At 46.5% G+C, this 142,957-nt stretch overlaps 3 protein-coding genes across 9 annotated transcripts; 1 reads left to right on the plus strand and 2 right to left on the minus strand.

Annotated features, from left to right (window-relative positions):
• Positions 1 to 9,031: 9,031 nt before the first annotated feature.
• On the plus strand, positions 9,032 to 26,190 carry RBCK1 (RANBP2-type and C3HC4-type zinc finger containing 1). Of its 3 annotated transcripts, XM_021689175.1 has the most exons (13): positions 9,032 to 9,063; positions 9,679 to 9,768; positions 10,875 to 11,019; positions 16,047 to 16,140; positions 16,275 to 16,473; positions 17,663 to 17,784; positions 17,917 to 18,090; positions 19,255 to 19,415; positions 20,441 to 20,552; positions 23,055 to 23,234; positions 23,966 to 24,064; positions 24,373 to 24,516; positions 25,501 to 26,190. In XM_021689175.1, the coding sequence occupies exons 2-13, from the start codon at positions 9,747 to 9,749 to the stop codon at positions 25,579 to 25,581; spliced, it is 1,533 nt and encodes a 510-aa protein (XP_021544850.1). In that variant the 5' UTR covers positions 9,032 to 9,063; positions 9,679 to 9,746; the 3' UTR covers positions 25,582 to 26,190. The 3 variants fall into 3 exon arrangements, with proteins under 3 accessions (XP_021544850.1, XP_021544854.1, XP_021544852.1); XM_021689177.1 differs by lacking the exon at positions 9,679 to 9,768 and having other exon boundaries at positions 9,052 to 9,063; XM_021689179.1 differs by lacking the exons at positions 23,966 to 24,064; positions 24,373 to 24,516; positions 25,501 to 26,190 and adding an exon at positions 23,504 to 23,616.
• A 3,894-nt stretch (positions 26,191 to 30,084) lies between these two features.
• TBC1D20 (TBC1 domain family member 20) lies at positions 30,085 to 46,549 on the minus strand. 2 transcript variants are annotated; one of them, XM_021688945.1, is made up of 8 exons: positions 46,322 to 46,549; positions 39,455 to 39,640; positions 37,312 to 37,392; positions 35,133 to 35,319; positions 34,859 to 34,960; positions 33,776 to 33,917; positions 32,614 to 32,801; positions 30,085 to 32,340 (listed from the first exon to the last, which is right to left on the minus strand). In XM_021688945.1, exons 1-8 carry the CDS (start codon positions 46,389 to 46,391, stop codon positions 32,085 to 32,087), a joined length of 1,212 nt encoding a protein of 403 aa, XP_021544620.1. In that variant the 5' UTR covers positions 46,392 to 46,549; the 3' UTR covers positions 30,085 to 32,084. The 2 variants fall into 2 exon arrangements, with proteins under 2 accessions (XP_021544620.1, XP_021544621.1); XM_021688946.1 differs by lacking the exon at positions 46,322 to 46,549 and adding an exon at positions 44,496 to 44,596.
• Positions 46,550 to 56,171: 9,622 nt separating this feature from the next.
• CSNK2A1 (casein kinase 2 alpha 1) lies at positions 56,172 to 108,675 on the minus strand. Of its 4 annotated transcripts, none has more exons than XM_021689071.2 (13): positions 108,552 to 108,675; positions 81,470 to 81,679; positions 79,380 to 79,491; positions 74,587 to 74,688; positions 74,022 to 74,072; positions 72,215 to 72,274; positions 70,485 to 70,568; positions 65,866 to 65,976; positions 64,826 to 64,927; positions 63,141 to 63,241; positions 62,177 to 62,325; positions 60,660 to 60,746; positions 56,172 to 58,707 (listed from the first exon to the last, which is right to left on the minus strand). In XM_021689071.2, exons 2-13 carry the CDS (start codon positions 81,568 to 81,570, stop codon positions 58,592 to 58,594), a joined length of 1,176 nt encoding a protein of 391 aa, XP_021544746.2. In that variant the 5' UTR covers positions 81,571 to 81,679; positions 108,552 to 108,675; the 3' UTR covers positions 56,172 to 58,591. The 4 variants fall into 4 exon arrangements, with proteins under 4 accessions (XP_021544746.2, XP_044774897.1, XP_044774899.1 ...); XM_044918962.1 differs by lacking the exon at positions 108,552 to 108,675 and having other exon boundaries at positions 56,172 to 56,560; positions 58,559 to 58,707; positions 81,470 to 81,755; XM_044918964.1 differs by lacking the exon at positions 81,470 to 81,679.
• Positions 108,676 to 142,957: the final 34,282 nt, after the last annotated feature.

The following is a 142,957-nucleotide window of genomic DNA, read 5'->3' on the forward strand; positions in this document are numbered from 1 at the left end:
ACCCGAGCCGAAGGGAGACGCTTAACGACTGAGCCACCCAGGCGCCCCTCCCTCAAGTGTCTTAACTACTCAGCTTACTCATCTGTACAATGAGCGAAACTGCCCAACTCACGACAGTTGAATGAGTTATTTCCTGTAAAGCACTTAAACCCTCAATAAGAGTCAGCTGTTGCTTTTACCCCCAGAGCTCTTTCTTGGGATGGCGAAAGCTTTCCCAGAAGCCCTCCTAGCTGACTTTCCCACAGATTTCATTGGCCAGGGCTGGGTCACATGTCCTCTCCTGACCAATCACCAGCAGGGAAATGCGGGTACACTAATTAACCAGGCCAATCCTCCGGCGGCGGGGGGTGCAGCCTCCCTGAGGTTCACGCTCCATGTGGGAGGGGTTGTCACCCGAGCAAAGTCAAATTCTGGGAGGAGGTAGTGGGAGAAAACACGAGAACTGAGGTGTCCTGGTCAAAGTTATGGCTGGCTGCAGACAGGTGAGGGCGACCGTTCTAGATCATCCAGCCACCAGTCTGCAAATGCACCGATCAGTCAGGCTGGCCGAGACCAGAAGCCTTGCCTCAGAATCATGAGCTAAATAAAGGGATCTTTGTTTTAAGCCACTGAGTTTTGGGGTGTTTTGTTGCACAGCAAAAGCTAACTGATAGGGACAAGTCAGCCTCCTCTCTCTGTACCCAGGATGGCCGGGGACAGGGCCCCAAGCTTTCTTCTTACCCCACTGGCTTCCAACAGACAGTTGGAACAATTTGTGTGGACAAATTAACAGCCCCAGTTCCCTCACAAGCTGAGTGTTCTCGCAGGTACCAGTGGAGTGAGGGGGAGGGGCACAAACTCTAAAATGGGGGTGCCAAGTGGCAGGTACTGTGCCAACCTTTTATCTACCTTACACAGAGGGACTCGTTTAATTTTCACGGCAACCCTAGAGGTAAATACGCTTGTCATTTTATAGGTAAAAAAAAAGTGGTTTAGAGAGCAGAAGACTCGGCCCACACCACACAACAGAGAAACTCACCTGGTTTCCTGGTTTTGCCTTGAACCAGGAACTTTTTTTTTCTTTTTTTAAGATTTTATGTATTTATTTGAGAGAGAGAGAGAGAAAGAGAGAGCATGAGCGGAGGGGCAGAGGGAGAGGGAGAAGCAGGCTCCCCATTGAGCAGGGAGCCCGATGCGGGGCTCGATCCCAGGACTCCGAGATCATGACCTGAGCTGAAGGCAGTGGCTTAACCACTGAGCCACCCAGGCGCCCCCTGAAGCAGGAACTTTTGACAAGGCGGCTCAGAGGCAGCTGCATGAAAACTGGCACAGAAAAATGCAGAATCGACTCTCACCAAGTAATGCATGTGGCCAAACCCCTGACGCAATTAGTGGGGACTTTCATGTTCTACTTATATTCATATAATGATCATTGTAAAACTTTTACAATATCAAATGTAATATATATTACTACAATGAGAGGACTATAGGAAATTTAATTAGGGTTTTTCTCTATAACTGGGAGCTAAACACAAAAGATAATATTGTGGTCTGCCCGATTATTTATTCGCTTTAGCAATTCAACTGCTATTTTGAATGATGGCTACAGGCAGGCATGGTGCCAGATGGACACAAACGTGGTCCCTCCGCTCAGGGACTTAGTCTAAGAGAGAAGCCAGATGTTAAACAAGTAACCACACAAATTAAGAAGCTAATTACCAGGGCGCCTGGGTGGCTCAGTTGGTTAAGGGGCTGCTTTCTGCTCATGTCCTGATCTCAGGGTCCTGGGATCCAGCCCCACGTGGCCGGGCGGGGGGTGGTCTGCTCGGCAGGGGTCTGCTTCTCCCTCTCTCTCTCTCAAATAAATAAAATCTTAAAGAAAGAAAGAAAGAAAGAAACTAATTACCTCTGTGTTAAGTAAGTTCTTTGTGGCTAAGGTGAGCGTCACCACATATCCTAGGTGCTCCCTTACCTGCCTCCCCCCCCCCCCCCCCCCGCTTACACTCACGTGATTAATTCTGACCAATGGTGTGTGTGTAGACGTGCCCTCTGTGGGAGATCCCTTCTGGGCTGAGGCCACGTGAGCTGGTGGACCTCCACCCTCTCACTCCTAACACAGCCACCTTGAGGCCACGGTTCCCTTAGCTACGAGACGGAGGAGGACCACCAGATCCACACTGGGTTTTAGTGAGCAAGACATGAAGTTTCCTGGGTGAGGTCTTTGTGATTCGGGGTTTGTCTGTTGGGCAGTTAGGGTTAATGACCATGATTAAGTATAGTTTGCCCCAAAGGAGGGGAGAAAATTTCTCTCCCCCAGTAACTAGGCTTTGCTGCATTACAAACACCAAAACTCAGCGGTCCCTGCTTCTCTGGGTCAGCAGTTTGGGCCCGCTAGAAGGGCACGCAGGCTCACCCCTGGCTGTGTCGTCCGTCAGTCTGTCAGTCAGCAGGCTTTAAGGAGGCTGGGCTGGGTGGCTCACCTCTGTTCCACAAGGTCTCAGCCTCCAACAGGCTTAGCCTGGGCCCCCTCATGTGGTGGTCTTGGCTTTCAAAAAAGCAATAAGAGAGGACAGACGCCAATGTGCACGCTACGCTGGTGTCATATCAGCAAATGTCCCATTGGCCAAAGCATGTCACACAGTCAGATTCGAGAGGTGGGAAAAAAGATCCTCGCTCTTGATGGGAAGAGCTGAAAATAATTTATGGCTTTTTATTTACTTATTTATTTTAATAGACAGCACGAGATATACTTGATCAAATAAGTTGACCACTGTGTACCCAAAACTGACCCTGCGGGCTGTGTGTCCCTGGACAAATTGCTTGGTGTCTCTGGGCCCCAGCCTGTTCCACTCCTCTCTGTGTGGCTAAGCCCCACCCCACCTTTGAGGCTGGACCTGGAGACTCTGTAAGACCGGGCCAGCCCTCCCCTGCACCTCTGCAGCCGGAAGAACAGAGTCTAGATGTGGTTGGTCAGTCCCCTGGGATGCTTGTTTACAAGGCCGATCCCTGACCTCTCCTGACCTGTGAGTCAGACTGCGTGGGGCTGTGCATCTTTTTTTTTTTTTAATTTTTTTATTCTTATGTTAATCCCCATACATTACATCATTAGTTTTAGATGTAGTGTTCCATGATTCATTGTTTGTGCATAACACCCAGTGCTCCATGCAGAATGTGCCCTCCTCAATACCCATCACCAGGCTAACCCATACTCCCACCCCCCTCCCCTCTAGAACCCTCAGTTTGTTTTTCAGAGTCCATCGTCTCTCATGGTTCGTCTACCCCTCCGATTTCCCCCCCTTCATTCTTCCCCTCCTGCTACCTTCTTCTTCTTCTTTTTTTTCTTAACATATATTGCATTGTTTCAGAGGTACAGATCTGAGATTCAACAGTCTTGCACAATTCACAGCACTTACCAGAGCACATACCCTCCCCAGTGTCTATCACCCAGTCACCCCATCCCTCCCATCCCACCCCCCACTCCAGCAACCCTCAGTTTGTTTCCCGCGATTAAGAATTCCTCATAGGGGCTGTGCATCTTAACAAGCCCCTGGGTGATGTTACTGAGCATCCATTTGGAGAACCTCTGTATTTGGAGAAATTCTGACTCCTTGGGGAACTCAAGCTCATTTCAGTTCTTCTCTGAGCTTGTTAGACCCCAGCCCAGGTATAAAATGAGTATATAAGGGGCGCCTGGGTGGCTCAGTTGGTTAAGCGACTGCCTTCGGCTCAGGTCATGATCCTGGAGTCCCTGGATCGAGTCCCGCATCGGGCTTCCTGCTCGGCAGGGAGTCTGCTTCTCCCTCTCCCACTCCCCCTGCTTGTGTTCCCTCTCTCGCTGTGTCTTTCTCTGTCAAATACATAAATAAAATCTTAAATAAATAAATAAATAAATAAATAAAATGGGTATATAAGTTCCACCTGCTTGGATGCCAGGAGGGACTCAGAGGTCCGAGAGGGCTCTCTCAGGGCTCACATCTGAGCCACGATGACTGTTCTACCGGCTTTACCTCTCTCCTTAACTGGCTTTGTTTTTCTTCACATAGCACCACCTGGCAGGACATTCTATCTCTGTTGTTTGTGGGAGGTACAGAAGGCCAGGGGCTATGTTTTGTTCATAATGGTCTCCCCCGCTCCTAGAACAGTGCCTGGCACACAGAGCTGCTCAATTAAATGTTTATTGAATGACTAAATGAAAGTGGTGGCTACGCAGACCCTACATGGCCAGAACAAAGCAGGACACTTGTTAGGGATGGTTAATGTTTACTGAGGATACATCACATGCCAGGCATGGTTCTAAGCACTTTGTATGCGCTATCTCATTTGACATGCGAGGGCCAGCCTCTGACATGGCCCCTATGATCCTGACACGTGGTATCCAGGCCCTTGTGTAGTTCACTCCTACCCTGAGCTGGGTTGATGGGTGTAACAAATAGGATATTGTGAAAATGAAAAAATATGACTTTTTTTTCAGTCCATAAGAAGTGTATTATGTCTTCAACACAACACAACACAACACAACAATGTAGACTCTTCTCTCAGAGAGTCTATCTCTGAGATAGAACCATCTCTGAGATAGAACCACAGAACCATCACCCAGATGAGTAGCCCATTTGTCATTTTCATAAGCAGCTGGATTCTTGCCCTTGGATTTCCCAAACTCCTGGGTCCCCCACGTGTGGACAAGATAAAACACTACAAATGGTGGCACAATGCCCAGGATGCGTGCCCGAGTGTGGCGCTGCACACTGGGGAAGCCGCTGCCTAAGTGTGCGGGAAGGTGCGACGCTTGACGGCCACAAAGCTGGATGTGGCACCATGTTGCATCCGTGTTAGATTCCCAAACTCGTGGCCCAGGGTCGCGGCGATGCCTCACTCCCACACAGGGGTCACCTCGCCCTCGCCAGTCCTGGGAATCACTGTCCGTCTGAAGGAGTAAGCCTCGGCCATACAATATATCATGGCTCCTGCCTTGCTCTCCGGAATCATCTGCTCTTGGGAAAGCCAGCTGCCATGTTTCAAAGACACTCAAGTAGACTGATGGAGAGGCACACGTGGCAAGAAACTTAGACATCCTGCAAATCAGCACCAACCAGGTGTGTGAACAGCTTTTTTTCTTTCTTTTTTTTTTTTAAGATTTTATTTATTTATTTATTTGAGAGAGAGAATGAGAGAGAGAGAGAGAGCATGAGAGGGGGGAGGGTCAGAGGGAGAAGCAGACTCCCCGCTGAGCAGGGAGCCCGATGCGGGACTCGATCCCGGGACTCCAGGATCATGACCTGAGCCGAAGGCAGTCGCCCAACCAACTGAGCCACCCAGGCGCCCCTTTCTTTCTTTCTTTTTTTTTTTTTTTAAGATTTTATTTATTTATTTGAAAGAGAGAGAATGAGAGAGAGAGAGAGCACATGAGAGGGGGGAGGGTCAGAGGGAGAAGCAGACTCCCTGCTGAGCAGGGAGTCCGATGTGGGACTCGATCCCGGGACTCCAGGATCATGACCTGAGCCGAAGGCAGTCGCTTAACCAACTGAGCCACCCAGGTGCCCCGTGAGCAGCTTTCTTGAAAGCTGATCCTCCACCCCAGTCAAGCCTTTGGATGACTGAAGCCTCAACCAACATCTTCACTACAACCTCTGAGAGATTTTGAGCCAAAACCACCGAAGAAGCTGCTGCTGAATTCCTAACCCCCAGAAACTGTGTGAGATCTACATGTTTATTGTTGTTCTAAGCCACTGAATTTTGGGGTAACTCATTAGATATCAATAAGCCATAACTGACACGGATCCTCAAAACAGCCCTACGAGGGAGGGGCCATCGTGATTACCATTGCACGGAGGGGGAAGCCGAGGCCCAGAGCGCGGGAATCTTGTCCAGGGCACACAGATAGCGAACGGTGGGACTGAACCCAGGTTTGAACGACTAAAGAGTCTACTCGCTGGGATGAAGGATGTCCGAAGTGAATGCTGGCTCTGCCCTTGAAGGGCTGAGGCGAGGACCAGCACTGCTGAAAGAAAATAACTGCCCTCAATCCAAATTTGTGCAGGTAACCTCAGGGCTGAAGGAACCATGATCATCATAAACCGGCAGGGTCACCAGAGGAAAACAAGGCAACAGAAGTGAAAACCAGCAGAAACAGATACTCAGAGTTCAGATGGCAATATTATCAGACACAGATTATAAAAGAAAAATGTGTACTGCCCTGAAATAAACAACAAGCTTGAACTATGGCCAAAGTATAGAAACTTTATCAAGTGACAACAGATCTGAAAACCCAATAGAACTTCTAAAATAAAAAATACAATAACCAAAATAAAAAATTCAAAGTCTTGGTGCGGGGGCACCTGGGTGGCTCAGTCGATTAAGTGTCTGCCTTCAGCTTGGGTCGTGGTCTGGGGGTCCTGGGATGGAGACCCGCGTCGGGGTCCCTGCTCAGCACGGAGTCTGCTTCTCCCTCTCCCTCTGCCCCTCTCTCTGCTCATGTTCTCTCTCTCTCTCTCAAATAAAAAAAAAAATCTTCAAAATCTGGGTTAAACCACAGATTAGATGTGGCGAAAGAGGGAATAGTGAGATAGAAATCCAACATCAACCACAGATTCAAGAGACTCTATAGGGGCACCTGGCTGGCTCAGTCTGTAGAGCATGTGACTCTTGATCTCAGGGTCATGAGTTTGAGCCCCACATTGAGCGTAGAGATTATGTTAAAAAAAGAGAGAGAGACTCTAAATTTTCACACATAGACATATCATAGTGAAAATGCAAAAAGACAAAGAAAAAATCTTAAAAGCACTCAGAGGAAAAAACCAGCGAGATTACTCTCTAAAGGACAGCAGTACAACGTGGATGAACCTCAAAAACATGATGCTAAATGAAAGAAGCCAGTCACTAAGGAACACATATCGTAAGATTTAATTAATATAGGAATAGGAAAATCTATAGAGACCAAAAGTAGATTAATGCCACGGGGTTGGAGGATACCAGGTGGGGGGTGTCTGCTAATGGGTACAGGGCTTCTCTAGGGGTGATAAAAATGTTCTAAAATTAGATTGTGGTGATGGTTGTATATATAAGTCTGCAAATGTACTAAAAACCATTAAACCGTACACTTTAAATAGATGCTCTTATAGTATATCAATTATATGTCAATAAGGCTGTTGAAAGAAAGAACAGCAGTTAGACCGACAGGTGGTGATGTTTCAGTAGCAGCCATAGAAGCTGGAAGACGAAGGAGTGCTATTTTCTTTTTTTAAGATTTTATTTATTTATTTGACAGAGAGAGACATAGCGAGAGAGGGAACACAAGCAGGGAGAGCGGGAGAAGGAGAAGCAGGCTTCCCGCTGAGCAGGGAGCCCGATGTGGGGCTCGATCCCAGGACCCTGGGATCACGACCCGAGCCGAAGGCAGACGCTCAACGACTGAGCCACCCAGGTGCCCCAGGAGTGCTATTTTCAAGGTGAAATGCCAGCTGGATTCTCCCAGTGAAAATGTCTATCAAGGCTGAGCTCTAACTAAGACTTCAAAGACCAAGAAAATTTGTCACCAGAAGGCTCTTCCTACAAGGAGTTTTAAAACAGTGGCTCTCAAACTTGACCTCTTATTATAAATAGCAGAGAGCGTTGTAAATTCCTGATGCCTGGGCCCAGCCCGAGATGCTGAATCAGTTGATCTGAGATGTGGCCTAGGCATCAGGATTTTTAAAAGCTCTACAGATGATTCAAATGTACAGCCCAGGTTGAGAACCTCTGTGTTAAGGGATGCATTTCAGGCGAAAGGTAAGTGACCCTAGATGAAAAGTCAGAGATTCCTTCATTCGTTTAAGATATAATCCTTGAGGATCTATTATGTTAGGAACTATTCTAGACACCAGGAACACAGCAGTGAGCAAAATAGACAAGAGTCCTGGCCTCTAGAAGAGGGAAACAGACAAAACAACAACAACAACAACAACAAAACAAAAAAAACCCCAAGATAAATAAGTAAAATATGCCATTAGATAGTAACATATGCTGTAGAAAAAAAAAAAAAATGAAGCCAGGAAGGAGGATATGAAATGCTGGATGTATGTGGGTGTGTGAAATTTCAGATACAGTGGACGGGGAAGACTCTAGGGTAAAGACCAAACTAAAGGGAGAAAGCAAGCTATAAGGATATTTGGGTTATGGCATATGCAAAGGCCCTGAGGTGGAGTGTGTCTGCCTTGTTGCAGGACTTAGGAGGCCAATGGGCTTGAGTGGAGTGAGCCAAGTAATCAAGGGAGACCTCACTAAAATGGAGTGGGGAGGCCAGGAAGGGGAGGTCTGACAGGTACCCCTGGAAGTCCCTTACAGGAGGAATTGTCAGTTACACACCCCAACAAAGAGTCCTCAATAGGAAAGTATCAACTACAGGCCCCGACAGGGAAAGATGTGCATTGCATCCCCTACAAGAAATCCACTACCTCTGTAACTCCGCCAATGAGAGCCTGTCATCACCCTGAACTCTTGCTTTTCTCCAATGGATTTTGGCTCAAAGCACCCCTCCCAGTTTCCTCCTTCTCAGTAAAATAATGTTCCTTTGCTTTGTTTGTTAGACTTGCCCATGGTTTTTCATAGCTTGAATGTCCCAAATTGCAATTCTTGGCTATTCCTGAATAAACCCATTTTGCTGGGAAAATAACTGGCTGTTTTATATTTTAGGTTTAACAGTAGTCAGAGAAGGAGGAGAGGTAGTTTGCAGGCCGTGGGGAGGACCTTGGCTTTTACTTTGCCATGAGAGTGTTGGGAACTACTGCGAGTGTGTTGAGGAGTGGTTTGATTGACATTCTAGGGACCCTCCGGCAGCAGGTGGAAAATGGACTGCTGGGGCCAAAAGGAGAAGCCGTCAGGTGAGGCCAGAGCTTCCGCTGGTCTTCAGCAAACAGAGCCGAGGACGCGGCTCACCCTCAGGTGTGCGGGTGGGTCCGCGGAGGCTGAGCCGGGGTGGCTCCGCGCTGCGCCCCACCCCAATACCGGCCAATCCCCGCCCCGGCAGTCACGGCCCCGCCCCCATCCGGGCCCCGCCCCTCCAATCCGGGCCCCGCCCCTTCCCGCGGCGCTGCGGGCGCGGCAGGGCCGGTGAGTGAGGGTCCGGGAGTCTGAGGTCAGCCCAACAGGGGTCACTCCGGTCAAGGTCATTGAGCACCCGGACCGCCGTGATCCGGAGCAGGGCGGGGACCGCCGGGGACTGCGTAGGTGGCAGCCGCCCCTGGATGGGCCGGGCGGTGTGTGGGGGCGGGGGGTGTCCGGATGTCCCGACAATCTGCTGCCCCACTTCCGGGGCCTCCACTTTCACTTTCCCTTCCGCTGTAGCTTGCTCTCTTCCCTTCCCCACTGTCTGAGGCCACCCCGGAGGGGAGAGAATGTGGCTGTAATCCTGGGCGCCAGGGGCGATCCCAGCAGCGGAAAGTGGGGCCCCTCCGCGGGGGCTAAACAGCGCCCGGCTGTGCGGCGTCACTCTCATCCCCGCCCCAGGCCTGTCCCGTTTCCTCTGTCGCGCATTGTGGGCTTGGCTCTGTGCCGCCTGCCCTTTCACCTCCCACGCGGGGTCCCGGCCTCTTCCCATACCCGGTCCCCGGTGCTTGGGATGTTACCCGATTGCCGCTGGGGACACCAAGGCACAAAGAGGGCTCGGGCCGCGTTGGAGGCCACCGGTGGGGGCTGAGTTGCTTGTGGTCGTCCGTCCTCTGCCAGGTGACCCAGGGATAGCATTTCTCCGGAGCTGCTGCCCCCGCCCGGGGGGATGGGCGCAACCAAGCCAGATGGACGAGAAGACCAAGAAAGGTGGGCACCCCCTGGAGGCGGCTGGGAAACTTCCGTTAGGAAGTGGGCCCCGGCAGGACCCGGCCTCCCCTCCCCAGAAGGACCCCGGAGAGGGAGCTTTAACAGTGTCCTTCCTCTACCCACCTGCCCCTCAGTTTCCTTCTTTGGGGCCTGGTTGCTGCCAGAGGCTTTTCATTCAATTATGGGATGCCCCTGAGGCCACCGTGAGCCAACTCTGCTGCGATGGGGTAGGGAGCTCCTGGAGGGCACAGGAGACCTCGCAGGCTGGTGGGGGAGACAGATCTCAATTGACCTGAATATCAGGGGCCCTTGCCTCCCGTCTTGCTTCCTCCACCCAGCATTGTAGAGCATGTCAAGTCATGTCATCACCCTGCTTAAATCCCCCCACCAGGTGCTCCTCTGTGTTCTTAAAACAGAAGCCAGAGCCCTTGGTTAGCCCACAAGGCCCTTTGGGCTTTATTGACCTCATAGTCTTACCCCATTCACCCCCTTGTTCATTCTGATGGAGCTCCACTGGCTTCTCTCTGTTCTCATCTAACCATTTCTTGCTCAAGGTCTTTGCCCTTACCTTTCTCTCCACCTGGTATACTCTTCCCTAACAGGGTCTGGACATATGTAGCTTCTCCTTCTGGTCTCAGCTTCAGCGTCACCTCCTCCTAGAGGCCTTCCCTGATCTTACCCTGTTTATTTCCTTGCCAGCATGGATCACAATCTGAATTTTTTTCTGTTGTCTGTCTCCTTACTGGGCTGGGAGGTCCATGAGGAGAGGGACCCTGTTTATCTTATTCACTGCTGAATGCCAGTTTCTACAGCAATAGTTGGTACACAGTAGGAGCTCAATAAATGCTTGTCAGATAAGTGAATGGAAGTATGGGGACCTGGGAATATGAAGGAAAAATAGAACCAAATGAACAGGGAGGGGGAATGGGGAGTTTCAGAGAAGGCCCCTCAGACAAAGGGACTTTTAAATTGGGTACTGAAGGATATGTAGGAGTTCACCAGGAAGACAGAGGAAGCACCATGTACAAGGGATCACCACCTCCCTCACCCCCAGCTCCTGAAAGATAAACCCTGTGCTAACCTGCTTCCACTGTGCTGGATTTCAGCCGAGGAGATGGCCCTGAGACTCAGCCGGGCAGTGGCAGGCGGGGATGAAAAGGTGGCAGTGCAGTGTGCCATCTGGCTGGCAGAGCAACGGGTGCCCCTGAGTGTGCGACTAAAGCCCGAGGTCTCCCCAACACAGGACATCAGGTAAGGAGTGCATGGGTGGCCAAAGACTTAGGGTTTCCCGAACTGCAGCGGACCACAATATATTCTTGCCTATAGAACAGTTATGTTTAGTGGCAGGTTCTGGTGTCAGAGACCTAGGTTCAAACCCAAGCTCTGTCACTAATCAACTGTGAGATCTATGGCAAGTCACTTCACCTCTTGGAGCTTCAAGGTTTTTTAAATTTTTAAAATGGGGCAATAATAGTAAGTTATCTCATAGGGTGGTTAGAAGATGTATTAGAATGTTAGTCCTCATGTAACAGAAAAAACCTAATAACAGTGGCATAAATAAGTTTGACGGCAGGCAGTCTAGATGTGGAGGCTGTGCTTCCTGTAGTCCTCAGAGACTCATGCTTCTGTCCTGTTTTTCTGTCATTCATGGACTCCATTCTGAGGTTTGCTTCATCGTCCAAAATGGCTGTTCCAGCTCCAGCCATCACATCAGCATTCTTGTCAGCAGTAAGGAGAAAGGTGTGGTTTCTCTCCCGATCAGTTGGGGGGAGGGCCAAATATGAGGCCACCCAACCGGGTGGGAGCTGGCGGCCCCAGGAGGTGAAAGAATTCACCCTAGGCCGAACAAAGGAGACAGAAGTTTATTGAATACACTGCAGGGGAGCGGTGGGCGGGACAGCAGAACCGACTGTCTTCAATGAGGCTGGGTAGGGGGCTGAGTTAAAGGGCAGAGTAGGGAAGTAGGGGACTGGGAACTGATGGAATTTTCCCTTTATTGGTAACTGTGTCTGGTGTAAGTAAGCCATTGTGAGCTAGGGCTATGCAGATTTTGAGGTGGGTCGCTTAATGAGCCTATTTGCATTCAGCTTTGGTGGTTGCTGTGGGCCCTTTTGCCTTGATCAAGTTTCCATTGCTCCAGCTTGTTGCCCCAAAGCGGCCTCTACAGAAGGGAAGAAGGACACCCCCTCCCACACTTAAGAGCACACAGCTGAGAAAGTTGCACACTTTTTCCACTAAGTTCCTGCGGACCAGAACTTACTCTCACAGCCACACTCAGCTTGAAGGGAGGCTGTGAAATGTGACCAGGTATCCAACTAGAATTCAGGGGTTCTGTTAGCAAGAGAAGCAAGGGAGGATGGATACTGTTAGTCTTTCTCCAGGAGACTTAAGCTTGATGTTGTAATGCTTAGCACTGTGCCTCGCACATATCAGTCACTCGATAAACGGCGGGGTTTATCTTTTTCCTGCTGCTTTTTTGCTGCTGCATACATAGTAAGACAGTAGTTTCATAGTTGTGATTTTCAATGATCCTGGTGGATCCCATTTGATTTTTTAATGGTTTCATTGAGATAGAGTTGACGTATCATACAGTTCAACAATTTAAAGTATATAGTTCAAGGCTTTTAGTATATTCAGAGTTGTGCAACCATCACCACAATCAATTATAGAACTTTTTTTTTTTTTAAGATTTTATTTATTTATTTGAGAGCGAGAGCAGGGGGAGGGGCAGAGGGAGAGGGAGAAGCAGACTCCACGCTGAGCAGAGAGCCCGATGCGGGGCTCGATCCCAGGACCCTGGGGTCATGACCTGAGCTGAAGGCAGACGCTTAACCGACTGAGCCACCCAGGCGCCCCACTTATAGACCGTTTTTTTTTTTTTTTAAAGATTTTATTTATTTGACAGAGAGAGACACAGCGAGAGAGGGAACACAGTCAGGGGGAGTGGGAGAGGGAGAAGCAGGCTTCCCGCGGAGCAGGGAGCCCGATGCGGGGCTCGATCCCAGGACCCTGGGATCATGACCTGAGCCGAAGGCAGACGCTTAACCGACTGAGCCACCCAGGCGCCCCTTATAGACCGTTTTTATCACCCCCTGCAGAACCCAGGTCTGTGCTTATTAGTAGTCACTCCTCATCTCCCTGCCTTTCCGCAACCCCAGCCTTAGGCAGCCACTAATGTACTTATCTCCAGGGTTGTGCCTAGTCTGGATATTTCATATAAATGGAATCATACAACATGTGGCCTTTTGTGTCTGGCTTCTTTCACTTAGCATAATGTTTTCTCAATTCATCCGTGTTGTAGCATGTATCAGAACTTTATTCCTTTTATTTTTGTTTATTTATTATTATTTTTTTAAGTAGGCTCCCCTAAACGTGGAGCCCAGTGCAGGGCTTGAACTCACGACCCTGAGATCAAGAGTCGGATGCTTACCGACTAAGCCACCCAGGTGCCCCAGAACTTCATTTCTTTTTGTTGCTGGATAATAATCCACTGTATGGATATACCATATTTTCTCTATCTATTAATCATTTGATGGACATTTGGTTTTTTTCCACTTTTCAGCTAATACGAGTAATGCTGCTGCCGGGAACATTTGTGTCCACCGTTTACATGGACATTTTTTTTCCCACAGTTTTACTGAGATATCACTGACATATAACATTGTATTAGTTTAAGGGGATGTGATATTGTGATTTATAATAAGGAATACATATTTGGTCTTTGTCCTTTCCTGGCACAGACCTCCTTGGAACTTTGTAAGTGATGAGAATGTGAGGTGCCTTTCGTTATGTGAATGAGGTGACTTTTGGAATGTCCCCAGATCACCTAAGAATAGGGGCTAGTCACCAGAGCAACCAACCCCGGTGATTAGCGGGTTGGAACTTTCAGTCCCATCCCTCTGACCTCTTGGGAGGGGACAGGGGCTGAGGTTGCATCAGTCCCCAGTGGCAGTGGTTTAACCAATCATGCCTACGTAATGAAATCTTCATAAAAACTGAAAAGGACAGGGTTCAGAGAGCTCCTGGGTTGGTGAACACATGGAGATTTGGGGAGAACGGTACAGTCCAAGAGGGTATGGAAGCTCCTCACCCCTTCCCATATACCTCGCCCTGTGTGTCTCTTCCATCTGGCTGCTCCTGAATTATATCCTTTTATAATAAACCAGTGATCTAGTAAGTAAAATGTTCGAGTTCTAGGCACTGCTCTAGCAAATTAATTGAACCCGAGGAGTGGGCTGTTGGAACCCCCAACTCTATAGCTGATGAGACAGCACAGCTGACAACCCGGGCTTGTGATTGGCATGGGGGGAGGGGCAGGCTCATCGGGCTGAGCCCTCAACCTGTGGACGCAGCTGCTGTCTCTGGGCGGATGGGATCAGAATTGAGTTGCAATGTAGGACGCCCTACTGGTGCCCGAGAATCGCTGGGGGCTGTGTGAGGAGCTCCCCTCCTCCTGTCCACACGTTGGAAGTGGAGGCTCAGAATCATTTTAGATGGACGCCATAATGATTTGGTACGTGTGTATCGTGCAGTGATGACCACAGTAAGTTAACGTCCATTGCCTCACATACTTACAGATTATTATTATTTTTAAGTAATCTCTGCACCCAACATGGGACTTCAGCTCACCACCCCAAGATCAAGAGTCACATGTTCTAGGGGCGCCTGGGTGGCTCAGTCTGCCTTTGGCTCAGGTCATGATCTCAGGCGGGCTCCTTGCTCGGCGGGGAGCCTGCTTCTCCCTCTCCCTCTGCCTGCCGCTCCCCCTGCTTGCGCTCTCTCTCTGTCAAATAAATAAAGAAAATCTTAAAAAAAAAAAAAAGAGTCACATGCTCTACTGACGGAGCCAGCCAGGCACCCCTATTTTTTCTTGTGATAAGAGGTTTTAAGACTTATTCTCAACAATATTTAGATATACAACACAGTATTGTTAACTATAGTCACCGTGCTGTACATTACCTCCCCATGGCTTGTTTATGAACTTGGATTCATTATCACACCTAACAATAATTAAGGAATTATTAGTAATAATTCCTTAAAATCCTCTAATACTGTTTATATTAAAATTTCCCTGATTATCTCACTAACAATTTTTATAGTAGGTTTGTTCCCGTCAGGAGCCAAAGGAGATCTACACGTAACATTTCTTTTTTTTTTTTTTTTTAAAGATTTTATTTATTTATTTGACAGAGAGAGACAGAGCTAGAGAGGGAACACAAGCAGGCGGAGTGGGGGAGGGAGAAGCAGGCTTCCCGCCGAGCAGGGAGCCCGATGCGGGGCTCGATCCCAGGACCCTGGGACCATGACCTGAGCCGAAGGCAGTCGCTTAACGACTGAGCCACCCAGGCGCCCCCACGTAACATTTCTTAATATCGTCCTTTTTATTCTCCCTCTCTTTTTATGCCATTAATTTAAGAAACCGGGTCTTGGACTTCCAGAATTTTCCCACATTCTGGATTTCTTAATTGCTGTCTCAGCCTGTCATTTAGGATCTCCAGTTTTTCTTGTGAACTTGTAGTTGGAGCTGAAGGTTAGGTTAGTCAGGAGTCACGTTGTACATTTCCAGGAGCTTGTCCTCATTTGTTGATTGCTCCTTGCTCTTCTTGTTCTGTATTCTGATTTTTCTGTTTCCTTTGGGATCAGTTCTGTTTTGTTTTGTTTTTGTTCTTGTTTTTTATCTCAGCCCTTCCTTTTCATGCTTTTGATCTTCCAGAAACGTTGAAGGGTCCTTGAGAAGGCTGGTGTTTGTCTGGAATGACACCGGCTTGGAATCCTGCGTCTCACAGTCATTCAGTGCTTACTCAGTAGAGTCAGTGTGACCTGGCTGTGCCTCGGGCTTTTACCCATAAAGCAGCGGTGACAGCAGTAGCTGCCTCATGGGTTCGTGGAGAGCATTAAATGAGCTAAAACATATGAAGTGCTTTGACGTGTCTTGGCATATAGTACATAACAACTTGGTGGCTTGGCTAAGGACCAAAGGACAGAATGAGAGAGGAGGCTGCAGAGCGGGGAGGGGCCGATCGCAGAGGCCTTGGTGTGCCATGGTGAGCGTGGATCTGATTCTCAGAGCAGTGCCAAGCCGTTGCAGGGGCTTACGCGGTGGGTTCTGATCAAGAAGGAAGCCCAGTGCTGTGGGAATCCAGGAAAGGCCTTTACCCCGGAGCGGGGTGTGGGCGTGTGCCCTTGGGTCTGTACACATGCATACGCGTGCACAAGTGTGCAGACACGCCCGTGCCAATAGCTGGTGGCCGGGGTTGGACCTGTGACCTTCTCCGCAGGCTGTGGGTGAGCGTGGAGGATGCTCAGATGTACACGGTCAGCATCTGGCTCACCGTGCGCCCTGACATGACCGTGGCTTCCCTCAAGGACATGGTGAGTTGGCAGGGGCGGGGCCACACTAAAGGGAAACATCGGGCACATGCTTCCCATTTTGCTTCTACCTCTCTTTACTCTGATCCTCCCTTTTCACTCTCCTGCTCTCCGTACCCCGCCCTCCCCCCCCCCAGGTATTCCTGGACTATGGCTTTCCGCCCGTCCTGCAGCAGTGGGTGATTGGGCAGCGGCTGGCCCGGGACCAAGAGACCCTGCACTCCCACGGGGTGCGGCGGAATGGGGACAGTGCCTACCTCTATCTGCTGTCAGCCTGCAACACCTCACTGAACCCTCAGGAGCTGCAGCGGGAGAGGCAGCTGCGGATGCTGGAAGGTGAGGCTCTGCCTCTGAGCGCCATGGGACTCACCTGAGATCGCAGGGTGAGAGGGCGCAGAGCCCGTGGCTTTTGGTCAGGAGCTGTCACCGGGAGGACCTTATCCACAGTGGGGAAGAGAGGACAAAGGGCACCCCGGAGGGAGCCATTTCAGAGCCATTTTGAGAGCAGCTGGTCTGGGGGAGGAGGGGGGCTGAGTTCAGTCCTGGCTCCGGCATTCATCAGCTGGACGACCTCGGGCACGTCCCTTCCAGTCTCTGTTCCTCGGTTTCTAAATCTGTACATTGGATATGATGATGACAATAATAGCGTTTATTCTAAATTTTTTGCTTATCATCTGAAAGTATTTCAGACTTATAGCAAAGTTGCAACATTGTACAAAGAATTGTATAACAAATTCCCAAGTACCTTTCATGTGGATTCCCCAAAATACTAACACTTCACCACAATTACTTTGCTTTGTCATTCTCTCTATATAATTATTTATATATGTCTAAATAATTTTTTTCTGAACTGTTGTGAAGTTGCAGACATGATGTCCCTCTCGCCTAAATACTTCAGTGTTCATGTTCTTGGAAAAGGGGTCATTTTCTTACATGTGGTAAACATACAACTACCAACTTTAGGAAATTAACAATGATGAAATACTATTATCTAATCCACAGATGTTACCCAGATTTTACCAGTTGTTGCACGAATGTCCTTTGTAGCCAGACACCTGGCAGTGGCCTCATGTCTCTCAGGGTCTTTCAGTCTTTGGTGTCTTCAGTCTTACTTTGACTTTCCTGATATTTGAAAAGTCCGGCCAGTTTTGTTTTTTGGGTTTTTTTTCTGTCCGATATCCCCTCGTGAATGGATGCAGATTCAGTATTTGTCAGGAGCATCTCAGAAGTGATTGGGCCTCTAGGTGTATGACATAAGGAGCATAGGAGGCCGGTTTTTAGGCCCGGGTTTTTAAGCGGGCGCTCGCAGGAGCACTCACGCGTGGAGGAGGGCCCCTGACCCTGTAGGAGCCGGACATTCAGCCAGGTCTAGGCTCACCTGGGGAACCGAGCTGGAGACTCCCCCAGGGAGGAGGGAGCGGTGCGCGGGGGGGGGGGGGGGGAGGGGCCGCAGGGCGCCTGGCTGGCTCAGAGTGTGCACGAAGTGGGCTGCTGGATCTGCCACCCCCTAAACCCTCCTCCCTAGATCTGGGCTTCAAGGACCTCACGCTGCAGCCCCGGGGCCCTCTGGAGCCCGGCCCCACGAAGCCCGGAGTCCCCCAGGAGCCGGGGCGGGGCCAGCCCGACGCCACGCCCGAACCCCCGCCGGTAAGCCGCCCCCGCCTCCGCGTGCTGGTGACCGCGCGCCCCACCCCCGACTCCGCCTCCGCGCTCCCGGGCCCCGCCCCCGCCCGACTCCCCGCGCCGTGCTCAACCCCCACTCCCCGACTCTGCTCCCAGGTGGGCTGGCAGTGCCCCGGCTGCACGTTCATTAACAAGCCCACGAGGCCCGGCTGCGAGATGTGCTGCCGGGCGCGGCCTGAGGCCTACCAGGTCCCTGCCTCGTACCAGCCCGACGAGGAGGAGAGAGCGCGCCTGGCGGGCGAGGAGGAGGCGCTGCGCCAGTACCAGCAGGTGGGCGCGGAAGTCCCGGGACAAACACGCGCAGACCGGGCGGGGAGGCGTAGGACTGGAAGGGAGGCACCTCCGCATTGCCGCTCCTTCCGCGTTGCCGCCTTGCCCCCTCCTGAGCCCACCGCTGGTGCTGACTCTGCACTTGACTGTGACTCGCCCTCTCCTGGAGGTCTTAGGTGCTGAGACCCTGCTCCCTGGCTGTGATCACATGCCCCGCCCCCACTGGGGCTGTGGCTCCGCCCCTAGCTTTGACTCCCACACCCACTGTGCGGACAACTCCCCTGGCTGTGACTCCGGTACCCTAGCTCTGACCGTGCTTTTGTCCACCTCCTCCTTATCCGCCTGTGACCTAGCTCCTGCTCCACTCAGACGTCACCTCACCCTGGACCCTACTATTTCTGACCCCCTCCCTCCCTGTTGTGATTCATCCCTGACTTCCTATGAGCCTGGACCCAGCCTTTCACCTCTCCCTGCGAGGTTGACCCCGCCCTCTGTCCTGCCCCTCCCATAGCTCTGCCCCCCCATCCTGACACAAGCTCTGATTACACAGATACCAGATCCTGAGTGTTCCCCATTCTGATCGGATGCCCCCCAACCCTCACCTGCATTCCCCTTGGATCCAGTGCTGTCCTTGCCCCGCCCCAGCCATGACCTCATTTGTGGTCTTACCTAGTCTTGGCCCAGACCCCGTCCTCTCCCGTCTTGCCTTGCTCCCTAGCTTTATCACCACCTCCATACCCCTGACCCACTCTGTGACCTTGACCGGCTCCGACCCCACCCCCTGCCCAGCCGTGCCCTGCTTCTTGGCAGGGATGTGAGCCCTGTTATTCCCAGACTACCCCCTCAGACCTTTAACCCCCTTCCTTTCCCTACCGCCATCACTCCCTCGCGTGGCTTGACCCCTGGTTGCAGCCCCGACCTGCCCCAGCCTGGCCCGCCTCCCGCCCGTGGCTTCCCCCCTCGCCTCCTGGCCTCGCGCTGGCCCCACCCTTCCCAGCATCTCGTCTCCTGCCTACGGCCAGGCCACCCCCATCCCCACCCAGGGATCCTGACTCTCCGCCAGCTTTGCCCCGCCTCCGGGGTCTGACCTGGTCCCGCCCCCTTCGTGGCTTGCCCCTCCCCTGAGACCCTGACCCGCCCCGCGGCCCCGCCCCGTGTGCCCAGCGGAAGCAGCAGCAGCAGGAGGGGAACTACCTGCAGCACGTCCAGCTGGATCAGAGGAGCCTGGTGCTGAACACCGAGCCCACCGAGTGCCCCGTGTGCTACTTGGTGCTGGCGCCCGGCGATGCCGTGGTGCTGCGTGAGTGTCTGCACGCCTTCTGCAGGTGCGGCCCCCACCCCCACCCCCACCCCCAGCAGGGCCGCGTTTCTCGCAGCCGCCAGTTACCGGAGGGCTGAGAGTGGGTGGGGCCCGTGCGCTTACATCTCATTGGATGCCCGCAAAAACCTGCGAGGTAGGCGCTGTCACCGCATTTTGCCAAGGAGGCGTGGGAGGTGCAGAGAGGCCTGCCGCCTCCTCGCGGCCACACTGCTCAGGCATTCTGGTTCCGGCCCTCAAGCCGCCGTCCGCGCGGGCCCCTCCGAGGGCATTGAGGCCCAGTCCCTGGCAGCCTGAGCCGAACCCGCTCGCTGCCTGGCTGGTGGGCAGGCTGCCAGCCCTGGGCTCTGGAAACGGGGTCCTCCTTCATCACAGCAGGTGTTTCTTGAGTGGCCCCTGGGTGCCAGGGACCGGGCTAGGCCTAGGGATCCAGGGGTGAACACAAAAGCTGTTCCTGCCTCCTGGAGCTTACCTTCCAGTGGAGAGGCTGCTGCTAATCAAATCATGACTCGTATAATTGTAAATTGTGTCAGATCTAAGTCCCGGTGAATTATGAGGAAAGAAAACCCAGGGGCTCTGCTTCAGGAGGGGGTCAGGGAAGCCCCACAGGAGGTAGCACTTGAACAGAGACCAGAAGGTCTGGTGCAGGGGTGTGCCTGGCCCATCTGCAGCAAGCAGGGGTCGGTGTGGCCAGAGCAGAGGGATGGACAGAGAGGTGTTAGGGAGGACCTGTCCCTGGGGTTCTTGTGAGCCGTAGTGAGGGGTGCAGGTTTGTTCTGGGCAGGTCGGGGTGGGAGGCTGCTGGGGACAGGTGGACACAGGGATCCCAGTGAAAGTGATGGGGGCCTAGACCAGAGCAGTGGGGGTGGTGGCGGGGTAGACAGAGGTAGAGGCCTTGGTGATGGCTTTGTGGGAGGGATAGGAAGGGAGGTACTGAGGAAAAGCCTCCCTGGGGTCAGGCCTCACCACGTGAGGAGTCAGATGGGCTTCAGATGACCCTAACCTCCACCCCTCACCCCACTCCCCCTCCAGGGAGTGTCTGCAGGGCACCATCCGCAACAGCCAGGAGGCCGAGGTCTCCTGCCCCTTCATTGACAACACCTACTCATGCTCAGGCAAGCTGCTGGAGAGAGAGATCCGGGCGGTAAGGCCTGGGAGCGGGGGAGGGAGGGGCACGCCCTGAGCCAGCACATCTCAGACAGCACACATTTATCCAGACCCTTCTACGTGGGATGCCGGGGGGCAAGCAGTGAAGAGGTCGGGACTTGGGGCATGTAGCTGGTAAAGAAACCACCGTTGTGAAGGAAAGACAGCAGAGGCGTTAGGAGTGGGGAAACTGGGCCCATTGGCCCCGGTGACCTCAAGTCAGATACTCAACCCATGCCTTGCTTTTCTCATCTCAGTTAGGGTCGAAGTTAGCCTTCAAAGGCTGTGAAGAATATAGGAGAAGAGTGTGTGTAAAGATTCTAGAGTTGTGCTTGACACACGGTGGGTGAGCCCTGTATCAGTTTGCTTTTGCTGCATAACAAATTTTCCAGACATAGTGTCTTCAGACAACACTGTTTATTTAGTTCATGAATCTGCAAGTTAGTCATTGGGGTTGGGCTTAGCCAGACAATTCTTGTAGCTCCTGATTTTGCTAGTTCCTGCTGGGCCTGGCCGGCCTCAGGTGGGTTTAGCTGGTGGGTCAGCTGTCCTGGACTGATTCAGGATGGTCTTACCTGCAGTGGCGGGCGGGCGGGGCGCGGTGCGGCAGGCGGCTGGGCCTCTTTCCACTTTGCTCTCTGGCTGGGTCAAGCAGGCCAGGCCTGCTCCCCGGCTGATGGTCCCCAGGTTCCAAGAGCAGCCAGCAGGGGGCTTCAGTGCAAGAGTACCTCCCCTCTTCGTTCCCTCGCTGCCCTCCCACTGAGCATGCTCAAGCCCAGAGTCCCTGTGAGAGGGGACCACCCAAGGGTGTGGCATCAGGGAGACATGAATAAATGGGGCCATCCCTCCAGCAGTCCATTCCAGTGCTGTAGGCGTCCAGGTGTGCACATTCACTGTTATTATTATCAGTATTATTTCCAAGTTCTCACCCTTCTGTGAGTCTCCATTTCCCCACCTGGAAAATTGACTGTTGGGCTTCATTCATGGTTTTTAAACTGTTGGGAAGGGGCTTCTCAGAAATGGGCATCTTGGGATTCCCAGGCCAAAACATGAGGCAGGGTCAAAGATGGCTGAGGTCCACATGGGAGACCCCACAGGCACGTCCCCAAGACCTCTGTTCCTCCTGCCTCTCCCTTAGGATCCTGCTTCTGCGAACCTCCTTGACTGCTCCTAGTATTTCCTGGAGCCCAGGGGGTCTACCTCAGCTGAAAAGGGTGGGGGGGGTGCAGAAAGGGTAGAGCTTGGGGAACTTCACCTACACCAAGAACAGCCCCTTTTATCTGTTGTCTGTGGGGCATCAGGGAAGGGCGGCTCCAGGGGGTTGCTAAGGCCTTCTCACTGCGGCCTGGAAAGCTCCCAGACATGGAGTCAGTCATTCCATATGTCCTGGCACCCATGGTGATTACCCAGAGGTTTTTCCTCGAGGTCCATCCCTACCAAGGGCATTGTGATGGGACCAGAGTTCCTGCCAAGGGGCTGCAGGGGCCATGCTTCCCCAGAGCCCTTGGGGGTTGACCCAAGACTCAGAGAAGGTCAGGTGTGGCAGAGGGAGAAAGGGGCAGGGATCAGCAGAGTAATGCAGTGGAGCTTATCTTTACAAAACACATGCCTAAACCACATAGAACTGGAATCAAAGAGAAAAGTCACCCACAACCCTGCCATCCCAGGGAATCCCTGACTGCATTTTCCTGTTTCCCTTGGTGTCTGTGGGCAGACATGACTTTATTCCTTTTTAAATCAAGTTTACTAAGGGAAACTTGGCGTGCAATAAAATGCGCCCTTATAAGCATGCGGTTGGGTGAGTTTTGGCAAATACAACTCTTGTAACCACCACCCAATTCAGATATAGAAAGTAGGCATGATTTTTTCATTGTTACCAGCATGGATACAACAACTTTTGCTCTTTTGCCATAGAATTTTTCTAAGGATTATCATAAATCTTATGGCATCTATCGTGCTTATACCTCTTCTTGTAATAATTCCCGTTTCTCAGTTTGTAATGAATGTTTCAAGGAATGTTTTGCGTGGTGTCTCTTCTTATATATTATATGCTTAGGATAAACTCGTGGAAGTGGAGTGAGTCCCAATGGGTCAGAGAAATTTTGTTGAAACACAGCTGCCACGTTGCTTTCTCAGAGTGTGATGTACCAGAATACTAGTTTAACCACATCTTCCCCAGCACTGCCAGTTATTATTTTTGTTCATTTTTTCCTTAAATGTACACATAACAAAATTTACCATTTTTCTTTTTTTTTCATTTTCACTACTTTTAAGTGTACAGCTCTGTGGCATTGGGTACACTGACATTGTTGTGCAACCATCACCACCATCCATCTCTAGAACTTTTAATCCACTTTTGAATGGAGTTTTTAAACACCGAGGGTGGTGCGAAGTAAAGAGCCGGAGCTAGGCTGGACTTTATGGAGGATATGTGGGGGCAGGGAGGGCCCTCATCGGCTGTTCTGAACCCCGAGCAAACCGGGTTGGGGCCTTTTGGCAGCTGCTGCCCCCCGAGGATTACCAGCGGTTTCTGGACCTGGGTGTCTCCATCGCGGAAAACCGCAGCGCCTTCAGCTACCACTGCAAGACCCCGGACTGCAAGGGATGGTGCTTCTTTGAGGATGATGTCAATGAGTTTACCTGCCCGGTGTGCTTCCACGTCAACTGCCTGCTCTGTAAGGTGGGGACAGGGACCCGTGCTGTCCATCCCCCTCGTCCTGCCAGGAGCTCACTGTAGTTCAGTGCCTGTTCTCCTGGGAAAGGAGCTGGGACCCTAGCCTGTCAGGACAGATAGCTGCATGTCCGTGATGGGGCCTGGCCTGGGCCCCATACTGAGTCTAAGCCTTGGACCAAGCCCTGGCCCTTGATGGAACCTCAACCTAGGCTGAGCCTCGGCCCAGTACTGAGCCCTGACCCTGGCCTCTAACTGAACCCCAATCCCCATCACAGGCCGACCTCAACCCTGGCCCCAGATGGAGTCTTGCCGGACCCTGACCTCAGGCCGCTCGCTCCCCTCATCCTCTCAGCACTTGCCCACTGAAGAGACTGGGCTCGGGCGAGTAGACAGGTCCGAGCCTGGTCGCAGCCTGAGTGAGCTCAGTCTTGGCGCATCGGGCCTGTGACTGGGGCAGAGTCTAGCCAGGGACGGAGGGGCTGCAGTCGTGGGGAGAGGGGGTGTCGGGGTTTCTCTGCCCTCAGGACTTAGCATACGTGGGTATTATTATCATCATATGGGACAACCCTGGCCTTCCCTCCCTGGCCTCCTTGTCCGCTTCCCTAAAATAGGTGCTTGGGGTATAAAGCGAGGCCCTGTCCGTGACATCCTCTAGAGACATTAAGTGCCCCTCACGTCTCTCAGCCTCTTAACCCCTTGAGGAACCCTCTCACCTCGAGCCCCTCGCCCCGCCTCAGGCCATCCACGAGCAGATGAACTGCAAGGAGTACCAGGATGACCTGGCCCTGCGGGCTCAGAACGACGTGGCCGCCCGGCAGACAACAGAGATGCTCAGGGTGAGGCAGGGTCGGCGCTGAGGGCCTGGCGATTGGAGCTCTGGGAGCTCTCTGCGGGTGGGGGCTTCTCAGAGAGGGCTGTGGTTCAGGCAGCCCTGAACGCTGTCACCCCGTTCTCGTGTCATCGCCATCCAGAAATGGGAGCTAGTTAGGACAAGTGGGCAGGTGGCGAGCAGTTAGGAAGAGCGAGGCCTGGTGGAGCCGCGGAGGGGAGTGAGCCCGCGACTCCAGAGGGGAGAGCCGGCTTCCCTCTGCAGGGGGTGGGGGCCTGGGGGCGGGCGCTGAAGCCCCCCCCCACTCTGCCCCAGTCGATGCTGCAGCAGGGCGAGGCCATGCACTGCCCGCAGTGCCGGATCGTGGTGCAGAAGAAGGACGGCTGTGACTGGATCCGCTGCACTGTGTGCCACACGGAAATCTGCTGGGTCACCAAGGGCCCGCGCTGGGGACCCGGGGTGAGTCCTCTGGAGAGCAGAGGCTTGGGGGTGCTACGGGGAGGTGCCCCGGCGGCCTTGCCAGAGAACGGGGGACAGCCCCTGGGCCGAGATCCGGCCACCGCTATTCGTCTAGCTGGTAAAGTAAGAACGTTTTTTACATTTTTTAAATGTTTGAAAAGTACCAAGAACAGGAGACTATCTTGTGAGCTGTGAAAATGATATGAAATCCAAGTGTCCTGTCCCTAAGTAGTGTGTTTTGGGAGCACAGCCCGGTACATCCGTTGTGTCCTGTCTGCGGCCGCATTCGGCCCACAAAGGCCGAGACCATATGGCCCCAGAAGCCTGAAGGAACCGGCCCTTTACGGAAAAAGGTGGCCGACCCACCCCCACCCCCACCCCCCCGCCCAGGGCAGCGATGAGGAGTCGGTCTGGGGTCAGAGGCGAGCGGGTCGCCGGCGGGTGCACCCTGGCCGTGGGGTTAGGCTGCTCATCTGTAACGTGGGGACCCCTGGCCGAGAGGGTGGCAGGGCCTCTCCCGCCTTCTCCTGAGTCAGCTGAAAACGTGCAAGGGAGGTGCTCCGCGGGCTGTCTGGGGTGAGCGCTGCACGGAAGGCGGCCGTCTTTGTTAGGAGTCTGTCCCTGGAGACGGGGGCTCGTCCTTCCGTCCAGGTGGACACCAGGACAGACGGAGGCAGAGGGAGCCGCCCTGTCTCCGGGGCCGGGTGCGGGGCCCACCCAGGATATGCAAAGATCCGTCACATCCTTTGCCTCCTCTGGGTCCAGGGGAGCGTAGACTGAGACCATGTAATTGGGGGTGCTGTGGGAGCCCAGAAAGGTCTTACTGACTGCCTCCATCAGGTAGCTGAGGCCGAGGGGGCCGTTCGTAGCAGGAGGACCGGCCCGAGCAAAGGCCCGGAGTGGGGGCGTGCAGCGCTTTGAGGGTGTGACGGAGGGAGGGCACTGTCTTCGCTGTCATGACCTTCTCTCCTCCCCATCCTCCAGGGCCCAGGAGACACCAGTGGGGGCTGCCGTTGCCGGGTGAATGGGATTCCTTGTCACCCCAGCTGTCAGAACTGCCACTAGCTGAGGATGGCCTGGTCCCCATGCTGACAGCCCCACATCCCCATGCTGCTGTGGGACAGGGCTGGTGCTTTGGCTCTGATTTCTCCCCCCGGGAGATGCCTTTGCGTGTGGCTGAGACAGGCCTTGTAGAGACCAAGGCCCCCGAGCTGTGCGGATGGCTTTGTTTTCAAGTGGTGTTGCAGGGGGCCCTGTCTAAGCTTGCGGTCGGTGTTGTTCATGGTTGCATCTGCCCCAGGGCCTTTGCCCTTCCTCTGGGGCTTGCCGGCCAGACCTCTCAGCTCTTCTCTGAGGCCCTTCCCTCCGCCTGACCCAGACTTAAACACAGCCCTGCTGGATGGAGCCTCTGAGAGCCCCATGTGAGTCCATGCTCTCTCCCCCTTCCACCGCCCTCGTCTGCTGAATGCTGAGCACCCAGAGCCCACCGCTTCTCCATCGGCTCTCTGAGGCTGACTCTCCTCTGTCTTTGCTGTCGGAGGCCTGCGGTTTGTAAGCTGCTGCTAAGCCCATTCGGAGCCAGGGGGAGACCTAGCGGTGTCTAAAGCACAGCGTTATCAGGTTCAGCTTCCATGTCTCCCTCTTTGCTGCCTGTGTAAGCTAATTAAAATGGCTTTCCAGGAAAGGATGCGTGTGATGTCGTGAGGGGGCGTGAAAGCGTCACGGGCTGGGACCCTGCACGCGGGCAGGATGGTGAGCTCCGTGGGCACCGAGGCAGGGTGGGGTAGCCCCTGGCAATGGTGGAGCGAGGGTATGACCTGCACGGGGATCCTTGCCCCTGTCGAGGCACCCCTGTGCCCACTTGAGGGGCTGCGTGCTCTTGGGTCAGGCAGGAAGCGGGTCTGCAGATGGGGCCTTGGGTGGGGGGGGCAAGGACGGTAGGCCAGCCTTGCTGCAGACTTGTGGCCCCTCGGTGGGCATCCAGGGTTGGAGGACAGCGATCTTTCAGGAACGCTTGAAGCTGCTGCAGTTGAGGGGCGGGGCTGGCCATCCCCATTTTAATACCTCAGGCAAGATGGCACAGTTTTGGTGTCAGTCTGTGCTGGTCAGAAATGAAAGAGATGGAAGTTTTGCTGCCTTCTCTGACCAAACCCCCTTTCCCATTGAGATCCGGTACTTGATGGTGACAACGTCATCAGAGCTTCCATGTGGATCACCGTCACGACAGGCGGAGGGCCTCTCTGCCCTTCAAGGCCTGCCTGGATTCCAGGCTCCAGAAGTTGGGGCGTGTGGCTTTGGCTGGGGCTGGGGCAGGGCACGTTCCGGTCCCTGGACAGGCATTGCCCCCCTGTCCCCGAATGACGAGACTCAAGCGTTGACCCCAGGCACTGGGAGCAGAGTCCTCTGAGAACATGAGTGAGGGTCTTGTGCTCTGCCAGCCTCGCTGCCCTGGGAGGAAGAAAGGGTCAGACAGAGCCCCTGCCGGGGAGGAGAGCGGGGCTGCAGCAGAGTGAGATGGGGCCCAGTGGGGGCGGGAGGTATTCTGTCCCCAGCTCCACCCCACCCCCCGCCGGGGCCAGTGTCTCGCAGCCCTCAGGGGCCTGAGCACAAGAGCTAAGCAGAGACCTGTTCTCTTAGTACAGGCTGTAACCAGTCTCCCCAGTATTTTTATTTTTTTTAAGATTTTATTTATTTGACAGAGAGAGACACAGCGACAGAGGGAACACAAGCAGGGGGAGTGGGAGAGGGAGAAGCAGGCTTCCCGCCGAGCAGGGAGCCTGATGTGGGGCTCGATGCCAGGATCCTGGGATCATGACCTGAGGCTTAACGACTGAGCCACCCAGGGGCCCCCCCCCAATATTTTAGAAACTTGGTTGTCAACGATTTTAAATTGAGAGATATGCATTAAAACCTAGACGCCCAGCTTCTCTTGAAAGAGACAACACTTGTAACCCTGGGTGCTCATTTCCACAGGGCGGGGCTGGGCCGGGGTCTGGACTATGGCTCTCGGTTCACCCCAGTCCTCCTCACCCCCAGTACGCCCCACGCTGTCGCCTTTCCCGGGGCCTTGTACCATTCTCTGTCCCATAGCATTAAGAGGTATTAATGGAGTATTTCTTTAGCCATGGCTGTATCAACAGTAGAGACAGGACAGGCCGGGGGCTGCTGCAGCCAAGCGGAGGGTCCCGAGTACCAATGGGGGGGTGCGCGCTGTCCCAGGCTCCACATCCAGCACCATACTTGCGTGCCAGTGGGCGAAGGACCCAAGAGGGCCGGGCCTCGAGTGCTCCCTGCTATGGGTCGAGTGGAGGTGCCTCCCGCTCCCAAGAGGTCAGCCCATTGCCAGGGGCCCAGGCCGCTGAGAGCCCAGTGCCAACTCACTGGGGCAGACTCGAAACCGAACCCCACGGCCTTTGGACTGGAGCCACCTACCTGAGCCAGCAGCCGGAGGTCCCGGCAGACTTGGGTGCCAGTCTGTCTGCTGGGGCGGGGACGGCGAGTGGAAGCCCGCGGCTCTGATGGGAGCAGCTGCGGCCCTGGAGGGCAGGCCGCCCAGCCCCTGCCGAAGGGGACACGTCTTCCTCTCGTGTCGGGGGCTGGCACGAAAGCCACTCACTTCAAAAGCAGCAAGTTGGAGGCGAGCCCACAGCCTTGCTGGCTCACAAAGGCTGCTGGGCAAATGCCAACCATCGGTCAATCAAGGGGAGACCACCAGCAAGAGAGGGCCTTTGTAAGGACAGGGAGAAAGGCAGCGGGAGACACCGCAGAAGGATGGGGGTGAGGGGGTGAGGGGACGCAGGGCAGGGGAAAGACGGACGATCAAGCCAGGCTGAGCCTTAGGCCCCTTCACTTCTTGGTTGCATTTGGCAAAAGCAACCCCCTTCTCCAGGGCCGCAACCGCAGGTGCCCTCGCGCCGGCACGACCCACTCCGTTTCTCTACGAGACGCGCCCACTTTTTATTCAGCTGTTTTCACACAATTTCCCCTCCACCTTGCGTATCATGTGGCATTTTCTGACTCCATTGCCCCAATTCTCCAACAGCTCCCGGCCCAACAATGCAACTCACTTCTGACATAACTACCTGGAAGTAGCATCAGACCCCACAGGTTAAAGGGCTCAGTTCCATGAGCCTGCCCCACCTCAGATGCCCAGGCTGCCCACATATCTGCCCGGCCAACCACAAATTCAGGGGTTTCCACGACACCCCCTCAGGTTCAGTACTTGGCTAGAAGGGCTCACAGAACTCAGAACAACTTTACTCACGTTTACGGATTATAAAGGATACAACTCTGCGAACAGTAAAATGGAAGAGATGCATAGGGCAAGGCGTGGGGGAGGGAGGTGCGGTGCCCCCAAGCCTTCTCTGGGAGCATCACCCTCCCAGCACCTTGAGGTGTTCACCCAGAAGCTTTGTGAGATCTCTGAATCCAGAGTTTGTGTTGTGTAGGGATGGCTCCCCAGGATCCCCTCCCCTCCCCGGGGGTCAGTGGGAGGGGCTGGAAGTCCCACCCTCCAATCACTTGCTCTTTCTGCTGACCTGCCCATTCCCGGAACTTTCCAGTGGCCCTACCTTGTCACCTCATTAGCATCAACTCACCTGGAATCAAAAGGGAATCATTGTGAACAACGAAAGACACTCCCATCAGGAAATTCCCAGGCTGTTAGGGCAACTGGGGACAAAACTCAAGTATTTATCATATCACACATGTACTTCCTTCAGCGTTCTAATTACCAAAACTCTTCTCCATAGTCAACCATCAACTCAACAAAACGACCACCAAATTTGCCACTCAGAACAACCTGCTTGTTCAGTGCCACTCTCTGGTGTGTGAGCTCCCGGAGGCAGGGCGGTGTTCTGGCCAGCCCTGTGGACTCCATGAGTGTCAGGCCAGGGGGCAGCAGCACGGGGGGGGGGGGGGGGGGGGGGGGGGGCGGGGGGGGGGGGGGGGGCGGGGGGGGGGGGGGGGGCTGGCCTAGGGTGGCGGGACACGGTCCAAGAGCTGAGTGATGCCTGTCCGGCTTGGGCGCCCTCACACCCCCACTCTGGGCCAGGGAAGCATCAAAACATGTCCCAGACAACACGGATTCTTGCCTCCAAGATGGCCCCATGCTCAAGGCACCGCTCTGGGCTCCCACTACCCAATGGCTGGCAGTGTTAAGAGGTGTGGGAAGAGCTTGGCAAGAACCGCTCTCAACAGCTCCTCTGGGGATGGAAATTACATGTGGAGATAAAGTTGCGTTCACATCAGACTCTGATTAGGTTCCCAAACCAAATGTCCACCTTTAGAGCCTAAGGCATCCCCAGAAGTATGTGGAAAACAGGCAAGATCCCCCCCGACGAATGTCCCACGTCACTTGCGCTGCTTAACTGGGGCCAGTGCCCCCGGGCAGCACGTGGAGTGGGTAGGTCATACCTCTTGCAGGTGAAGTAGAAACACGACTGCAGGTGTTCCCCAAGCTCTCCACGTAGGTCCAGGCCAACCAAGAGTCCCTAGACTCCAGCACAGTCCCGGGCCAGGAGTGGGACGTGGGGGAGCTCAAGGACGGAATGTCAGGAGGCTGATTAGTAACCACATATGGCTGTTTATTTTATACAGGGTTCTGTACAAAATATTTACATATATTCTTTACAGAATAGTAAACCACCTGAAGGTAAAAGGATAATGCTTTCTTCTCGTTGGCAGGGAGAATCCCGATGTCCGCAAAGCTACAAACCAAATGAACCCCCTCCTCAGGCTACAATAGAAGCCTGTCCACTTGCTTTCTGGGCTCCAAAGCCTGTGGCCCTGGGACCCTGATCCTGTGCCCCTCCGTCTCTCTTGCCCATCACGTCCTTCACTATTTACAGACAGGCCCTAGCGCTGCGGCGGGGAGCTGTGCATCTGTAAAGGCGGTAAGGGACAAGCTTGCCAGGGGAGAAGCCTGGGACTGGGTCCTGGAAGAATTTCCTTTGTCTTCATGCCTCCATCACTGTCTAGATTAATCCATCCCCATTACACTTACCCCAAGTGGGACTCCTGCTACAGAGAATGACCCATCACTTGAACCTTTTGTTTTTAAAGTGCTTAGTGTCACTTCACGTGACTCGGCGTAGACACCCCTCACTGCCCTAGGCCTGCCGGCCGCCTGGCGTACTAAGTGCCCCCCACTCTGCGGTCTTGGTATGCTAAGGGACAGGACTTCTGGCACGTTCACTTTAAGAAAACAACTGCCAAGAGAACAGTGCCCGAGAGACAGGAAAATGAAAGTACATGGCTGCTTCATACTCTACACTTCAATTCTTTAAAGCAGCAAAAGGCACTTTTTTTTCAAGCCAGAGTTAATCTCAAACAAACTTGGTTTCGCTTACAGGAAAAGAAGTCCAGAAGGACTGAATGATCCGTCTTGTCCCCGAAGGCCTGGAGAGTCCTCCAGAAGCTTGGGGCGGGAGCTGGCTGTTCTCAGCTTCTCCCATACTCTTCAGGCTGGTGTGTCCCTTCTGGTTGATGACAAGTCTCCAGTGACATTTCCAACCAGGAGGGAGAGACCAACAGCTGAGGAGATAAACTGAATCCCCCCAACGAAGCCAAGGTAGGAGTGAGTGGGTGCCTACTTGGGAGGAGAAGAGTGGTCTGAGGAGAAGAGGAAGGCAGGAGAGCGGGCCCGTGGGTGCTCTGGAAGTGTGGGGCTGTAAACACACAGCAGCTCTAGCTCAAGTGAGACATTCAACAATCGAGGAGAAAGGAAACTTCAGGGTCTTAGAAGCTCACCTTGCTGATGAGGACTGTTCTTCCCGTGAAGGAACTATCATTTTTAGAGTGAGGGTACTTTATATGTTGGGTATATGTAATTCTAAAAAGAGTAATAAAAGTGTCCTTTAAAAGCAACATCATGTGGCTTGTGGGAGAGAACAGGGAGGAAAAAGAAAGAAGGCAGGCAAAACCAGTTTACATCTGGGCCCTACAACCTCACACTCCTTCCTGTTTGACTGGAAACGCCCAAGTGATTTCTAGGCTGAAAATAGGATTTACCTAGTAACCTAGTTCACGTCTGTCTGATTTCTGACCAGCTAACGGAGCTGCTCTCGAGAGGGTCCGATCTTGCGCCTGGCTAGCAGCCTCTGTCCCTCGCCTCGGTTCCAAGGTCTAACTCCCACGGCAGCAGCTCCTTCCTCCTCGGGCCAGTGGCAGCAGACGGAACAGGAGGCGCCGCGAGGAGGGCCCGTGGTGGCCCAGCTTACTCGCTACGGGGCAGCTAAGAAGGTCCCCGGTAACCAGGCTCGGAGGGTTCCCAGGGCCGTGGGCAGCTCAAGAAACCCCTGGCGCGAGAGGCAGCAGCGGGGAGCGCGGGGGGACGGCGGCGGGGAGGGAGAGGAGGCCCGCGGCCCGGCTCGGCCTCCGAGCGCAGCTCTCAGGTGCCAGTGGGCTCTGAAGTGAAGGCGAACCACGGGCAGGCAGGGCGGGGGCTGGCAGGAATAGAAAACCCTTGACAGAAACCCTTTTAATAAAGGAAATTCCACCCCCTCCCAATCCTTCCATGGAAGGGTGAGACCTCAATATCATGGAGGAGGCAGCGCCCTCCCCGGCATTTAGGGGAACAGCTGCAGCTGGAACTTGGGGGCCCACTCCAGGGCACTTTTCACCACAGCCAGGGCGGCCGCTCCAAGTGCCACCGTCAGCCCCATCACCGCCAGCTTCACGAAGCGGTTGGTCCTTGGTTTGGTCAGGACGTCTTTCGTTCGCTCCTCAGGTCGCAGGAGTCCCCGGAACCGCTGTCGCAGCACCGCGTCAGGTCTCTGCTGGGCTGACGCCAGCTCAAAGTCTTTGAAAGTAGAGGCGGCCGTCCTGCGGGGCGGGGGGGGGAGGAGACAGAAGAAGGAAATGCTATGAAAGAAGAGACAGAAAAACGGGATTACCACAGAGGCTGAGGGCACAGCCATCCACTGCTTACAAGGCTCTTCTACATAAAGACCCGTGAAGACCACAGTAGGGATTCCGCTGGCCTGAGCTTAGATCTCTGGAAACATCCCCCAGCCCGGTGCCGGCAGACACAATCTTCCACCACTTCTGCTCACCCACAGACACCCCCAGCTCAACCAGAGCCTCCACCTCACTCACTTCTCGGCCTGCTGTTGGGCAGATGCCTCCCGAGCAAGTTCAGATGGGGGAAACTGAACAAACAGGTCTCCGGCTCTGCTGATCAGGGTCTCATAGGGCAGGTCCTGAGGGATCTGGGACAACAGGTGGTGGACCGAGGCCATGTCACAGTCACAATCCAGGACTTCCTGCTCTCGATACAACACGATCTGTGGGGGAGCAAGGCCTTGCATCAGACTCCGGGACAAGCAGGGCCTTCGCCGCCCTTCATTCTCCTTAGAGATGAATTTTTTTTTTTTCTCAAAGATTTATTTATTTATTTGAGAGAGTGAGAATGAGAGAGAGAGAGTACATGAGAGGGGGGAGGGTTAGAGGGAGAAGCAGGCTCCTTGCTGAGCAGGGAGCCCGATGCGGGACTGATCCCGGGACTCCAGGATCATGACCTGAGCCGAAGGCAGTGGCCCAACCAACTGAGCCACCCAGGCGCCCCTCCTTAGAGATGAATTTAAATTGCTAACAGACAGCAGACTCTTGTATCAATCTAGGAAGGAATAACGTATGTATGCTTTTCCCAGGGGGCTGCCCTTCCTGCTACAGGCAGACTTCCACCCCAGGATGCGGAAGGCAGACCAACGAAATGAAGGAGGTTCTTTTAGGAGGAAGAAAAGGAAAGGGCTTGCAGGGAGACTCCTGGAGCTCCCACACAGAAAAAAATGGTTCAAAGCAGTAGAAAGAACCATCTTGCTCCCCTTTCAAGAGCAGTGAAGGCACCTCCACGGAACAGGAACCCCATCAAGCCCTGCCAGTGTCCCCCCTGTCGTCATACCGCACCCTGTCCCTCCCCAGCCTGGAGCTGGCAGTCTGTACTAGTTCCGGGGGATGTCAAGAGGAACACGGACAACTCGTTATGCACATGAGCATTTTAAAGGTTCAGAAGAATCATGCAGGAAACAGATCTCTTTAACTTAGTTTAACCAAGCACTTCCCAATCCTATTTTTACACAGAGCCTTTTCTTTCCCGGTAACACTCCCATTCACACTGCACAGAGCGGCGACCAGGGGCACCAGTCTGGGAAATGCTCTTTCCCATCTTTCCATAATCACCAGGTCTCCCTTGAGGGAAAACGATCGAGCTGGAATGGGTGATGGGGAACCTAGCTGCTGGCTCGTGGTCTGTACCTACCACGGCTGCAAAGTAAATGGGCATCAGCGGGTGGCAGGCCAGGAAGAAGTCGTATAACCGCACGACGTGCCTGAAGTCAGACAGGACATGCCCAAACCAGGTGATGAGCCAGCTGAGGGCAAAGATGGTTCCCACCTCGGCACTAGGAGCAAGAAAATCCAGACGTTAGGTTCCCTGACGGGCTGTCCCTCTCCGCTCCATGGGACATCTTTGTCCTCGGTGCTTATAAGAAGGAAGAATTTGGGAAATACACTCTCTGGAAAATTCAGCCCCCTAGGAATTCAGCATCTTCTCACCGAATACAAAGTCCTTAAAACATACCCACCATCATGACACTAATACTACGATGGGGTCCTGGTTGCCCTATCTCGCCGGCTGCCGTCCTAACGGCTAACCGATGTCAGTAACAGGAAGAAGAAGTAGCTATTTTCACAGAACAATACCATGGTTTTCTTTCTGAAAAAGTCATACGCACTTTTGGCAGACACAGGCGCATATTCTCAGGCTTAAAGACACAACTGTATTAATTGTTCAGTTGACGTGAGACGATCGAAACATCTTAAGACATAGACATTAAAAAAAAGGGGGGGGGTGAGGCGTTGGCCAAGGACTCATTTCCAATTACACAGAAGAGAAAAAAAATTATGTAAGATTTGCAAAGAAATATTTCTTCTCCTTGGAACCTGGAGAATAAAACAACCCACGGATGGCCTTGTCCTTCTCGACTCAGGATCCTACAGTAGTATGGCCTTTTCTTGAAGCAATAACCTCAAAGTCCACCTCGGCATACTCACCTCCCCAGCCCTCCCCACCAGATGTAACCTCCTCAAGGGCATGCGCTGTACATCTCTCGTATCCCACAAGAGCACAGTACCCAAGAAAGTGCTCCCAGGCCGTACAGAACTGAATTATCCAGCTTGCTGGCGAACAGAAAGGACAACCTGGAAGAACTTAACGCCAATCAACATACGATGGTGGTGAGACTGAGCTGGACTTGTGAGGAAGAGACCAGGGCCAGGAGAAAGTCAAAGGGTTGTGGGTGCGCGTGTGCAAGTGTGTACATAAATGGAGACGCGTACATACCTCTGCATGAAGTCATGGAGCTCTGGATTCACCTGGTCAATGATGGGCATCAGATAGTTTAATATATGCTTGGTGTTGTCCATCGTTGGATCCATGAAATCCCTGGACGGAGACAATTCAATGAGCTCGGTCAGACCAAATGCTCAGATCAGGGCCAAGGGGGTAGAACAGGGTTCCCACCACTGGAAACAGACTAGCAAACGGGACAAGGAGTGGTGCCCAGGGGGGCTTGAGGAGCGATCCCACATCCGCTTGTATTCCTCTGCGCTGGTACCTGAGGTGGTGGGTAGACAATTTTTCTACCAGCGACGGCGTCAGCTTCTCGCCTACCACCAGCAGAAACGTGACCACGATGTCGTGGTAGCCCTGGTAGTAGTGCAGCTGAGGGTTGCGCTCCAAGATGAGGAGGATGATGTCGATCAGCTCTTCCTGGAGCCCCTCTCTCTGTTTCTCCGGCATGCCTGGGGAGGGAAGACGAGGGGAGATGCCCCTGAACACACTGAGGAGACTGCTAACGAGGAGGGGCAAAGACAGTCAGCAAAAGATTTGCCAAGTGTTTAATAAAAAGAATGAGTTATGAACAGTTTGGCAACACGTATTAAAATCCCCACACCACTGACACTACTCGGAGCAGCAGCCTTACGGCGGGGGGAGCCCGCCAACCCCTTCTCAGCCCAGTGGCCACAGCTGACACGGCCGGACCCCCCGCGCCTCTCCTGCAGTGGCCGGGACGTGCCCCGGGGTCACTGCCGGGGAGCACCTACATGCTCGGCAACCCACACCGAGGGGAATTTTATAAAAATAATGGAGTCATAAAACACAAAGGAACTACTCCAGGGTCAAGGAGGCTGATGAGGTAGGATGACTGAATGGGAGCTGCTTTGCTTTCGTATTGCTTTTTTCCTTTAAAGGATGTTACTGCCGTTGAAGGGTGAGACCTGAATAAAATCTCCACACTAGCAGCACTAGTTTTCAGTGTGCTGCTGATTTACTGAGTGCCGTGTGATTACATAAGAGCCTTGGTTTTCGGAACCACACCCTGAAATATTTAGGGATAAAGGGACACCACGTCTGTATTGATTCTTAAATAATTCAGAAAAAAAAGCATATGTGTGTGTGTAGGAGAGAGAATACTAGAACAAAGAATACTAAAGCAAATATAGTAAAACATTAACATATAATATAGGAAATCTGCGTAAAAGGCATCTGGGGAATTATCTGTCCTATTTTTGCAACTTTTTCTATAGGTATGAGAAATTATGTAAAAATAAAAAATTTAAGAGTTGCATGTTCTCCTCTAAACCAAACGAAGTATCACAGGAATATATCTTGATCCAAGATATATCTGGAAACCCCTTCTCAAAAAGGCTTATTCTAAAAGACCCAATAAAAAGAAAATGAAGTAACTACTATGGTTAGGGAAAGTAATCAAAGTGGTGAGAGAACAAGACTAAACTCTGTTTGAATTTTCAGAGTAAGAGAGGTTAGCTGAGCTCAAAAGAACACGGATGTAAGCAGAATATGAAACCACATGGAAAGTGCAGCCCACACAAAGAACCTCACAGACCGACATTCCATAAACGGCAGAGGCAGAAAGGGGTCAGAGGAAAAGCAGGTTACCTAGGGGGAAACGAGGGCACCTGCCTGCGTGCTCTCATCCAAACCGGCAGGACAGGGAAAGGGGACTGGGCCATGGGCAGACGTTTTTATCAAAAGCAAGGGGGCAGGCTACCGGCTACACAGGAATCACGAGCAGGGGAGCAACCAAGATTTAAGAGGCAAAATCCAAGCCAGAGCATGGTTTCAGAAGAGTGAGGCAACGGGTTTAGAGGCTCTTGTCCTCTTTAGCAATTCTCCTGTCTTTGTGGAACTAAACAAAGGCGAGGCTGCCAAAGGAAGAGATATGGATCATAAACACGAGGTTTGTTGCCCAGCTTCCTTCACTGTGAACAGGGAGACAACAGTTGGTCATTCTTCTCATGCTTCCTGGAATGGGAAGCGATTTCCAAACAGACCCTTTAAAACATGCAGGGAATGGCCTCCTTCCCTTCTAGTCCAGGGACCCAAAGGAGGCATAGGTAAGATCCCTATGTATACATCTAATCAAATAAAGATATGAATACTTCTTCTTAGTGCCCCCTTGTAAACCTATCTGCTCTTTAAAGCCAGACGATGGCTCGAACGGTCCCTAGGAAGTCGCTCTGGTGGCCATGAAGCGGGGAAAGCCTCTAGGTTTTTCATTCAGCACCTCTAGGCCAAGAGAAATTACTCTGGGCTCAGGCTTTCGCAGTGGGGGTGTGAACGTGACTGAGCGGGGGAGAGAATGTCTCCGCAGACTGAGCGTACAAAGGGCCCCTGACGAGGCAGGGGCCCCTTCGAGGTCACGCCGTGGGCCGGGCTGGAAGCAGCAGGGCCGGGAACTCCCAGGTGGCGGGACCCGGAGAGCTTCTCACCAGGCGGGAACCGCCGCAAAGACCGCCTGACGTCCAGCAGCACTTGCTGGTAGTCCTTGCTTCCCTGCCGTAGGTTCTTCCCTGTGGGAGGAAAAGGAACATGTTACTGCAGGAATGTCTGGGAAGCCAGATCGGGGGCAAAAACGTTCTGGTATGACATCAGAGGCCCGGAGGACATCCTCAGGTTTCTCCTGAAGAGAACATGACACAAGACACAACATTTGGAGAAGAATCCCCAGTTTAGTTCCAAACGTGCTGTTTCATTCGAGTCACTGTGACCGTAAGAGGAGGGACACGCAGTGTTCAGGGTGAGGCAGAAGGAGCAGCAGAGAAGTCAGGAAGCCAGGGACCTACTGGAAGCTGCTCCTGCATGTCACTGGGGGACTGCTCTGAATTTCAACATGCACATCGGTAAAATGGGGTTATCTCCTTCCATACGTTACTACGCTGATCAAATAAGATCATGAATGTGGAAAGCACAGATCACTGGAAAACCCGGACATCTCTGCAGCCTCGGGAGCACTGAGCTGTTCAGGAAGGAGCATTAAGATAAACTCACACAAAGAAGAACCTAACCTCTCTTGACCCTGAAATTTAAAACCTAAGACACTGCAAATAGGAGCCTGTGTTCAGCTAAGTCCAACACAGTGTGAAAGTAAGGAGGCAGTCTCCAGCTGTTGTAAATGGAACGAGCACCCATCTCCCTCAACCCCAGCCAAGGCAATATAACAAGTGCGCATTTCCATCCCAACCCCAATCCGAAGCTACCAGAGGAGCACGTGTAACACTTCCCTACATACAGACTTCATCTTGTAAAGAGATCTGGGACGTCTGGAATCTGACAGAAGAACATCATCTCAGGGTTTAGAGCGTGAATGTGGCGACGTCTTTTCCTTCCAACAGAAAGCTGACTGCTCCGAGGCAGCCGGTTTCAAAGATAGTAACAAGCGGCAACTTACCACCTACTCGACTGCACCTCGGTGCCGTGGGCTTTTTAGCAGCAGAGGCCGCGTGACCTGCCTCTAGCACCTGGCACACGACAGGAGCACAACTAATACCTGCCACACGAGTGAAAGGATCTCGAGCACCTGGACTTTGGCCATACATAGAAGAGCAATCGATGTTTGTTGAGTGAATGAATGACCAAGTGGATTCATTGTTCTGCAGTACTTTTTTGTATTTTGTACTATATTCCAAGGAACTGCTTTTACTTCATGGGGCTTGCAAATTAGTAAAGTAACAGCTTTTCTTTTCAAGATTTATGTATTTATTTTAGAGAAAGAGAGAGAACACGCAAGTGAACGCGTGTGGAGGAGGGGCAGAGAGTGAGGGAGAGAGAATCTCAAGCAGACTCTCCACTGAGCGCAGAGCCCCACGCGGGGCTCAATCCCACGACCGCGAGATCAAGACCCGAGCTGAAATCAAGAGTCGAACACCCAACCGACCGAGCCACCCAGGTGCCACAGTAACAGCTTTTCATACTGTTGCAGAACTTTAGAATTCAAAACGATCTTAGTATTTCCCAATAAAAAAGTTTTGTTTTGTTTTGCTTAAGGACCAGAGAGGTATTCTCTCTCCCCATGGCCTAGTGTTTCTCAAAATGAGTTCATCTGCACCAAATTGAGTTCATTTGCCTGTTAAAATACAGATTCCTATAACCCACCTCTAAGTGAATATAGAAACTAGAATAATAAACTCCCCTACCTAGTCAATAAAAGCTACCTATCAATCTAATAAAAGCTCATTTCATTTTTTGAAGAAAATTCTACTTATCAGTTTCAGAGGGCGCCCAAACATGTCCTAAAATGCTTTAGATTTGCTCATCTACTATTGGCTTAAAATGAGCATAAAAATAAAAGATTCTGGAATTCTTTCTTTTTTCTTTTTTAAGATTTTATTTATTCATTTGAGAGAGAGTGAGAGAGAGCAAGAGAGCATAAGCAGGGGAAGTGGCAGAGGGAGAGGGAGAGGCAGACTCCCCACTGAGCAGGGAGCCCGAGGCGGGGCTTGATCTTAGGACCCCGAGACCACGATTTGAGCCGAAAGCAGACGCCCAACCAACTGAGCCACCCAGGCGCCACCTGGAATTCTTCTATCCTTGCGTCCTAGACAAATTTCCCTCACAACCACACCCCACCATTACCTGATATAGGAGGTGGGTCACTGGTGTTGACATTGAGGAGCTTGGGCCACACTTTCTGCCTGATCTCATCAGTCAGGAGCCCTCCTTCACTGATAGCCATACGTCTAAGGGCAGCCACATCGGTGGGGTCACTGTTCAGAGCCTGGTGTATCTCTGACACTTTCTTTTTCCTTTTGGCGTTAAAGTCTGCAAAACAAAGGGGGAAAAGGCATCAGGCACATATTCAGCATGTGCTCATTTTCTGTGCAGGGCTCAATCTCCTTATTTGGTTTGAGGTACAAGTAGGTATTTTTAATGTTGACCTACAGATAAGTCATTAGTGCATCATGTGCAAAACACTAAGGAGATATACCATATAAGTAACAAGCAAGGAATTACAATTATAATAAACACTCAGTGAATTCAGGCATATCTAACACTATTAAAGTTTTGGAATAGAACAGAATGCTTGTTCTTTCTTAATAACTAACTTCACAGAACATATATATGTCTTTATATAATAATTTTTTCCTGTTGTTTATATACATGTCACCAAAATTTAATACTTTTAAAATAAGACCACATGAGAAAAAATTCTCCAGTTACATGCTAATACAGCTAGTAACATATCAGAATTACAGAGATATTTTTTCTTTCTTTTTTTTTTTAAAAGTAGGCTCCATGCCCAATGTGGGGCCTGGACTCATGACCTAGAGATCAAGAGTTGCATGCTCTATCAACTGAGCCAGCAAGGCACCCCTACATAGAGATATTTTCAAAAGTAGAATATCAAAGGGTGTACTTGGGTCTCCAGTGTGGCTGGTGGTAAGAGAGGCATGATCGTGCACACAGAGCAACTATTTCTTGACCACCATGTTAATCGTGTGTGAGCAGAAAGTAATGTTTTAAGCATCTTACATCCTTATGTGATAGTTTGTGATTTATACACTGGCATTTTACTGTGTTTAAATTCCTTTTTAAAAAATTGGCTGACCGTCTGTGGTTGATGTGTATCCTATTGTAATTTTTCTATCGAAAATAATGCGGTAATATGCTTTCACAGTTCAATGCAGAATATCTAATTTTAGGAACAGCAAACACAATAAAAGTTAAACAAGGCAATACCAAAGAGATGTTACAAAACAGTGTAGTATAATTGCCCCCCAAAAATGGATGTGCAGACACCAAGAGCTCAAAGAGGCCGTGGTAGGTCAGGCTAACTTGAGAAGGCCTTACTGAAGAGTGCAATTTCTAAAGGAAGAGGGGATTTCAAGAGGCAAGGGGTGGGGCAGAGAGCAAAAGAAAGGCTTGGATCCAAGAAATACAAGGCCCTTTCATCTAACAGTAAACAGACTCATTTAAGAAATAGTTATGTAGCATATACAAGGCGCAAGACCCTACAGGTAAATGGAAGGTAACACTGGAAGGAAGGGTAAGCTTTAGAAGGGTCCCTAAGCAGCCTTCCTCAGTAACACCCTATTTTGAGACAACAGTCTACAAATTGTTTCCGTGACAAAGATGCACATTATTAACACCACGGAAGTTGGTCCTAATGATCCTGGTTACCTGTGACAACTGTGACATACAAACCATACAAACAGAGGCATCACTGGCTTGGAGTCACATGCACCTGGAGGTGCAGACAGGAATACAACACAGGGGACTCTTCACCCAGGTAAACCTGTTCTCCTGGTTAGACTGTTCTTTTCCCTGGTAACCTAGTAGGGTGACCATCTGTTCCAGTTTGTCGGAGAGATTCCTGGTTTACGTCTATAGTCCCGGCATAATCACTCATAGTAAACCCCTCCTGCTACCTGCACTCTCAGAAATGTCCCACCTTGGATGCTAAATTAAATGGTAACTCTACCTAGAGATCATGAAAAATCAGGTCTCAATTCCCTCTGCTAGCATAGCACCTAACTAGTCTAACGTTTGTTTGTAATGTGCTTAAAGTTCTTAAAGATTGATTGATTGATTGATTCAGAGCATGTGCATGGGCGGGGGGTGGCGGGGGGAGAAAGAGAATCTCAAGCAGACTCCCCACTGAGCGTGGAGCCCGACCTGAGCCAAAATCAAGAGTCCACTGCTTAACTGAATGAGCCACCCAGGTGCTCCAAGATGCTTCAAGCTCTTGGCTTGAGTGTGTCCTTCCTTCCTTCCTTCCACCCACCCGCTCATTAGTCTATCCATTCATTTATCAATCCATCATTGAATGAGCTGCTACTCGTAGTAAGTACTACACTGGGGACAGAAAGATGAATATGACACCTCAGCCTTTGAGAGAGTCACATTAGCGAGGGACACATTATTATATAACAGAATCATGAAAAATTATGAAAATCCAGAGGGAAGAATGACTACTTCTGGGGCAATCAAGAAAGGCTTCAATGAAAATATATTCTGCCACCTTTTTTTAGTTAAAAGTTTTTTTTAAGGTTTCATTTATTTGAGAGAGAGAGGCAGAGGGGGAGGGAGAGGGAGAAGCAGGCTCCCTGCTGAGCAGGGAGTCTGACGCGGGGCTCCATCCCAGGACCCTGGGATCATGACCTGATCTGAAGGCAGACGCTTAACCGACTGCGCTACCCAGGCGCCCCTATTCTGCCCCTATTCTTCTTAAAGCAAACTTTGCACATGGAAGACTGTGTTGAAGGAAGCATTCCAGGCAGAGGAAAGAGTGTGTGGAAAGCCTTGTCACATGAAAGAAATAACGCGTCCAGAAAACAGAAAAATTCTGTGAGGCTGAAGTGTTAGGGAAAGAGAGAAAACAGAACCTGGATGGATGCAGGAACTGTGGGCAATAAGAATTTTGGTTTTATCCTGCACTCAAGAAGACAAGGTGGGGCGCCTGGCTGGCTCAATCAGTGGAACCTGTGATTCCTGACCTCGGGGTTGTGGGTTCGAGCCCCACACTGGGTGTAGAGATGACTTAAAAATAAAATATTAAAAAAAAGAAAAAGAGGAAGTCAAGGAAGGAATTTTATTTATTTATTTATTTAATTTTTTAAAGATTTTATTTATTTATTTGAGAGAGAGAGAATGAGAGAGAGCATGAGAGGGAGGAGGGTCAGAGGGAGCAGCAGACTCCCTGCCGAGCAGGGAGCCCGATGCGGGACTCGATCCTGGGACTCCAGGATCATGACCTGAGCCGAAGGCAGTCGCTTAACCAACTGAGCCACCCAGGCGCCCCAAGGAAGGAATTTTAAACTCGATCAGGGGCTCCTGGGTGGCTCAGTCAGTTAAGCATCTGCCTTTGGCTCAGGTCATGATCCTGGAGTCCTGGGACCGACCCCCATGTTGGGCTCCCTGCTCAACGGGGAGTCTGCTTATCCCTCTCCCTCTGCCCCTCACCCCACTCATGCGCACGCTCTCCCACTTTCTCTCTCTCAAATAAATAAAATTAAAAAAAATAAACTTTGGATCAAAGGCCCATCCTTTGGAAGAGAAGGCTGTATGTGTTCAGAGAGGGACTACAGACATGTAGAAGAAAACACTTTTTATATAACAACATAGGCTGAGACAAAATATGGCAGGAACTGGATTAATTTCCAGCAAAGAAAGAAAAAGCAAAATATTTTATTTATATATTTTTTTTATTTTTAAATTTTGGGGTGTCTAGGTGGCTTAGTTGGTTAAGCGTCTACCTTCGGCTCAGGTCATGATCCCAGGGTCCTGGGATCGAGCCACGCATCGGGCTCTCTGCTCAGTGCGGAGCCTGCTTCTCCCTCTCCCTCTGCTGCTCCCCCTGCTTGTGCTCTCTGTCAAATAAATAAATAAATTTTTAAAAAATAAATAAATAAATAAATAAATTCAGAGTGTCCTTGTACTTTCAAAAATTAAGAACACTTAGAATGATAATACTGAATATTGCTTGAGGTAAGCTGACATTTAGAAATCTTATTAACCTACTTGCTAAGAGTGTGGAAATATTTCCTCAAATTGTTTAGACATATATCCACCCCACCCCTCTTCCCAAGTAAGCTATTCGGCAATCTGGGGGAAAGGAAAACTGTTGCTAGTATCTTGCGGGAAATAACACTGTTTGCAATCAGCTGGATTTCCATTATGCTTTGGCAGATAATCTGCCAGAATTTTAACTAATTCTGAACTCAAACCACAGCTCCCATACTTATTTCTCCTAACACTATGCTCCTATTCTGTTTTTAATCCTGCATTTCAAAATTTACTACTATCTTCTCATTTTTGGCACTTTGTGGGAACTCAACAAATATGTGCAGAATAAGAGAAATAATTTAGCTTAGCCACTGTTCCTGGAAAAAGTGGCCTATAGTAAATGACATTATTTTCCCCCACACTACTGTTAGGGACAGGCTCACTGCAAAACTCTAAATAGATGTGTAGACTCTGTGGCCTCTTTCTAAAGCTACTGGTACTTCCCAAAGCAGGATACTGCTCAAATGTGGACTTTAGCTGCTGTCTGTTTAGGCTCCGCTATCAACCCCACGATCTGGTGACTGAATGGTAGTGGCAGATGAGGAAGGCACGCCTATGTGTGCCATTCCCCGCTTCAACAAAAATTTATTGCCCCTAATATATAGGCTCTCATTGTGATGGAAAAAAGGAGGAGAAAACAGAAAACTCCAGTGCACCAGAGATGTACAAATTATAGAGTGATAAGGACAACAGTAGGCCTATACAACAAGGAAGAAAAGGTTAGCAGAGTCTCAGCTGAACAACTAGTTTCATCTCAGAAAGAGAAAAATCATAGACCTATTCTTGGGATGCTCAGGAAAACAGTAAAATTAACGTCCACTCAGCCTAAATCAAAACAATGGAAGACCCAGCCAGAGGGGAGACAGATTCCCCCAAACAGACACTTCCTGTCCCATCCCTTGAACTTCTAATGCTGACACTGGAAATTAACTTAAAATTTTATGTTTAAACTTCATACCTGTACCAGATAAAGACAGTGGGAGAGGAAAACCTTACCACACTCAAGTAAGGTTCCTACTAAAACCAAAATAAAACAAAGTAACCTCTGTTTCTGGAAGTCCGAATTAGTTTCAACAAACAGTATCCAAATTAGCAGAGATCCATTAACTACCTGAAACATGAAGACAAGCATGTATTAAGAAAAACTGCTTGGGGCGCCTGGGTGGCTCAGTCAGTTAAGCATCCGACTCTTGATATCAGTTCAGGTCTTGATCTCAGGGTGGTGAGTTCGAGGCCCCTGTTGGGCTCCGTGGAGCCTACTTAAAACAAAACAAAACAAAACAACTGCTTTACCCCAACAATAAAGAAAAATATTCTACAGAGTAAACCAATCTGATCATAAAGTCTACAAAGGAGGGATTCCAGTATTAGTAACTTTGCCAACAATTCTCCAATATGATTAAAAGCAGAACAAAAACTCTCATCTCTAAATTCCTTCCAGAGAAGCAAAACCAAGGAAACTGGGTTAAAGTCTCACAACCTAGGCACAGCCACACTACAACAGGTCACAAAACCATACTGCTTGGGGCACTATGCCGTGAGGACAGATGTCATAAAAAACACACCAGCAAAGGGTTACAAGGCCGAAGGGCCCAAAGAAGTAATATGAGGAGCGAACAGGAGGAAAGGAAGATAACAGAAAATCAGCGCAGAGAAACAAGATGTGGACACCAGGTGCTTCACCAAAAATGTGGGTTGCATATGTGGCTGGCTCTATTATGGGCAGCACCCATCAGGGGACGGACAAATGGGAAAGCTACCTTAATCTGAGGGGGAAAGGATTATTTTCCTTGGTACAGAGTAAACATTAATAATTCTAAGTGCCATGTTTTAATTGTATGTAAAACATTCAAAAACACTTCACAACGAAACGATGATTTCATAGAAATTACTGCTTAGTATGCAACTATAAAAATTTGGGAGAATCGCTTTCTACTACACAGTTAAGTAACGTTAAATTAGGTGGCACAGGATGGAGACAAAAAGTAGATTAGTGGTTGCCAGGAGCTGCGGAGACTGGAGAATGGGGAGTAATGGGGAGTGATGGGGGGTTTCCTTTTGGAATTAGAAATGTTCTGGAATCAGACAGTGGCTATGACTGCACAACACTGTAAATGTGCTAAGAACCAGTGAACCGTACATTTTAAAAGGCTGGATTTTTATGGCAATTAAAAGAAAGAAGTGGATGGGGCGCCTGGGTGGCTCAGTCGTTAAGCGTCTGCCTTCGGCTCAGGTCATGATCCCAGGGTCCTGCGTTCGAGCCCCACATCAGGCTCCCTGCTCAGCGGGAAGCCTGCTTCTCCCTCTCCCACTCCCCCTGCTTGTGTTCCCTCTCTCGCTGTGTCTCTGTCTGTCAAATAAATAAATAAAATCTTTAAAAAAAAAAAAAAAAGAAAGAAAGAAAGAAGTGGAGCACGTACACCGCGTAAATTAAGCCGGCGAGAGATGAAGTTTGGGAAACGGGCCTTACAACTAGGGAGGAGGCACCAGGAGTGTGCGGACGTGGCCAGACAGCCTCGGGCCGAGGGTGGAGGCTCGGCCTCAGTTCTCCGGGAGACCCAGTTCTCCCCAGACGTGACGAAGCCGGACCAGATCCCCCGCCAGTCCTTTGCGCCGGGGACGCGAGTCCGCCAGCAGAGTTCCTCTGGTCTCAGCATTAGCTGACTCCCCAACTCCAGGATCGCTTCCCTTTCAGACGTGACCGGGCCCACCACCCTTTTCCTCTCCCGCCGTCCCGACCTCAGCCCGCGGCGCTGGGCACACCCCGCGCGGTCCCTCGGGGGCCCCCCAGCCCGCGGCCCCCCCACCCTCCGGACGCCGCCTGCGCCCGGGGCCGCTCTTCCGACAGCTGTCCTCTGCCTACCCCCCGCAGAGCCGCCCCTGCCCCTCGGGCCGTCCCCGAAGGTCGTTCCTCGGCGCCCCCGCCGGCTTCCGTACCTGTCTTCTCCGCGCCACCGTCCCAGCGGCTGGAGGTGGGGCCGTCACCCTGCGCACTCCGGAGGGCCATGTCCCGGGGGCCCGGGCCCGGGCCCGAGCCCCGGCTGGTGGCACAGCTGAAAGAAGACGCGGCTATGGCCGCGGGACCCACAGCCGGCTCCGCCGGACAGGGTAGAATCGGTCGGCCCGCGGCGCGCAGCCGCGCAGGCGTCCCGCGCGGGCCCCCGCCCCCGCGCCGGCACGTGACCGCCCGCTAGGCCAGGCGGAAGGCGGTCGCGGGGACACAAGCGCAGGCGCTCTAAGAGGCCAGAGGAAGAGCGCGGGCAGCGCGCCAGGGAGCTCTGTGTGAACTATAGAGCCTGGCGGGCACGCTTGAGTGTGTTCAGGACCAGATTTTGCCTTTTTTTTTGCTTTTCTTATCTGTAAAATGATACTGATGATGATAAAAGTACTGAACTCACGGAATTATTGGGAAAGTGCCTAGAACATTTAGAAGCATATAGTAACTGCTCCACAATTAGGAACTATTATTTTTGTTTACCAAGAATTTTACCACCATGTCAACTCCTCACACGAGCTCCTGTCGTCATACTTGGCGACTTCAGGGTTCAGTAGAACCATTGCATAAAGCTCCGCAGGTTGTGCACTGCTCAAGGCCAGAAAATGCCTTTCACATAGACCGTTATGTGAGCCGTACCCCTTCGAGTGGTACAAAACTGGCCACTCACCCAAAATGAGCACCTATCTTATCAGGTCTTTGAACATGGAAAAGCCTAGAAGCTGAGATTCATGATGGAGTGTGGGGCACAGGGACACAGCTCGATTCTTGCCTGCGGTACTGATGAGACAGTGACCTGCTCTCCTCCCCATCACAACTCTAGGTCCTTGCAAGGTTTGGGCCAACTCTCACCCTCTGTAAAACAAGGGAGTGGCTAGCTCTCCGGGGAAAGGGAGAGGGAAAAGCTACTGTCAAATGCTCAGCAACTGGAACAAGCTGTCCCAGTGGAGATAACAAGTTCTTGTCCTAGGTTGGTACCCCATCTCTGAACAGCATATTGTCTAATTACAGTTCATCACCATGAAGCTCTAAGGACAGCATGACCAGGAATGCCAGTCATTTCGCCTCATAATTCTCCATGCACTCTCTCTTTTAAAGGAGTACTAGGTGGCAGATGGGAATTTTAAGAAAGCCTTCCCAGGCCAACAGAAACTAGCCTATCATTCGAACGTTGTGATGGACAATACCCATTGCCCTGTGGCCCGGGCTTGGAACCTATAGGTGAGCTAGGGCCTGCTAGGCTGGCTTGCCAGGGGGCCCAGGACACCAGGAAGTATGAATATCTTGAAGACCCCGAATCACAAAATAGAGATTATTTAACCCTTTTGTTTGTTCAACTATTCATGGTCCATACCCAGAGCAGGCCAGTGCTGGAACCCAACATAATGATCCTCTCCAGGACAGCTCAGGTTGGTAGGGGAGATGGATTCAACTTACAAGAGGTGACAAATTCTAGGAAAGGGGGAAGAAAAGGGGGGGCATCAACCACACACAGAGAAGCAGGAGAGGGTGATGAAGAAAAAAGTCCTGGGGTAGTGATTTATTTTTAAAATTTTTTTCTGGGGTAGTGATTTCTAAGTTTATAGAAATGATGGGTAGCAGCATTAAGTCAGTTGATGTAGGGAAGAGCCTTCTAGGCTAAGGAAATAGCACAGGCACTGTGGTGAAACTAAAAAAGCAAACCGTAGTCTAGAAATGATTTAGTGTTCTTACAGCACAGACAGTAATGAAAAAGTGGGACTTTGACAGTAGTGAGGGCAGAGAAGTGTGCGTGGGGCAGTCAGGTAGGACCTCTTAAACCATACTCGTTTGCACAGTATGCAGTCAGCAGGGTGGAATTAAAGAATATTCACAATCAATGTGGTCTTTGAAGTCATCTAGATTAATCCTCATCCCCAACATAAGAATCAACTCCACTTATCCACACAACAGTTTGGAGCACCAGACCTGCGCCAGGTTGTGAGCTGGAATGGAGATGACGAATACTCATTCAGTTGTCAGCTTCTAATGGGGGAAGAGAGACAAGTAACCAGGCGATTGTAAAGCCAAGTGAAAAGAGGTCAAACTTGAAGTCTAGTAAAACATGGAAAATTCCAGAAACTGATTCATGACTGAGTGTAAGGCAAAAGGGCATCGGGTCTCTGTGGTGGGCAGAATTTTAAAATGGTCCCCAAGATTCCCACTCCATGGTGTACATGGCTGTATAATCCCTTCGAGTGTGGGCAGAACTTGTGAATATGATGGGATTTCGCTCTCGTTATTATGTTACACGGCAAAGGTAAAGGGATTATGCAGACATAACGAATCTCCCTATTAGTTGACTTTGAAGTAGTCAGAAGGAAAACTGGTCTGGGTGGACTTAAATCAGGGAAGTCCTTTAAAAGAAGGTGCAAGCCTTACCTGTAGGACAAATTCAAAGCAGCACAGACATTCTCCTGTTCACCTTTAAACTTCCATGTTGTGGAGAGGGCTACACGACAGGGAATGTGGAGCAGCTTCCAGGTGTGGAGGGCTTCAGTCCTACACAAGGAACTGAATTTGGCCAACAGTAAGCTTGGAAGAGGACCCTGAGCCTCAGTTGAGATCAGAGTCTTGGCTGACAGCTTGATTTCAGACTGGTGAGACCCAGGGCAAAGGACCCAGCTAACCTACACTTCGATGTGTGAGCTGGGGAAAGATAAATTTGTGGTATTTTGTTACACAGCAGGTGACTGAAAATCACACACGCCCAAACAAGCTCAGGCAAAAAGCTTCATTGGCTCACATAACTGAAAAGTTCTTGCCCTTCTGCATCCTCTCTCCCTTCTCTCAGCTGCCCACCTCTTCCTGTTGACTGTTCACCCACAGGTCTTGGTTCATAACAAGACTCTGTCAGTGCCAGGTCTCAAGTACTTTCTACATCTGACTCTGTGAAATACAGTTGAATTGTCTTTGTCCTGGCATTTCCAAGAAAAGCCTTGACATGTCCCACTGGTTCTGTCACATGCCTCAGCCTGAACCAATCATGTGGCCACTATGTGCTGATTGGTTTGGCCTGAGTCTTCATGCTCCACCATTGAGCCAGGGGCAGAACTCTACAAAACTTGGGCTGAGTGTGAGAAAGAGCTGGAGAGCCTAATTTTAGTGATTCCCCTAGGATTCCTAACGCATTTTAACCAGTTTGCCTTCAAAGAACATCCTGCTTCATGTACAGCATAAAGACCTTATAATAGTGGATTCCCATTTTCTCTTCTGTTCTTCACGCAGTTGTCATACACTTTTTTAAATTACACTTTTTTTTAAGGTTTTATTTATTTGACACAGAGAGAGAGCACAAGTAGGGGAGCGGCAGCAGAGGGAGAGGGAGAAGCAGGCTCCCCGCTGAGCAGGGAGCCCAACGCGGGGCTCGATCCCAGGACCCTGGAATCATGACCTGAGCCGAAGGCAGACGCTCAACGACAGCCACCCAGGCGCCCCTCTTTTTTTTTTTTTTTAGATTTTATTTATTCATTTGACAGACAGACAGCGAGAGAGGGAACACAAGCAGGGGGAGTGGGAGAGGGAGAAGCAGGCTTCCCGCTGAGCAGGGAGCCCAGTGCGGGGCTCGATCCCAGGACCCCGGGATCATGAACTGAGCCAAAGTCGGACACCCAACGAATGAGCCACCCAGGTGCCCCTATTACACTTTATTCTTAAATCCCTTCTCTTCCCCTTCTCCCACCCCCAATCCCCACCCTGCACTTGTAGAGAACTTAACTACATTCTGTCACCAGAGATTAGTTTGCATTTTCTAGAATTTTATATGGACGGACTCAAACAGTATGTAGGCTTTTTGTCTGGCTTTCACTCAGCGTAATTATTTTAAAGTTAATCCACGTTAATGCATGTACAAGTGTATTCCTTTTATTGCTCAGTATTTCATTGTACAGATATACCACCATTCCCTGTATACATATTTTTTATTTTTACATATGCTATAGTTACACAATCTAAAGGATGGCTCATGAGCCAAGAATGGCTTTAACAATTTTAAATGATTGGGGGGGGGGGAGAAGGCCAAAAGAGTAACTTGTAGGACATAAAAATTATGTGAAATTCAAATCTTAAGAGTCTATAAAGCTTTATTGGAACACAGCCATGCTGATACACCTATTGCCTAAGACTGATTTCGTTCCACAGCAGTAGAGTGCTTACAAGACATCAAAGGACATGCAAAACTTAAAAATTATTTACATGCTCCTTTACAGAAGATTTGCTGACCTCTGTAGACTTATTTTAAAGCAATTAAATTTTAAATTTTACTTCCATTTATTCCATTTCCAGCACTCTTAATTTCGTTGTAGACCCACATTTCTGTCTGGTTTCACATTCCTTCTGCCTAAAGAACTTCCTTTAATATTTCTAGTTGAAACAGAGGTCTTCTGGCAATGTATTCCCTCAGTTTTTCTTTTTCTTCTAAAGACTTTATTTCCCCTTCATTTTCAAAGATATTTTCACTGGGTGTGGGACTCTGGGTTGACAGGTTTTCTTCTTTCAGTGCTGGTCACTCCAGTCTTCTGGCTTGCATCATTTGGTAATTTTCTGCTTCCTCTGTAGGTCATCATTTTTTCTCTGGGCTGGTCTTTAAGATTGTTTCAGCATTTTTTTGTTGTTTTAGTATTTTTGATATGCCTAGTATGTGTATACATATATTTTGTTTGGTGTTCTTTGAGCATCTTGGATCTATGGCTTACTGTCCTTAATTTTAGAAAATTCCCAACCTTTATTTCTTCAACTATTTCTTTGCTTGTGTGATTTCATTTGGCCTCTTGTGCTCCAACAACCCTGGGCAGCTGCTCCAACTTCAGCACGGGTCCCAGAAGGAACCACAGGGAACAAACTGGAGTCCAATCAACACAGGAGCCCAGCCCAGCCTCAACCTAAAGCAGAGCTGTTTGGCTGAATCCAGTTTAGACAGCTGAACTACAGTTACAGTTGACCGAGAGATTTGTGTGAGGCAGAAGTGTTTTTGGTGAAAGGCCCAGAGAGCCAAAGAGAGAAAGAAAAAATTTGTAATGACTGGCTAGAAACCTGGACAGAGAATCTTGGAAGCACAGCTATGCAAAGGCAGGAAGCAGAACTGAGCCAGGAGACATGGGTTCTGATCCCAGGTGCAGGCCCTGGTGGCTCAACCATGCTAAGGCTGGGCCTCTTCCCTAACCAGCTCTAGCAGCCCTTCCTCTGGGAAGGCTTCCTTGACCCAATTCCCTCTGCCCTAAGAGCTTAGGATTCCTTCCCGCAGACTGAGTTTTTGTGACATTTTTTTTCTTTCAAGATTTTATTTATTTGAGAGAGAATGAGAGAGCAGAAGCAGGGGGAGCAGCAGAGGGAGCAAAGAAGCAGGCTCTCCATTGAGCAGGGAGCCCAATGCTGGGGATTGATCCCAGGACTGTGGGATCGTGACCGGAGCCAAAGGCGGACACTCTGATTGAGCCACCCAGGCGCCCCTGTGACATTTATCTTAACCTCACCTCCCAGAAGCAACTACAGTTAACATGTAGTTTTCTTCCAATTTTTCTTGGAGGCAGCCTATTTCAGTTTCTACCTTGAAAGGCCCTGAGGCTATCTCCCATCTCCCTAGGGGCATTCAAACCCTAGCCCCTAGCCTCTATGGCCCATCTGTATCCATGCCCAGTGTCTTGGGGGGGGGGGGGTCACTGTGACTTTGATATCCACTTACCTTCAGAATGAATTCTTCTTTCTGCCACCTGGGAACTTCCATTTCTTTGAAATTGGCTATTTATTTAAAGTAAATTGTTATTTTAGCCAGCATCCTTATGTATTTAGAGCAGGAGGTAGGTGGCCACCTGCTTAGTCTACCATGTTGACTGGCAATCTGATTTTTCCAGTAACTCTTTTTAGAAACACAGTTCCCCATATACAGTTTTCTCACTTTTCTATTTGACAAGAACACATTTCCCCATGGGTTTATGTCTCATCTCTTCCAATCTCCATTGTTTAGCACAGGGCTGGGCTCATGAACACCTACTACTGTTTGAAGGGCATCTGATATAAACAAATGAATTCTGGAAAGACCAGTCAATAAGGTGAGTGTGTAAGGAACCCTGGGCTGAGGGGGATGGAGCTGAGTGGGTGAATGGGGAACAGAAGAAGGTGTGCATCAGAGTGTGGAGAACTGTGGGTATGTAAGCTTCTTCACAGGAAATTCACTGTGGAGTTCCCAGAACTGTTCACACAGAAAAAAGCAGTGTCCTCCTTCCTTTCTAGGTAATTCTACAAATGTTTATCTATAGCTGAGACTGACTCACAGGGTGGGATCAGGAAACCACTTACCAGCTGCCGCTGCTTTTCCTTTTTCTTCTTTAGAGAAGGCAAGAAAATTCTGTCAAAGCAGGTGATGCAAGAATGAAGCTGAATCAGAAATACTCAATCCCCTCAGGAACTTCTCCAAGAAAAGGAGTGGCCATTTTATTAGCTCCCATCTGGAAGCATTAACATTGAGACCACTAAGAATCCCTGGTGATTACAGCCACAGGGAGGCAAATCCACACTGTAATTTGCTACAGGGCAAGAATAGTTTTCAGTAGATAAATTAAAAATTCAAAGGAGATAGAGTGATAATCTTAGAGGGAATTAGTGAAATGGGGTGGGAACAGACAAGGCAATGTTGGCCTTCATGCAAATTACAAACGACTTTCATCGTTGAAAATCGGTCACATTTAATGGATGGATTTTTTTTTTCTTCAAGAAGACACTTTACCATCATCTACTGTGAAATTGTAGGAATGAATGCACCAACTTATGGCATCCCTATACACATGACATTCGCTTTCTGCACATGAATCTGCACAACTGTACAACGGAAATGAGCATTTAGTCCAACTGTAGTGTGTGCCAGGCACTTTCCAAACACTTATCATCGAATGTGAATCACTACCCTATGAAAACAGGTATTTAGACCCCAATTTTACAGATGAAGGAAGTATTAGAACATCTGGGGCAGGGAGGAAGAGAAGAGGATATGATCAGGAAATAAAGGGCAAAGGGGGCTTAACCTGGGCAGTAGGCTCATGGGTGTGTTATAGCCTCAGAGAGGTTAAGTAACTGACCCCAAACCACACACCCAGACAGAACTCTTGTTTAGAACCAGGACATTTGCAGTTCTTCTAGGTTACTTCTCTGAAGTGGTTCAATTTAGCACAGAATCATAGTAAGGTACAAAATCTAGAAATAGTACTTGAATACCTTGACTCCAGAGCCAGACTATCTTGTGACACCCTCTATACATCTATTTTACTTTGAGAATAGTCTGAATTTTATATTATTATACACAAGTGGTGGAAAGCAGGGCTGTTAGCATCAAAGTCTACTAAATTGGTCAGGATCATTGCTTAGTCTTCAGCCACTTCTATTTCACCAAGCGCCCATTAAATAAACATTTTCAGTCTGACCCATGGCTTATAATTACAGCTGCAAACTTAAGGGCAAGAGTCTTCTGACCTTGAGATGCTCCTTATGCAATAATACATACTTCCATTACTTACTGTGGGGGGATGTGGGAAGGTGAGGTGGGAGTGGAGATGGAATTACCTTTGACTGATCATCTGTTATGCGCCTGGTATGGTGCTAGGCATTTTCCATGTGCTACTCTATTCAATCCTCTTTAATCCTGAGGGATATTGGTGCACTTTTTTAAAAAAAAAAGGTTTTTATGAGGATGCACAGATTAGTAAGATATATAAGGTCAGCAGGGTGCTTACATGTAGGCGGGGAGAGACAATAATACAATAAAAAGCTCAGGTGTTACAGGACAGGGGAAAGGGGCTAGTGATGGCAGTGGGGGAAAGCAGGCTGAGGGAACTTGAGACAGGGTGAATATCTGCTTGGATCAAGGTTTTTAGACTTGTTTTTTGAGGAGGGAACCAGGGACTACTTTACTTCAAAGCCTTTTGGTTAACTTTTTCCTCAAGCAGGAAAAGGCCCTGGGGAAGACAGCCTCTCTAGCAAGCATGTCCCATGAGGAAAATCAGCCACAGTCACTGGAGTTGAGGCACAAGGGAGATCACCAGCTGGGGGCAGGCAAGGACTGATGGCTAAGCAAATATTCAACCCAACCCTAATCTTGGGAGAGAATCTGCTGGTGGGAATCTATAGGCAGTGGTAAAAAAAACTAGATTCTTCAAGAGATGTTCAAATGGTCAGTTCTAATTATAACCACACTTGACAACAGGTGAGGCAAGATGAAATTTAAAGACTGAGAGGAAATGAAAATTCCCCAATCTGTCAACCAATCTCCAATTTTCTCGACTATTTTAGGACTATGGTAATTAGCCATACCCCGAAGACAATTTTACAAAATAGATTCCTCTGTCTCTAACAGGCCCACTCCAGCAATTTAGTCTTCCTGTCTCATGTATAAAATGGAAATAAAATTAAAGTTCATGAAAAGTTAGGGTTAGAGATTACACAATAGTTCCTCTTACCTAAACCATGTCTCAACTCCCAGTATTAATAACAAGTGGATGTCATAAAATAGTATGCAGTGAAGATTTAAAAGAAACTAGAAGTCTGAGATAACAGCATTTCCTGATTTCAATTTTTAAAAATTGTGGTTAAATGAGAATGATCAAATGGCAACTCAAGTATATAATCTTGCAGAATTGACTCATTTGGCACTGATAAACTTTTTCACCTCTTTTACCAGCCCTTTGAATAGTTTCTGTTTAAGCTGCCAAATATGTTCCTATAAGCTCTCCAGAACATCTTGAAGTCAGGACTCTTTGCAAGTTACCTCCAGGGCGCAGGTATCTCCAAGGCTGACCGTCCACAGGGCTTACTACCATTCACTCAACACCGATCTTTTCTGCAATTGAACAAAGCCGTCTCTGTGGACCTTTTTATTTAAGCACCAAACTTTCTAAATCAGTGTTAGAGCTGAAAAGGAACTCAGAAGACACCTCACCCGGAACCTCACCCTGACTGAGCACACAGAGGACGAGGAGGTCCAGAGAATGGATCGTACTGTGTATCACTTGCAAAGCCAGGACCCAGAACCAATCCTCCATACCAGGGGAATTAGGTTTATCAAGAGCATAGCAGGTGCCAGATACTTGACATTTACTCTCATTCAATCCCAAGAAAGCAGTGGCCCCATTTTATAGATGATGAAACAGATTCACAAGTTAAGTAACTTGCCAAGTAGCCCAGTAAGTGACAAGGGCAGGAATGAAACCAATCCTGTTTAGCAACAACATCATGCTCTCTTCACTGACTCTTGAGGTCAAAAACTTCCAGACCCTCAACCAATCTTAATCCATCCCATTTCACATCTCCATCAACCCAAAATTAAATTCAAAGCACACGAAAGCTAAGCCATCTATCACACACGGTGTCGGTTGGAGAAGCATATTGCTCAGGCTGCAGGGACATTTCATTTGTTTAAATGTTTTTATTTAAAAAAAATTAAAGACCTTCATGGCACAACTTCTTCCCAGCACAGTTATGTTTTAGTTATACCAATTACAATACAATTACAACCAATAAATCAAGGGGGCGAGGGGGAACTCCTGACTTCAAACTTAAAAAAAAGGGGGGGGGCCACTTCAAACAAAGTTAAAAAATACTTAAAAAAACCTTTCAGAGTAATTGCCAACACAACTGTCTTATATTGGCATTCCATTTCCTGCCATCTAATCAATGCAGACACAGGTAGTGCTGAGAAAGTGTCCCAATACAAGGTATACAGATGAGGTAATTTACAACAACACAGAAGTTGTTACTCTGTAAACCCTTGCCCCCCACCCACCCGCCCAACTGGGTCTTCTTTTTTTCATGCTTCTGCAGTGACTCCTTAAGTAGCATTTTAAAAACTTCTATTTATTTTAAAAGGCTCTTGGGTGGCATTTCAGAGTCCTCTGCATTCACCTTCCGTCTCTTGCAAGGTCTGATGCGTTTTTAGGAGGTCCAGCTGTCTGCAGCTCCCCACATCAACCTCAGCCACAACTAGATTCTCTGAGCTATAAGGGTGGGATGTGAAGTCTCGATTTACAACCCTCCTCCCCACCTCAAAAGAAAGAATTCATTAGTCCTAAGTGTCCTGTTCAAATCACAATCCAGTGCAAACGTAATCACAAATTGCATCTCTGGCACATCCGGTGCTTTTAGCTTCTGCACAAATTCAACATGGTAACCCCCACAGCATTCTAGGGCATAAAAGGGTCAAGAACAATAAATATCCACTGTTAAGTGGCCACAAGAAAGAAAATCACCCTGCCACACAGAATGTTTTCCCTATGGTTGAGAAGCATTATAAAAGGAGGCTTTAGCTTCCTCTAAAGTTTACCGTTATATTCATGAAAGCCACCACCTTGATCAAGTTACTAGAGCCAAGATGGGTTATAAAGTTAGATAAGTTCATTAAATTCAACTCGTGAAACAATTATGCTTGTCTATGGCGCCCAGGCAAGAAAGGCTTATGATCTATAAAGGTAGGAGAAAGGGGAACTAAGACTTTAGGCCTTCAAATATGTTGGAAGAATTTTTCCTAGTTCCCACAAGCAGCTACTGTAATGAAAGAACAGGAGAAAATACAGAGCTGATGGTTTTGCTATTGTGCTTAAAAAACTAGGCTTCCTCAGTGAAGCACCTGATAAACTTAGGTGGTTGGATTACAGTGGAAAATCCACTTTACACACACACAAACACACAAAAACTGGCGACTTTTCCATCCCCAATCCCTGCACTGCTGAGACACAAAATGAGTTTTATGGCAAAGGATCCTTAATCCCCAGAGACGCTTTGGCTTGTGGTGCTTTTTTAAGGCCTCTCTGCCCTGCCCGGTACCATGGGTCAAAATGAGGGGGGTGTATAAAAATGGGGGCCTTGGGAAGCCTCCACGGTACAGGGTTGCAGGCCCCTCAGATGTGAACGTGAGACACCCACCCAGCAAGACCTTTACACAGGGAACTTAAATCTAACCTTGATAAATAAAACCAAACGTTTATTTACACCAAAGAATTCCAACACTGGATCTTTCACATATGAAGGACAAAGTATTATATATATACACACAGCAAGGGGTGGCAGGGCTGTAACAAGAGAGTTTATAGTTTTCCCACAATTACAGGTCTACCATTTCAGTTTCACTGGAGATAGTGGCTCTGCTCCTACCTCTCAGATACATTTACAAGACTGAGGGGCAGGTCTTCTCACTGGATGGCATGTGAAGGAAGGGGAAGAAAGGAAGAAAAGAAGGTAGAAAGCTTAAGATGAAACTCGGTGTGGCCACATCTTCCATTAGCTCTTAAAGAGTTGCTAGCATGAAACCTATATAGACAATGTTTTTCTTTTGTAAAAAGCAATAAGTTAAGCCCAGTAACTAACTGAATTCAAAATGGCCAAGTCAAAACTGAAAAAGATTTTTCCTCCCCCTCCCACCAGCTATAGAGCACATGGGGAGACGATAGGGGAGAGGACCAAGGTAAGGAGCCTGGGAGGGAAGGTATTATAATCTTAAACTGAACTGAAATTAAAAGTAGAAGTGAGCTGGATTTAGGGTTAGGTCAATAAGACATGATTCATACTGAACAGAAGTTTTCAGGACCTGTCTGCACTTTGGGTAGATTTTCAGCATCTCAATGAAACTAAGACATATTTCCACTAGATTCACCAGGACAACCCCACTGAAGTACTTGGAGTAGTGTGAGAAAAGTGACCAGCAGTACACTGCTCTTGTAGCTTGGGCCCTCCCTTCCACCTTCCTTCCCACCTCCCTTGAAGAAGCTACAACCTTTTTGTAATCTCTGGAGAAGAGCACGAGATATAAACCCCCCATAGTGTGGGATGGTGGGGGAGCAATGGTGGACATGGGAAGATATCTCCACCCAAATGCAGCAGCCGGGATTGAGGCTGGTTCATCTTTGTTCTTTAGTGATGAGAAACTGAATTTGAAAGGGGGGAAAGATTTTGTCCGTGAAATATTCCACCTGCAGGTAATTTTTCAGGGAATCCCCTGAGTTATGAAAAGTTCGAGTTAAAAAAAAGAAGGAAAAAAAAAAAAAGAAAATCAGCCTATTATAATTTTTCTTTATGACTGAACTACTATAAATCCACAAGCAACGGTTCAGACACGGTGCTTCTGAAGTATTTCACCCCTCCCCGCCAGGCGCAAGCTGCATCAAGGAGAGCGTGGACGCCCCCACCTCTGCTCAGGCATCAGGAGACAGAAGGGGCCATTACTGCTGAGCGCCTGCGGCAGCTGGAACAGGCATCCCAAGGGGGTTGGCCGCAGCAATCACTGGTGAGCCTGCCAGAGGTCCAAGGGGTGAAGGGGTTGGCACTGAAGAAATCCCTAAAAGAAAACAGCTAATAGTGAGCCAGATACCAACCATGGAAATCTTAGTCACCAGTTTTACATAACACCTATTTCAAAAGTGACACAACAGTTATTTTTTCTCTCTCTAATCTCTACACCCAACATGCGGCTCAAACTTACAACCCCAAAGATCAAGAGTTGCAGGCTCTTCTGACTGAGACAAGCCAGCAACTCCACTCGTTCTTTTTCTGAAGGCCTCTACTCACCCAGATTTTTACAGATTAAATCTAATTTCAAATTAAAATTAATTTCTAATCAATTTAGGAGACAGGTAAAGAAATCCAAGCTTGGAGAGTTTAAGAAGTCTGTACAAAGCACACAGCTAAGTAAGTGGCAACTATGCTTGAATTAAAACTGACGCCTGTCTAGGGTAGAACTATCCAACCAAACTTTCTGCTCTGTAACCTCTGTTAACAAAGTGGTCACTACCCACACGTGGCTACTGAGAAATTACAATATGGCTAGTGCAACCAAGGAGCCGTGTTTTAAATTTTATTCCATTTTAATTAATTTAAATAGTCACATATGGCTAGTCATGGCCCTACTGAAGAGCTCAAGGCTGGAGCCAAAGCTCATGCATTCTTATATCATGCTGCCTAGTTAAGCTGGCAGCTTTCAAAATTATCAAAAGTCATTTTCAGTGAGGAAATGCTAAAATAGTGTTTTAGAAGTTATTGCCATTTGTTTTTTTCTACTCATCTAATGACCAGGATTACCCTCAATCTGCCCCCCTCAATTATCCAGTTAATTTTCAAATTGTTATATATGTATTTTTTTAAACAGGTACAAAATACCAAAGGTTCAGAAGAGTGTACAGTAAAAAATTTCTCTTGCCCTTTTGCTTGGCCAACTTATGGTACCGTTTTTGGGGTGTATCCTTCCAGAAATATTTTACGCATATACATGAATATAACTTTATAAGAATGTGCATATAAAAGTCATATATAAGAATGTGATTATATAATTATATATTTTTGCCCTGGTCTTGGACATGGTTCTGCATTTGGCTCTTTTCATTTCACATTATTATTTTGGAGTTGAAGCTAAAAAAGAACATGAAATGCTCATTCTTTTCTCTGGCTATACAGCTTTCCACTGAATGGATGTCCCATAATTGATTTAACCAGTTTCCCACTGGGAGCTGTTTTCAATGCTATGCTATTACAAATAAGGCTACAATTAGCAGCCCTGGATATGTATCATTTTGCCCATAGGCAAGATACCTAGAGGATAAGTTCTAGAAGGTAGCTAGTTCTTAAAAAAACAAAAACAAAACAACAACAACAAAAAACAATTGTGACAGTTCTTTGAGGGTGTCTGAGTAAATGTTCTCACTACCACAAGTACACCAGCATGGATGCTGCCTACATGTATAACTCCTAGGGGTTGAGCCTATGGTTTCTTTTACAAAATTGTGTACTCTGTACAAAAACTCGCTCTTAATTCACGATGACTCAACAATAATGAGGAATAATATCATATAAGCCTTTACAATTTACTAGGCACATTACAGATGCTCTGGAGAACGATTCTTATGCCTATGTATAAACCCCACCTTTACCCCCACCCCTAATTTCTTAATCTTGTTTGTGAGGATCATACAACTACTGTCACTCTAAACTATGAGATGAAAGGATCTCTTTTTACTCTTCATGGTTTGTTGGGACTTTCAAGTCCCTCTGTAAAAAATTTTTGGGACTCTGGCCTAGAAGAGACTGTTGATACCATACGCAGTGTCACTGAAGTATACCAGGTGTCAAGCATGCTGAAGCCTGGTGAGGAGACCATGCAGATCAGTACTGTCAGGAAGATAATCATATTGGAAAAGAGAAGGACCACAAGAAACCAGGCCACAAAGAGGGAGCAAACCTAAGAACAACAACTGACTTCTACTTTTGTCCCCCCAGGAGAGTTAGCAGTGAGCTGACCTGACATCATACTGGCGCTGCTCACAGGCGTACTGCCCCCCGGCATGCTAGATGAGCCCATTCGAGCCTGGTCCTTCACAACAGTATCTAGAAAAGACAAAAAGGGTAGGTTCTGTTGAAGGTAATGGTCTGGGGCCTCAAAGCAGCCATCCTCAATCTTTGTTATTTTATTTATAGTCTATATTATTCCAAAAGAACAGAAGGTGGCAAGAGCCTTCACCATGAATTAGACAAGTAATATAAAATAGAACTATCCTTCCTGTCAAACTGTGATAGAAGCCAACTCTTAGGGCGCCTGGGTGGCTCAGATGGTTAAGCGTCTGCCTTCGGCTCAGGTCATGATCTCAGGGTCCTGGGATTGAGTCCCGCATCGGGCTCCCTGCTCCTTGGGAGCCTGCTTCTCCCTCTGCCTCTGGCTCTTTCTGTCTCTCATGAATAAATAAATAAAATCTTTAAAAAAAAAAAAAAAGAAGAAGAAATGTGTTTAAAAAAAAAAAAAAAAGAAGCCAACTCTTAAACCAAATTGGAGGAAGATGTGGTAATTATCCAGAGCAGAGCTAATTTAAAACAAAAATGATCTTGTTAGGTTTTTTTTTTTTTTAGGATTTTATTTATTTGGCAGTGAGAGAGGGAACACAAGCAGGGGGAGTGGGAGAGGGAGAAGCAGGCCTCCCGCCGAGCAGAGAACCCGATGCAGGGCTCGATCCCAGGACCCTGGGATCATGACCTGAGCTGAAGGCAGATGCCCAACGACTGAGCCATTTTATATTACTTGTCTAATTCACGGTGAAGGCTCTTGCCCTGATCTTATTAGGTTTTAATGAGACAATACAATCTAACCCGGCCAAGACAGTAATATATTATCAGACTGAACTGCTTTTATTGCAGTCCACAACTCAGCTGTCAAGCATGGTGCACAACTGGCCAAAGCTACAGGTTTGTGCAGGTTGATGCTATGATCAGACTTCATTCTCCACTTCAATCACCCTGTCAGTTTGCTTCAGGTACAGAAGACTGGGCAAGATTGTGATCAATTCACTACAAAACCATCTCACCACTCCCCAAGGAGCGATCCAACATTGAGGCTAACGTCACTGTGAGGATGGTGTGGGACTAAGTGGCATTTTCACCCAGGACAGCGCAGTTAGCTATGCTCACAAACCTAGGTCATGGTGTTCATATGATAAGATGTTCAAGCCTCCCTGGCTTTCTCCAATGAATGAGTACCAGACAAGGTCAGACAAAGGGCTGCATTCTAATCCAACCACTCCAGACTCAAAAAGCATCACCACACGGGAAGAAAAGCAGTTTACTTGGGAGTCACCATGTGGCAGACACTCTGTTAGAGAACTAGAAGCCTCCCAACAATTCTGCAAGACAGTTGCCATCACTAAGGGCAGCTGGGATTTCAATTCTGTTGGGCCCAGAGCTTTCTTCACAACACATATTCTCCCCTGCCTTGTAGAGTCGGCTGGGTGGGCCTGCACAAGCTTTGTGGACTGGACAGCTGGACTCACAGAAATAGGGGTGCTCCATGGCCTCTCTTGCGGTAAGCCGTGACTGGTGGTCGTATCGCAGCAGCTTGTCCAAGAAATCCAAGGCCTCAGGGCTGACAAGGTGCTGGTTTTCGCTGTGGACAAAGCGTTCCCATCGCTTACGGGAGTGTCTGTAGAGCCAAAGGGGGAATGAGAAAGAGACTGAGGGGCACAGAAGCCCAACATTTCACTTCTACATTTTCTTTAGTGGCTAGTAGCCCAGCCACTAGCAAAGAAAGATCAAAGCTCAAGAGAGTAGGTCTTGTGCCACTCTGCCACTAGGGAGACAACAAAACTAACTGGAGAGACTGGAAATAGCAGCGTTGCAGAAAAGAGAAATCTGGGTCCTCACGATACTACAAAACGTAATTCAGGTTACTTTACAGGATTAAGTGCTCCTGTGTAGCAAAGAGGTCAGGTGCTGGGTTAATCAGGCCTCTTTCCCACCCCTACAAAAATTCCTGACATCTCTACCACTTGGTCAGCAAAAGCCCTTTCATCAGGCAAGTCCACCTCCTCCAGTTAAGTGGTTAATGAATTTGTATTTTGTCTAGTTCCTATTGTCAGAGTCGACTGTCGGCAAATCAGTCTTGAAGAATGCATTTCCTTTTTCTATTACTCTTAGGGTTTTGTCATTTGGAGAAACAAGCTAAATCAAGAGATTTTGATTTTTGACTCAATTGTACTCTTCTCCTGACACCTACAATTCGTTCACTGACAGAATCTGCCAACCATACTCTCTACACTCAGACTCCTGGTAAGTGAATCTGGGAAATGGGCCATTCACTTCAATGCTTTCACTACAGGCCTACCCATGCAACACCCTGCATCACCAGACCAATGACACACTTGCAGTGTTGGCAAAGAGAATGTAATCTATTTTGAGGATCCGAAGTATTTGTTTACATCCAAGTGCTTAAGGACAGAAGCACAGATTTTGACTTACCTGCCCAAGATATCATTGAAACGTGGATCTAATTCAATGTTGTATTTGTCAATATAGTCATATAAATCTTCTGTCCCCAGAACCTTGGCTATCCTCACCAACTAGGATCGAAAAGAGACAAAAACCCACACCACAAACACATTACATAATTAAGTCAACCGGCCATAAGTGAATTAACAGAAAAGGGTGCCATGGTTAAAGGTATGAATGTGAACTCGTCACAATTTATTTAAAATTTCTGGGTGCCTGGGTGGCTCAGTTGGTTAAGCATCTGCCTTCGGCTCAGGTCATGATCCCAGAGTCCTGGGATTGAGTCCCGCATTGGGATCCCTGCTCGGCGGGGAGTCTAATTCTTTCTCTACCCCTCCCCACTGCTTGTGATCTCTAATAAATAAAATCTTAAAAAAAAAAATTTTGTGGGGCGCCTGGGTGGCTCAGTCATTAAATGGGGGCCTTCAGCTCAGGTCATGATCCCAGGGTCCTGGGATCAAGCCCCACATTGCGCTCCCTGCTTGGCAGGAAGCCTGCTTCTCCTTTTCACACACTCCCTGCTTGTGTTCCCTCTCTCACTCTCTGTCAAATAAATAAATACAATCTTAAAAAAAAAAAAAAAATTGTGCATGGCAGGAAGGGATTTCCATATAAAATTCCCTAATTATTACTCAATATGAAGGTGTCAGGAAAAAAGCAAATTGTCTTATAACCTTGTTCCTTCCCCTTGAAACGTCTCCCTGGTCAAGCTTTATTTCCCCCACCTCACAACCCAACCGAGGTGTCACTTCTTTTGGGAATATGCTCTTGTACATTCAGACCACTCACTCCCACTAACTGCCTTTTGTACCTGGTCTACAACTCTACTCTGACATTTATGACTGCAACTTATTGCCTTACATGTTCTTTCCCTTACTGGATAGACTATGAACCATGTGAGAGAAGGGACTATTCTTTTCTTTTTTTGCTGTATTCCTCAATCCTGCATGGTCCTGACAATAGAGTTACTGATTTTAACTGAATTCAGGTGGTATTCTTTGACTCATTAAAAATGGGCATTGTGCTCAAACAAGGCAACAGTACCTTCCACATGGTCCTAGAATCATTCCAGGTTCTCTTGAATGAAATGGCCCCTTGATCTTCAAGGGGAAGTGAAGCTAGTATAAAAAAACACCATCTATATTTCTACTGACAAACATCAACTTAATCCATAAAAAGAGACAAAAGGATCATAGAAATACCACATATAAACCAGTATATTGGAGGAAACATTCCCAACATGTTGGAGGAAATAACTCTAACGAAAGCTCACCACTAGGAGATTCTAAGGTAATATTCCATTTCTTAAACTACTTTTATTTGTATATATGTTTTATAAAACAATTTACATGTGTATTCACAATAAAGCAAGCACTGCACATTAAGAAGACTAGGAGATAAAACTCTGATTTCAAAAGGCTAAAGTGGTAGCCTCCAAAACACCAATCTGAAAATCAGTGTCAGTTTGGCTGAAGAAGTGATAAATTGAAAATTATTCTAGGGGCCCACCCTAAGAGATTCTGAATCAACAGGTCTCAAGTGGGGGCCGGTCATCTGTATTTTAACAAGATCCATAGTAGTTTTCTAATGGGTAGGCAGATCTGGCCATCACTAAGTTAGCCCAGTAGGTTCCCTAATGGGAACAACATTATCACCTGATCATAATTATCATGTCCATGGAAAAATGGCTCCTTCCGGAAGATCATACTTGCCAGCATACAACCCAAGCTCCACATATCCAAACTATAATCGTACATCTGCATTAAAGTAAAAAAGTCAGTTATCATATATAAAATAAGAATGAAGTATCTTCTCAAAATAAAAATTGCTCTTTACTCTTAAAAAAAAAAAAAAATACACACACACACACACAACTCCACGGACTCAAAATCCAAAAACCAGTAACACCTTCATGTATTTTCAGTCTTTTTTTCTATGCCCCCACCCTGTTTCAAAACAATCTGTATACTATTTGGAATTGCTTTTCCACTTACCTAAGAAGGTCCCAAATTGTTACAGCCCATGGAAAACTTTTAATGTGTAGCATTATTATAATGCATAAATGTTTCAAAATTTAATCTTTATCCTATAATAAGACTGTGTTTTGTTTTTCATCACCATTATAAATAATGTTGTATAGGATATTTTTATGCACAAAATGTTTTTTGAATTCAGGCTTATAGTCTCAGGATTCCAGAAAAGAAACTTCTAGGACAGAGTCTGAGCTTTGTAAGGTATCTGATAATAACACCTGGGAGGACCAGTCATGAAAGGTACTCCCAAGGACTTTGTTTCTGTGAGGAGAAGGAGGGTTTTTTTTCCTTTTTTTGGTAAGCAGAAGGTCTTTAGAATACAATTTAGGAAAATCATAAGAGAACATTTTTGAGTTTACCTTAACGTTGGTTAAACCTAGCTCACAATTCTCAAACTAGCTCTGGAATTTCTGATTAGAAAAAGTATCTTTGGTGTATCTTTTCTTCAGTTAGATCAAATGCAGATCTAGTCTTACTCTCCTGATATTATGACAATAAAAATAACAAGTTATGATGGATGAACTGAAGTAATTTATATTTTACTCATGAAAGGGACAGCCATGTATGTGCATAAATAGCCTACTCAAAAGCACAAAACGACATTTTTCACAAATTAAGTGAAAAACAGAGGACTGAAATTTTATCTGCCCTTCTTTTCTCACCTGATAGTCTACAAGTAGCTCAGGACCTTTGAAGTATCGGGAAGCAACTCTGACATTATATTCTTGGCCAGGATGGTAAAACTCAGCCAAACCCCAGTCTATTAGTCGTAGCTGAAAGAAAAAAAAAGAATAAATCATGAGTAATTTTATCTTTCAAGCTACCCCTCACACTGTCATCAGAGTACTCTTAAAAATACCAGCCATGTTGGGCACCTGGGTGGCTCAGTTGGTTAAGCGACTGCCTTCGGCTCAGGTCATGATCCTGGAGTCCCGGGATCGAGTCCCGCATCGGGCTCCCTGCTTGGCGGGGAGTCTGCTTCTCCCTCTGACCCTCCCCCCTCTCATGTGCTCTCTTTCATTCTCTCTCTCAAATAAATAAATAAAATCTTTAAAAAAAAAAAAAAAACCAGCCATGTCACTCTCTTACTCAAACATTTCCAGTGACTACCTAGTGCATTTAGGATGAAAATCGAACTTCTTGGGGCGCCTGGGTGGCTCAGCGGGTTAAGCGTCTGCCTTCAGCTCAGGTCATGACCCTAGGGTCCTGGGATTGAGCCCCACATTGGGCTCCCTGCTCTGTGGGGAGCCTGCTTCTCCCTCTGTCTCCCCCCACTTATGCTCGTGCTCTCTCTCAAATAAAATCTTAAAAAAAAAAAAAAAAAATCAAACTTCTTGGCTTGGCATACAGGGTTCTCCATGATCTAGTTCCTGTGCTCCAGTGAGATTTATAGTTCCTAAAAAACACCATCCCATTTTATAATTCTGCACAATTTCTCAAACTGTTCCTCTGACTAGAGTGTCTTCCATTGTCTAACCTAGACTCCTAACTGAACATATCCCCATCTTTTGAGATACTCAAGTTAGCCCTTCAATGAAGTCTTTTCTAAATTATCCAAGTAGAACTAATCCTTGCCTTTAACCCCCTGAACCTCAAATATATTTCTTTAATAGAATCTACAACTCTTTTATTGTATATTTGTTTTCCACCTTTCTTTTTCAATTATGCACTGTAAGCTCCTTGAGGGAAAAGACTGTATAATTCACTTCTGCAATTTTTACAATTCAACATAATGCCCAGTATGCAGAAAAAAATATTTGTGGGGTGCCTAGGTAGCTCAGCCTGCTGGACATCCAACTCTTGATTTTGGCTTGGGTCATAGTCTCAGGGTTGTAGGATCGGGCCCTGCATCAGGCTCCACGCTCAGAACGGAGTCTGCTTGTCCCTCTCCTTCAGCTTCTCCCCCAGCTCTCTCTCATAAATGAATGAATGAATGAATGAATGAATGAATGAATAAAATCCTAAGAAGAATTTGCTGAGTGAATGAAGGGAAAAGCCACATAAACAGCTCCTATCAAAATGTATCCACAAAATAAAAAAAGAAGTAGGCAAGCCCAAGAGGCAACCTTATCTGCCCACTGTGCAAAGCACAATGATCTGAAGTATGAGCAGTAGGGCCTGAGCAGCGCCTGACACTCTGGCACCATCTCTGTAAGTTCACTGTTAACTAGGTACATACAGTGTTTTCCTTGTTTCAGTAATGAAGAAAAATGTAACAAAAGGTACAAAAGAAAGCATAACCTTTGTAGCTTTTTCTTCTTACCCCCTTAACATTAGTGCTGCAGAGCTCTCTCTGACTCTCTTTTCTTATCAAGTACTCCAGATGACCATTTCTGGTCTGTGGCTTCACAGCACCTCAGCCTTTTCCACCTGTACTCTCTGGCCCATGCCTCCTGCCAGCTGACTCTTGCAATCACCTAACAGACATATCAAAACTCAATTTTTTTGTTGTTTAAGATTTTTATTTCTTTGAGAGAGAGAGGGAGAGAGACAGAGAACAAGCAGAGGGAGAGGGAGAAGCAGACTCCCCATAGACCTGGAAGCCGACTAGGGGCTTAACCTCAGGACCCCGAGATCATGACCTGAGCTGAAGTCAGTCGCTTAACCGACTGAGCCACTGAGGCTCTCCAAAACCAAACCTTTGATTATTCCCTGCAAACCTGCTTCACTCAGCCTCTCCCTTCCCAGTTAAAGGTAATTCTATTCATGCTGTCATGAACAGATCACCTGGATTGTTTCCCATACACTGTACTGCAAATCTGTCAATTGGCTCTACCACATTCTGCCATCACCACCTCCTATCTGACTTACTGCAATAGCCTTTTTTCCTAACTGGTCTCCTTGCATTCACCCCTGTCCTCTTCCTCTGTTCTTCTATACAGAGCAGAAGCTTTTCATTTAAAATGATTATAAATTCACACAAAGTTGGAGATGTTCTGTATATCCTCCACCCAATTTCCCCTAATGGTAACATGCTGCGTAACTACAGTACATTAAAACCAGGTAATCAGGGCGCCTGGGTGGCTCAGTCGTTAAGCGTCTGCCTTCGGCTCAGGTCATGATCCCGGGGTCCTGGGATCGAGTCCCACATCGGGCTCCCTGCTTGGCAGGAAGCCTGCTTCTCGCTCTCCCACTCCCCCTGCTTGTGTTCCTGCTCTCGCTATCTCTCTCTCTCTGTCAAATAAATAAATAAAATCTTTAAAAAAAAAAACAAAAAAACCACAACAACCAGGTAATCAATATTGGCACAATTCAGACAGACTTTATTTTCCAGTTTTACATGCATGAAGGCGTGCAGTTCTTTGCAACTTTATCAATGTGTAGACTCACAGAACTTCCAGAAGATACAGAACTGTTTCATCACCACAGATGTCCCTTGTGCTATCCCTTCCCCTTCACTTCCTAATCCCTGGGGCAACCCCTCTGTTCTCAACCTCCAATTTTGTCATTTTGAAAATGGACTCAGTGTAACTTTTTATGATTGCTTTTTTCCCCTCAGCATGAAATCCAGCAAGCTGTGCATTATCACTAGTTCGTTCTTTCTTTTTTTCTCTTTAAAGATTTATTAGAGAGAGAGTGCGCTTGCAAGTCGGGGGAGGGGTAGAGGAGGAGAAGCAGACTCCCCGCTGAGCAGGGCACCCGATGTGGAGCTTGATCCCAGGACCCTGAGATCATGACCAGGGCCAAAGGCAGACACCTAACCGACTGAGCCACCCAGGTGCCCCAACCTGGCATTTTTCAAAATGGCTGTGCCACTCCATGTTTCCACCAGCAATGCATGAGATCAAGTTTCTCTGCATTCTTGCCAGTATGTGGTATTGCCACTTTTTATTTTAATCGTTCTAACAGATCCGTAATGAATTTTTTAAAATGTGAGAATATGTCAATCTTCTGCTCAAACCCTGCAAAAAAGCTCTGCATCTTCAGAGAAAAGGCCTGACAATGATCTTTAAGGTTTTACATGATCTGGTTCTCTTTACCTCTTTGATCTCATTTTGTTCCTCTCCCACCTGTTCATGCTTTCCAGCTCTATCTGTTCCAACATGCCAGGCACATTCTTGCCTCAGGGCCTTTGCACCTGCAATTTCTTCTATCTGGGACACATTTGTTTTTGTGATTACATGGCTGGCTCCCTCCAAGTGTCGTTAAAATGTCACCTTCCCAGTGAAACCTTCCCTTTACAACCTTGTTTAAAACTGCAATACCCTCCACCGTTCCCTATTCATGATTTATTTCTCTTCCACATCACTTTTTTTATAAAAAGATTTTATTTGAGAGAGTGTGTGCAAGAAAGCACGCACACGTACAAGAGCTGGGGAGGGGCAGAGAGAGAGGGGACTCCCCACTGAGCACGGAGCCCGAAATGGGGTTTGATCCCAGGACCCTGGGATCATGACCTGGGAAGAAGGCAGACGCTTAACTGACTGAGCCACCCAGGCGTCCCTCTTCCACATCACTTTTAACTTTCTATCCCACCAGCCTCCCACAAATGCAAGTTTCCTATGGACAAGAATTTTTTTGTCTATTTGTCTCACACCTACATCTCCAGCCTCTAGAACAATACCTATTACATAGTGTGAATCTAAAAGAATTATTAGCTGATGAATAAATCAACTATGTCTCCAAAGTCTACAACGGATAGCCATCACTGCCTACAAAAGGTGGGCCTGGTCACCTTAAAAAACTGACTATAAAGCCATGTCGTCAGTGCAGCTCTATTAAAAGCATCTGTAGAGTTCAGGGACCTCATGACACTTGCAACTAAGCAGCAGCATTTTCTGAATATTTTATCTGTATTACAACTGTGTATAGTTAATTCTCACAATAACCTAGTGGCACACAAACCAATTTACATTGTACAAGTAAGAAAAAGGAAGCAAATGAGAAAGGAGTTTCCTCAAGAGACTAGTTATTTAATAAATGAAACCAGAAGTCAGCTCTCTTGCCCAAAGCTAATGTTTTGCCCATTAATCGGTTTCCTTCCCCCCCTTTTTTTCCAAAGTAATCTCTATGCCCAACATGGGGTCTGAACTCATAACCCCGAGATCAACAGCTGAATGCTCTACTGACTGAGTCACCGAGGGGCCCCAAATGTTTCCTTCTTGATAGTATTCTTAGGAATATGAATATTGATTTCAACATTCTGATTTATTAATGAGTTCATTCACTTACCAAACATTTATCAAGTGCTTAGTAGGTAACAGTGACTGTGACAGATGCTGAAGATGGGCTGATAACTTTATCATACAAATAAGTAACACTTGGCAGTCTATCACTTTACCTTTCTGTGCTCATGATCAATCATAACATTATGGGGCTTCACATCTCTGTGCATAATTCCCATGCTGTGACAATAATCCAGGGCCTGTAGGAGGAACAGGTAAGAAAGAAAGAGTTAGCTTGCTGAAAAGTGATTTTCTTAAAGTCATCTTTTTCCTCCATAGTTTTCCTTCTAGCCTCACCCCTGGGAGTCAAGGTTAGGACAATCACTCCCACCCTATTCTTCAGACACCTGTTCAAGATTCCATAGTCAAGCAAACTCACAGCCTCTGAACTTCAATTTCTTTTCCTTTTTTTTTTTTTTTTTTTTTATCTGAGAGAGAGAATGGGAGACAGAGAGCGTGAGAGGGAAGAGGGTCAGAGGGAGAAGCAGACTCCCTGCCAAGCAGGGAGCCCGATGCGGGACTCGATCCCGGGACTCCAGGATCATGACCCGAGCCGCAGGCAGTCGCTTAACCAACTGAGCCACCCAGGCGCCCTCAAGTTCTGTTCCTACACTGTTGTTTCAACTTCCTTTCTGTTCAAAAACACCCAAAGTGTATACCAATAGCATTACTTCCAATCTCTCCCCCTTACCCAAAGGCTGGATTATTTTCACAAACATAGGCCCATCAGAAGAAAACTGGTCTGTCCTATAAACCTCTCATTTGAAGAACAATAATTCTCTAGCAGCTAAGAGTCCACAATAGAGGATGGCAAACCACAGCCCATGGGCCAAATATGGCCTGCTGCCTGTTTTTGTGAATAATGTCTTATTGTAACATAGCCATACCTATTTGTTTACATATCGTCTCTGGCTGCTTCTGTTACCACAGCAGATATGAGTAGTGTGAGAAAGACCCTATGGCCCACAAAGACAAAAATTTTACTGTTTGTCCCCTGTACCTTGTTTATGACATCAAATCTGATTTGAAAACCATGTCCAATCTGAAACTAGGGTGAACTGAGCAGCATAACCTTTGGGGTTTGCTAATCCCAGCCTTCAAGCCAGCTGATGTCACTGGCCAAGTTCTTGTCCTTCCTGAAGGGCAACCTGGGTTCTTATGGTTCCCAGGGTTAGACAAGTGTATCCTTAACTTTGTGAGGTCCTGCTTGCCACAATACTGCATAAGCCAACGGAAAAATCAAATATCTCTGCTGGCATGGTCTCTTTAGGGCACTATAAGGTTCAAATGCAGGCTTTATAGCAACCGTCATTTGGTAAGAAACTTTAGCCACCTTGTAGCAATTTTTCATCTATAAACCTGATCTTAATGCTTGTTAGGAGCAAGATAATTGGTGATCCCACTTGAGAAATCAAAGTCCACTCTAAGTCAGCAATCTCTTAAGGAGAGATTTACATAATCCTTAGGATAATGACCCTTTGAGGGGTGAGTTAGTTTACGGTTTCACTTGTTGAATTTTAAGTAAAGTATACCAGAAGCTAGCATATCAGAAGTTATTTTTGTAAGTTTTGACAATTTAATTGTAACTTTCACAGGAGCATGACAGAGATAACAAATACTTTTTAAAGGGGTCCCAGCTCACTTCTAAATGCCGTTTCCAAAGCATTCTAAATTACATTCCTACTGGACTCTATTCCATAATGCTTTTTACTAAGACCTTTTATGAGGAGGCCCCTTCTTTCAACATACTTTTCAAAAGTAACTCACTGGTTTTTCCACAGTTAATTGGACTATTTAACAAAAGGAAAATCAAACTAAAGATATTTAGTATTCCAGGTTCCCTTACCTTCAGAATCTCATACATGTAAAATCGAATATCATAGTCTGTTAACGTCTGGTACAATTGCTGTTAAAGACAAACGCAACATTTGAGCCATGAAAATAATGCTGATAGGAAGGCAATTTCTCATCTTTGTAGTGATTCAAACCAAGGCTTGGCTCATTTGCCACTGTTCCAAGATCTGCCTGTTCACTGGTCTCTACTTCTCCAACAGAAAATTTGCTTTTTATTTTATTTTTTTAAGATTTTATTTATTTGACAGAGAGAGACACAGCGAGAGAGGGAACACAAGCAGGGGGAATGGGAGAGGGAGAAGCAGGCTTCCCGCCGAGCAGGGAGCCCGATGCGGGGCTCAATCCCAGTACCCTGGGATGATGACCTAAGCTGAAGGCAGATGCTTAACGACTGAGCCACCCAGGCACCCCAGAAAATTTGCTTTTTAAAGGAGATACTTTGGGTCTTTATATGTAGAAGTGAAGACTTACTTAAACTTGTATTGCTCAAGCTATAATCCACTACTGGATTTCAATTTATATATGCAACATGCATTGATGTTATACACTTGCTTTGGTCTGCTTTTCACTTATCTCTAGACCTTCTCATACAAGGCATTTTGGCAAATATACAACCTCCTTAGTAGGGAACTAACCCATTTTTGGCTTACATAGTTATAGACACTGTGGATCAGCAGTGGGTATGCAAGATGGCTTGCTGACAAATCTGTCAATTTAACAGAATTATTCCTGTCCCAATTTGAAAGTAAACTCCAAACAACTGTCATGTATCCTTTCCTGGTTCCAAAAAGTTGCAGATTTTTTTTACATCTACATATCATTAAATGGTTAGTGATATCCTCTGACAGTTTTCCTTGAAGTTATTGTTCTGATTCTAAAATAGTTCTTTTTCCTTCTCTCAGCAAAGGATTCACCCATTTATTGATATGTAACATTCTTAATACTGGACTGGTGCAGAAGCCAAGTCAAACACCTTTACAGCTTGTAACCCAAGAGAGTGCCCATATTCCTGTGCTGTACACCTGTTTGGTGTTAAGAACTATTTGAAATAAATAGGCCACTGGATGGGATGGAAGTCAGAGATCTATTGTAGAGGTTTATATTATACCAGAATTTACACCACCCTTCTCTACCCATCCCCTTTTAAGATCTATAGCCCAGAGGTTCTGAGGAGTCCCAAGGTATAAGCAGTCCTTGCTTGTACATACAAAATACCTTCCTTCTTTTTTTTTTTTTTAAAGATTTTATTTATTCATTTGACAGAGACAGACACAGCGAGAGAGGGAACACAAGCAGGGGGAGTGGGAGAGGGAGAAGCAGGCCTCCCTCAGAGCAAGGAGCCCTATGTGGGGCTCGATCCCAGGACTCTGAGATCATGACCTGAGGCGAAGGCAGATGCTTAACGACTGAGCCACCCAGGCGCCCCAAATACCTTCCTTCTTGAATACAGTTGTTTTAAAGTGAAATGCCCTACAGCCAGGTCCTGACTGAACATGTGCTGTGGCCTTTTATTAGGTTTGATGTCTGCAGAAACTGTTAAATGAATGGTAGAGGTGGTGAGAAGTAAATGTATTGGTAATTAAGAAGAGCACAAAACGAACGAAAGAGCAAAATATCAAGATGTGGGAAGTGGACACTGCTTGTACAGGAGTTTCTCTACCTTAAAATTTAGCACTGGAAGGATGAAAAGCTCTTTTTAAGCAAGTCAGAAGGAAGCTCTTCTAACAGTAACATCACTAAAAGGCTTTCTACATGGTCTAAAAACCCAACACCTTGAAATGGTTGGTTATATATTATACCTTGAAGTCTGTGTTGTTTACGTGTTCAAAAACCAAGGCAGGGGTTCGTGACTAGGGGAAAGAAAAAGAAAACACACATTAGCAACAACCCTGGCAGCTTTAGTGGGCACAATGTTTGCGGATACTACGTGGTGAATTTGGTAGTCCTTGCCTCAGTAGTAGGAAACCCTCTACTGCTACAAGCCCTCCCCGCTCTGATCATCACCACACTTGGGTCATTTTTGGGATGGATTTCAAACAGAAGACATGGAGCTGAAGTCTCACCAGGCTGTAGGCAGCCCGACAATGCGCCCATCGCCCATCGGCATCGGACCTGAGTTTGCAAAATGGATTAACACATTTCAGTTTCCAGTGCTATCAGTCTCTTAGCCTAGAAGAATAAGAAATAGTCTGTGGGTGGAGGTCTCTTTGAAAGAAAGACCCAAGCTAGTTAAATGGTATAACTGATTAAGCACTTTTAAAGCAGGACTTAACGGTCGAGGGGGGAAAATAAAGAGGGCAGTTGTGCTCTGGGTCAAACACCAGCTCAGCCCTGGTGGGCCTTGCCAGCGCCTACTATACTCACCACAGGGTCTTTTACAATGTCTGCCAGTGTGATGATATTGGGACCGCCTCGTAAATTCTCCAAAATCTTTATTTCACGCTTGATTTTCTTCTTCTTTACTGGCTAAAAGGATGAAAGTGTATTAGTGAAATTAGTTCAGAGTATTTCAATACGTAAAGTATTACATAAATGGCTTACTTATGAACTCTTTGAAGGAAGGACATGTGCCAGTCTCATCTCTGAATCCCCTTCAAGCCCTGTGCCAGGTATTCTGCGGTACTTAGCAAATGTAGAATTGAAAGAAAAGTCTTCATCCCAAAGACCAGACCTCTGCAGAACTAGCATTTAATTCCAGTTGTCAATCTTAGCACGTTAACTTTTTAAAACTATACAAACTAGGAATGTAAACGGTAACACTAAGATCTAGCTTATAAAAATCTCTTTTGTCAATTAGGATGAAGAATGGGCTCTTTCCACTCCTTCCTCTAAGTCTATAAACACCCTAGGGGCGCCTGGGTGGCTCAGCTGGTTGAACCTCTGACTCTTGGTTTTGACTCGGGTCATGATCTGAGTTGTGAGATTGAGCCCCACATTGGGCTCCATGCAAACCGCAGTCTGCTGGGATTCTCTCTCTCCCCGCCTAAAATATAATAAATAAAAAAAATCTTAAAGGAAGTCAGGACCAACAGCAAGGATGGCCAAACCATCTTTGTGCAGCGTAACTGTGGGTTAAATGCTGGCTGTGGAGTCAGACTGTGTAAGGTGAATCACACTGTCATTACCTGCTGGCTGTGTGCCAACAGCACATTACGTTAAGTTCCCTAAGCCTTTCATTATGGGTAAAAATGATCAACAGGAGTACATATATCTGAATATGGCTGGGATATAACCCTTAATATCTGTCTAGCTTTATCGCCAATATTCCTATAAATGAACCCCCCCCCCTCCATTTTAAAAAGACCACTCTGCAGAGCCCCTTGAGTATATTTTCCATGTTCCTTCATCCTCATCCATCATTTTTACATCTGTTCTCATACAGACATCCTTTTCATTTTTCTGAAGAGGGCTTTGGTCCAACTGCACTTCCTCCACAAAGCCTTCCTACTAAATAGCTCGGGTAGTGCTAGTCTAAAAGAAATACAATGCAAGCCACATGTGTATTTTATTTTATTATTATTATTATTTATTTTTTTTAAAGATTTTATTTATTTGACAGAGACACAGAGAGAGAGGGAGCACAAGCAGGGAGAGTGGGAGAGGGAGAAGCAGGCTTCCCACTGAGCAGGGAGCCCGACACGGGGCTCGATCCCAGGACCCTGGGATCATGACCTGAGCTGAAGGCAGACGCCTAACGACTGAGCCACCCAGGCACCCCACACACGTGTATTTTAATTTAAATGTTCTAGTAACATTAAAAAAGTGAAAAGAAACAGACAAATTTCAATATATTTAACAAAAACGTATCCCAAATCTTACCATTTCAACATGTAAATATAAAAAATTACTAATAAGCAATTATATATATATATTTTTTGTACTAAGCCTTTGAAATTGAGTATATTTTATCCTCACAGCATATGTCAATTTGCACTAGCCACATTTCAAATGCTCAGTAGCCCCATGTGGCCCATGTCTGCTACCCTGGACCATGTATGTAGGTCTTTCCTAGGGTGTCAGTTACCTCAGACTACTGATACACTGCATATGATTCTTAGAAATTGTTTTAAGTATGTATCATCTCTTCATCAACATTAGTGGTTACTAAAATCATGATCAACAGTCACCTGGATTTTTACATATACAGTTTCCTAGGTCCCACCTAGAACTGCTGAATCAGAATCTTGAGATTGCAGCTAGAGAGCAATTCTTAGATACTTCCTAGGTTTGATACTCCAGGTCTAGGAACTACCAAACCGTATCGTAAACTCTTGTAACCTTGCCTTAAGTCCTAAGCACGTGATACAGACACAAGCAAGCAAGTCTTGGATACAGACCATCCTCAAAATCTGGCTATGTAGCTATGCAGCTTTGTTTCTGAATTTACACTTGCCTGGAAGAACCATTGTAATGTAAATACCACAGTTAGAATAGGGGCCAATTCAAATTAGACAATAAATGGAAACTGTTACTAATAGAGACTCCCACAGTCCACATTTAATTCAATCCACAGCTCTTAGCCTTGCTATTAGAACTCAATACACTCTGGGGCGCCTGGGTGGCTCAGTCGTTAAGCGTCTGCCTTCGGCTCGGGTCATGATCCCGGAGTCCTGGGATCGAGCCCCGCATCCGGCTCCCTGCTCATCGGGAAGCCGGCTTCTCCCTCTCCCACTCCCCCTGCTTGTGTTCCCTCTCTCGCTGTGACTCTCTCTGTCAAATACATAAATAAAATCTTTAATAAAAATAAAATAAAATAAAAAAAAAGAACTCAATACACTCTGACTGGGAAGCAGGCTAACTGGAAGTTTTCTCTTTTTGCTTCAACTATCAGATCTTTATCATCTGCTAGAGTATCTGGGAGATCTTTCTACCTTCCAGGGACTAACCCATCAATCTAGCCTGTTTTCTACTAAATCACTATTTCCCAACTGCCAGTTTTTGGCGAAAAGCTACTGGTTTATGAAACTTTCCTCCTTAAAATCTATAAACTTAAAAAGCTGGTTTGTGATAGACCAGGCAGGTGACTTAAACCCTAATTTAATGTGATCAACACAACTATTCTGTCTTAATAAATAGGTGGGAGACTCCCCCTGCTTGTGTTCCTGCTCTCGCTATCTCTCTCTCTGTCAAATAAATAAATAAAATATTAAAAAAAAAAAGGTGGGAGAGATTAAAAACTTTAAATACAGTTTATGAATGAACTTCATCTATACTTATAACCATCTATATAATTACAGTAAAATATACAGTACAGTTAGGAAAAGACTGAGCTGAAAAAAGTCTTTTCAACTCCCAGCCCCCACTCAAAATGCAGAGATGATATTTTCTAGGTGACCACCAATTTAATCTCCCTTTCCAAGTTCACCTCCCATGTATGGTCACTTGACATCTTCCACATGAAACATTTCTCACTTGTTTCTTCCTCTTTTCTTATCTTGTGCATTCTAAATCACACTCCCCCCTTCTCCACTCCCACCCACACCTACCCAAATCCTCCTTCCATTCAGGGCCTGAAAACAGCTCCTGGGACCTTTTCCTAACCACCACCTTCTTCTGAACTGTGAAACCTACTGTTCGTGCCTTTTATATGACTCTAGATAACCTATTACTTTATCATATCCCTTTCCATGTAAGTATCATCCTACAGTTACACAGAAGTTCTGCCTCCAAAGTGTTATTTCTATATATAATTTTTTATTTGATCCTCATATCAACTCTGAGAAAGACAGGGAAAGCAAGATTATCTCATTTGCACAGATGAGCAAACATCTTAGATAGTTAAAAGGACTACCAAGGTTAATTACTTTTAGAGTATTATGGATTAGAATCCACATGTTCTGATATCCAGCCTACTTCTCTTTCTACGTGTATAAGACAGATAGAAATACTTAAACTTTCTGTTTCCCATAAGGTGTGCCATGGCACCATAGCAAATTCATGGGGACTCTGTGAAATTTTTAATTTTTGAGGGAAAAATAGATCAATGCCCAGTATCTGCCAGATACAGAGTATACTACCACCCTGAGATCGTTCATAGTTTCAACATTAGATTGCACTACATCCCTTTTGATGACGCATTTTTGTGAAGCTGGGTTTTTAGCTGCTGCTGTGATAAAAAGCAAATACTGTACAGAAATCAATGTTGAAAAGGACATGAAGCTACTGGTGTCCAACTTATTCCAACATTTGAGAAACTGTGCAGTGGTTGACAGGTGTATGTACATATCCCAATACTAATCAATTATGGTTATATAAGAATAAAATGACATCTTTCTTTCAATCTATGTATATAGCATTTTAAATGGCACCCAAGCTAAAATAAACACTTTGTTATTTGGACTTAGCTACTTAAAGCTTACTGAAACAATATGGGTGGCTATCAATTGAGGAAGTCTGGGAACCTCTGCTTCTCAGTGTCAAATACATAAAAGTTCCCATGGCAAGGAACTATATGCTAAGTTCCTGGCATCTGATATTGCACAGTACAGTTAAAATTAACTTACAAGTTGCATATTGACCAAACCTGGCCTGTAGAGCATTTTTAAAAACTCCTGAGCCAACATTTAACAATCAGGGTAATTTATATATAAATATAAATTTCTACTTTCTTTTTGCAAAGAGTATCCAGTAACACTAGACTTCACTACTGCGAAGCAATTATCAGCCGGCGCTGGAGCACATGCTGCAGTCTACCCATCACTCACATCCTCCAATACGGGCACGTACATCAGACTAGCTGCATTGATGGTATCTGCCTGCTATTTAAAGGCCTGCATTTCTGACTCCTTATCCTTACACAGAAGAAGTAACAACTTCTTGAAAACAAAAGGATGGACTGTAACTAAAAATCTAGGAAATCAGTATTAGGCAAGACCTGGAAGAGAGAAGATTGAACCTTTACTCCCTCCCTCTATCAAAATTTAGCTGTATGACTTGAGTCAAATCACTTATCTTGCTTCAGTTTCCTGATCTGTCAAATAAAGAGAACCTCTTCTAACAATTTCATAGGATATAATAAAGGTGTTAAAGCACTCCAAAAACCCTTTCAAATGCTACTTTTAAAAAGTTATTTTTAAAAAAATTTTAAGTACTATTACTTAAAAAAATCTAAATTCCAAATATCTCTGAAATTATAATCTCTCTCTTCTTATACTCACCTTGAGAATTTTAACAACAACTTTTTCATTATTTGTGATGTTGATAGCTTCGAATACTTCACTGTATTTACCCCGGCCTAATTTTCGAACCAGCTGGTAGTCATCTTGATTACTGTAAACAGAAAGACTCAAAGTCACAATGATTTTAAAAATTCAAACTATAGGGCACTAATTAACTTTAAAAAATTACTACCAGGAGGAGTAAAAGAAATGAAAGGTACTTCAAATAATCTCTGTACTTTAAAAATTGGGCCATTAATTAAAAATGTGTGTTCCAAGTCCTAGAATTACAAAAATGTAAGCCTTTCAATTATTCTTTCAAATACCAAATTGTTTATATTTCTACTGGCATACCATACATACCTAGCTTTTATTAGGGTTTGTTGTGTTTGTGTCCAATAACAAACAGCTTTCCCTTAGAGAATAATTTTTATATATTCCTGTCCTCTCATGCCTGGCCCAGCAGACAGTCAATACGTATTGCAAGAATATTTCAATTCAGGCGCACTTTGGAAGCAGCTGATTTTTAATGGGCCTTTTTGCAGATAAGTGGCTTTCAACATATAGGCTTGACCTCCCACTTGGCCTCCAAGGCGAACCCTGAGCATGTAGTGGAGTTTGCAAATCACACCACAGATCATGAACCATAATAAGGTGTCCCTTCCTCACTTTTACCCATATCCCAGGATTACTAGCATCATCAGAGGTAAAAAATAAGGGAAATGTCAACATTTTCTCCCTGCTTCTGAATACAACTTAGATGACTTTGCTTTAAAGAATGACAAACATGGTCCTTTTCATAAGGTCTGAATTCTATTTACTCCTGCTGGAGACACTGAAAATCCAAATAACAAATTAGCCATCCATTTTCCTAAAGCAGCTAAAAAGAAAGTGAATGAACAGTAAGGCAAAAGGTACTAAGGACAATGGACAATGTATTAAGGCAGGTCAAGGGGAAGGAAGCTCTTAGTTCTGGTTGAATTCTGTGGGGTGGGCACAGATAACAAATGCAAGCAAGCAAAGAGCACCATGCCAAAAACTCAAAAGGGTTGTTGAGTGTTATTTAAGCACAACTAAGTGCAAAGCACTCAATTTGAAGAGAGTGGTTGAAATTTCCTTAGCAAAACACAGGTATTCCTAGAGTCCAAAGCCTGTGATATGAGGGGAATTGTTAGAATATCAATTATGACATTTATTGATACCACTGGTTCTTGATGGTATCTTTGAAGCACACTGTGCCTCTGTGCAGAGGCAATGCACTTACTATTAAAAATCCTGGTCCCATCAGGCTGACAATACATCCTTATGCCAATTTTGGGAGACTACCTTTAACCACTTGCAGGTTATGTACATGTGAACAGACATAAAATACAGCATATGGGAGCTGTAGCTTTATGTGTTTTCAAATGCTTTCTTTGTATTTCATGTCAAAAGGCTTTTATCACAATAAGTATGACCTGATCAATTAACTGCATACACGTTGGGACAACAGATGCAAACATCCAAAAGAGACTGCACAGAGAATGAGGGGCAAACACAGATGTTCAGGTAAACTGCAACTGTTCAAAATGGAATTTGGGTTGAATTCCATGTTACAAATGGCTAGCCTCATGATAAGGGCAAATGCTGACAAGGGTTTAATTTTGCTTCTATCATACAGAGGACGTCTTTGTGGAGATCTGTTTCAACCTTCAGTATCATCATGGGACAACATTCTCTGACCGCAAAAATATTTTATGTAAGAGTTTGGTGTTTTTAAAGTCTCTCAAGTATTAATTCTCACCTAACTGTGAAGCCCTTAGCTGAGATGAGCTGAGAGGTAACTCTTTGTTACCAGCCTTTTATCCAGAATATATAAGTCCAAGGAAAGAGTAAGAGACGGAAATAATTTTTACATGGTAAACCCATCAAAACTCTTAATTTGCCAAAGCAATACCTTGCTTCTCCACTGCAGAAGTAAACACAAATGAGGTTTCAATCTTGAAGTTTATAAATGCACAGTCAGGAAGGATTCCTGATACAAATTACTCAACAAATCCACAAGAGTCAGCCCTTTGAGTGAGGACAGTGAAGTAAAAGGAAACAATTACCCCCACTCCACCACGTGTGACTCATAATCCCAGTACTCTCGGGGTCTGTGTGTATTAACATCTGTGTAAACTCTGGCCCTGCTTGGCACGGGTCCCGACATGTCAGACAGGTTGGCGAACGAAGGTGGACTTGATGTTTGGAGATCTGGTGGTCACTGTGTTCAGAAGCAGCTGGGGGTAAGACCTTGTTTCAGACCTGTTTTCTTTAAACTGCGAACACAAAGTGCATAAAGGCCAAGGAATTATTTTTTAAAAGCATATGAGAAGAAAAAAAATCATCTTACAATAATGGCCTCAAATATACCTCTGGCTCTTCTACCTGTTAACCAATGACTAGGTCCCAAATGTGTTAACCACAGTGTTTCCTATAACTTGGAAAGAAAATAATAATAAACCCAAGAAACTTACTTAAAATTAAATTGGCCCTAATTGTACTCTGCAAAGTAGCTTGTTACCTCCCTATCTAAAGTCTGGACGTTCTTTATAAGATAGCCTGGAAGGGAAAAATGGCATCAAGGAGAGACCCATCAACATTACTACCATTTACACAATCTACAGAAATTACTGGCAAGAACAGCTTTCTATAGCTCAAGTAGGAGTGTTAAAAGGCTCTAGAATAGTGGCAAAGCCAGGAGTACAAACCGTCAGGCTGACTCTAATGGTTGATGAAACCAGGAAGGGAATAAAGACTTGTTCTCATACATTAAAGTTCACTGTCTTTTTATATTGATCCAAATCACTTGGGGAACCTTGCATAATAATCAGCAGATCCTTAATTACCATTTGAAAGACAATTTCATTAAATTTAAAAACAAATAATTTCCTCTTGATTTGTTTAATACAGGAGTAAGCTTAATAAAAACTGGTAGAAGACAGTAATACATATTGCATTACCTAATGCAAAATTTGACACAGAAGGAAAAGTGGTGAATTTTATTTAGAAACATGTTTTCTACCAGATCAGTAAACTAAATCTACCTAATTGGTAAACTGTGATGTCTTCCTGACCATTCCAATCTATTTATCTCCTTTCAACGATTCCTATAGCATTTGTTGATTCCCTTTACTCTGCATTTAATTAAAAATGTATTGCGTCTTCAGATTTCATAACCTGAGAACACATCACCTATGCAGTTTTCTGGCCCAGACTGTGTAACCTCAACTTAATTACAAGGAAACACTGGACAAACAGAAAACGAGGAAGCTTCTATAAAAAAAAGAGGGGGGGAATACACTGTACTCAAAAATGTCAATATTATAAAACATGAAAAAGGCAAGACAGAAGAGACATGACTATACACTGTCCCATTCCTAGGCTGTATGCTGTACTGGAGCGGGGTAAAGGATATAAGCAGCAGCACTACCACACCCACTGCCCTGCGGCAGACAGCCTCTCCTCTGCTGTCCGGCCTGCTGCTACTTTGCAGTGTATTCAGTCAACTTCTACCTCCTTTAGGGGCGCCTGGGGGGCTCAGGGGGTTGAGCGGCTGCCTTCGGCTCAGGTCATGGTCCCGCCATCCTGGGATCAAGCCCCGTGTGGGGAATCCCGGCTCAGCGGGGAGCGCGCTTCTCCCTCCCCCTCTGCCGCCCCCACCGGCTGGTGCATGAGCACGCATGCGCTCTCGCAAATAAAATCTTTACAAAAAAACCCTATTGCCTTTAAAAACCAAAACCAAAACACAAAACACCACACACACCCACACACAAATACTATCGGATCAAATGACAGAACATTTAGATGGTAGATTAGGTGTACACAAGAGTACACTCACAAGCAAATGGGGTAAAATATAAAATATTAAAATAGTAGGGGCGCCTGGGTGGCTCAGTCGGTTAAGCATCTGCCCTCTGCTCAGGTCATGATTTCAGGGATCCTGGGACTGAGCCCCATTGGGCTCCCTGCTCAGTGGGGAGTCTGCTTCTCCCTCTCCCCCGTCCCTCCTCCACCCCAGTTCCTGCTCTCTGTCTCAAATGAATTAATAAAATCTTTAAAAAAAATTATAATAGGTAAATCTGAGTAAAGGGGATACAGATGTTCTTTGTACCACTCTCATTTTTCCTGAAACATTCATAAAAACTGTGGTAAAACATAAAATTTACCAATTTAACCATATTTTCTTTAAATAAATACAAAAATTAAAGGAGCTGTAACTCCCAGCCTTGGAGGGCCAAATCATGGGTGGATATGACATCATAAAACGAGACTTCATTTTTTCCTGGAAATCACCTGAGTCACATGGAAAACATTCCCCAACTCCTATTTACTAGTTTGTGTATCTATCAAGCTATCACCCAGTGTTCCTCTGCTTTCTTAAGGCCTTGGCATTCTCTGTGAAGAGCAGAGCAAGACTATTCACTAATGAAACTCCTGAGATTCTCAATCAAGTACTTGTTTGACTGACCCTTGCAGCTTTGTGCTCATCAGCTGGGACCTAATTTATGAACTGGTGGACCTCATTCCCCATTGGGAGGACTACTTTTTGCAGCACCTGAAGAGGTGCTTCACTTTACTAACATGCATACCAATCTGTTTATAATAAGAGAGTTGTTCACATGAATGTCAAATGGTTGGCCTTCATTACATAGGGAGAAGAAATGCAAGAGTTCTTTAACTGTACTTCAGTAATCTCAGATAAATAAAATGGTGCAAAGAGGGATGGGGGAGAGTGATAGGCTGGGGATAAAGAGGGGGATGCAAAAAGACAAGAAAGGGAAATCATCAAAGATAAACATTATTTTATTCAAAAATAGAATTTCACTTGCAACCTCTGTAAATGTGTATGTATATTCATATACAGCCTAACATGAAAGAAAGGGATGGTCTAGATTTCTCAATTATTGGCTGGTTCTTTCATACATTACTTCCTTTGTCCATCCCTTAAATACATGAGCATCTACTATGAAAAAATACTATGCTAGGTCTTGGGAATAAAAGGCAGAACAAACGTGAGACAAATATGCCTTTAAGGTTTTATCTGCAGTTAAGGGTAACGGTAACTCATAGAGGAGTTTTAAGCAGAAAAGTTCCCTCTGGCTGGGTGTGGGACAAGCAGAATAGATTGAGGGAGGAAGAAGGCTGTTAACAGTAGCATATGCAAGAGCGATGATGAAAGCCTGACCTACGGTGGTAGCAATGGAGATAAGTGCACAAATTTGAGGAACAAAATTTATGGTATAAAATCAATAGCTCCAGGTGGACTGGATAATGGGGTAAGAAGTGGGAGGTGACTTTCAGATTTCTGACTAGAGAGATTAAAAAAAAATTATTTATTTTAGAGAGCGCGTGCACGTGAGAGTGAGCAAACATGAAAGCGGGGTGGGGGGGGTAGTGGGAGGAGAGAAGCAGACTGCCCCATGCAGGGCCCGATCCCACGACCCTGAGATCATGACCTGAACCAAAATCAAGAGTCAGACACTTAACCAACTGAGACACCCAGGCGCCCCTAGAAGGGCTTTTGATACCACTCATGGGGATAGAAAACTTCTGGAAGAGAGCTCATAGGTCAGGTTTTGGACTTAGGTTAAAATGGATGAGACATTAAAATGGATACTGAATAAGCAATTAGATATTGCAAGTCTGGAGCTAAAAGAGCCTCTCAGCTTTAAATGTCTAACCTTCCAGTTCTATGAGGTAGACATTTCTTTTCTTCATCTACAAGTAAGAAAAACCCTAAATAAGTTCAGTAGCTTGGCCATCAATATCCAGGAGAGATTCGGGATTCAAAGCCAAGGTGGCTGGCCTACAAGGTTCAAGTGTTTTCATTGCTATTGAACTTATCACTTTGTATCTCATATACAGCAGTCTTCAAATCTTAATTTCCTTATTTCCTTAAATTTAGCTCTCTGAGGTCAAGATCCATGTCTGATTTATCTTTTGCCTTTACAGTACCCAGTTCAAGGCTCTGTATCTTGCAGGGTGTTCACTAAATATTATTTGTTGATCAAATCAAGGTTTGTTTATTTTCAAAAAATGAAATGAAAATCAAGTTTGCCTCCAAAAGGTAGGGGCCCCTATTATGGCCATGTGGTACACAGCTAGGAGAACCAGAAGACCAACTCAAGGGTTCTGGAGTAGGTGTCCCCTTTGCACACACGTTCTCTCCCAGCATTATAGCTTCCTCTGTTAAATAACAGGGCCACAGTTAAGATTTGTCTTTTTCTCCCCACAAGAGTTAAAACTAAGAGAATACTGGAGAAACCTTATTTTAGCAATTTTTATAAACAGCTTATTTAGAAATTAGGTAAAGTGTCTTGAGTCCTAGATATCCTGAAGGTCAATTTTCCTATCTAGTGTTTATAATACAAGCATACCTTAAGAAAATCTGACTTACAGAAAAAGTATTAACTTTCCCAATAATTTCCACTTTAAGTGACCTAACTTCATCCTTACTGCTCTCATGTAATTGCATAAAAGGAGGTTAATGATTTCATATGACTACCTCTACCCAAAAAAGCCTTCAGACTTACTCTGAAGACATGGCTCCATTTTGTTTCTTCAATGCTTAGCCTAACAGAAGCCAATTAATCAACTGAAAAATTTTGTCAATAATATTTTCCCTACTAAAGTCAGACCACACCTACAACCAAAGCCAGTTATACAGTTCTGTTTGACCTCTTCTTTAATAAAATGCAAGGAAATGAAAACTCCATCTAACCATAAGGTTAAAATGGATACTGCCAAAATCATATTTATCAACATAAATGGAATATAGAACTAATTAATTTCAATAAAAACTCCTCTTGCCCTCCTCAACAAATCTCCCCTTCTAATCTCTTCTACTCCATATTTCTGTTTTTCAATCTAGCAACTCAAAAGAAAATTAGAGGCTTAGTAAATGGTCCAATACCAGAAAACTGCATGTCTGATTAATCATTTGTGCCAATGTATTTTTATAGATGAATTACCTAGTGGAACTGGAAAAGATTATTCTCGAACTTTAAATTTAAAAAGTTAAGTCTGATTTCAAACATTAATACAGTTATATTAGTTCTTTTAACCCTAATGTTTATTAGGGTCTCTATCTTAAAAAACAAACAAACAAACCCACAAAAACCCTCCCATCCCTAGATCAACCACAGTGAATGAACAACATCTCATAATCCAGACAGGGCAAAGATTTCTCAAGAATGAGGAATTTGCTTACATTGCACAGGCTGCATGATTTAAGACTGCTTGTTCAGAGGAAAAGCAGTTGTATAAGGAAAACAACACCTTCTCAGCACTGCTGCAGAGAATGAATTCTTCCTAGCAATCAGGCAGCATAAACTGGCAAGAGAAACAGAATTTATAGAACAAACCCAGAGAGAACATACCTATACTTGCACCTTGTGAAAGCAAAGACAAATCATAGAAACTTGCCTTTTCCCGTTTATTTCTCTTTTAAAAAAGATTTTTATTTTTAAGTAATCTCTACACCCAATGTGGGGCTCGAACCCACAGCCCCGAGACCGAGACTCACGCTCCACAAACTGAGCCAGCCAGGTGCCCCACCTTTCCCCCTTTCAAAGTGGCACTGCCTAGAAGGCCATATGAACACAAAAAAACAGTAGTTAATACTATCTGAATTACTTGTTTCATGTGTCCACAAGTTGCCCTTAATCCCTCATTCTCTCTTCCTTTCAAATCAAAAGCAGAATGTTCACTCAGTAAGCATTTATTAAACAATTATTATGTACCAGAAAATGTGTTCCGATTGCCAGGAAGAGATTCTTTCTCTAGGCCCTGGAGAATAGAGAGAAACCATTTCTGCCCTTGACAAAGAAAACAGTCCATCACAATCTCAAGTGATCAGTGCTTGAAAGAATTAAGTCAGGGTGCTCTGCAGGCACTGAAGGGAATTTAAGTCACCCACCCACCATCATTCATTCAATAAATATTAATGGAGTACCCCAATGTTTGGGGAAAGCTGCCAGGAAAAAAATAACATCAAAGCTTAATTTTGAAGGATGCATAGGAACTACTCAGATGAAAAACAGTAAAACAAGAAATTGTAAAGCATAAGACTTTAAACAAGTTAAGAATTTTAAAGACCTGTAACATTATACCCTAAAATTACCAAAGGCTGGCACAACTCGTCATCCCGTTAAGAAGTATCAGATCAGCAAAACCCTTTTATATCGGATTTGGATAATACTAGTACACTCTACTCGACTGTTATTAATGTGTGCCTTAAAAAAAATTATTAACTCATAACCATTGCAATTTAGATCTCATTCTCTTCCTTTCTCCACTCATACAGACAAGTTCTACTACAGAGGTCACAAAGCAAAATGCCTAGAAAGGACAAAGAGCTAGGGGTGTAGATCCATGAAAGTGTAACTGGAGCTTCTCAGTTTTCAAAGTAAGAAACCAAGATTTTAGCAGGTAATTTTCCTGTTTTCAGTAATGGTGGGGTAGGTTATTTGGGTCAATCTTTCCACTGAGAACAGCTACAGAACAGATTAAACACACATACACTCATTCTCACACACATAAACACATTCTCATTTTCTCTGTCTTAAATAAAGCAGAAAAACAATTATAGCCTATAGCGAAGAAAATGAGAACCCAAAGAAGGAAGGAAGCAAGGAAGGAAGCCCAAAGAGTATTTGTTGATCCCTGAAAATTAGAATTCTGTCCTGACGGAAATCAAAACACAGGGCCCTCACAAGGGGAGGAGCCTAAAAGGAGACCTTCATAATAAGCTGACTTCAGAGGGTTACAACCTTAGGGTGAGAGTGAATAGAAAGTGGAAGAGCCAGGAAAGAATTACATCCCCATGGAGGGAGTATCAGATATGAAGCTTGTTTTAAGGTGGTCCCTGGACCTGTAATGTCCAGATAACTAACATGAATAAGCTCTCTGTGGAAAAAAAGTACGTTATTATGGGCCTCAAATGATTCCTACAAATAATTTTTCAAATATAATATGCAAGCTGTAATCAAAGATAACTAGGTACTGAAGGAAAAGACTACAAGACTGAGAACTGGCAGGAAAAAGAAAAGTCCTACAGAGACTTCTGATCTTATCAAACTCAAAACTCCAAACCACCATGCTGACTGTGCTTACAGAAATGAGAGATAAGCTTTAAGAACATATGCAGGTACAGAATACTCTAGATTTCAAAAAGTAAAAAGAATAAAACAGAACTTTTAAAAAGAAATTGTGAAATGGTTTGATATACTTTTGATCAGGACTACAAGAAAAGGAGAAAATGGGACAGGGCAAAGGCAATATTTGAAAGAGGTATAACAGCTGAAAATTTCCCAGAAGCAATCAAACACAACCACATTCCAGAAGCCAACAAATTCCAAAGAAGATAAATAAAAAGAAATCCACAACATAGAATAATAAAACAGCAGAAAAATCAAAGCAGAGAAGCTGAAAAGCAAGTAGAGAAGTGAGATTACATTCAAAGAAGCAACTCATAACAGCTGATTTTCCAAAAGCAACAATGAAACTTGAAGACAGTTTAATACCTGCAGTGTGCTAAGGAAAAAAATTTGCCAAATTATAATTCTATATCCAACAAATATCTCTAAATAAAGAAGATAAAGAACAATAATCCCATTTGGAAGGTTTGTGTTGAAAGAGGAAAAAAAGAGCAAAATAAGAAAAATGTATGGAAAAGTTCAAGCAAACATTGACCATTAATATTAGACTTTGGTAAATTATGGCTCCAACTTATATCATCTATGATGCTATCTACTTATAAAACAAAAATACCATGTATTTCAAAACTATAAAGAGGGGGAAAATGGAATGATAAAAAGAACCCCAAAAAGGGTAAGAAAAAAAGAAAAAACCCCAGAACATAAGAACATAATGGCTAATTATATTCAATATCAATGAAATAAATTATCCAGGTAAAGATAAAGACTGTCAGACTAGATTAAAAAAAAAGATCCAAATGAACTAGAATAATCAAAACAGTTTTGAAAAAGAAAAATAACGCTGGAGGAATCACACTAATTTTAAGTTATTTATTACAAAGCCACAGTTATTAAAACAGTGTGGTATTGGCAAAGGGGTAAAACATAGATCAGTGGAACAGAATGGGGAATACAGAGACAGATCCTTAGAAACATGGCCTGATTTTTGACAATAGTACAAAGGCAGTTCAATGGAGAAAGGGTAATCTTTTCTGTAAAAGGTTTTGGAACATTTGCACATCCATATGCAAAATTATGTACTTCACCCTAAACCTCACACACCTAAAAAAGAAACAATTAGTAATGAATGAATGGTGGATCTAAATATAAAATATAACATTTTCAAACCTTTAGAAGAAAATCTTATGATCTGGGGACCTGGAATTAGGATTAGGCAGAGGTCGTAAAACATAATGCCAAAAGCATAATCCATAAAAACAAAAATTGATAAACTGGACTTCATCATAAAGTATTAATTAAAGTATTTCTTCTCTGTGAAAAACACTGTTAAGAGAATGAAAAATAAACCACAGATCGGGAAAATATATTTGTAAATCACATATATGATAAAAGACTTAAATGTGTAAGAAAGAACTCAACAATAAGAAAACCCAATTAATTAACAGGCAAGAGATCTGAACAGACACTTTGCAAAAGAAGATCTGTGGATAAGCCTATGAAAAGATGCACAATATTGTTAGTCATTAGGGAAAGTCAAACTAAAATAAACATGATGGGATGCCTGGGTGGCTCAGTTGGTTAAGCACCTGTTTTCAGCTCAGGTCATGATCCCAGGGTCCTGGGATCGAGCCCCGCATTGGGCTCCCTGCTCAGCAAGGAGTCTGCTTCTCCCTCTGCCTGCCGCCCCCACTGCTTGTATGTGCGTGTGCGCGTGCGCACACGCTGGCTCTCTCTCATAAATAAATAAAATCTTAAAATAAAAATGAGATACACTACAGATCTACTAAAATGGTTAAAAATTAAAAAATAAAAACTCAGAATACTGAGGATGCAGAGTAACAGAAACTCATTCCTGATGGGAATGCAACATGGTGTATATATAGCCATCTTGGAAAAGTTTGGCTGTTTCTTATAAAGTTAAACATACACTTACCAGTCAAACCAGCATTCCCACTCTTAGGTATTTTTTTCAAGTGAACTGAAAACCAGTGTTCACACAAAAACCGGTATGTGAATGTTGATAGCAGCTTTATTCATATTGCAAAAAAAAAATTGATACAACCAAGATGTACAACAGGTGAATGGATACACAAATGGTGGTACAAGCACCCAATGGAAAACAAACAACTGATTTGAACAACATGGATCAATCTTAAATATATTTCTTTGAGTGAAGAAGACAGATCCAAAAAGCTACATACTGGGCTGCCTGGCTGGCTCAGTTGGTAAACCATATGACTCTTGATCTTGGGGTTTTAAGTTCAAGCCCCACATTGGATGTAGAGATTTCTTAAAAATAAAATCTTTAAAAACAACAACAAGCTACATATTGTATACTTCCATTTATAGGACATTCTAGAAAAGGCAAACCATAAAGACAGAGAACAGATGAATGATTGCCCCATGGCAATGAAATGTTCTGTATAATACTGTAGAGGTGGATTTGTTACTCTAAGCATTGTCAAAACCCACAGAACTGTACACAACGAAGAGTGAATATTACTGAATGCAAATTCCTAGCTCTGCCCACTGAGAGCACCCAGAAACAGTGTCAACGAGTAGCAATGACAATAACCAGTGCCCACATCCTGGCTTCTCAGTAATTTTCTCCAATAAAAGGAATGACAGCTCCTTGGAGAAATGGCTGATTCTAGAATGGGGCAGGAAAAATACAAGATAGCCTGGCAAATCTTGGAGTCAAAAGGACATGGGAGCCAACTGGAAAGAGCATCAATTGCCAAAGCTTGAACAATCCGAGTAATAATGATGGAATTAGACTGTGACCCTAAAGGTAAAATAAATATCCGTGAGACCACACTAAATAATTAAATTCTGAAAATCTTCCCTACATAAGAATTCCAACTTACGTATACATGCAGAAAGAAATAGAAAATTTCCGTTAGACCAGCAACAGTAATTGCTGTAGCCAAGATCCACTGACAGATGCTAAACTTGGTGAATAAAACTTTTAGGAGAAACAGAATTATCTGCATAGCTTCTAAGAATCTCCTCCAATCCTCATTAATTACTCTGGTGGTTTAACATAGTCCACAAATTATTTGGTATGCCTCCCTCAAGGAGGTGGAACTTAATGTTCTTCCCCTTCAAATCGGGTTGGACTTAGGAAAGCCCTTCTAATGAATAAGTATGTAAAGGGAGAAATAATAATTTGAGTGGAGAAACCTGGCAAACACAACCTAAACATCACTAAAGATAAATTACATTGACATCATATACCCTTGATGCAATCTGATGAGAAAGACATGTCACCTGTGGTATTCTCAAAAATTCATAACCACAATCTAATCATGAGAAAACATCAGTCAAACCTAAATTGAAGGGCATTCTATAATCTCATCAGTCTTCTCCAAAAGTGTCAGTCTTGAAAATCAAGGAAAGACTGAAAAATTATCACAGACTGGAGGAGACTAAGGAGACATGGTGACTAATGTAATGTGGTATCCTGGATTGGATCCTGGAACAGAAAAAGCACCTAACTGGTAAAATCCAAATAAAGTCCATTTTAGTTTAGTTAACAGTATTTATTAGTGTTTATTTCTTAGTTTCAATCAAGTGTTATGGTTATGTGAAGTGTTAACACTAGGGGAAACTGGGTGAAGAGCATATAAGGACTCTACACAACTCTTCTGTTAATCTAAAATTACTTAAAAATTAAAAGTTAAATACTGAAAATACTTGGTGCTAGAGAGGATGTGGAACAATTGAACACTCTCACACATTCTGATGGGAATGCAACATGGTATAGCTGTTCTGGAAAACAATTCCGCAGTTTCTTATGAAGTTTCATTTTTCACATGAACCAGCAATCCCACTCACAGATGTTCATAAAAGCCCATACATGGATATTTACAGCAGTTCTATTAATAATCACCAAAGAATGTTAACTAAATGGATAAACTGTGGTCCATCCATACAATGGAATACTACTACTCAGCAATAAAAAGGAACTAATCATTGATTCAACTTCAATGAATCTCAAAAGCAACCTGCTGTTTAAAAAAAGTCAGTTTCAAAATAATATATATTGTTTGATTCCACTTATATAACATTTCTGAAAAGATAAAACTATAGTAACTGAGAACAGAATAGTGGCTGCCAGAGAATAGGGGTGGGAGGCTGGGTGTGACTACTGAGGGTACATGAAGGAGGTGATACAATTGCACTGTCTTGGTTGTGATGGTGGTTACCTGAATCTCTTGTGTGTGTTAAAATCCACTGAACTGTGCACACAAAAAGGAACCAATTTTACTTACATTAATTTTAAAAATAAAAACTTTAAGGGGGAAATGATCATATGCTGTATCCTAAAACATAGGATAATTAAACATAGGATAACACAATTAACTTCATGCCAGTAAATTTGACATTCCTAGAGGAAAGATTTACCAAAACTAACATAAGAAGAAATGAAAACCTGAGTAGTCCCATAACCAGTTCAATCAGTACTGTAACTGGGTATCAGTTTACAGCCTCTGCTCTATTCTAATGTCTTTCTACTGTACAGATTAACATTTCTAACACTTTAAAAAGTTTTAAACTTGGGCGCCTGGGTGGCTCAGTTGGTTAAGCGACTGCCTTCGGCTCAGGTCATGATCCTGGAGTCCTGGGATCGAGTCCCGCATCGGGCTCCCTGCTCGGCGGGGAGCCTGCTTCTCCCTCTGACCCTCCCCCGCTCATGCTCTCTCCATCTCAGTCTCTCTCTCAAATAAATAAATAAAATCTTTAAAAAAAAAAAAAAAGTTTTAAACTTTTAAAACATTAAGCAAAGGAGTACTGACCATGCTTTTCCTTCTCTGTGACTTTAATTTTATGACCTCCAATAATCTTGCTAGGGGAAACTTTACTCACCCTTCAAGAATTAGCCCAGTTTTACATCCATGATAAAGCCTTTCTATACCTCTCCAAAATAAGCCAAGTGCTCCTCTATGGGACCAAAGCACTCCCATATACTCATTACATTATCAATTGTTTTGTTTATGCCATTCTCTCTCCTCAATAGATTATAAACTCAAGGAGCTAAACCGTAATTTATTTCTCTTGGTATATGCCCTGTATTTATCACAGTGCCTAGCACAGGGATGTGTTCCATAAATGTCTGACAGACTTTTAAGGTAATAATATACAATATTTTGGTAAAAATCAATCTGGCTTGCATACAGACCTGCTCATGTTCAAAATCAAGAAAAGCACTTTGGCTGTATGATGGTATTTTTGATCTGCAGCTAATTTTAAAGATGTTCTCTGGTCTTACATGTAAAGCACATCCATCACCAACACAAGAGGTAAAACAGTGATACTATTATTTCCCAATGAGATACGAAACCAGTCAATATGTGTGAGAGATGTTTCTTTGGAGCCACAAGCTTTATTTTTTATTTTTATTTTTTTATTTGAGAGAGAGAGATGAAAAGCATGAGTGGGAGTGCAGAGGGAAAGGGAGAAGCAGACTCCCCACTGAGCAGGGAGCCCAACACGGGGCTCCATCCCATGACCCAGACATCATGAACCTGAGCTGAAGGCAGACACTTACCTGACTGAGCCACCCAGGTGCCCCTGGAGCCACAAGCTTTTATGAGGCTATGTGATTTACCCATGTGTACAGCACAGTGCCTGACAATCCATGATAGAGCCACAGAAAGTTATTACTGAAAGACATAAAGCCTGGATTTATAAAGCACCATGAGGTTATAGAAAGAATGGGAACACTGGAACCACTGAGATGAAATATGACCTTGGCTCTGTCATTTAACTTATCGGATTATGAGGAAACTGCAGAATATAAGGATTAATACCCTCTCCTACTCTTTACTGTCATGGAGGTTACACAGGAGACAACCATACTTCCTGTAGGTGACCAATAAGCAGTAAACAACAGGGTAGGTTGTTCGAAACTTGCCAACAATAGAAAACAGGCTGGAACTTAGGGCAGCAAACACTGGCTGACTTCCAACTCTAATGATACGTGAAAGCCTATGGAGGGTCAATGACTGCTCCTTAGGATTTGTATTTACCACTTTTAAACTTAACAAGTCCAAGACATAGGTATTATCTTCCCCATTTTACAGAAGGCAAAGTGGAGTAATCTCTGTAAGGTCACAGAGAGGTGGTGATTTATTGTCTAGATTCACAGCCTACTCATTCTGTTCTACAGCAAACAATGTCCCATTTGGCTCACAATAGTATTTTTTTTTCAATTTTAAAAACTTATATAAAATCCACATGACCTAAAACTCACTCTTTTCAAGTGCACAACTCGGTGGTTTTTAGTATATTCACAACATGCAACCATCACCACTATCTGATTCTAGAACATTTCTATCACATCGAAAAGAAACCCAATACTCCAGAGCAGCCATTCCTAATGCTCCACCTCCCCCTGCCAATGTGTTTTCTATCTATGGATTTGCCTATCCTGGACATTTCATATAAATGGAATCAATCACACAATGTGACTTTGTGTGTCTGGTTTCTTTCATTTAGTATGTTTTCAAGGTTCGTCCATGTTGTAGTTTCTGTCATGGTAGTTCATTCCTTTATATAGCTAAATCCACTGGATGGCTATACTACATTTTGTTTATCCATCAGTTGATAAAACATTTGCGGTTTCCTCTCTTTGGCCACTATGAACAATGCTGCTATGAACATTCATGTACAAGTTTTTCACAGTGTTTTTAAAAAGTGAATCAGCTATGCGGCCTCTGAGTTGTGCAGTCAGTTCAGTGTCTAACTCTTGGTTTTGGCTCAGGTCACAATCTCAGGGCTGTAAGATCAAGCCCGAGCTGGACTCCCCGCTCAGCATGGAGTCCGCTTCCCCTCTCCCTCTCCCCCAACTCACGTGTGCACACTCGCTCTTCCTCTAAAATAAATAAATAAATCTTAAAGTGAATCAGCTATCAAGCTAAATTATGTATTAAAATTTTTCATTATAAATATTTAAGTGTGACTTAGCTGCCAACACTAAAAACAAAAAAAATTAACCTTCAATTTATCAAAAGAAGAAAAAGTAGGTAGGTCTGTCAGGTAACAATAATTCTGTATTCCTACACTGATAAAAATCATTTGAATCAGCTAACCTGTGTTATCCAACAATGGGGCTCTAGAACCCACCCAATGGAGATGCTATAGGTAAACCTGGCTGTTCATTTATCTTATGGTCTGACTCCTGTAGGTATTTGGGTTAGCAATCCCTGCTCTATACTAAATACATATGTAAGATTAGAAAATTAATTAATTAATACTACATATCTTACAAAAGTAAATGGGGGAAATATGGGCAAAGAAAATATCCAGCATTACATGCAGTGGCAAGCACATTTAAGTTCTCAATTTAAGACTATTTAGAATTCACAATATACCTTTTGCCAATTAAGAAATGCAGAATCAAACATGGATTTACAGAAAAATTCTAACGGTCAAGACCCTTCCTCTGCACTCCAACAACACTCTTTGTTTACTCCTTCCATCTAGCACGGTCACTGTACTGTCACACATCCGTCTCTCTAGCTAGACAAAATTCCAAGGGTAGAGAACAGTGCCTCTGTACCCTCAGGAGTCTATCACAGAAGATGCATATGGTCCAGAATTGTTTGTTGAAAGAATAATACTGTGACAAATGATAAATCAGGCAAATGTTACAGTACTGAAAATAATGAAAAGGGGAAATCATTATTTGGGCTACATAAATTATAGCATTAAAAATGGAGTCCAACAATGAGATCAGAGGTCCATGAAACTCCCTGTAAATATATACAAAATGGCCTGTGCAGGTACATTTTTTGAAGAAAAGGTCTGTAGCTTCTGTTAACAGACCGAGAGGAATCTGTAAACCCCAGCTGAATTAAAAATCCCATTTTTAACATTGTAAAATATCCATCTTAAAAGGTTAACTTGATAATTTACATAACTATTAATTAAATTTCTCAAACAATATTTTTTAAAAAAGATTTTATTTATTTATTTGAGAGAGAGAGAGAGCACAAGAGGGGGTAGGGTCAGAGGGAGAAGCAGGCTTCCCGCGAAGCAGGGAGCCCAATGTGGGACTTGATCCCAGGACTCTGGGATCATGACCTGAGCTGAAGGCAGCTGCTTAACCAACTGAGCCACCCAGGCACCCTCTCAAACAATATTAAACAATTTGTTTCTCAAACAAATATTAAACAATTAAATTTCTCTTTCCTGAAGGGATAGAGGAAGACAATGTATCCTAGGCTTCAATTTATGTTCTAGCATGAGAAGGAAGCTTGACAAATGATTAACAAAATGTCAGCTTCAGAAAAGATACAGTGGCATTCAGAGTCACTCAGGTGAAGACAACAGTTTTAAGCATGGGTACTTTAGTTTTTGCTTCACTGTATAAAAAAATAACCTGAATTTCTTCACAAGTGTCTAAACTTGAATCGTTTATAGTCTTATTTTTTTTGAAGATTTTATTTATTGAAAGAGAGTGAGCGTGCGCAAGTGGGCGGGGAGATGGGGGAGGGAGAGATAATCTTAAGTGGACTCCACGCTGAGCCCAGAGCTCCATCTCATGACCCTGAGATCGTGACCTGAGTTGAAATCAAGAGCTAGACACTTAAAGCACCGAGCCACCCACATGCCCCTATAGTCTTACTTTTTAAAGTATCTCTCTCTTTTTTTTAAAGGATTTTATTTTCAAGCAATCTCCATATCCAACATGGGACTCAAATTTATAATCCTGAGATAAGAGTCACATGCTCTCCTGACTAAGCCAGCCACACGCCCCTAAAATATATCTCTCAAATTATATGTGGAAAGAAAATTACTTGAGGGTCTGAGAGATACTTTAAAATGGTCTTTTCTAAATTTAAAGCCAAGATTATTTTAAGATTTGTGGCCTTTTGCATCTTAAAACTGTTAAAAAAAAAAAAGTTACCAAACTTTCTAAATCAGTGCTTACTGACTTCTTAAAAGTCAAACACCAAGAGAAAATAGTATTTGTATGGTATACTGGGATGAGTGATCAAGACTTTTGGACCCAAGGTCATTGGCTTGGATGCCCTGTAGCCTGCACAAATGGCTAGAGGGTTGAGGGGACCAGTACCTTAGCCCATCTGTAACTCCCGCTGATGTAGTACATTGGCTGAAAAATCCTGGTTTAAATAACATACAGAGATCACAAGCTGAAATTGCTAAAATCCGTGCAGTAGATTGAAAAACCTATTTCATAACTCCCCTTGTTTCAAGGGATATGCATGTAATCATCTTTTGAGCCTTCTAGTCCAGATATACCATTAATGAACAATGATTTCCTCTGAGAGACCATCTATTTGGATGGAGGTAATTGGCACACACACAAAAAAACCAAACAACAAATACAAACTAAGCCTCGCAACCCTAACTTGGAAGAATAAGCCAAAAGAAAACAGGTTAATGGAAAAACATGAATGTAATATTAAGTGAAATCACCTTTCTCCCTCCACTTTATAATGATTCTACTTTTTTGTCTCAAGGTCATGAACAATATTCTCTCTCACCTATCAAACTAATGCCATGTAAGTCATGGTGTTTTATTTTTAAATTGGGGGAAAATATACAGGTTAAAAGGTTAACAATTAGCTCCTTGACCCCTTAACCAACTCTGACCTTCAAATCCCAAGACTCCAAGTACACACTGAATAAGCCAGAAAACTACCCATTTAAAGCCAACAGTGTAAGTTTCTTCTGGTCCTGTTAAGGGTCCAAATTTGCAATATAAATATTCACAATAAACCTGATTAACTCACAAAATTATTGCTTACATAAACCTGCAGAATATTTAAGACATTACAACCCAAACACATTACTGGGCCTCCTGTCTTTACTTCCATCTACAAAATTTACAACAGTCCTGTTTTAAAAGGCAATACACTCAAGCTTTACCATAAAACAAATGAGTATGGAATAACAAAAAACATTAGCATTTGGGCTCTCTGTGTGAATTTCATTTCTCTACCTTTAAGCCAGAAAAGGAATCAAAGGGTCAATGTTACGTAAATAACAAGAACAGTTGGAGGTCTTCCAATGAAGGGAAGTATTATAAGGAAAGCCAAGCAGTTTGACTTGAAATAACACAGCTCTACCTCAAACGCCTGACAGAAGTCTGAAGTCTAGTACTGTCTCCAATAATACAGAATATAATAAATCATGGGCAAAGAAGACTTCATCTGTGTATCATTTTATCAGGCAACACAATCAAAATAAAGTCATAATCTAAAACTTAATTCCACTGGCCATGACCCTCTGGAACACAAAGACCAAAAACTTCATTTGAGATCTAGCGTAATCTAAAGTATAATCCAGCATTTATGTATGTAATAACTACTGCTTTCCATTTGAATGCCTCTTATAAACCAGGCATGGGAGGAAATGTAAACTCCCATTTTATTTATTTATTTTTTATTTAAAAAAATATTTTATTTATTTATCTGACAGAGAGAGACACAGCAAGAGAGGGAACACAAGCAGAGGGAGTGGGAGAGGGAGAAGCAGGCTTCCCGCTGAGCAGATAGCCAGATGCGGGGCTTGATCCCAGGACCCGGGGATCATGACCTGAGCTGAAGGCAGATGCTTAACGACTGAGCCACCCAGGCGCCCCATAAACTCCCATTTTAGAAATAAACAGGTGCAGGGGCACCTGGGTGGCTCAATCCATTCAGCCTTGGACTCTTGATTTCAGCTCAGGTTGTGAGATCGAGCCCTGCATCCAGCTGCTTGAGATTCTCTCTCTCCTCCTTCTGCCCCTCCCCCACATGCACAGACACACTCTTTCTCTCTAAAATAAATAAGTCTTTATAAAAAATAATAATAATAATAATAAACAGGTTCAGAGGTACCTGGGTGACTCAGTTGGTTAAGTGCCCGGCTCTTGATTTCGATTCAGGTCATGATCTCAGGGTTGTGAAACTGAGCCCCACGATGGCCATGGAACCTGCTCAACATTCTCCCTCTCCCCCTCCTGCCGCCCCACACCTAGCACTGTGTGTGTGTGTGTGGGGGGGGAGACAGAGAGAGAGAGAAAGAAAGAACGAACGAACAGACGGACAAGAAAGGGAGGAAGAGAAAGAAAGAGGTTCAGAGGTTGAATAAATGACCTGCCAAAGATCAAAGGATTACTAAATGATGGAGGCCAGACTTGAATTCTAGTCTGTTTAGGATTCAAAGCCTACATAGGTTATTTTCACTAATTCAACACTATTTCCCTAATTCTGCACACTAATTCAATTAACAGCCTACCATTAATATTACAATGAAATGGGCTGCTTTAAATGTGGAGGCAAGATGAAGGGTGGAGATGTGAGTTTCAAAAATCAGAAGTCTTCATTAGTCTCTTATCTGAATGAGCTGCCTACAGGCCACAATGGTATAAAAATTGGGTTTTAAAAGATGGAAGACCAAGGCAACTGGGTGGCTCAGTTGCATAAGCATCTGCCTTCAGCTCAGGTCATGATCTCAGTGTCTTGAGATAGAGTCCTGTGTGGGCTCCCTGCTCAGCGGGGAGTCTGCTTCTCCCTCTCCCTCGGCACCCCCCTCCAAACCCGCTTGTGCTCTCTCTCCCTCAAATAATAAGATTAAAAAAAAAAAAAAAGATGGGAGACCGATTTCAAAGCAGATGATTATTTGTATTCAGTCTATATAGTCATAAATACAAAGAATGCTTTAACACTTTAAAGTACTGATAAAGATAGGTTCATGCTCCGCCTACAGGGTGTCTGATTTAAGAATATGAGCAAACAAGAAAGTTAGTGGATTACCTGAGAGAATAGGACATAAAAATGTTAATACAGTTAAAACTTCTTCAAACATATTCCTAACACATAATAACCAAGCACCAGTAAACTATGATCAAAGAACCACTGGGAATAAGACCTCTGATCCAGGTCCACACGGCTCTTGGGGAGCAAACCTTGAACTTTCCCTGAGTCTGAGATGGGAAGATTCACTTTGCTATCTAGAAGAGAACCTTAGATTCACCAAGACTAGATAACCACTCTGGCAAGGTACACTGTACTTGAGCAACTGAGGCAATCTACACTGGGTGTAACTTATATACCGACCCACCCCTACCCAGCACCAATTCAGTAGCTCACACTCACCCAGCAGGACACACCAGAAACAGGAAGTACAGATCAAAAGGCCTCATTAAAAAATAAGAACTCCTGGCAGCAGATAATGAAAATAGAGTAAAGAGTAGCAGCACTGCAAAGAACACATTGTCTCCACTACAGCAAAGAGAAAGAATTCATGTGAGTCAGGCACCCAGCATTTTATAAAATGAAATTTTCATCCTCACAGTAACCCTGAGAAAACATTAGCTGGTGCTTTAGTTATTAATCCTCACAAGAACACTCTGAGGCAAGTACTACTACTATCCTCATTTTACAGATGAAGAAACTGAAGGTTAATAAATTGTCCATGGGGGGCACCTAGGTGGCTCAGTCGTTAAGCGTCTGCCTTCGGCTCAGGTCATGATCCCAGCCGGTGTCCTGAGACCAAGCCCTGTCCCTGCTCAGCGGGAAGCCTGTTTCTCCCTCTCCCACTCCCCCGCTTGTGTTCCCTCTCTTGCTGTGTCTCTCTCTGTCAAATAAATAAATAAAAATAAAATAAAAATAAATTGTCCATGGTAGCTGCTATCCCAATTGGAGAAATGGCAAAATCCAGGCTTAAGAGGGTTAAGTAAGCTCCAAATTTGGTCACTTCACTCCAAAGCTGGAGTTCTTTCCAACTATCCTGTTTGCCCATCCCCTGCAATCTCAGTTAAAGAATTCCATTAAAAATAAATTCTCAATCCCTCCCCTACAGATTTCTGTAGCTGTTTCAGAAACCATACCTAAGATACAAAGCCTCCCCCCCCCCCGAAAGATACAAAGCCAATAGGAGTTTTCATAAGAAAACATCTCAGAAAGCTACTAAGTTGTGGAAGGATACATGATTACAAAATGTCATTTAATTGTAAGCTTGGGGACAGGGACTATCTAGAGATCCTTAGCACAGCACCTACCAGGTATGTAGTAGGCACTCAGGGTCTGTTGAACAAGTAACATCTTTTGACGGGTTAGAAATTCAATTTTTAAAGGAAAATAATTTATCCATTCATTTTTAACAGGGTTGCTTTCTTAAAATTTACAGAACATTAATGAGATAGCTAAACTGAGAAATGGCCATTAGCGCATTACTCATAACTTCAGAAAAATTCCAAGTGTTCACTTTTCTAAGCAGATTAAAATGTTTCAGCTAATAAAAACCTGTCAGAAAAATCCATGAGACAAGAAAGTATAAAAAGAAAAAAGTGGCCAAAATAAAGGCATTTAAAATGTGACATATATAAATTATAAAAGATTATTCTAAATGTACCCTGGTATTTAACCCTAAAACCCTCACATCAGATAACCCAATATTTTCTATGCAAGAAAACATTATCACCACTAATGTAAAAAAAGCCTGCCCACCATAGCAACTGTTGCTAAGGAGGCTTCTCATATCTAAGGCTGAAAGACACAGGATTTGTAGAAACCAATGAAATACCACTCCTAGCATGATACTGTGAATTCTTTCACCTTAAACTTTTAAAAAGACTCAATATTTCTATGTGGGGGGGAAAATGTGTGTTGGTCAACAACTAGGTCTGCTGAAATCTACCCCAGAGAATACCAAATATTTAAGAAAAACTACCAATTATCTATAACCCAATGCAAATATATCCTTTGTTAAAATGACAGCAGTTCCTTTTCCTTAATCCTGGAGGAATTTCTTTATTTGAAAAGCTAGCTGGCCCAGATTTCTATTAAGAAACAGCTAAATGATCTACCACTTTTGAAATTACCCATTTTAGGAGTTCAAAGACATTTAGGTGTACAAATACACTAATTCTCTTGGGAAACAAACTTGGCTCAGATCATCCAATGAATTGTGATAGACCAAGGATCAAATCCACTTCTAATTTTTTTAAAAAGACTTTATTTTTAAGTAATCTCTATACCCAACCTGGGGCTCGAACTCACAACCCCGAGATCAAGAGTTGCATGCTCCACTGACTGAGCCAACAAGGCTCCCCAATCAGTTTTTCATTCTAAATCAAATATTACGGGGTGCCTGGGTGGCTTAGTCATTGGGCGTCTGCCTTTGGCTCAGGTCATGATCCCAGGGTCCTGGGATTAAGCCCCGCATTGGGCTCCCTGCTCAGCAGGAAGCCTGCTTCTCCCTCTCCCACCGCTTGTGTTCCCTCTCTTGCTGTCAAATAAATAAATAAATAAAATCTTTACAAAATCAATCAATCAAATATCACAAACATTATTATTACCTTAAAGTGCTAAGACCTTACCTTACACCTAATCCAACAAGTCATATCATTTGTCAGTTTCTAAACTTATACAAATTGACTGTATTATGCAGAGATTGTCATACAGTTGCCAAAACAATTATCATAAATGTTGTAACAGTTAACATCTATCTCTGGGGCCCTTCATATGGTAGGTACTGTGCTAAATCTGTTACATCCACTATGGCGATTCTCACAATGACTCCATGAGGAAAGTGAGGCACAGAGAAATCTGTCCAAGGTAAAACCTAGAAAAAGGGAAAGGCAAGGGTGCACAGGGAATATGGTTCAAAAGCCATGAATCTCCATTGCCTGGACCAGCATTCTAGGCCAGCTCTAGGGCTGATTCTTGGTTGAGCCACTTAACCTTCGTGTGGCCCAATTTCCTTTACTCTAAACCCTAAAGTCAAAAATACAGTCTCAGAAGTCCTTCATACCCTGAAATGTTCTAATTTTATAATCATCTTTCTATTCAGGTAACTAACTCAAAAAGAATTGGACTTCTTTCCTCCAACCTCTGAAGTCCTCACTAAAGTTGAGAGTCCATTTTATTAATCTAATCAATAGGACACTATTGCAGAACAAAAACAAACAGGCTTTCTTAAAAGCTAGAACTCCATTCTGCAATTATAATTCCCAAATCTGACTCTTAACCTCAAATGATAATGACAGGGAGAAAAGACCTTAACAACTCGGGGTTGGGGTAGGAGGTGTAAAAAGAACAGACTATACTGTACAGAGGTGGTTATCAATTCACAAAAAAAGATCACCCATTTCCATCTCCTCCAAAAAGTTGGAAATAGGGGTGTCTGGGTGGCTCAGTCGTTAAGCGTCTGCATTCGGCTCAGGTCAGGATCCCAGGGTCCTGGGATCGAGCCCCGCATCGGGCTCCCTGCTCCGCGGGAAACCTGCTTCTCCCTCTCCCATTCCCCCTGCTTGTATTCCCTCTCTCGCTGTGTCTCTCTCTGTCAAATAAATAAAATCTTTAAAAATAAATAAAAAGTTGGAAATAAGTCTTTAAAGGGCTTTCATATAAACTCACTGCTTCATTCAACCAATAAAAAGTAATGAAGAAAAGGGGCGCCTGGGTGGCTCAGTTGGTTAAGCGACTGCCTTCAGCTCAGGTCATGATCCTGGAGTCCCTGGATCGAGTCCCGCATCGGGCTCCCTGCTCGGCAGGGAGTCTGCTTCTCCCTCTGACCCTCCCCCCTCTCATGTGCTCTCTCTCATTCTCTCTCTGTCAAATAAATAAATAAAATCTTAAAAAAAAAGTAATGAAGAAATTATGTCATTAATCCAAGACATTTATTATAGGCATGGGAAAATCACCTATTTATAGGATAAATCCTACCAAAATGGTTTAGAACTCTAGAATCTACATTTTACCAAGCTAGTCATCTAGCCAATTCAAATTGCACTTAAGGACAGTAACAGGATATTTAAACACCAAGGAAAAAAGGCATAGATTCCACTCAACACAATTACTCTGTGAAGTCTTCTAGGACCAAATCACTTTGCAAAATAATCCTTGCTACTTTTGTTCTCTAGAAAATAATCTCCCCAAGATTCTTAAATAAAATCACCAAAACCCCCTCTATTAGTTTTCTATTGTTGCTATAACAAATTACCACAAATATAAAACAACACGAACTTATTATCTCACAGTTTCTATAGGCCAGAAGTCAGGTGGGCTTGGCTGGGTCTTCTGCTTAGGGTCCTGCAAGACCAAAAATCAAGATGTCCACGCTGCTCTCTTCCTTGTTGGAAACTCCAGGGAGAAATCTGCTTCCAGGCTCATTTAGATTGTTGGCCAAGTTTAGTTTCTTGGGTTGTATGACTGATGCCTCCATTTCCTTGCTGGCTGTCAGGCAGGGCTGCCCACATGCTTTCCATGAAGCCCCCTCCAGTAATGTCAGGTTGACTCCCTCTCATGTTTCAAATCTCTGACTTGTTCTGCCCATCTCTCTGACTCCAGCTGGAGAACGTTCTCTGCCTTCATGTTAGATTGGACCCACTCAGAAAATCCAGGATAATCTTCCTATCTTAAAATACTTAAACCATAATTACATTTGCAAAGTCCCTTTTGCCACATAATGTTAATATTTAGATTCCAGGGATGGGTGGGGCAGGGTATCATTTCATCTACCACAGCCCACCGTCTGACCTCCAGAGATTCATCTCTCTCCCAAATGCAAAATACATCCATCCCACATCCTAAGGTCTCATTCCGTTATAGCATCAACTCAAAGTCCAAAAATCTCACCTAAAGCTCATCAATTAAAAAGTCCCTAATCTCATTTTCTAAATCAGGTGTAGATGAGGCTCTGAGCATAATACAGTAAGTAAAACTCATGGGGCACAATTCCTGAAAACAAAAGTTATCTGCTCCCAACAGACAATGGTGGGACAGGCACAGGGCAGCAGTTAAAGACATTCCAGTTCCAACAAGAAAAATGGAAGAGAAAACAGATCCATTGGTCCAAAGCAGTTTCAAAATCTGGGCAAACTCTGTTCCATTTCAAAGTAAGGGCAAAATCCTCTGTAGCTTTCAGGTCCACCTCTCTGTGCTCTTGGTTCCACCCTCTGAGTCACCCACCTTTTTTAATGAAAAGCAGCAAACTCACACCTGAGTTTTACCAGCCTGTTTCCTGCCTAGAATTTGGAGGTTTTAATAGCCCTCTTTAACTTTCTACTGTCTTTTTCAATCCAAGCTGGCATTGTTTCTGATAGTATAAAATCCTCAAAGACCTCATGGACTTTCCACAAATTTCACAGGGGTTCACTCCATTAGTCAGATTCATATCCACAAATACACCAGACTGCACCTTCAACCCTCTGCTTGGAAATCTCCTCTGCTGGATAGCCAGGTTCATCACTTACCAGTTCTCTCTTCCATATAACCACAGGATACAATTCTAAGCTTATTTGCCACTATGTAACAAAGATTCTCTTTCCTCCAGTTTCCAGTGCCTATGTCATTGCCACCTGGCCCTAACTTGCAGTCAACATCCCTATTTCTATAATCTGTTCCAGGCCTTTTCTATCAGACTCCTCAAATATTTTCTAGCTTTCATCCACTTCCACGTTTTTGGGTAACAGTATCCCACTCCAGGTACCAAAAATCTATACTAGTGTTTTACTGCTGCCATAACAAATTACAACAAACAGGAGTGGCTTAAAACAATAGAAATTCATTATCTCACAGTTTCTGTGGGTCAGAAGCTGGTGGGCGTGGCTATGCTTTCTGCTTAGGGTCTCACAAGGCCAAAATCAAGGAATATTCCTTGCTGGAAACTCTGGGGAAGAATCCACTTCCAAGCTCATTCAGGTTGTTGGTCAAACTCACTCAGTTTCTTGTGGTTGTAGGACTGAGGTCTCCATTTCCTTGCTGGTTGTCAGCTGGGGCTGGTCTCTGCTACTAGAGGCTGCCTGTATTCCTTCTCATGCTTTCTATGTGGCCCCCTCTAGCAACAGCAAATGGAGTCCCTCTCATGATTGGAATCTCTGATTTCACCCTTCTCCCCTCTCTTGACTCCAAAGTGGAAAAAGCTCTCTGCTTTTAAGGGCACGTGTGATTAGGTTGGGCCTACCCACGAAATGCAAAATAGTCTTCCTACTTTAAGATTCTTAACCCTAATAAGATCTGTAAAGTGCCTTTTACCATGTAACATATTTACAGATTCTGGCAATTAAAGTATAGACATCTTTTTTGGCAGGGGTGGCATTCTGTCGACTACAAACCCAAACCCTATGTAGGGCTTTAAACTCAGTTCCTGAAGAAAATTTCCCCTTTGTCCAAAGGAGTATGTGAAGTAAAGGTGTCTGTTCAGAGTAAAATCAAAGACTCACCCTGTAACAGCGGCTAGGCAACAAGAGATCTAAAAATACACTGTGGGAAAGAAGCTGCCACTTGTTTTATCCCCAAACAGCAAGGCAATAAACCCATTACATAGAAGTAACCCAATGTTCCCCTTAAATGTGTGCTTCTCTTCTCTATTTTATTCCATACAAGAGAACATAACTGGGCATGTTTTTTTTGTTTTTTTTTTAACAAAAGTTGCCCCAGGGTGACCTAACTTTGTAAGCAGTTGATAAATCAATCTAAGCAAATTTCAAATCTTTGCATTCTTTCTTGAAGTCATGTACCCTCCCCCAATGGCACATGAAAGTCAAGTATTTCAAAGTCACACAAGGATAAACCTGCCCAGATAAAACAGCAGGTGAAGTTTTTAAAATGACTTGAGGAAGATCAAGTTATTGGTTCTGGTCTTTCAGTCAAAGGTCCACCAAGCCAATTAAGTCAACTGACTTACAACAAAACAAGAAACTGCAACAATTACTACAAAGGTAGTATTCTCCAGTCTTGCCTGTTAGATTCTTGACCACAAATTCTAGGCAGGACAGAGGAAGCCGAAATATACCACCTAGTCCCTTTAATCAAGCACTTACTACCTGTCAGGCACTGCGGTAAGCACTTGACACAAATTATCTTATTTACTGCTCACCATATTGCATGATTTAGGAAATACTGCCCCCACTCTACAGATAGGAAGACCAAGGTTTACAAAGATTAGGACACACAGCTAAGTAGTAATGGCATGATATTTGAGAACCCAAGCACTCTGGTTCTTTACCACTAGCCTGTACTGCCACTCCTTAGATGTAATGCAGTCTCCCAACTCCGAGAAAAATCTTCCTTTTCCAGTTTTCTTTTCATGTCCTCTCCCCATGCCCCCTTCTCATAGAACTCAGCAGCTGAAAGGTAATCAAGTCTTCCCAAATTAATTTACCACCTTCTTTTCAAACTCTTCCTTTCCCACAATGGCAACAGTCAAGAAGCTACTTCTTCCGACCCTGACTTTGCTTTCCAAAAAACAAACTACTGAAGCTCCACCCATCACCTGCCTAGACTAGAAATGTTCCAACGCTACAAAATAACAAACAACAAAAAAAAACAGAAACCAAAATAAAAGTCGTACTCTTTCAAAAGGTCACAAACTTAACATGTATACTGTTGGCCAAGCTTTCATTCTACATACTTCCCTTCCACCCAGGCTCCCAACTAACCCTTAACTCCAACTCCACCCATTCTGCCCCACTTCGTGGTCCCCTCCCCCTTTCTCCCCAGCGACCTCGCCCGGGGTTCCCTCTCCCTTGCACCCCAGTCTGCAGGTGGGAAGCCCGCCTGGCCCAGAGGGACCCTTAGAAGGCCCCCACTCCCATCTGCTCCGCTCCGCGGGAAGGTTCACCCCACCCTACCCAGCAGGCACCACTCCCCTAGGCACCCTCCCCCAGCATCCCCTAGTGGCCCCACCCCTCAAGCTCCCTTCCCCCTCCGGCGACCCCTTCCTCCAAGTTGCCCCCTAGTCCCCGCCCCAGTCCAGCCCTCTCCCCCGCAATAAGCCGGACTCCAGAAAGCCAGTTCCCACCCTCACATCAGCCTCTGCCCACGAAGCCTCACTCCCCGTCCTGAAGGGTGGCCCCAGGCCTCCCCGATGGGCTGCAGGGGCCTCGGCTGGTGTGGGGGGGGGGGGCAGGGGAAGGCGACGGGCCGCTCCGGAGTCCGCTGGGAGCGCGAGGGGAGACCGCGCCCTGTTGTCCCATCCTGGGCCCACCTCCACACCCAACGACCTCGCCTGGCGGCTCCCACCGTACCTGTGGTGGAAGCGGCAGCAGCGGCCGCTCGCCCCTCTCCTCACACAGACAATATGGCGGCGGCGGAGGAGGAGACACACGGCTCCGCCGCCAGCCGCAGGGACGAGAGCGAGGCTGCAGCCGCCGCTGCCGGAAGCGGAAACCCCCTTCCTACCAGGAGGCGGGGCGGGACCGCTTCCGATTCCACCCCCAGCGGAATCTGGCTGAGTGCGGCCATGCTGGGATGTGCTATTGTATCCCTGCAGGTGCAGTTCCGAATTGGGGGGCAAAATGGAAGAAATTCTCAATGTAAAGCATAATAAAGAGATTTGCAATAATTAAGAGCATTTTATTTTAGTACCTGTTAAGAACTGACGAGGCAGAGAAGAAGAACCTCCCATAGGCTTACAATTGGTTTGCCCCAAGCTAAGATGGCGGTCCCCATGTTTCCTGCACTTCACCCAGCTGACCGGTGGACAAGCCGGCCGGCCTTTCTTGAAGCATGCGCGACCCGCAGGGCTGTAAAGCGAAGCATTTTGGGAGATGGAGTCTCTTGCTCGGACCCCTCGACTAGGGTTAGGGTTCCAGCAGCACATTTGTTCTGCTCAAACTTTTGAGTTCGCAACAAAAGAACGAAAGTTGAACCCTCGGGGTGGTGTGGCGCGGGAGTCGAGGGAGTAATGATCCAAGCCCTGGAGAGACTGAGACTCAATTCCTGTCTCCTACAGGAGTCCTATTTAGAACTGCCCATCTAGAATAAAGTGTTTTCTTCCTTCGGTCTGCCCCTCCTCCCCCTCCCCTGGCCCAGACAACCTCCCCAAAGCAGCCACAGGGCACTTTATATCTTGCCAACCTGATCGTGGCGTCCTTATGGATAAATATCTTCCAGGGCTCTCCTTTGTGCACCGAAGATAGCCTAAGTTCTTCTCTGGACATCTACATTCTTAGATAAATTGGACAGCCCACTCACCCCCCTTTCTAGGCTCCTGTTGTGCCCCTCTCCTCTCATATTTCTGATGCTTCTACCTACTAAAACTGCCAACTATTCCTGGAGCTTATCTGTGTTGCCTCCCTCCCTTTGCGCTGGCGGTTACTTCTGTTACTGTCACCCCCTGAACTGGCTAACTTCGTATGTCCATTGAATTAATTCAGGGGTCCTTTCTTCTGGGGATCTACCCTCCCTTGAGCTTCCCCAGACGTAGGCACCATCATTCAGCAGCCTTGACTGGTCCCTAGCCTGCCTCCTCCGTCAGACTGTGAGCTCCCAGTGGACAGGGCTGGGTGTGATGATCACTGTCCTCTCTGCAGGCCCTGCTAAAAACTGGTGTGTTACTGAGAGGAATTCAAGTGTTAGCCTCACCTCTAGTGGGGCAGAGGTGTGAAGGCTGGAACACGGGTGAGGAGGTTGGGTTATTTTGGTACCAGCTATTATCCCTGAGCTGCCTCAGAATAGCTGCCTGGCCCAGGAATGGGCCTTCCCACCCTCTCCAAACCCCCTTTCACAGTTTGTCAGCTTACTGGCACCTCTGCTCCCAAAGGGGCAATTTCCTTCCCTATACGATGGGGGCGGTGGCAACTGCAGACACACAGCAATGACCGCAAGGAGGTGGCTGTGAGTTTTCTGGGCTTATCTGCCAGACAGGTCTGCAGCATTTGACCCCAGGGGCTGGGAATCTACAATAATGGCTTTCTGGGTGCTCGAAGGTGGGTAACCCTCTTCTCTGGGCCTGTTTCCCCACCTGTGGGCTGAGGAGTTCGACAAGATGATCCCAAGGTTTTCATGAAGACCTTTTTAAGGAAATGACTGGCCTTCCACTTGGCTCTTGGATCTTGTTTGTTTGTTTGTTGAGCCAGCTGTCATGGATCCTTTGTTCACATTTATTCAGTTCACAGCTATTAATCACTTGCTATGAGCCGGACACAGTGCTAAGTGCTGGGGTTGGGGTATGAGCAAGACCGACACCAATTCCTCATGGAACTCACTTTCTAAAGTGAGAAACAAATAATGAGTGGGTAAACAAATAAATAAACAACATAGTTTCAGGTAGCAAAAAATGCTATGAAGGAAAAAGATAAGTAGTTATGGAAAAGACTAAAAGGGGGAGCACTTCAGCTTGAGTGGTTCGGAAATTCCCTCTGAGAAGGGAGCAGTGAGTACAAAGGTCCTGAAGCAGGAAAGAGTTGGGCAAGTTTGAGGAAGGAGGCCAGGGTGGCTGAAGCACTGTGAGTGAGGGAGAGAGGGTAGGGAATCTGGTGGGAGAGGTGGGCAGGGCATTCAGGCCATGGTAAGGAGTCTGGGATTCACGTGAGAAGAGTGGGGATATTGCCTAAGGTTTAGCTTTCACACCTTCCTATGGTCTCAGCCCCTCCTACGGTGTCAGTTCTTCATTCTTCCACCCAGTTCCAGCATCCATCTATGACCTCATTCGGAGAGCTCACCCAGGCACACAACATACAATCCTTCACACTAAGCAGGACAGGAACGAGCCCTAACCCCTGCCATCTCCCTGGCCAGCCTGGTATAGGTCTCTTGTCCCAAGAAGCTCCCATTCTCCAATGTTCACCCAGTTATGGAGGCTCCAAAAGACCAGCTCAGTTATCTTTATCATTTATTCTTCCTGACACCCCACATTACAACTCTCAGTCGAGACTGCCTTCGAACAACAACAGCAATAATCACAGTTAAGAGTCGTAGCAGTTGCTCTGTGCCTCACGGTGACTGTTCATCATCTCATTTAACCCTCCCATCAGCCTGATGAGGTAGGGACTAAAAGTATCCCATTGCACAGATGAGGAAATCGAGGCCAAGAGAGATTACGAGACATGACCAAGGTCACATGCAGTGACAGACCTTGCATTCCAACCTGGGTCATCCTCTCTGCACCAAACCTAAATGTAACAGCTTTCTACTGCTGCTTAACAAAGCACCCCAAACACAGAGTGGCTTAAACCAACAATTATTTATTTGCTTCTGCTGGTGTAGATTGGCAGTATGGACATGTCTCAGCTAGGGCAGTTCTCTTCGGCTGTGCATGGTCTTACTCCCACATCTGCGGTCAGTGAGCACGTTGGTGAGCTGGCTGGCCCTGTATGGCCTCATTTACGTGACTGCTGGCTGCCCAGGCCCGTGGGCTTGAGTGCCTTGGTTCTCTTTCACGTGGCTTCTTCAGCAGCTAGCTCAGGCTTCCTCACATGATGGCCTCCAAAAGGCAAAGAACAAAAACAGCAAGGCCTCTTGAGGCCTAGGCTCAGAAGTGCTAGAGCATCACTCTCATTGCATTTTATTGAGCAAAGCCTGTCCCATGGCCAGCTCAGATTCAAGGAGAGTAGAAATAGACTCCATCTCTCAATGAGAAAAACACCAAAGTCATGCTGCAAAGAGTCACGTGTACTGGGAAAGCTGGAATTGCTGTGGCCGACTTTGCAAACATACCGCACGAAGTGATCGTATGCCCGGACCTGGTGAGATAAATTATCATGCAGCTAAACATGGAGCTATGAACAACAAGAGCTAATATTTTTTGAGAACTTCGTATTCGTCAGACACTGTACAAGGGGCCTTATATGTATGAGCTCTTTTTTTTAAAATATTTTATTTATTTATTTGCGAGACAGAGAATGAGAGACAGAGAGCGTGAGAGGGAGGAGGGTCAAGGGAGAAGCAGACCCCCTGCTGAGCAGGGACCCTGATGCGGGACTCAATCCCAGGACTCCAGGATCATGACCTGAGCCGAAGGCAGTCGCTTAACCGACTGAGCCACCCAGGCGCCCCTGAGCTCTTTTAATCCTCGTGACAGCCCTGTGTGGCAATGACATTTTTGTCCCCATTCAGAGATGAAGCACACCCAAGAGTCAGAGAGGCTAAACAACGTGTACACGGTCTCCCAGCTTGTCAGTGGCAAAGGTGTTAAAAAGAATGACAATATAATGTCCTGACACGGAAACCTGGCTCTGTCATGCTGTTATGGAGCGAAAAGCAAGGGATGAAACAAAAGCTTGGTCAGAACACGTTTTAAAAACACATTTAAAAATGGGTAGATGTATACGGGTTGTATAGTTTTAGACCAAGTTCAGGAAGGATTTACCACAGACTATTAATGGAGCTTATCTCAGAAGAGAGGAAGTGGAGGGGACTTTAAACACTTTCGTCTGCGTTGTGCAAATTTTTTTTGTTTGAAAAATTTTTTTTTTTTGGTAACAAACATGAATTTTTATTTCAACCCTCTATAAAGAAAAAGCGTTTTTAGGGCGCCTGAGTGGCTCAGTTGGTTAAGCGACTGCTTTCGGCTCAGGTCATGATCCTGGAGTCCCTGGATCGAGTCCTGCATCGGGCTCCCTGCTCAGCAGGGAGCCTGCTTCTCCCTCTGACCCTCTCGCCTCTCATGTGCTCTCTCTCTCATTCTCTCTGTCTCAAATAAATAAATAAAATCTTAAAAAAAAAAAAGCGTTTTTAAAATGTCCTTCAGTGGGTGCCTGGGTGGCTCAGTCGGTTAAGTGACTGCCTTCGGCTCAGGTCATGATCCTGGAGTCCCGGGATCGAGTTCCACATCGGGCTCCCTGCTCAGCAAGGAGCTTGCTTCTCCCTCTGACCCTCCCCCCTCTCATGTGCTCTCTCTCTCTCATTCTCTCTGTCTCAAATAAATAAATAAAATCTTTAAAAAAAAAAAAGAAAGAAAAAGCGTTTTTAAAATGTCCTTCAGTGGGTGCCTGGGTGGCTCAGTTGGTTAAGCGACTGCCTTCGGCTCAGGTCATGATCCTGGAGTCCCGGGATCGAGTCCCACATTGGGCTCCCTGCTCAGCAGGGGGTCTGCTTCTCCCTCTACCCTCTTCCCTCTTGGGCTCTCTGTCTCTCATTCTCTCTCTCTCAAATAAATAAATAAAATCTTTAAAAAAATAAAAATTAAAAAAAAAATGTCCTTCAGTTTGTCTCTCACCTCTGTCTTCTTCTATTTGGTTTTTACGTTTACTGTTTCTCCCCCCTTTTCTTGACACTGCTCCAGCCCGGTCCCTTATCAGTTCTGGTCTGAAGTTTTATAACTACCTCGGGGAGCCAGGCATCCTGCACACACACTGCCACTGGAAGAAAGTTTATTAACCACTATGTTCCTTTCTTGCTCAAGAGTTTTCAGTGGCATTTCATTGCCTTCAGGGAAAGTCCAAATCCCTTGGCCTGGCATCCATGACATTTGTAAACTTGACTCTAACTTGGTTGGATTCCAGCTCTGTCATTTACTAGCAGTATAACCTTGGACAACTTATTTGATGTCTCTGAGCCTTAGTTTCCTCATCTGTTTAAAAAGAAAGAAAGAGGGGTGCCTGGGTGGCTCAGTCAGTTTAGCACCTGACTTCAGCTCAGGTCATGATCTTGGGGTCCTGGGATCGAGCCCCACTTTGGGCTCCCCGCTCAGCGGGAAGCCTGCTTTTCCCTCTCCCCTGCCCCTCCCTCTCTCCCCCGCTGGTGCTCTCTCTCTCTCTCAAATAAATAAATAAAATCTTAAAGAAAGGAAGAAAGAAAGAAAGAGGAAGGAAGGAAAGAAGGAAAAAAAGAAAAAAGAGAGGATGTAGCATGAAATATCTTGTGGCAGATTAGGTTACTATTCAGTGACTGTCATGTTCTCCCCCCAGCCAGGGCTGGTTATACTCCATTGATATTAAGCTTGGCCATGGGATATGCTTTGGCGGGTGAAATGTAGATGAAAGTGACAATGTGTAAGTTCCAACCTAAGCCTTAAGAGGTCTCCTGTTTTCTTTCTTTTTTTTTTTTTTAAAGATTTTATTTATTTATTTGAGAGAGAGAGAGAGAGAGCACCACGAGCGGAGGTGAGGAGAGGCAGAGGGAGAAACAGACTCCCGGCCGAGCAGGGAGCCCAATGCGGGGCTCGATCCCAGGACCCTGGGATCATGACCTGAGCCGAAGGCAGACGCTTAACGACTGAGCCACCCAGGCACCCCAAGGTCTTCTGTTTTCAATATCGCCCCTGGGAGTTTCCTTCTCAACCATAAGGATGGGACTGTCATTGGTGCATTGCGTCTTTTGAAACAGAGTCCCAGTTGAAATTTCTGTAGGAAGGTCTGTGTGAAGAAAGTTTTGTGTTTTGTTGTTGAGTTTGTATTAAACTTTAAATTGTATGTTTTCATGACCTCTATCCCTTTTGACTGACAGCTAAACACTAGGAGGAGAATGTTCTGTACTGTTTAGGGAACCTAGAGCTTCTATCCAAAGCCCCAGCATCAAACAGGCTGGTGTGGAACAGTGGAGGAAACACACAACAGACGTAACGTGGAGCCAAGCCCCACAGAGCTCAGGCAAGATCAGCCAAACCCCAAAGACTGCAGATGAGAGAGGGAGAAATCAATATTTGTTGCTGTAAGCCACCGACTTCGGGGGTGGTTTGTTAGGCAACATTATTATAGTAATAGCTAACTGATAGACCCAGTTCACTGGGCTCTTGTCAGGATTAAATGACTGAATACAGTAAAGCCCTTAAAAAATATGCTGACACCCTAGGGTGCAATCAACATGAGTGGTTATGACTGGGGTATACCTGTGAACAAAATGAAGTCCCCGCTTTCACGACCTCACGTTCCATGGAGAGATGTATGGCACATCAGATGGTGATGAGCTCTATGGAGAAAACAAGGCGGGGAAGGGAGAGAGGAGTGCTGTGGTACCGCTCTGTAGAGGTGGTCAATGGAAGCCTCACCGGGAAGGTGGTTCTTGAGCAAACAGCAGGAAGAGGTGAGGCAGGGAGGCACGAGGGCAGAGGGAACGGGGTGGGCAAAGACTGTGGAGGGGACTCGTGTCTGGTGGGTGGAAGGGATGGCCTGTAGATAGGGTGGCTGAACTGAGCAAGCAAAGGGAAGATGATGTCAGGGAGACTCCCTTGGAGTTGGACCATGCACAGCCTTGTGCATCATGGTCAGGACTCTGGCTTTTGCTCTGAGTGAGCTGAGGGATGCTGAAGGGTTTTGACCAGAGGGAGGACAGGCCCAGCTTTGCATTTCTACAGGATCTCATGGGCAGCGGGGTATAGAATACATGGAATGGGAGCGAGGGCTGAAGCAGGGAGATCAGGGAAAAGGCCATGGCCACAATCCAGACAAAAGATGGCTATGGTTTGAATCAAAGTTAGGCTCTGGGCTTATTCTGAAAGTAAAGCCAAAAGAACAGGTTGGGGATGGGGTTTTGAGATAGAAAGGAATTGAGGGTGATTCCAAGGCTTTGGGTCAGAGGAATTGAAAGAAGGCATTTGCCACTAACTGAGATGAGGAAGGCTATGGGAAAACTTTTTCAGGTGGTGAAAGGAGGAAGGAATTAGCAGTTCCATTTGAGACTTGTTCAGTTTGAGGTACCCATCAGACCTCCAAGTGGAGATGCCTAGTTAGAAGTTGCATGCATGAATTGGAGCCCAGGAGAGAAGTCTACACAGGAGATGTAATTTTGTCATGTTATGGACTGAATTACATCTCCCCAAAATTCATATGTTGAAGCCCTAACCCCCAATGTACTGTATTTGTAGATAAAACCTTTAGGGAGGTAATTAAGGTTAAATGAGGCCATAAGGGTGGGGCCCTAATCCATTAGGATTGGTGTCCTTGTAAGGAGAGGAAGAGACCTCAGAGCGCATTCCCTCTCTCTCTCTCTCTTTCTCATTCTCTCTCTCCCTCTCCCTGGCTCTCTCTCTCTGTCTCTGAGTGTGCACAGAGGAAAGGCCATGTGAGGACATGAGGAGAAGGCAGCCAGCCAGCAAGAGAGTTCTCACCAGAAACCAACCCTCCTGGCACCTTGAGCTTCCAGAGCCAGGAGAAATACAAAATAAATTTCTATTGTTAAGCCACTCAGTCTGCGGTCTCTTGTTCTGGCAGCTCAAGTAGACTAATACAGGAGTCCTCATTGTAGAAATAGCTTTGAAAGCCATAAGACTGGATGAGATCTCCAAGGAAGTGAACAGAGAGAAGAGAAGAAGGTGGAGGACTGAACCTCGGGGCATCCGGCATTAAGGGGAAAGGAAGCAACAAAGGAGCTTCAGAGGGAGCAGCCAGGGGCAGATGTCCTGAGAGCCAAGTCAGGAAAACACTTCAAGACAGGGAGAATTGTGGGTGTGTCTCAAATGCTGCTGAGAGGTCAAGGAAGACGAGAACCTGGTTGAGAACCGAGAGCAGATTTAGCAAAGGAGAGGGCATCATGACTTTGACAGGAAAGAGTTTAGGTAGAATGGTGGGAGCCCAAGGGAGTGGGATTTAGAGAGAGCAGAAGAAAATTTAAATACATACAAACAGGAAGAGAGAAAGATAGAAAGGAAGGAAGGGAGGGAGGGAAAGCTCTTAAAAAAAAAAAAAAGATTTTATTTTTAAGTAATCTCTGCACCCAACATGGGGCTCAAACTCACAACCCCAGGATCAAGAGTTGCATGCTCTACCAACTGAGTCAGCCAGGTGCCATCATGTAAGTAAGGGGAGCCCAGTGCATGGCAGCTTCCGTGCTACATTGTCCAGCCACGTTCCACTGCAGGGGCACAAGCACAGAGGGACAGAGTGTTGGCGTCAACCAGTGGGTATTTAGCCAGAGAGGGGCGGGGGTACCTGGGGGGGGTGCAGTGCATGGGAATAATGATGCCCATGGCCTTTAGCCGGTGAGGAGGGAAGTGAGGACATGAGGGAAAAGGTGGTAGGCTCCATGGATCAGAGGTCCCACTGGGACTGAAGGTTTGCAGGGTTTGGAGTACCGGAGAGAATGAGTTGGAAGGATAGGAGGCAATAGTCATCCAGCAGGTTGCTTGAAATTGAGATATTGGAAGGGGTCCAGGCCGACTGCCCTGGACCACCATGGTGGAAAGGCCACATGTTGGTGTCCTTGGCCAACAGGCAGCCATTGGACCTTCAAATAACCACAGGCCCGGCCAACATCTGCCTGCGACAAAGCAGGAAGTGCTCAGCTGTTCCTTTCCCAAATTCCTGCCTCACAACAGCGAGGGAAAAAATAGTTGTGTGAAGCCGCTAAATCCTGGAGTGATTCGTGCTGCGGCGATAGAAATGGAACAGAATTGCCGGTTCCACTGGAGTTTCAACAGCGTATTGCGTCCTAATGCCCTAAGGTTTGGGTTTTCTGTAATGAAGTCACTTCTCCACCTCTGCCGTTTGGTAGTTGGGGACAGGACGGTTCCGAGAGGTTTGGTGACTTGCCTCCACTGCGCAGCGAGGCGGTGTGGCTCAGAGCTTTGTTCTGGACGATGCTGTTCCCAGTGCACAACACGGTGTCTGGCACAGGTAGGCTCGTGCTGAACAGTGAACTGAATTGTGCCTGGGATTCCGTCTGCCTTCTTGGATGTCTTCGTCCACTTGGTGGAGATGAGCCATTCCCTCCCCCATGAGTGGTCCTTCATGCCTGCAGTCTGCCATTCAGCAGGCTTTCCTGAGCGCCTCCTCTGGGGCAGATACTTCTAGGTTCTCAGTACAGAGCACAAAACAAGTCAGTGTCCCTGGTCAGGCGGAGCTCAATCAAGTGGGGAGAAGATAATCAGACAAATCTATCATTGCAAACTGGGATTCTTACCAGGCGGAGACGAGAGGGGAGGCCAGAAGGTGGCATGGAAAGGAAAAGCTGTCTTGTTGGAGGGAGGGAAGAAGGGAGGGAGGGTTTGCCCAATGAAGGCAAGGACGGGGCTATGTGTGGGTTGATCAAGGAGGAGAAAGAGTGTGGGCACAGGTCCTAAGATAGGAACATGGTAGGTGCATTAAAGGCACGTGGAAGAGGCCAGTGTGGCCTGAACATACACGAAGCAGGTGGGAAAGTAGAGGGTGGGAAATGTGGGAAATGAGATGAGAGAGGTGGGCAGGGTCCTAGGAACTATGTAGAAGCATTTGGCTTAGGAACAATAGAGAGCCATGGAAGGTTTAAGCAATGGAGTAATTTCATACGATTTTACATTTATAAAAGATCTCCTTGGCTGCTGGGCGGGCAGTGAGGAGGAGGGAGGCAGGAGGTGATTATGGCCTAGACTCGGGTGGCAGCGGTAGGAGAGACGGAGAAGAATGGATTGATCTGGGATCTGTTTTGGAGCTGGAGTCCAGCACAGGGAAGCTGAGGCAGTGCTTCTGAGGACAGCATCCCCCAGCCCTGATGGCTCACTGGGGGCTTTCAGATACTTCTGCTCTGTGGGAGTCTCATGAGGGTGGATGGGTTGAGGAATAGCAAGTGACCCCTAACCTTTGCCTACTGACCTATGAGTCTCAAATTGGGCTTTGAAGGAGCCTTGGGGAACTTACTGGGCAATGGAGTGTGTCCTTACCTTAAAGGACCAGCCCATACCTCTCCCCCTATTTCACACGGGGTATGTCACTTCCCTTCTATGAGCCATAGTTTCCAGCCTGGTAACATGGAAAGGGACAGTACCTCCCACACTTTGGTGACCCATTTTACAGATGAGACCACCAAGCCTCAGAGAGGGGGAGTGTCTGTCCCAGGGTCACACGTGACACAGCCCAGATTGGAACCCTGGCCAGGACCTGTGCCCTTGACCTCTCTGCTCCCCTTTGTAGCTCTCCACCCCTTCCTGGGGCCTTCAGGCCTGGGGATGCTCAGCTCACCCAACATGGTCTTTCCAGCAGGCCCAGGAGATCCAGGGCTGGATGCTGGGTGGTTGGGAGCATGGGTTTGGATTCAATTTCTAGCTCCATCCAGGGGACTTATTCTGTCTGAACCTCAGTTTCCCCCTCTGTAAAGCGGGGTAGCCACACACATTGGGTAGGACCCGGCAGGGAAACTGTGCAGAGGTACTGATTCTCGGGTAAGTGGGTAAGTTGCTTAGCCAGCACGGTGCCTTTTGAGGGGCTGACGCTCCTCCGCCTGTGACTGTCTTGCAGAGGAACGCTCGGATGACCCCTGTGGGAGCCAGTGATCCTCTTAACAGTTGCAGTGCTTCTTTTTTTTCCTCAAATGATATTCATAAACGACATAACCTACTGACACCTAATCTTAAATAAGACCCTAATTGTAATACAAAAGAAAATAAAATGAAAATAATTTAGAACAAATTAATATGTAACTGTTCAGGCAGAATAAATAAAAAGACACATCACATGGCCGAGGGTGGAATCACCTCTAATCTGGGGGCTGAATCAGGAGCTCTGGCAACTCAAACACCATGACTGCACGATAGTCCCAAACGTTTAGCAGTTCTAAGGAAAGTTCAGAACCAAACACAGCTTGGCCTGTTCCCAACTTACGTGGGGGTCGCTTTCCTGGCAGGTTCACTGTATATTAAAACCAAGCAAATACACACTGTGCTCGAGGCGTCTGGGTGGCTCAGTCGATTGAGCGTCTGACTCTTGGTTTTGGCTCAGGTCATGATCTCAGGGTCGTGAGATTGAGCCCTGTGTTGGGCTCTATGCTCAGCAAGGAGTCTGCTGGGGATTCTGTCTCTCTCCCTCTGCCCCCTTCCCCCCACCGCCCACACTCACTCTCTCGCTCTCTAAAATAAATACATAAATAAATGAAATCTTAAAAGAATAATGCATTGGTATTGGTTCATCAGTTGTGGTGAATGCATCACACTAATGCAAAGTGTTAATCACGGGAGAAACTGTGGGTGTTGGGGAGAGGAAGTATAAGGGTACCGTGTAATTTCTGCACAATTTTTCTTCAAGCCTAAAACTGCTCTAAAAAAATTAAGTCCATTAAAAATTAGTAAAAACAAAACAAACCCCCTAGCCATCATGTTTGCATACGAAATAGAATTTGGTCACAGGCTCAGATCATTAAAAACAGGATTTTCATCTTCACTAATTACCAAAGAGAGATCTGAATACCTCATAGGACTTAAGACCCATTGCAGGATGTCTGCATCCATGCCCCCCTCCTGCTGTATACCCGGGTACCCCCTCTTCACTGGGGGCTGCCCCACACTCCTGGTGGTGCCGTCCCACTTAGGATCTCAGCACTGGATTCCTGCCCTCTGTTTCTTTACCTTGAAGAACATCCTTCAGATCTCACAACCCGCCTGCTTGCTGATCTTGGGTGATGGAGACGTGGCAGCCTGATCGAAAAGTCTTCCCAGCCTCAGGAACCCCAAGCTGCCATGGTGGACATAGTTCACACCTCAGCTTCCAAAACTCCTACTTCAAATCTAGATCCCAGCCACTTCCTCGTTGCATAAACTTGAGGGAGTCACATTGCTTTGCTAAGCCTCAGTTTCCCCATTGGTGGGAAAGAGGGTGATAATACCTGCCTCGCAGAGTATATTCATTCAGTATATATCGACTGAGCACCGACTGTTTGTGCTGGGGATATAGCATTGAACAGAACAAACTATCATCCTTGCCTCATTGGAACCCCCAGTCTCATAAGGAAGATAGAGAAAAATCAAATAAATATATGAACTAATGTCAGGGATGAGGAGAAAGAAGACAGGGTCATAGTCAGGGAGTAGGGCTGGAGCTCCTTGGTGAGTGTAGTCATGGAAGGCTTCCCAGAGGAGGTGGCATTTGAACAGAGATCTGAATGAACCGAAGAAGCTAGCCATGCAAATCTGGGGGGAAGAGCATTAGAGGCAGAGGGAACAGCAGATGCCAAGGCCCTGGGATGAGAAACAGCAAGGAAACCAGTGTGGCTGGCAGGGAGTGTGTGAACGAGAGGAGAGAGATGGGGAGAACAGACTGTAAGAAATCTCGTTTTATCCCAAGTGTAGCAGGAAGAAAACCTTAAGTTAATCACCGGGGAAACCCTCCTATGTTGTGTGTCCTTGCATGTGAGAAAAGCGGACAGGCACACTCTAAAGCCACCCTCCTGTCCATGACCGTGGTCTGGGTCCTTTCAGTGGAAAGTGTCCTGCTGGCATCAAAAAAGGTTAGTCGTGGAAGTTGTGCCCAGGTTGTAGTTCCCAAGAAATACCACCAGGTGGCAACTCTGGGTCGCGTTTCTAACTTGTGGGTTGTTGATTGATTCCAGAGCCGTGGTTCCCAAACGTAGGCATCCTCAGCATCACTTGGACGGCTTGATAGAACACCGATTGCTGAGCCCCACCCTCAGAGTGTCTGATCTGCAGGTCTGGGGTAGGGCCCAAGAATCTGCGATTCTAACGCGTTCCATGCGATGCTGATGCTGCTGGTTTGGGGACCACACTGTGAAAACCTCTGGTTGGAGCCCTGAGGCAGAAACCAGGTGGGGGTAATGGAGGTGTCTGACCAAAACATTCTGTATCTTCCTATTATATTTAGATTAAGTCTAGGTCTCTTGCCAGATCTCCCTCTACCCGCACCACCCTCACCACGATTCGGGTCCTGCTGACTTCCCGCACACCATCTCCTACCACCCTCTAAACAATGGCCACACTGTTTCTCTCTGTTCCCTGAAGCCTGTTCCTGCACCAGGGCCTTTGCACATGCTGTACCTCCTACCTGGGATGCCTTTCCCACAACTTTTCCATTGGCTGGCCTGCTCTCATTCCTCATGCCTGAGCTTGAATGTCCCCTCTTTAGGGAGGCTTTCCTCTGCTGGTGAGGAAGCTGGTGGCTCTGCTCGTGTTCTTTTCCTTTTAGGTGCTTGCGGTGATTTGTAATGAGTTAGCCTCTACCTTGGTTAATTTTCTGTCTCCTGTCTAGATCCTAGGCCCTGGAAGGAGGGACTGGTCTGTCTCGTTTTCTGCTTCATCCCAAGTGCCCAGGACAGTGTGTGGCAGCAAGTAAGTCCCCAGGAAATCATTGTTGAGTAAGTGAAACTATGAAGACTTGTCCAGGCTGTCCAGAGGGTCGGCAGGTGACTGGGGGCTCCATCTAAAGGATACTTCTGGATTGTGTGAGGTTCAGCGGTGCCTCACCCTAGTGCCAGCCTTGCTGATCAGAGAGCTCTGGAAGGACATAAAGACAAATAAGACCATGTCTATACTACACAAATAAGCCAAGAAGCTATACTACACAAATGAGCCAAGAGGCATTCAGCACTTTAAAATTTATAAATTCCTCCTACCTCCATTATTTCATTGCAGCCGCGTGTTTAAAAAAAAAAAAAGTATCCCAAACTTGGAAATAATGCCAGAGGAGGGCCGCACGTCCTTTCAGCAACATGCTGGAGCATGGTCCAACAGGTTGGCCCAAGGGGTACCTATCTCTCTGGGGGAAGAGATCTTGGTTTCACCTGTCATACACTAATATTTAGGGCCCACACTTGGGGAAGTTGTGTGTTCCCCTTGTAGATGTAAGTTGCAAATCCTTTTTCTCCAGTAGAAAAGACCATTCCAAAGGTTACAGTTGTTTTGTCCTGTACGACATTAACCAGTTTCATAATCTTTGCTTTTTTTAAAGATTTATTTATTTATTTGAGAGAGAGAGAATATGAGCAGGAGGGGCAGAAAGAGAGGGAGAGAGAATCTCAAGCAGACACCCCACTGAGTGTGGAGCCAGATATGGGCCTCGATCTCATGACCCTGAGATCAGGACCATGAGATCATGACCTCAGCCAAAACCAAGAGTTGGACACTTAATCGCCCCGACTGTGGCACCCAGGCGCCCCAACCAGTTTCACGATCTTATCTCCGTGTTTTGCCTTCCATTGGCTATCGACATTTCAGCCGCCCTTAAATGTTTTGAACCAGCTTCACCGTTCTGCTGATGAGTTAATACTAATGGATTACATATGATTTGGGCAAGTGCTCACTTTTTTATTTGGATGCGAGCCATGGTTTAACTTTTAAAAAATTAAGCTTTGGGGACCAGCACCATCTTTGTGAGAGGGGCTGATCCTTCCTATTTTCCAGAAGAGTTTCGTGAGGCTCAGAGAGATATAGAGTGATTGTCTCCCTGAGCAGAGACAAAATTGGCTCTCAGCCCTAGGTCAGCCTAACCTCAGAGCCCCTAGTCCCTCAGTGATGCCTTCTCTGTGTGCCCACTGTTCTGGGCATTTTATAAACTGTTGCAACATAATTCTCACAGCTCAACAAATCTCATGAAGCTTTGCCTGAGCCTCCAGGCCATTTTAGAGATGAGGAGACTGAGGAGTAGGGCTGGGAATGAAGTCACCCAATGTCAGAGCTCTTTGAAGGCATTCTGGTCAGACAGACTTGAGTTTCATCTCTGGCTCGCACTCCCCCTAGCTACACGACCTTGAGTGAGTTGCTCACCTAATTGCTCTGAGTGTCACTTTAAGATGGGAATAAGAGGGGGTGCCTGGGTGGCTCAGTCGTTAAGTGTCTGCCTTCAGCTCAGGTCATGATCCCGGGGTCCTGGGATCGAGTCCCACATCAGGCTCCCTGCTCAGCGGGAAGCTGGCTTCTCCCTCCCCCACTCCCCCTGCTTGTGTTCCCTCTCTCGCTGTGTCTCTGTCAAATAAATAAATAAAATCTTAAAAAAAAAAAAAAGATGGGAACAAGAGTCCATCCCGTGCGGTAGCAGTTGACGATATATCTGAACTAATCTAGGCCTGGGGCCCCCGAGGCTCTCAATGCCTCTCTTGTTCTGGAATCAGGAGGGAAAGGGATCTGGCATTGGCCGCTCCCGGCCTGGATGGAATCAGAAGGACCCTGGAAGGGTAGGCAAATGCCTGGGGAGAATGAAGGAGAGGAGTTGCTGAGCAGGAGTTCCTGGAGTACTCAGGTGGGTACAGGTATGGAGGTCTGAACAGGGACCCCGGTCTGTCAGCCAGGGACTGAAATGGAGCCTGGGCTTTGGGGTCAGGCCACCTAAAGCTCTCTGGGTCTGTAAACTGGAATAATAATGACTCTTCCCTGTTTTGCATAACTGCGAGGTTCCCTGGGGGATAGTGGGCTTAGCTGGAGGGGTGCTATTCTAGAATGTTCTCTGGCACCTTACCCCTGTCTCAAAGGAGATGGACTTTGACTACGGCCTTTCTCAAACCTGAGGATATTATTGATGCTGTAACGATAAAGATAATGATGGTAGATAACATCTGGGATAGATTAGGGGTCACTATGAGGTTCTCCCTCAGAGTTCTGGGTTCGTTGGGTCAGAAACCCGGCACAAATACACAGCCAAGGGTGCTTTGGGACTTTGCAATTTACAAAGCTGCTCCACATCATTGTGTTGCATCCTTGCGTCAAGACCAATTCTGACACATAGAGGGGTTAGTGACTTGCCTAAGGCTACACAGCTAGCAAGTAGCCCAGCTGAGACTGGAGCACAGGGCGCCTAGGTCCCCAGCTGGCCTCTGAGTGGAGAGATGGGTCACCCAGCAAGGCAGGGGCTGAGAGGCCTGTTGAGGGACCTGGGACTCCTGCCTGGTCCCTGTTCCCCAGACCTGCCCCCTGGAGGTGGCTGGAGGGGAGGGGAGGGTGGTGGTGGGGTGCTGAGCCTGAGGTGGAGGCTTTCAGGCCCAGGCCAGGAGAGCGGGGAAGGGGAGGATGCAGGGAGTTCCTCCCGCCCCCCCAGAGCAGCTGAGGGGGAAGATGAAGTCCAGAGGAGGCTCAGGCCAGAGGGAGAGGAGAGGAAGAGGCTGGAACAGCTGCAGGGGGAGGAAGCGGAGTCTAGAGTCCCAGGGGAGAGAGCTAGGGATGGGGTGGGAGCAGGCCAGGCCCTTGGCCCAAGGTTCTTGTCCCAGGCCCTCCTGCCACTCCAGACTCCTCAGGTAGCATGATCCCGAACCGGGGAGAGGTCTCCCTTCCACAGATGCCCCCATCATTCCCATGCCAGGTGGTACTGGGACCACTGGGGGAGTCCAGGGTCCCTGCCCCTCAGGACTCACACATGCTGGGCCCAGCTGAATGATCAAATGAATGAATTCATGCATTCACTCATTCATTCGACAAAGATTTATGGAAGGCTTACCGTGTGCCAGGCTGGGCTCCCAGCAGGAAACAAAGCCCCTGTGGAGAGAGAGGAAGGCTCCTAGCTCATGGGGAGATGGACAAAACACCGAAAACAAGTCAGTGTACAATATCACATCAGGCTGTACAGTCAGTGAGGGCGTGATGAGTGGTTGGAGCAGAGCAATTTCATGAGGATGGTCAGGGAGGGCCTCTCAGAGAAGCTGACATTTGGGCAAAGACCTGAAGGAGGTGGAGCAGCATCTGTGTGAATCTGGGGAAAGAGCACTGTAGGCAAAAGGAATAGCCAGTGCAAAGGCCCTGGGGCAGGAACATGCCTGGCATAGGGGGAAGGGTGAAAGGCAAGGAGGCCAGTGTGGCTGGAGACTGGTTGAGTGAAAGGAGTGATGGAAGATGAGAGCAAACTGGGGGTGTCAGGGGACAGGGAATGCAGGGCCTCAGCTATTTCTCCCATAACATGGGGAGATGTTGGAGAGCTTTGAGCAGAGGAGTGCTTGATGTGTCTTGGGTTTTAATAGGATTCCCCATTGCTCTGGCTGCCACAGGGGAAAAGAGGAGGTGGGGCCGGCGAGGGCTGGAGCAGGGGTCCCAGGAGGAGGCTGATGCAGCTGGCTGGCTGGCTGGTCATGGAAGATGGCAGCTTGGCCAACAATCGGAAGCACTAAACAGCAACAGAAATAAAAACATATTGCATGCTTACGATGGGTCAGGCGCTCTTCTAAGTGCTTGACATTTACTGCTTTTTAAATCCTCACTACACCTTTTAGGTAGATAGCTTTTTCCTTAATGCATGATCTCCTTTTCCTCCTTTTTCTTTTTTATTGAGGTGAAATTCACATAACATAACATTAACCATTTAAAATGCACCTTTCCGTGGCATTGAGCACATTCATATTTTGGCACAACCGCCATCTCTTCCCTGGTTCCAAAACATTTTAATCAGCGACCGAATACCCCGTACCCATTAAGGGTAACCAGTATTTTTTTTTTTTAGTAGGCTTCACATCCAGTGTGGGGCTTGAACTCATGACCCCAAGATCAAGAGTCCCATGCGCTACCACCCCAGCCAGCCGGGGGCCCCATGGGGTAACCAGTATTTTTAATCCTCACTTTACGGATAAGCACGCGGAGACACAGGCGGGCAGAGGCACCTGGCCCAGGTCACACAGCCAGGAACTGGAACAAGCAGGCTGCAGGTGTTGGGAGGAATGCCTCCATAAACTCCCTGGAAGGGCTCAAACCTCTTCGGGCTCCTCAAGATAACAGCACCAAACTGCCTTCTAAGGAGGGTGTGCCCGCGCCTCTGCTGGGCTTTTGTTTCATGGAAAGGGTGAGGAACATTTGAGGCCAGGAAAGAGGGGACCGCTGGGGAGGCTGACCAGGGGCTCCAGCACACCCTCTCACAGGGCAGACTCCCACTTGCCAGCGAAGCACTCTGGAGCAAGAACCCTCCTCCTCACCGTTCTCTGTTCTGGGAAGTGGGGATGAGAGCACCCCCAGCACTGGGTGTTTAGGGGAAGATGGGTTACCCACGTGGAGCTCAGCGCGGCCCACGGTAGGTGCTCAGCACCCAGCAGCCTGCGTTCGCTTTGCAGCGCCTTCTGCTTCCGGAAACCAGCCAGACAGGTACCTATAGGCAACCTCAGGGGTAGGTCTTTGAGCCATCTGGGAGGAGGCACCCTCTAGGACCAGAAAGAATGCAGTCTGACTCGTAAGCGATCATAAATTCTCAAGGTTGACGGGATGGTGCCAATTTTTAAAAATCAAATGTATCGGGATGTAATTAACATAAAATCCGAGGTACCCAAGGTTATCCATTTTAAGTGTATCTTTCCATGAGTTTTGACAAATGTATATATATCCTGTGTAACCACCACCTAATTAGGATGCAGAACATTTCCATCACCTCCAAAAAGCTTTCTTGGGTCCCTCACCCATCAACCCCACCTCCTGGCCCTCGGCCACCACTAATCGGGTTTCTGTCACTCTGGCTTAGTTTTGCCTCTTCTAGAATTTCTCATAAGTGGAATCAGACAGCACGTACTCTTTGTGCCAGGCTTCTTTCCCTCCTCTTGATGTCTCTGGGATTCCTCTATATTGTTGCACAGATCCGCTGTCCCTTTCTTTTCATTGCTCGGGAGTGCCCCACCAACCAGTGCTTGAACATGTCCAGTGGGTCACTTTTCATTCTGTGCAGAGCCTGCCCTCATGCAGGTCCAGAAACCATCTGCTTTCCCCTCCGGATCCTTGGGTGCAGCTCCACCGCACGTGAACCCATCTCCACAACCCATCCATCATCTTCATCTTTCCGCGGGACTGCTATGGTATGGACACCAGCTTCAGACTTGAGAGCTGGTGGCTGGGGAGGGGAAGGGAGCAGATGTGGGCTTGTGACCGGGGGACCCTAGGTCTAGACAGGAGCGCCACCCAGGCTGCTCCTCACTGTGTGGTCTTCAGTCAGCGATCTTGGGTCCTTCCCTCGTCTGCTTCCTTGTCCCTCCAGTGGGATGAATGTGGCTGCCTCATTGAGAAGCTCCCAGGAGATAACTTTGTCCATGGTGAGGGGAGGAGAGGCCTCCAGCAGGAGGCAAGGATTTTACTCCATAGGTATTTATTGAGCACTGACTATGTGTCAGGCACTGTGCTTGGTTCTGGCGGATGTGATGGCAAACAAGAATGTCACTGTCCTTGCTGTCAGAGCTACAACAATGGCAGGAGAATGGGGAGGCAGAGGAGGGCATCGCTGGCGGGGGGCATGGCATAAACATGGGTGTGGAGAGGAGGCATCACCCAGAGTTGGGTCGGTGGTGGCTGGCAGTGCAGGGATGGGGAGGGGGAGAAAGTCTCCCACCCCAAGCCACGGCAGAACACGTGAGAACCTCAGACATCAAGTTCAGTTCATCTTGCCCAGAAGAGCGGGAACCCCTTTTGTACAGAGGCAAGAAAGGAGCCCTCCCTGCTCGGCTGGGGGGCACCACCTGTTCCTGTCACGTAGCTGCTCTTGACTGGGAGCCCCAGCCTTTGGCTGGGACCCTCCCCAACAGGGACCCACCTCCCCAACAGGTCAGGACCCTGGCAGAGTGTCTGGGGTGCTCATGACGGCATTTCTCACCTGGACCCCCAAATTAATCCCTGCTTGGCCTTGGGAGGTGGGGGGAATCTTTCCTTGTCGAATCCCCAGGACCCAGTTCTCTGCCTCTGAGGATGAGGGCCTGCCCTGCTTAGGAGTTAACAAGGGACCCCTGTGTGAGTGTGTGTGTGTGTGTGTGCATGCGTGTGCATTGTGTGAGTGGATGCGTGCACCAGCGTAAAGCATGAGCGATCACTTCTGCCCGGGGCCAGGCAGCTGGCCTAATGGTCCATTTCCCTCTGGTCTGGAGGCCTCCTCTGGGCCCCCAGCTGCCCTGATGGGCCAGGTTAGCCCCCCCCACGGGAGCCCCCAGCCACTCCCCACTAGGCTTTCCTTGTATTGTGCACGGCCTGGTTCCTCGAGGAAATGGGGCGGCTGCTGGGTGCGGGGGCGGCCGCCAGGAGCCCCACCCCCTTCCCCCCATTGTCACTCCTGACTTTGGCCCCTAGCCCCTGCTGTGGACACTAAAAATAGTCCTGTTCACATTGAGACGGGCCGCACCCCTGAGCGGGCCTCTAGGCTGGGTGTGAGGTTGGGGTTGCCAAGACAGGGCTGTCCCCAGGGGGTAAGGTAGCCCTACCAAGTGACCCGGGTGAAAAAGCACATAAGGGCAGTGTGACCCCAGGTGGCCTTCTCCCCCTCTCTGAGCCTCCGTTTCCTCATCTGTAAAATGGAGAAAAAGACACCTACCTTCTGGGGTTGCTCCTGGGAGTCAACAGTCCTAGTGTTCTGTTTTTGTCCTGCCTGGCTATTGGTTCTGCCTAAGTATCTGCAGGGCCAGGGGCAAGAGGGCATAGAGAGGAGGCATCACCCAGAGTTGGCTCTGTGGTGGCTGGCAGTGCAGGGATGGGGAGGGGGAGAAAGTCTCCCACCCTAAGACACGGCAGAACACACCCCATTCATCCTCACTCCTACCTTTAGTGGCTGCCAAGGGCTCCCCATGTTCCCCAAGCAGAGGAGCTTCTGGGCTGGAAGAGCCCACCTGGGAGTCCAGAAGCCTCTGCAGGTCTACTGAGCGAGACCTGGCAGGTTCTTTCTGTCTGAGATCATTGAGAGCCCACGCTGTGAATTGAGTGGTCAGGCTGGGACTTGAACCCCTATCTCCAGCCTCTGAGGGCTGTGTTTTTTCCGCTTTAAGGGGCTGCCTCCATGCTGATGACTCTCAGCACTTCCTGGCTGGGATAACCCTGCCTTGCAGTCCACAAACACATGATTCATCCAGAAGGAAGATGCTGGGCAGTGGGTGTTGAGGCCTGAGCTGGGGGCTGGGTATTTCCCCTTGAGCCTGAGTGGGCGGACAGCCGCCCTCAGATGCACCCAGGGCCACAGAGCTGGGACTGCAAAGGGGTTTACCAGCGTCTGCCTACCGAGTTCTCTCTCTCCCTCTTTCTTCTTCCTTTTTTTAACCATGAGATAGTTCAAACTTTCAAAAACTGTTGCCACCAGAGCCCCGGCCATCTTTCCAGAATCTGAGCTCTTTCTGAATATACATGGATAAGAAAAAAAAAAAAGGACTCAGAGTGTTGAGTGACAGGTCTCCCTCAGACACCAGAGATGACCCCTGTTTGGGGCCCTTGCAGGCATTTGAGGGCCATCGAGCGAACGTAGATGCCCAGCCTGGTTCGGACGCAGACACTGGTGTATCCTGCTTTTCGTACTGCACTCAGCACTGTGGGTTGTTTTTTTTTTAATTTGACAGAGAGACACACAGTGAGAGAGGGAACACAAGTGGGGGGGGGGAGAAGGAGAGGCAGGCCTCCCACCAAGCAGGGAGCCCGATGTGGGGCTCGATCCCAGGACCCTGGGATCATGACCTGAGCCGAAGGCAGACGCTTAACGACTGAGCCAACCAGGCGCCCCTCAGCACTGTGTTTTGACAGTGTTCCAAGTCAGTATACAGAGGACTTCCCCATTTAAAAATAAAAATGGCCTCATATAAGGCAGGGATTTTTCACTTTTTGTACCATGGACTGCTTTGGTATCTGGGGAGGCAATGGATCAATTTTCATAATCATGTTTTTTTTAAGCGCATAAAATAAAGTACATAAGATCACAAAGGAACCCAGTTACCCTGAGATGCTGTTACCACAGTAGTCCCAAGGGTCTGGGATACAGTAACACATGGGTTTCTTTATTAGCACAGTAAATGAAAGATGTGGATGCTGGCCTCAGGTCGCGATGAGCGTAAACCATTTGTGAGGCTGTCTGCAGCCACTGATTTGTCAGACCGAAGTGTCTTTGCCTCCTTATTGTGACAAGGTCACTTCTAACCCTGCCATAGCTTGTGGTCCACATTCACACTTGGAGGAAAGGTTGCATTGCAGACAGAGGCTAGTGAATATAAAGTTGTGAATTTTTTCCCATTCAACTTCACAGAGTCCCTGAGTCCTGGGCCCCAAACTAAGAACTAAAAAGTGTGACTGTCCCTCACTTCATTCAGCCAGTCTCTTAATGAAAAGTTACCACAAGTCAGCATTTCTTGAAATCTTGCCATTACACAGAGGGGGACACTGAGGCCCCAGCTGGAGAATGGGCTTGGGTGGCCGAGCCCAGTGTCCTGACTCCTGGCCCAGGCTCTTGCCCAGCTCTTCCCCAAACAGGCTGGTGGCAGGGAGCCCATCCGCCCGCCAGGAGCAGGTTGGCAGCTGGTGTCCTGTCCCGAGAGTGACCCGGCCCCGCCTGCGCCCTGCACCCTGCCCTGGCCAGCACAGCTGTGGATGGACAGGAGGCTTGGCTCCCATTCACCCAGGCACATTCCTGGCCCAGCCGCTATTTTTTTTTTTTTTTGGTGACTCTTTCTCCCACACCCCATACCCTCACCCCCCCTTTTCCTCAAAAATGCTCTGTCCCTCCCCAGAGGGTCCCTTTGGGTGGCGGCTCCTGGAGGGAAATGTGGCCTGGATTTCCTGGAACACACGGAGCTGGAGTTTCAGCACTGGGAGGAGGGGAGATGCTGGGGACAGAGCAACAGCCCCACGGCCCACATAGCTGGGTTCTCCTGAGCAAGGGGGTGAGCTGGGGCCCCAGTAGTCCCATGCCACTGTGCCCTTGGAGCAAAGACGCTCCCACGGCTGTGATGGGCTGCTAGCAGTGAGACGCCCCCCACCCCCCAGGGAATCGGGGCTCTGTGACCCTCGAGGCTCTGTGACTTTGCTGAGCTCTGATTTCCTTGCTCCTGAGAGTGGGGTCTGTGGTCAGGACTCGCCAAGACTGGTGGGCAGTCCAGGGAGGCGATGGCTGGGTGTGGGCCCTCCCATACCTGAAAGCCCGGCACCAGCAAGTGAGGCGTTTGGGGGATGCCACTGGGGCCGGGGGGCAGGGGACTGGAGATCTTTCATCCTTCCATCATTCGTCATTCGTTATGTGACCAATGTTTCCTGAGCACTTACCGTTGTGCCGAGCACTGGGGCTCAGTGGTGAACAGAAGGGACCAAGTGCGAGTTGCCCTCCTCGGGCTCACACACAAAGGAATGTCTCCTCTGTGCTCAGGCGGAGGTGACCACCATGGGGAAGAGTAATGCAGGTGCAGGGCTTTGAGGGGGGCCTCTGCCGGGCCCCATGTGAGCAGAGCAGGAGTGAAGCAGGACGCCTTGCCTGGTGGGTGCCCAAGGCTCTGAGGTGGGAGCTGGGAGAGGCAAGGGCTAAGGCTCCATTCACGGGAAGCTGCTGGGCTCTGAGTGAGCAGTGACGCCGTCCGTGAAATGACCCGCCCGGGGGGTCCTACGGGAGATGCCTATGTGGAGCCTGGGCTTGGCGGCTGACCAGCTGGGAACGCGGCCACGGCTCCCTCTGGGCTCTGCAAGCACGGGCAAGATGCTTCTCCTCCTCAAGCCTCAGTTTCCTCCTCAGTAAAGCGGAGCTCTTAGGATTTAAATGGTTAAGAGGAAGGAACACAAAAGTCCACGATGGGTGCTGATCTTTCTTGGGTCTCCAAAGATGAAGCCACTCGCTTGGAGGCAGGTGCCAGTGACGGAGCCAAAGGCTAGCTTCGAACCCGGGTGTGGGTGCGGCTTTAAAGGAAGCTGCTCAGCTCTTCGGGACATATGGGGTCATGACCTGGGATGGGGATATCCCTGAGTCGTCTGTGGCTCTTTTTCTCTTCTGGGTATAGAGCTGGATTTAGGGGAGCCTCTGGGGTGAGAGGAGAGGGGCAAGGAACCACCCTGAGACGCATGGGGGAAGGGGAGGCCAGGGGTCCCCCTGAGTTTCTCTCAGTCTCAGGTGCCCTTCCAACTGCTACCCCTCCTAGAGGGGTGGGGACCCATCTGGTGTGCTCTGTCTACTTTCCTCTCTCCCCTGCCCCGAGCCTCCGTTTCGTCATCCGTGAGATGCGCACAGCAAGTCCCAACTCTGACAGTGATGAAGAGGTTTGGGAAAGCAGGTGCTTGGACAGGACCCCACTGTTGAGAAGGAGCGAACCCACCTGCCAGGCACAGTGCTAAGCACTTTCATGCATTAGCTGCAAGCCGATGGGCTCATGTCCCTCTACCGACACCTGCTGTGGCTTCACTTTTGCTCTCCAGATAAAGAGCAAACTCCTGTTCCAGTCGTGCAGGTCTCCTGGCTCCTAATGTCAGCCCGTTCCGGCATCCGGGCCTTTGCACGGCTCCCCGCACACCTTCCCCTTGGCCTAGTAAACGTCCACTCCCTGTTCAGCTCAGCGTAACTGCCTCTTCCTAGAGGAAGCCCACCCTGACCCGTAGACCAGCCGGAGTCCAGTGTTGCACAGTCTTTGTTTTTGTTTTTTTTAATAGATTTTATGTATTTATTTGGCGGGGGGGGCAGGGCCAGAGGGAGAGGGAGAGAGAATCTGAAGCAGACTCCTTGCTGAACAAGGAGCCCAACGCGGGGCTTGATCTCATGACCCCTGAGATCATGACCTGAACCAAAACCAAGAGTCAGATGCTCAACCAACTGAGCCACCCAGGGCCCCGCAGTGTTCCACAGTCTTAATGGTGCTGCCTCCTCTCCCGGCAACCCCCATCACTGTTGGAATGTCATGTCCTGGTGCACTCACCTGGTTATGGGCTCTCTCCATGTTAAGACTGTGTGTTCCATGAGGGCAGGAACAATGTCTCCTTTCCAGCTGTCTCCCCAGCATCCAGCACAGTGCCCAGTAAATGCCTGATGGATGAATGGAGGGATGGAATCCTCTTGACAACCAGAGGAAGGAGGTGGCATCATTCCCCTTTTATAGATAAAGAATCAAAGGCACAGAGAGGTTAAGTAACATGCCCTGAGGTCACACAGCCAGAACAGAGCCAGAATCAGATGGTGTCTGTCTGGGGATGTCTCCCTGCCAGTGGAGCCCAGAAGGTGGGCAGATGGGGTGGTGCAGAGAGGAGCTGGGACCATCTAGACAGGGAAGGGGTGTTGGGGGGAGCCCCACCCATCCGTGTTTTCTCGATGATGGTGGTTTGTGGCTGTTTTCCTCAAAAGCGACTCAGGTGACCTTCAGGTTGGGGCCTGCAGCAGTCCCAGGGGCCAGCTGGGTGGAGGGCCCGGTCTGGCTGGGTTGCTTTTCTCGCCCCTTTGTCCGCCCTCTGGCTTCACGCACAGATTACAACTTCCCCTCCTCTGCTGTCTTACGCAGGCCACCTCCGGCTGGCCATTGTCTCATTGTTTGCCGAGGGAAGCTCCAGGAGGAAATTAACCTGCTGCTCACCCCAAGCAGGGAGTTGCACCCCCCAGTCCCCACTGGGAATGCCTGGGGGCCTGGCAGGAGGGGGCGGGGGAGGCTAGTAGACAATACAACAGGCAGCCTTGAAAGGGGTGAGCTCCCAGGCAGAGAAAAATGCAAACAGAGGCTACATTGACTAGCAAAGTTTATTAGGTCCTATCATGGGCCAGGCTGTGTGTCAGGGACCTAGAGATGCAGATGTGAAAAAAATATCTTAAGGATCCTGTAGCTGATGCAGAGCGCTCCAAGTCAAATGCCTCTGGGAACCAGGCAAGTGACAGAAATCTGAAGGCATGTAAACAATGGGGAGTGGTGGGGCATATGGCAAAATAAAGACGTGAGTCTCCTACACGCCTTTAGATTCCAACTTCATTTTAAAAAGTGTTGATGATGGGACGCCTGGGTGGCTCAGTCGGTTAAGCGGCTGCCTTCGGCTCAGATCATGATCTCAGGCTCCTGGGATCAAGTCCTGCATCGGGCTCCTTGTTCAGCGGGGAGTCTGTTTCTCCCTCTGCCTGCCGCTCCCCCTGCTTGTTCTCTCTCTCTCTCTCTGACAAATAAATAAATAAAAAATCTTTAAAAAAAAATAAATAAAAAGTGTTGATGAAATGAATCCCCCAGACTCATGCAGCTCGTAGACTCCCAGTCCAGACCTTTAGAAGGGAATTCTTGTTGGGGTACAATTGGATCATTAGTTGTTTTTGGTGTCCCATACCTCATCCCATCAGCCTACCACCAACTTTAGCCATAGCAGCAGTGGCCCTTCCTAGCACACTGACAGCATCCCATTTCAAGGGCCCGTTATTTGGTTTCTCTGAAGACTTGGAACCTCTCTCAACCAGGACCTGGGAAGAGTTTGATGCTCTCAGTGGCAAACATCAATCACTGGGGGAATGGGCCTCGGTGGGTAAATGTCTCAGCCTCCTCTCCATCGGAGGCAGTTTTCCTTGGTTGCTCAGAAGGTCTGCAGTGAGATCGGGTACTAGTTGCCTATACTGGAAACTAGCATGATAGCTCACCTTCTATTGCCTTTCCTCCCTTCTCTGTCTCACTCTCAGATCCCTCTGGGCTTCCTGGGCTAGTGGCACCCAAATCCTTGCCTCAGGCTCTGCTTTTAGGGCAATCCAAACTAAGACAATCTCTAATGCTCTTTCTGAACACAGTTTATGATTCTAATCTTTTGTGATTCTAAGATTGAATGACTTTAACTGCGATGTAAGTTTTCATAAGTTAAGCCATCTGTGATCCCAGAACAATATCATTCTAATATCGCCAAATCACACCTATCAACCATGTACTCAGTTATACAAGTAATGTAACACCCCATTTTTTAAACTTTTATTTATTTGTTTGTTTATTTATTTATTTATTTAGTAAATAAGTAATCTCTACACCCAACATGAGGCTCGAACTCATGACCCCGAGATCAAGAGTGAGATGCTCTACCAACTGAGCCAGCCAGCCACTCCAACACCCCATTTTCTATAACTGAATTTTGCTTCACCTGAGTGCCTATTTTTCCTGATGCCAGAAAATGCAGATGTCAATCAAATCTAGACAAAACCCAGTCATTTCACATTTGAACACAATTGAGTCAAGCTTCCTCCCCGCTTCCTCCTTTTTCTCCTGGGTTGATTTAAGTCCTGGATGGGTGGGGGCGTCTTGACATAGGTTGGGAGTCGAGCGAGGTCGGGGCTATTTATCAAGATGTAGTAGCACATCTGGCCTGCCAGCATGCTTCCCCCATTGGGATCCACTGGGAAAAGCTCCACCTGCATTGATAATTTAACTTTTAGGGTCAAAGAAGCATAGTTCTAGGCCACTAACTGTAAGTCGAGTCACATCCACTCTATTTTCAATCACTTGGGAAAAGATGTGAAAATTTTCTGCACCCCATGGGACCCTGGTACACAGTCTCGTCATTTAATTGAATGTATTTGCTGAGCATCTTACTGTGTTGGGCATTGTGCCAGGCACTGGGTATACAAAGATGAAAGGACAGATATGGTCCCTTCCCTCATGTCATTCACAAGCCAAATAAAGTGTATAGATTTATAGCTTACATATTATGATGTCTGGTATAAAGGAAACAAACAGGGTGGGCCAAAAATGCCTCTTTGAAGAGTTGTCATTTAAGCTAAGACTAAGAGTCTAGGATCAGGGGAAGCTACCAAAAGACCGAGCAGGAAAGGGAGAGGTCTGAGTTGTATCCATAGCTGAAAAACATTGTCTAAGACTGACAGCATCTCCTGCATTTTTTTGTACACTACTGTTTTGTTAGCGGCCTCCATCACCTTAGAGAAGGGATAATGAGGCACAAATGGAAGAAATTGTTTTCTGAGTCTCAAAGGCCAAAGCTTTTGGTTTGCAAGAGTCATGGACATTTAGTCAAAACCCTGAGTAATTTGAGGGTATACAATTTATGTCATAACTAAAAAAGTGAGAAGAATAGATGAATCAAAATTGGTTTTCCTGTTTAGAAAATGAGATAAAGATTATCTGGGGGGGGGGGAAGGAAGTGTAGCAGAGATATTTAGTTGTCGTGCAGTGATCTGATTTTTCTCCTAGAGCTTCAGATGGCCACACAGCTGGAGACTACATTTCCCATTCTCCTTTGCAGGTAGGTGTGGCCACATGACGGGGCTCCGACAGGGTCTGTAAGCCCAGTGCTGTGTGCAACTTCTGTGTCATGTATTTAAAGAAAAAGGCACTTTCTCTTGGCCCTCCTCTTCTCCCATTCGTGCCCCTAGAATCTGACTGCAGTGGTAGCAGCTGGAGCAGCCATCTTAGGTCACAAGGTGGAAGCTCCACGTGAAGGAGGTCAGAGCAACAAAATGGAAGGAGCCAGGGTCTCTGATGCCATGGGACTCCACATCAGCCTGGACTGCTGATGGAGAAATCAACTTCAATCTTAGTTAGGACACAATTTGGCCTTGTTACAATAGCCGAATTAGTATCCCCAGTTAATACCGAGGGTCAGATAGAGGAAGCCAGGTGAGTGGAGATGCTGGTGTGTGACCCTGTAAAAAGAACACAGAGACCTTGGGTAATCTTGAGGAATTGGAGGGCAAGACCCAGGGCCTCACTCCTGAGTCGACCTCAGGAAGTCACACACCCAGATGTCTGAGTGGGTGTGTAGACCCCCTGGACCAGCACCCTTTCTGCACACACGAGGAATTGGGGGAATAGGTGACCTGAGGGGAGAAAAAGTGAAAGAAGATACCCAGAACTGACCAAGATTAAGTTTCTACTACCCAGTGGAAAGGGGAGTATGGACTGAGAGTTACACCTGCTTCACATTTTATTATTGTTGTTGTTGTTGTTATTCCTAGAACCCAGTCCAGCAGTTCCAGAAGTCTGAGGTTCATCGATAAATTTTTGCTGAGCACCAAGGCCCCAGTCAGGTCCCAGACCAGCCACCAACTTGCTAGGAGGCCTTGAGCATGTCGTTATCACTTCTCCAAGCCCAGGTGATCTCACTGCGAACATAAAGGAGTTGAACTTCAGAACGTCCAAGATGGTTCTTTCTGCAATGACGTTCTGTCGTTCTTCTCTGTGTCTGACACTGAAGGAGTTTCAGGAAATGTGTGATGAAGTGTCTCTGTTCCAATCTGTGGAGAGATAAGACACAAACACATGAGCATACACATACACACACACACACACAAATAGACATGGATAGTCACACATGACAGTAGCCAAGAGGAAATATAGCATTAAGGTTTAAGACAGAGGCTTTGGCATCAAACTGACCAGATTTACACGTTTATCTTCATCACTAACTAGCTAGTGACCTTGGGCAAGTCACTGCATTTCTCTGAGTCTTGGCTGTGTCACATTAAAATGAGATTAACAATACCTACCTTTAGGGCTCTCATGGAAATAAAATGAGGTAATATGTGTGGAGCTCTAAGATCAGTGCCGAGCACATGGTGGGTGTTCAATAAATGGTTGTTGTGATGAGGATTGTGAATCATGGTAGGAACTGAATGATAGGTAGAGAAGGGCAGAGGTAGGAGGTCTAGAGTGTGGGAGAGAGGGATCCCTGAGGGCCAGATGTGGGGAGGCTGTTGGAGGAGGCAAGCCATGAACAGTGCAGGGATGTGTGAAATGGTTAGCAAAGGGGATGTGGTACCACTGGAAGGAGAAGACGACAGATACAGAAGCAAGGTGGAACCAAGCTTCCTCCCCTGAGCCTTGTTTTCCTCGTTAGTAAAGCGAGCATAACAATACCTGCCTTGCAATGTTGTCACAATGATTACTGGAAATGACATAAGTCAAGCACCCATGAAGATGCCTGGCTCATGGAAGTTTATCAAATATCAGTTTCATTTTTTTTCCCAAGAGAGAGGACTCATGAAATATCAAGGCTAGAAGGACTCACAAAATATCAGGGCTCAACGAATATCTGTGGTAACATACCTATTCGTGAACTGTTCACACATCATCCATCAATCTATCCAACTATCATTTATCCATTTCTCATACACCCATTCAAATGCCAACAATTCATTCACCACCTACTAACCATCCATCTAGCCAGATGTCCATTCATCCTTCACTCACCATCTATTTCTTATCCATCATCATGGATTCATCACCAACCCACTATCCCTCTACCTATCCTCCATTCCATACTCATCCCTCATCAATCTATTTATCCTCCATACGTCCATTCCACCAGCCAGCCAGCCATTGTTAGTCCATCTGTCTGTCCACTTACCATGTATCCATCACTCATCTGTCCACCATTCATCAGCCGCTAATAGCCATCCACCATCTCTCATGCATTCATCAGCTCCTCATCCATCCATTATTTATGCATCTATTCATATATTTATTCCTCATCTATCTACCCATTATTCCATTCATCATTTTTTTTTAAAGATTTTATTTATTTATTTGAGAGAGAGAGAATGAGAGAGAGAGAACACATGAGAGGGGATAGGGCCAGAGGACGAAGCAGACCCCCCGCCGAGCAGGGAGCCCGATGTGGGACTCGATCCCGGGACTCCAGGATCATGACCTGAGCCGAAGGCAGTCGCCGAACCGACTGAGCCACCCAGGCGCCCCCCATTCCTCATTTATCCACCCACCATTTCTCACGCATCGAGTATCCATTGAACATGTGTTCCTCATCCATTTCTTTGTATCTACCTATCATTCACAAGCCAATCATGAACTCATCAATTTATTCTTCATCCATTCCTCTTTCATTTACCATCCATCCTTCATTCATTCTTTCACTAAATATCTACTATTTATTAGCCACATCTATCATCATCTATGCATCTGACGTCTATATAATCACATATGATTCATCTAATCACTTCATCATCCACCTGTATCTACTCATCCAGTCATCCATCCATTTATGTTTCATTTTCTGTATCACCTGCCAGGTAATCTGCACTAGGGATAGAGACTAGATAAGCTATAATCTATCCTCAAGGGGCTCCGTGTCTAGTAGAGAAAGACAGGCCAGGAAGTAGTTATACATAACGTGATGGCTGCTATAATAGAAGAATGATCATACCATGGAAAGGACACAGAGGAGAGAACCACAAACTCTGTCTGAGGGGTTGAGGGGAGGACTCACAAAGGGGGTGGCAGTTGAACTGGGTCTTGAAGGATGAGTAGAAGTTAGGTAAGTTTTGGGGGGGGAAAAATTGAGTCCTAAAGTGGCGAAGTGACTACACACAACCATACTGAGAGTTAGCGAAGGGCAGAGACTTATAGCCAGGTTTAGCTTTCTAAACTAGTCATTTCCACTCCCCGAATCTGGGAGAGCAAGTAAATGAGGAAAGCCCACCTCAGAACAGTGAGAGGAGGTTGCAGTTTCAGGATCTGGTTGTAGACTGGGTGGAGAAGAGGATTTCCTTAGACCTCAGCTTTCCATTCAGGAAGAGGTGACAGCAGAAGCCCCAAGAACTGCCATGGATTTGACAAAGGGAAGAAAAGGATGGCCTTGGGAGGGAGAAAGGGAGATGGGGAGGGGGTGAGGTGAGGAATGTTAGCTTCTCAGGTAAAGTTGGATCAGAAAAGAGACCCCAGTATTTCTTTGTTACCTTTACTCAGGTAATTATTATTATTATTATTCTAGCAGTCACGTTTTATTGAGCACAGGCTATGTGTTAAACACTGTACCATAAGCTTTCCATTTATTAGCTCATTTTGTCTCCCACACCCAGAAACCAGGAGACATAGTTATTACTTTTATTCCCATTTTACAGATGAGGGAAAAGTCCTGAGAGGTTAAGCTAGGACTTAAATATAGTCCATGTGGCTACAAATTCCTTATCTTTTCCACTTCTTTTCACAGCCTCTCTTTCGTCGTTCTTTGAGTATGGTATGTGGCTATGCTTGTCACTGAGGATGGGAGATGAGTGGTGAAGGAGGAGGAGCAGTAGAAAGAGGAGAATCAAACTTGATTCAGATACAATTATGCATTTACTAAAATGTATGCTCCATCATATTGGAGATTCTCTCTGTATCCCCAGACTTTCAAACAGTATCTGGCACATACTCAGCACTTAACAAGTATTTGTTCTTGCTTGAATTCTATTGCAAAGAAAATGGATGAACAATTAGAATACAGAGTATATAGGTTCATCTGTTCTAACACAAATCCAAAGGAGTACTAGCATAAAGAAGATCGAATTTTATTTCTCTCAGGCCTGGGTATAAATAATCCAGGACTAGCTCAATGGAGATGGGGTCCCAGGCTTCTTCTATCTTGTAGCTCTGTCATCCCTAGGGTATTGCCCTGATCTCATGGTCTCAGATGGCTTCCCCATATCTACACACAGCAGGTAGGCACAGGGAAAGGCAAGGGGCAGCCGTGACTTAGAAGACACTCATGTCACTTCTGTTTGCATACCATTGGTTAGAGTTTGGTCACATGGCTCTAACAGCTGCAAGGGGAAGGCTGGGAAATGTAGTCTTTATTCTGCGGGGCTAAGAGCCCAGCCAAAAGTCAGACGTCTTCTTTCTTTCTTTCTTTTTTTTTTTTTTAAAGATTTTATTTATTTATTTGAGACAGAGAGAATGAGAGAGAGAGAGAGAGAGCACATGAGAGGGGGGAGGGTCAGAGGGAGAAGCGGGCTCCCTGCCGAGCAGGGAGCCCGATGCGGGACTCGATCCCAGGACTCCAGGATCATGACCTGAGCCGAAGGCAGTCGCCCAACCAACTGAGCCACCCAGGCGCCCCCAGACGTCTTATTTCTATAGGAGAAGGGGAGAATGGACATGAGGGGCAACTGGTGGTCTCTGCCACAGATGAGGAGAAGATGTGTGGGCACCAATATCCTCCATTGTGTGAAGACTCCATAGGGACAGACATCATCTCTCCCACTAGACCCTTAGGGGGCTTTTTTTTTTAAAGGTTTGATTTATTTTTTTGACAAAGACATAGCGAGAGCAGGAACACAAGCAGGGGGAGTGGGAGAGAGAGAAGCAGGCTTCCCGCCGAGCAGGGAGCCCGATGCGGGGCTCGATCCCAGGACCCTGGGATCACGACCTGAGCCGAAGGCAGACGCTTAACGACTGAGCCACCCAGGCGCCCTAGGGGGCTATTTTAATCACCCTGATGTTTCTGGCAGCTTCTAGCACACACTTAAGGAAGATGACCTCTCAGATCCTAGATAGAGATTTGACGATCCGATGGCATCAGAACAAGTCGGTTAGAGGGTTTTTGCCTGGTGATGATCAAGGTGGAGAGGACTAAAGGTCAGGCTGGGCGTCTGAGAGGCAGCCAGCAACCGCGGAACAACACAGGAAGGTGACTTGCAAGAAGGCCGGATTGGGCAAAGGGGCAGCGAGGAGTCTGGAAAGAAGGAGGCAGTGTGGCCAGAGGAAGGGATGGCTGGGTAATCACAACTCTTCCCCAGTAGAATGCTCAGCAGTCTGCCGGGCATGTTGGCCTCTGTTACCTCGTTGGTGAGGACAGGTGATGCCTGAAGCTGGGGGTGGGGGGGGGCATGGGGTGCAGCTTCAACGCCAGTTGCCTTCTTCCTTTCCTTCCGTCCTTTCTCCCTCCCTCTCTCTCCCTTTCTTTCTCTCCTCCTTTGTTTATTAAACTCGCCCCAGAAATTTGAATCCTTCTTCCAGAAAGGATTCCATTGTATACCCGAAGCTTCAAAGCGGTGTCCAACCGCTTTTCTAACCTAGGCAGAACCCAACCCATTCTGTGTGTGTGTGTGTGTGTGCACATAAACATACATGCACACATGCATACATATACGTGTATGTATAACCACCTGCTCTGTGTTGGGAGGTACCATGCTGGTCTCTGGGGAACACAGTGGTGAGCAATTCAGACAAGGTCTTTGCCCTCATGGAGCTTACGGTGAGACAAATAATACAGAAATAATTATTAAATTAGTGCTACAGGAAGTTCAGAATGCTATGAAAGCACACTCAGTAATACTCCCAGCATTCATTATACAAATATTTAACAAGAGAGATGATATGTGTTAAAGGTCATTTTTACAAAAGAATAAAATTATGCCTCTTATTCAGATATAATATGAACATGTTTCAAAGTTTTGATTTAAATCATTAACTTATGAGGGAACCAGTGTTAAGAACTAGTTCAAAGGAGAATCCAAAGAGAAGACGCACACACACACACACGTAAATGAAGGAGGTTGAAATTAATTTGCTAAAGATGTAAAACTATTTTCTTCCAAGAGGGCTGGGAGGGACGCAGGTCAATTGTACCTCGAGCAGATAAAATCTATTTACCCCTCTTTGGACATTTAGACAAGAATTATTTGTATTACTGTCAGTCCTGTTATACGATAGCTCAAAGATAGTGACAGGCAGGGAGCACCATAGAATCAGT

This window comes from Neomonachus schauinslandi, chromosome 10 (assembly GCF_002201575.2).
Source record: "Neomonachus schauinslandi chromosome 10, ASM220157v2, whole genome shotgun sequence".
NCBI classification, from domain to species: domain Eukaryota; kingdom Metazoa; phylum Chordata; class Mammalia; order Carnivora; family Phocidae; genus Neomonachus; species Neomonachus schauinslandi.

Coding starts and splice junctions, on each gene's coding strand:
- RBCK1 (XM_021689175.1), top strand. CDS start 9,747: ATGGACGAGAAGACCAAGAAAG. Junction 19,416..20,440: donor TGTCTGCACGCCTTCTGCAG/GTGCGGCCCCCA, acceptor CTCCCCCTCCAG/GGAGTGTCTGCAGGGCACCA. Junction 24,517..25,500: donor GCCCGCGCTGGGGACCCGGG/GTGAGTCCTCTG, acceptor CCCATCCTCCAG/GGCCCAGGAGACACCAGTGG.
- TBC1D20 (XM_021688945.1), bottom strand. CDS start 46,391: ATGGCCCTCCGGAGTGCGCAGGGTGACGGCCCCACCTCCAGCCGCTGG. Junction 34,961..35,132: donor TTGTCTACCCACCACCTCAG/GTACCAGCGCAG, acceptor GTCTCCGTCCAG/GGATTTCATGGATCCAACGA. Junction 33,918..34,858: donor CTCCATGACTTCATGCAGAG/GTATGTACGCGT, acceptor TCTTGCTCCTAG/TGCCGAGGTGGGAACCATCT.
- CSNK2A1 (XM_021689071.2), bottom strand. CDS start 81,570: ATGTCGGGACCCGTGCCAAGCAGGGCCAGAGTTTACACAGATGTTAAT. Junction 74,689..79,379: donor TTGTTGTTAAAATTCTCAAG/GTGAGTATAAGA, acceptor TCATCCTTTTAG/CCAGTAAAGAAGAAGAAAAT. Junction 64,928..65,865: donor AGCTACTTGTAGACTATCAG/GTGAGAAAAGAA, acceptor ACTTTAATGCAG/ATGTACGATTATAGTTTGGA.